This window comes from Cygnus olor, chromosome 2, assembly GCF_009769625.2.
Source record: "Cygnus olor isolate bCygOlo1 chromosome 2, bCygOlo1.pri.v2, whole genome shotgun sequence".
Lineage (NCBI taxonomy): Eukaryota > Metazoa > Chordata > Aves > Anseriformes > Anatidae > Cygnus > Cygnus olor.
Genome location: NC_049170.1, coordinates 43,459,380 through 43,603,558, shown reverse-complemented (window position 1 = coordinate 43,603,558; position 144,179 = coordinate 43,459,380). Strand labels below are relative to the sequence as shown.

At 39.2% G+C, this 144,179-nt stretch overlaps 1 protein-coding gene across 1 annotated transcript; it reads left to right on the top strand.

The window, feature by feature from the left end:
• Positions 1 to 49,972: 49,972 nt before the first annotated feature.
• Positions 49,973 to 134,115, top strand: GADL1 (glutamate decarboxylase like 1). The gene is made up of 15 exons (XM_040548990.1): positions 49,973 to 50,119; positions 62,185 to 62,357; positions 63,269 to 63,395; positions 65,120 to 65,210; positions 65,912 to 66,018; positions 67,417 to 67,532; positions 73,245 to 73,324; positions 73,438 to 73,492; positions 76,865 to 76,981; positions 82,729 to 82,793; positions 83,041 to 83,122; positions 89,697 to 89,896; positions 94,158 to 94,209; positions 97,189 to 97,278; positions 131,243 to 134,115. Exons 1-15 carry the CDS (start codon positions 50,113 to 50,115, stop codon positions 131,414 to 131,416), a joined length of 1,536 nt encoding a protein of 511 aa, XP_040404924.1. The 5' UTR covers positions 49,973 to 50,112; the 3' UTR covers positions 131,417 to 134,115.
• Positions 134,116 to 144,179: the final 10,064 nt, after the last annotated feature.

The following is a 144,179-nucleotide window of genomic DNA, read 5'->3' as shown; positions in this document are numbered from 1 at the left end:
TTGAATAATTGGGAAATGTGAGAAGGCGGGGATCTTCTAAATTAATAGAAGTAATGAAATATTTGTGTATATAAAATAGTCTGAATTTAGTATCTTGCACAGACAGCATGCAATATTTTCATTCCAATATGAGAATTTATGGCATTTGAAAGAAATTCTCATCCATATGTCTCTCTTCTACAACACTCACTTTTGAGATACGTAGGCATTAGAATCTTAAACACTAGATTCTATCTGTGTAAATTTTATCTGTGCATCTTGCAAGTGGGTGTATAAGTGTCTTCTGAAAGTCATCATTTACAGGTCATGTCTTGCTTTGAAACCAGAAGTACTCCAATACTGTATTAGATTTTTCAAGTTCAAATGTGTAATTCACAGAACAAGATTCCAGGATGCCACAAAACCATTCAAAACCTGTCTTTACTTTGCTTCTATACACACTTGCCTAGCACAACCAGTAGACTTCAAATTTCATGTATATTCATGTTGTATCAGATACAGTTCTAGTGTAGACTACAGAATGCCTTCCGAGTGCCTGCAGTACATGTACCTCCTGTACGTCAAAAGATTACATATTTTCTTTCTGCCCATCCAGTAATGAACTACAGACTTGATTATCCTCCATTGCACCACTCCTTTACAGTCAAAGCCACTATACTTGCACTTCCTTGTACTTGCATGGTATAGAAAATGATTCTGCACTACGCTGTAATTAGACAGAAAGCCCAGTTTATCCAACAAGTCTTTTAAATACAAGTGATAAATCTTACCAGATTGTGAAATCCTGTGGTCTGTTTGAGATGCATGGGTTGGGGAAGGGAGTCAAGATATAAGACTTAAGAATTTGAGACTGTAATTTACAGCAGCCTAAGGAACACCCCTACCAAGAAAGCAGGGGCAACTCAAAGGAAATGCAAAAATCTGGAACTATGCAATATGATGCTTACATACATCCATGCAATATAATAGATACAAACTATTAACTATATTATAAATGATCATTTTATCAATATTCTGCTATATTAGCATGATATTTGTCTCCTTATACTTAGTCCTAATAAGGACTGCAAAAGCATAACAGTTTTTTGACTACAAGTGTAGTTATAGTAAGATATTTAACAAAATAACCAAGAAATGTATTTATTAATCATACAGAACAGGTGGAGGCTAGTTACTTTTTATATGCAGCTGATCTCATAAGCCTTCTGAATACAGAAAAAAATTAAGATCATTAAAGGGCTCAGACTGCTTAAAGACATCACCCTGTTTCTGTACACTGCCTATTGTAGAGTTCACACACCTCAAAAAGCATTATTACTAAATTACTTATTGATTCTGAATAAAGCATGTCAACTCCTCTGAGTCTGATTTTGTTTATGGGGTGGTTCTGAAAGGACAGTGCGATTTATGTATCTATTTATTCAAGTCAGTGGAGAAAATGTAAAATTCCATATTCCTTTCTGTAATGGTTTCAAATTCACAGATCAGTGTTTCATTTTTTTCTTTCTGCATGTACAGTTTTTTAGCTTCATCTGACCAAATGCAGAGAATGTCCATGTTTACCCTGCCTTTCTGATCTCCCAAGTGACATGAAGTATTCATTTGTTTTCTAAGCAGTATACTACAAAGACTGCAGAAGCTACTGTGGATTTGAGAAGGTTCATAGGAGTGATAATGATAGCATTTTGTAGAGTGAGACTATAATTTATTGGATGGAAAGAGTAGACATTAGAGGCAGTGTGAATTGAAGAGGATGCTGGGAAGTGCATGTATTTTTAGGAGAAGGGTATGCTCACCCACTTTCCTAGTGCTACATGGCCGGCATGTTTTCCATTAGTTAAACCATTCTGTTTCTGGCTTCCCACTTATCGTTTGATCTGCAAAGTGCTTGTGTTTATTTTTTTTAGTTCATGCTGGATTCTGTAGACTTCAAAAACAAACAAACAAACAAAAAAAATGGAGGGGATTGTTAGAAGAAGGAATGGTGAAGGAAAAAGGCTGGATGGAGAGAGTATCTCAAACAGGCAAAACTGAATGAAGTTTTATGCAGAAATTTTATGCCATTTCTTCACCTGCTGCACATGCTCACACCTTATTATTGTGAAATCTTGTCATTTCTCTCCGGTATAGTCTTCCTGAGATGGAATCTACCTCTTCTGTTCCTTTAGTCCTCTTCAATAGTCATTGATGCATTTATTTTTACCCAATAATGGAAGACGTCTCTCCCAGTTCTCTCTGTTCAGCATGTGGCTACAATTAGGCTTCATATGTCTATGTACCTGTAGCTTGTCTGACTGTTACGATAACTGCACAGACCCCTTTCTTTGTCCTTCCTAATAAACTGGCTTATACAACCTCACTGTTTTCCCCAAATCCTATAGCTGCCTCAGGTTTCTAGGCATTACATTAGGTGGAGGTTGCAGCCTCCCTTTCTGCACAGAATGCGGTAGGATGAAGCTTTTACTATGTCTTGACAGGTGGGTACCTCCTTTTACAAATGGAATGATGCTTTCTGAGCCCCATTGAGCTTGCTCTTCACCATATTTGTGGGAGTATCTGTAAGTGGAAATAGAATCTAGAGCCACATTTGTTTCTCTCAATTGACTTCAACAAGTGTTCTTTGTGCAGCTATAGTGTTTTTTGTTTTTTTTTTTTCTTTCTGGCAAAATAGTCAAGCTTTTGATCGATATTATTACACCAGGAAGACTTGAGTGATGTTTAACTATACTGTCAATATTCAGAACTAGAGAAAAAATGTAGAGCATTTTGGCTGTTTTTCATTATCTTCATATTCTTCTATTCTAGGAAAAAAATAAATAAACGAAAACCAATGAACTTCCAAAGGAAGCTGTAAGGTGTTCATATTCTACAGTGATAAGGACTTAAAAATACCCAGATAACATAAAATTATATACCTACAAACACTTCAAGAATATTTCCTAAAGTAATATTAATGACACATTAGTTTGAATGCTAATGAACTGTTGAAGATAATTTTTTATGTCATATCAACTTATATATTGCTACCATTATGCTGATCCTAATTGATTCTCTTATAGGAGTTACAGTTGCTAATTCCGTATTCATAGTATGTGAACTTCTTCATTAGCAATTATTTTATGGCTCATTTTAACTGTGAAAGGACAGTTTCATTGCATTTCCTTCTCTCTCTCTTTTTTTTTTCCCTTGTCCTCAATAACAGCAATATGGAAATTTATCACATCAGACTTCTGGAGAGCTCTCATTCTTGTCTCCCTCTCAGACCTTGCTATGTTAGTCAGGTAAATGTGATTCAGGGGTCATATTGTTAATCCCCTGTTGCAAAGCTACTCTGCACGGTGCTGCTAAGCTACAGATGTCTAAGCAGGAAGGTCTGAAATGTACTGAAATGATGTTGCTCTCAGAATTATTAGTGTTAATTTCTACATTTTCTGCAGGAAAAGATAATGTCAGCAGGACAGAAGGACCAACTGACATGCAGCCCATGAAATCTTGTGTGTCTTATTATACCCGAGTGTCTCTTTTTGGGCTCTTAAAGTTGAAATCAGGTTCATCTTCCACGTAGACTGGAAGATGCACAGCATCAGAAACATCTAAAAGTGAGCACACCAAAGTGCTCACCAAGAACTTTGTGCACCAGATTTCTTCTCCTTGAGTCATGCAGAATTCTGTGGTCAAAGCAGAGCCATGGGCTGTAGCTTGGAAATGTCCATTGTAGGTTGTTTTTTTCACTGGTGGTGGTGAGGAAAACTGTCATTTTTTGCAGCTTATGTAAACAAGTTTGTTGTAAGAGAATTATATTTGCTAGACATAATCCAGAAAGTCAGCATTCTTCTTTTTTTCCAGGGTGGATGGAAGCACTCGTTCACAGCTTTCCCTTGCTTGGTCTGAGTGGACTCGTTGCGTTTGTCATGTGTGTAGTACTAGATAGAAAGAGAGTTTGCTGATGAATGATGATGCTCTGTGCTGTCAAATTTGACTTTTTTTTTTCCTTCTGCCTACCTTTGTCTTTTCATCTATCTTCCCTTAAAGATAGAAAAATATCTGAAAGGCTTAGATGATTTTTTTTTTTGTAATGCTATTTAGAAACCAGGTTCACTAGCACATATGCGCTGAATATACCTCTGGCAAACACAAATGCATCATCCCTACTTCAGTTTATTTTCTCCAGCAAGGAGATTTTTGAAGACTTTGAGTTGAAAAGAGCAGAGCAGACAAAGCAAGGGATTGTTTTATCAATCCCTTTCATACTAGGCATGTGACATTTTTCTGAGCAGTAAGAAATTTGTTTTCAAAAGACACTGTCAAATTCACAGATTCATTGACTCTTGGTAGCAATGTAAGCTTGAGACAGTAGTGACAGGCTTTCTTCCAGGACACTGCATATCATACAAAATAAGCTTCCTTCAGCCGGAATGATATTTGAGTTACGGTAGCACCATGAAGATCAACAGCAATTTAGATCAGCCGAGCAAGAAGTATGCAGGTTTTCTGATCAGTCACATACAGCTCCTTTCAGCTATGCTCACGATACTTTCTGTAGGCAGCATCTGTGTGGTGAATCCTGCAGCTGAGCATCCCTGGCTTCTTCTTAGACCTGTTCTTCCAAGAACTGCAGAGAGCAGAATGCTGCAGCAATACTCAAGTGCTGATTTTTTTATTTCAAATTTTATTTTTTTTCCAGAAGGGGCTTATTTGGCCTTTGATTTTTTGTATAAACAATTAATAGATGGGGCAGTTTCAGGACTGTGTATGTTTTACAGCACTTGGCAAATGAGTGCCTGACTCACAGGTACAGCTGACAATTGAAGTGGTATAAAATTCTGACTACTCTTTTTATTGAGGATATATATTCACTATATATATATATCTTTATATGTATATATTTATATATATCTTTAATACAGTGAGTGGTGTATTAGCATCAGTAAGGTGACCTTCACAGGAAGAAATAGGGCAAAGAAAAATAGAAGAAATAGAGAAGAAATAGGGCAAATGTTATTATCCCAGTGTTACACAGAGTTTGCATTTGGCTGCACAAGAAGTACGTCTACACGGAGGAGCAGCCCGAGCCAGCACAGTACAGTCTGCAGAGGCTGAGAGCCTGTAGTAGGGACTGGTGCAGCTGGAGCATGTAGCACTCCATGGCTGTGTCTGTACTGCAGAACAGACCATGGTGAGGGAATGAAATCCTAGGGCTGCTGATTTTCCCTCATAGTAGATATTTGTTTTGCACCCTGGCAATGTTTTAGGTTGTGAGGACCAAGTTTGTTTTCCTCCCTCTCCAAAAACATCCTAGGATGCTTTGCACCTTTAAGGCTTCTGCTACACCACAGAGCATGCAACCTATAGACACAATTTCATGCTGATAAATGTTACTTTGAGTTGTGACATAGCCATCACATTATTCAAAATGCTCTGAACTGAGAATAATGTGCAGAGAAATAATACATCATAATAATAATACTTATGCATTCAGGCTACAGAGAAAATACATTGAACTAAAGGGAAGCCCTGGGCCAAATGTTACGTAAAATGGCCAGGCAACACAAGTCAGAGCCTTTGAGGTTCGCTTAGCAACATAAATGCAGTCTGAATCCTCAACTTAGTATATCTGAGATGGTGTAAGACACTGCCTGGTACGGTGGAGTTTGTCATCTGTAGTCATTTTCTAGCAGTCAAACAAAGGTGGATAGGTCAAGAGGGGCATGCCATGCTCATGCTGCTTCTGAAATGAATTTTTAAGATTCAAGCTGAAATATCTGCTGCGGGAGCAAGAACTGAAACTTCTGGACTCCAAGTCCTTGTGCTCCTCATCTTCAGAAAATGCTACACTGTAATACAGTAAAAGATAAAGAAAAAAAAAAAGCATCCAAAGAAGGTAAAATTTGCGATTCGTGATGACATACTATTTCTGCCTTCTCATCAATTCAGTGGGTACCTTCAATAGAACAGGACTAGTTCTGCTGTCAGGGGCCCCTGGGAACTATGACTTTATTTGCAGTAGAAGTTGGATTGAATTCTAAAGCAATAAGAAATTTAAGTCAAATGCATTACTAAAATTATGTGTTATGAATGCATGAGGGATTAAAGAGTTCAGAAATAACAATTTACTCAAGTCAGCCTTGAGGATCAAAGCTTTGGCTTCACTGCTGTCTCAAGGTGGACTTAGTACCTCATGGGATAGTTTCATGGCTCAGTGCAATGTTGATAATCTGGCATTCAAAGCTGTCAACAGCATGGATTAATAAAGCATTTACAGTATCTTTAAAGCTGTTATTGGAAGCCAACTCTCATATCCTTCCAAGTGCAGCTGTAACTGTTTTGTTTCTGAATACAGAGTTTCTAACATTTTTTTATTAAGGAAAATATCCTTGAAAAGATGGGAATAGGCGATTAAGGCCAGCAGGAAATGTATAAGGGAATTGTTGGTGGTCTAATCAGGGATTTAGTCTCCAGCAGGGGAGAAGTATTTTATAAATTAAATACAAAAGTAAATAGCATTATCATCATTTTGCAAATCAGGAACTGATTCAAAATCATTATTCATAGCCCAGGAGTTCTTGTCTTTCTTTTCTTAGCTAACTGCGTCATGCCCCTGTCTCCAACAGAAAGGCAGGAAGATGTGTATAAACTGAACTTCTTAGCCGGGATTATCTCATAAGGCAACCTTAAAATTTGGCAGCAAGTCAAAGGTTTACAGCACATCACTAAATGAAGAATGAGGACAGTTCATGGTACTGCTATCAACTCTCTCTCCATCAACTTTAGAAAACCAGAGGTCAGGGTAATTATCTCCTTGTCACTTTAGGGGTCTTAGTTTGATCGCCTCATTTGCTACAACGTGCTATGGAAGCATATTACAATGCTTGGGTAGTTTCGGCACAGTGTAGTTCCCTTGCAAACCTCCATGGGCCTTGCACAGCAAGCTCTTGGCTTGCTCTCCATTTTGCAAAGAAAGGGTCTGATGCTCTGTGTGTCTGGTTCCTCTCACTAAGTCTTCTCCAAAGTGAGAGGGAAATATCATATGGGCTTCCCCACCACGGACTTGCTGGGACTGAGTTCCAATCATTTTGAAAGCATGCTTAAGGAAATTAATACACTGTGTATTGAATAGCTATACAGGTTTGGTGCCTTGAGCAGGAGATGTCCTAGACAGACCACTGGAGTAATTGAGAGATGTATGGATAAAATATAATTGCTAACTTCTAATGTACATATGAACACTTAGACAAATTGAGAGAAAAGACAACATGGCTACCTAACTATTATGAAAAATGGTATTCATGTTTTGTACAATTATGACTATATTAAGCCTATTTCAGGTAACCAATATGCAGTTCTGAATCAGGAGAGATGAATTGGTGGTATGAACACCTAAGCTATATAATTTACTCTGATTGAAGAGGCAATACTAAAACGTGGAATTAGCAGATGCTGGATGTAGTTTTCCTCTGAATCCATTCTCTGAATGTGCTAGGTAAAAATCCCTTTATTCTAAACGCTTACATACTTTAATCCCCGGGATTTGATTTGCATCTGTGTTTTTTGTTTCTTTGAATTATTCTTCAAGTGCTGTTGCTGTAGCAATACCCAGTTCTGTGATGAAATGAAGCACATTCCAGATTCAGCTGTTAAAGTCTGTAAGGGGGCCCTTTGGCAAGATCAGACGGGGTCTTATTAAAAACACCTGATCCTTTCTGTTTAATGTTCAACACCACATTTTCTTTCTCCACAAACTCACTGGTCATAATGGGGCATGTCTCTGGGCACTCCACTAGGTGCTGTGAATTATTCACTGCCACTCTTCTCACCTCAGAACACAAAGTACGCGTTGTGTATCATGCTGGCCCTAGCACTTCCTTAAATCCACATTTTCTGAGCCATTTCCCTAATTCTATTGGCAATGAACTAGTTAAAGAAATAGTCATTCACTCAAGCTCATATGTTCTGATCCAGAATTTGATTGCAGTATGGATGCCCCTGAAAATTGAAGCGTGAACTAAGGGAAGAGGTAGATGAATTATTAAACTGCAGTATCTCAAATATGCACAATAAAAACCGGCAGTGGTCAGAGTTCAATTGGGGGCCAACTTTTTCTGCACAGTATAGTTCTGTTTCATTTGCTACAAGCACAGAAATTAAGTCTGGTTGCCAGTATAGATGCTATGCAAAACTACCTTAATACTGTGAAGTCCAACAGAATTAGCAGAGAGGGATCCTATTAAAGCTCTATCCAAAATGCCTAAACATGTGTAGTTAACATATGTTAAACTGAACACTGCTCTTACTATTATAAATGACTGCTTGCTGTCTTTGTCAGCAGAGTTGTGGCATTCATCCTGTCACAAAGAATAAGAATAAGATGACCATCTGCATTTCTGCAGAGTGATAGCTACCCAGAGTGGGTTCAATAAAAGAAAATTATGGCTTTGTGCATTGCTACAGCCAATAAATCATGAGCGGGTCTTGCATCAAGACAAAAAATGAAAAATAACGTTTTGTGGAAAGACTCTTTATAGGATACCAGCTGAGCAGGCCCTTGGATGATAATGCCCCTCCAAACAAAACAAATATCCAAAGCCAAAGATAGCAAATAGTGACATATTCACGAGGAATTGAGCATACCAGGTTGTTAGGGACACTGGTGGATATACATCAGGGGAAAACTAAAGGTTCACTGATGTTCTTTGTGTGAAACAATGGTAAAGAATGGACACAAGCTATCAGGCCATTTTCTGATCGGTTTTCATTTTCTTCAAAATAAGGCTCTTTAATGCTGGTTCAGCATATCATTCCTGTCCCCTCTCTCTGACCTGGGGTATTCTGCAGCAGCATGTTCCTTTAGCCTGAAGGACTATTCTCTGTCTCTTGCGAATCAAAGGAGGGTGAAAGTTGGCCTCAGGGACCTCTTAGAGGTGATACAGGCCTTCCTTTCTGGGTTTGAATATGCTGTATTGGAGACCTGGGTTCACTGAGCAGCCCTACCAGACACATCACTGTAGGACCTCCAATTACCTTATCTGTCAGGTAATAAAAGTCTTTCTCAGAGGTGGAGAATCCAAAATCAAAGTAAATCTAAGCAGGAGACTAGAATTTTTGGTCTCCCTAATTACTTCTTCCTAAAGGCAGCTTTTTTTTTTTTTTTTAAATTATTATTATTATTTCTTTGTTCTGATGACTTTGAATTAGTGACTGAAGATCTGGTACTTCCTTCCTGGTTATCCTGAGTAAGGGTGGATTGCATGCATGGCTTTGCAAAAGAACACAAATATGTGCCAAATGAAAATGGAGTAAATGCTGTGGAAACGGTTTCTGAGTAAAGTTTTGACTGTCATTTTATAAATATTAGATGGGGTTTAAAATGCAGCTAGATATCTTATATATCTGACTGTAATACTAAACTACATTAGTATAAATCAAAAAGAAAGATTTTTATAATTTAAAGGCTATTTGCTGCAGTTTTCTTACAGAAGTACATAAATGATGGTTTAAGGCCAAATTTTGATCTGAATTTAGTAGGAATAGCTTTAGGGGTCTCTGATGAAATCAGGAGTAATATGGATCATACATACTGTGGCTTCATATATTCAGAACTCTACTCCTATCTATCTCTTTTTCAATTTTACAGTCTCTGCCTAAATACCATGGTAATTGTGAGTAAAGAAATGCCTTCAGGTGGATTTTCCCAAAGGACTCAGCATGATGTCAATGGGAACAGTGCTTTAGAAAACCTCAGCTTGAACAAATATAGAAAAGGACAGCAATCATTGGAATTCGGTTATCTAAAGCCACTAGTAAATGCACTGTGGGGACGAAGGGGGAGAAGGAGGAAAAATACTTTTTTCGAATATGAGTTTGTTTATCGCGAATTAATAAACGTTTGGACTGTATTTATTCTCTAACGGACCACTAGATGTCAGCACATATCCAGGCTAGTGCAATTGGACCAGCAATCATCTGGTAGTAAAAAACAACCTTCCACCCTGTAACGGTGTAGGTTGGATACCGTACTATTGCTGGCTAGAAGTATTTTGTTTGACTTCTTAAGACTTTCCAGTACCCAAACTGTAGCTGTGACTATTGTAGCCATCAAAGTAGGAGGACTTCATGTACATTAATTCTTGCAATTGTTCTCGTCTTGCAAACTACATTCGCTGTCATCTGTGTTCTGTGCATTGCTCCTCAGGAAGCACTTCTCACATGGAAGTCTACCAGGTACAGCTTAAAAGGGGATGGCTAGTGCATTCGTATCCAGATTTCATGGCCAAATTCTTTTGGAAGTTGGGAAAAGAAACAGAAATCTCAGCAAAACTTCAAACGTAATCATAGCATAGTACAATGTGAAAATGATCTGTGAGATCAGGCAAAAAAACTAGTATATTCTGAATGTGCTCAACTCACCTGTGGTGCATATAAGAAATAATGAAAAAAAATTACATTATTATGCATTCAGCCTATTTAAAATGCATAGACACAGTTCACTGCTTGCATTATTTTTAAGTTAGATCAAAAGCCTTCTTGATCAATTTTGCCACACAGTAGTAATGATTAGAATTAGAATTTGGCCATATATGTTCATATGTTGTGTATTCATTACTTATATATATCTAGATCCAAATTCAAAGCAAAGAAGTGTTCTGGTAGTTTTGACAGGCAATCCATTTTTGCTAATCATCCATGGCTGCAGGACAATTGTACTTTGGAAAATCAGATGCATGAACTGAAAATTGTCACTTAAATTTATTTATTTATTTATTTATTTATTTATCCTAATACAATGGAATTCAGGGTCCTTAATTGTTCCAGCAATTCAAACAGACTTTAACAACTGCTATGAACAGGAGTTAGAGGACATCATGTCACTGCTGAATCAGGCTGCAGGGAACTGTAGCGCAACCCCTGCAGTGTTGTCAGTCCATTAGTTATGAATAAAGGGCTCCACGCTTCCCTGCATTGGAGGCACTCAGTTGAAGCATGTGTGCTTGCGGCAGTACAGCTTACTTCCCTCCAGAGACTATCAGAAATGCCCGCCGAAGGGCATTAGATGCTTCAGCTGAGCACCTGAAGTTAGCTGGGGTGAAATCAAGTCCATAATATGAAGTTGCTATGAAATGATTTGTCCTTTGGCCCATGAGTGATTTACTAGTGGTGAATTTGTATTCGGCATATTTGGCCTTCCCTGTCCCAGTCTGCCAAAGGTTTGCAGTGTATGTTTTCAGTATGCTGATGGTGAGGGGCAGAACATTCAGCAGGTTGCCAGGCTGAAGTAATTCATGTGAAGCAATCCATAATGAATGCAGTAATCCAGCTCTCCCATGATGGCTGCACTGGTCAGAGCATCAGCCTATGTAAGGACATGCAGTATTTCAGGGCTGATAAAAACCCAAGCAAGCACAGAGAGGGAGATATGCAGAGTAAGAGGAAACTTGGAGTTGAGTGAGATCAAGTCTGTTACCCTATTTTGCTCACAGAAAATGTATCCTATTGAACTATAAACTTGATTAAGTCACCCTATTCATGCCGTGCTTAAGGCAGGTTGCCTAGCAGCAGAGATCTTAGCAGGATTGAGCCACAAACAATTTCTTGCTGTCCAGGTCTCATTTGTTATTAACATTGAGAATTCATAGGAATTTCCATGCAAAAGGTAGAAGAAAACAAGGTACAATCCCTCCGGACCTCATAAAAGCAATGAAAACCTAGGTAGATTGGCTTTATTGCTCCTGGTAAATGAAGACTGCTTGGATTGCACACACCACCTCATCTTTTCCTAAGGTGAAAGGAAGGAATTGATCTGTTTGTTTAAACAGATTGCTGTAAATTCTGCCTGTTTGAGCAGGGTAAATAATGGTGAAAGGTGGTAAGAAGTTGAGGGGGAGTAACTGTTTGGTTTAAAAGTAAATTTCACTGTGACTACTTGATGTCTTCATGCCATGTGAATACCTGAGAAATCTATGAGGAGACTGGCAGAATAAATATGAATGTTGGAGTCTGTTGGAAATAGTTTGCCTGCCTGAGGTAAAATCAATGATTTTTATAACTAACCTGACTTGGCACGCTGATCTAAATTAGCACAACCGTGTACAGCTCTGTCCCCTGGCCCAAAGCTGAGGCTTATTGTCAGCAGTGCTAATGAAGTAATGACGGTATCCATTTAGGTGGTCACTGAGTAGAAAGAGGTTCAGCAAAGGGAAAGTTAGCCCTGCAGTTTTACAGTCCATTCGCTATTCCCTGTCACTTACAGAATTGGCCTAGAATGAACTGGCTAGATTTTGTCTCATCCTTGATTCTTCTTCTCAAAATTGGTCTTTCCCCATGGATGTGCTTCGCTTCTAAGGAAAGTCTTTGGCTTTGCCAAGTTCACTTGCAGACAGACAGATAATGCTATAATGCTCACAAATTTTAAGGCTGGTAAAAGGTAGGATGATCACTTTTAGTGCTAATGTGGCACCTGGAAACATTTTCAATTCTGATTGGTTTTAGGAGATAAGCTATGGTATCTGCTGGTGGAACCTTGCATATCTTCATTGCAGTCTATGCTGTGAATTAAAATCAGCAGATAATTTGGCCGAATATTTCTGTAAGCTACTGTGATGTAATACAAAATATGTCATTTCTTAGTGTGTGTTTTAGCTCATAAAATGGCAACCACCTCAAAATCCATTCAAATCTGCCCCTATGGCTGATTCAGACCTTTTACTTATTGAGGGTCTGTGACTTTTTACTTGGTAGCGCTGCCTGGTATTCACATGCTATGTTCAGCTTTGTCTCATTTTAGTGAACAATTGTTAGTTAAAAATAAAACCAAAAAAGCATCAAGCATCAGCCACTCTGCTTTGCTGCTTAGGGCAGAAAAATATCTTCCTTTCTTTCTGAGTGAAAAAGCTTGTAGCAACTGATTTCATATTCACATCTTTAATGAGATGGAAACCTCTAGTCTCCAATTTGTCCATTGGACATAAATAGAGGGTACAAGCTGCGACGGGATCTATTTTGTCCCCTTCCTGACATCAGTTTTCCTTTTATAGATCTCTGTTTACACACAGAAGGACTCAAAAAAAATTAAAAATTTTGTAGCAATTATCCATGCCGGTGGACACTGGGATTCAAAAATTAAGCTAAAATGTGCTAGAAATAAAGTACACATTTCTAACAAAGAAGATAATTCATCATTGGAAAACATTTACGTAGAATAGTGGTGGCTCCTTGACGATAGCTATTTTTTTTAATCATGATTTGATGTTTTCTTCTGAAAGGTTTGTTCTGGTTCAGTTGCACAAAATTGTTGGACTTGAAGCAGGAATTAATAAGGGAAGTGTTACGGCTTGTAATATTTTGAAGTTCATTAACTATTAGTGTGAAATCATTAGTCCATTGTTAAGAGGAAATAGTCTAATAAGAGTGTCAATGCACAGTCCTCGCCTTTTCATGCCAAAACCTTACTAAGAAATATCAAGGGAATTATGGAATCAGAGCTATATTAATTAATTATATGCTATTTTTCTGAAGTGAGAATTTCTCCATGTAGATCACATTCTTTCTATGTATGGCTTTTTGTTGTTTTATGCATCTTGCAAAGTGTCCTATTTGCTCGAAACAGAACTAGTGTCATCAAATACCCCCCATCGCCACATCTTTTTGGATAAGCCTGTTTGGGGAAGCTGTGTGCTTGCTGCTTGGTGTATCCACAACCCCCAAATCTTTGTGTGTCAGGACGGCCATGGGCTGAGAGTGCTTTCATGTACTAAAGCAACATAGGAACTCTGCAAGTTGAACGATGGTGCTAGTGTATTCCTAGTTATTAATTCTGGAGTAGTACATGTATCTTTAAATGATGAATCAGAATGAAGCTGGCTGTTAGAGTGCACTTGAAGTTAATTGAAGCCATGACTCATGCATTTGCATTTTTCTTTCCCACAAAGAATGTTTAAGACCCTTTGCTCCTTTTAAGATCTCGAAATCTGTGTCTAGCTACATATCATAGAAGCTGCTGATCACAAGGTGCTTTAATCTGGTAGTGTGCGTGTGTATTGTGATTTGAACTTCTTCAACTCAAAAACTAACCAGATTTTTGGACAGCCTGACTCTTTTGGTGTCATAGTTGGTAACCAGCCTATGGATTGTTTGTTTAAAAGACCTGTCATGGTAGGAAACAAACGTCTCAGAGATCTCAAGAGCAGACCTCTGAAGGTAGAGAACTGAACTGGTTGTTCAGTTGCTGCAAGTCCAGGTCACTCGGCTGTTCTCTGTTTGTCAAAGGGTTGGTTGCTCTTTGCTAGGAAAGGCCAAAGGTGAGATACTGGGATTGTTTAGGGTCACAAGTTATACTACATGTTGAAAAGGGTCTCCTTGCCTAAAGTCTAGTTCCTCATCATGCACACACATTGCTGAAGAAAAAGGCAACAAAAAACAATATCATTTCCTTTACTTCTCCTGTTTTATTTTTCTTGCTGAAAATCAAATAAGGATCAAGTCACAGTGAGCAAACTGGTAGACTAGTTAATGTAAATACATGCAGTAAGTGACAGTCCTGGGCTCAGGAAACTTTCAATTTAAATAGACCAGGCACTTGAAGAATAGGAAGAGAAACTATCACAGAAGAGTTACAGAATTGGTTGTATGTTACCTGGCAGTCAGGGACCAAACAGAGATCCTGTCTCCACCAGGCAGAAATGGACTGGCTTGAATTCCTGAAGTGTGAAAGCCTTGCAACAACAGATTACCTTTGTAAAATGTATCCTTCTTTATACCCTGGAAAAATAAAATCCTGTAGTATTCTGGAGTAAGAATATAATTTTCAACCAAGTTCTGCAGCTTGCTCAAATGGCCTTTTAAATTGTCCCTCCCTGCCCTGTCCCTGTCCCCCATGCTTTTATTAGCTCCTAACAGGAGCTATATAAACTAGGAATTAATTTGGCCCATTAAACATTAAAAGATTAATACTTTTCTCATTTTTCTCACAATTTAGAAGTTCATTACATTGTTGCATTACAGTCATTCCACTTAATTTTACTTTTCATGTCAATTTTCTCCCAGCATTAATTTTGACCATGTTGCAGCCTTCAGCTCAGGGCATATCTCACTGCAGTCCATTATCTGACCAGCTGAGCCTGCAGCAACAGGGAATCTTACTTAATTGGAAAGGTGCACCGATGCAGAAAAAGTACATGTAACTTCTTGCACTAGCTATACCTTTTAAAAAGTGCATAATTACAAAGATGACAAACTGTCATGTATTCTTTGATCTGAAAGATCTCCAGAAGTTGCCAGAGTCAGGAAATAGAAAGGTTGAAGCCTATAATTCCTTCCATGTTGTGTTATGGAAGAGACGTGTAAAGAATGACTGTAAGGGAAGCACCAGGTGAGAATTTTTAGAAGCTTTTCAAAGCAATCAGTGAAATCTGATTTAAGAGTACCACTTCATCCTGCACTTAACTGTGTTCTCCAGATAAACGGTATTCCAATATGTTTCACAAAGTTAAATAATACAGCTACTGAGATAAATAACAGCAGAAGTAGACAGTCACAGCAAGTTATAGGCTCGAGGAACAGCTGTTTTCAGCTGAGATTTAAAATGAAATGACAAAATCACAATGCATTATTCTATACTACAGTGACCAGAGTTTTTCAGCAGACTCCACCACACCTGAAAGCTGCCAAATAAGTAAAGCAAAGTTAATCAGACAAGAAGAGTGGTTGGTAGAGTTCGATGACCTGAACCCTACTGACACAACTTCATTTGAAACTGAAGCTGAATGACACTGTGAACTGGACTTAGCAGAAAAGACCAAGTGTAACATGACATGAATTTTCCTCTTTCTAACCTTGCTTGACTGAATGCTCTGGAGCACTTAGTTCTTCACACTCCCATCTGAAGGATCTAAGGTGAGAGTCCAGCAGTGGCCTGTCCAGTAACACAGTATGAGCTCAGGCAGTTCATTCCTGGAGTATAGTCCAAAATTTGACTATCCTTGGCAATTGGCAATTGTGAGCTCTGCCTAGTTTTATTTTCCTTGATCCTACTACCAGAGCAACTTTCCAAGCCCTCACCTGCAAGAGCAACATCTTCTAGAGATAGAAAGCAAACAGCCTGAAAAATACAGTAGAGTTGCAGTAGTTTACACCTATTAAGAAGCTGGCTAAAGCAGCTATGGCTGATCTGACTCTGTATTATTAGCTCAGATTCAAATCATAATCAAATGGAGACAATTTTAAAATTTCGAATAGTATGGGGAGAGAAAGATGGAGATATTTTCCATAATATTTTATTTGAAAAGGTCTTATAGGTATAGTAGCCAGTTGTTTAAAGATTTCACCATTCATATATCTTTTTTAATGTTCAGTTTCTTTTAAAATGAAAAGACATGCCTACACATATGTATTTGACACACTTCAGGAAGAGAGGTGATATCACTACAGTACCATTTCCCAAGCCTGAAGAAACACAAATAATGCTATAAAAGTGGCATACATTTTACCACAGTCTCTCTTTTTTATTTTTATTTTTATTTTATTTTATTGCTGGAATGTTGATTTAGTTAGATGCTTAACTGTCTTTTCCCTGTAGTACCCTTGGCATCCCGGTAACAAAGAGCCAGCTGCTTTTGCCAATTTCAATTTAACACTTGAGCAGGAGTCATGTCGTGTCCAGCATTGTCAGGGTTCACAAGGAAGAAATGGGAGTCTGTTCAGCATACATTTTAGGGATTGCCTGGCAGCTTTGGAAATTATTGGCAAAATTCACTCTGATGCTAGGAGCTTGTACATACAGATGTTGCTCATCTAAAAGGCAATTGTTAAGGTGTTACCCATAGCTTTCTCCTTTAACCACAACAAAACCCACAAGATTCACTCCACAGAAATTTGTGGGAGAAGAGCGCACTCCAGTTATGATCAGAGCTCAGTTTAGAACCTGTAAGATGCCAAACAAGAAAGACAACCTAATCTATCATGGTTTTCTTGAGACTGTCATATTGAGTCAACATGAATGACCCTGAGGGGTGCAGAATATAACATTACATATGATAACATAACATTACATTTGATGAGGATTAGATAAGAATATCAGTTTTTGTTAAACTGTGTGAGCAGCTGCTGTTAATGTCAATCTAGAAATCGGAATTTGTAAAAAGGAAAATGGCTCTCTGTTGGTCTTTTGTAAATATTCCTTCCTAGACAACACATTTGGTATTTGAGATGCTCTGTTTTGTCATTCCTGCAGTACAGCCTTACTTATTTAGGCCTAATTTGTTATTGGATTAATCTCTCTGTGGTTGAAAAGATCCATGGACTGATCTTGGTTCATCATCCTTCTTGTGCCTCTTATGTCAGATTTGAACATGAAGAAGAAATCAGTGTTCTAAAGGGATAATGACAAAAAAAGGATAATGACAAAAATACTGTGTTGCAGAGGATTTGTTTTTTTCCTTTTTAATATTAGAGCTGAAATGATGACTGTTTTCCAGAAAGTTGTTTAAAAATGCTTATAAAAGAAATGCTCTACTTGGCAAAATGATGGAATGCAATTGGAACTGAAAGGATACTTGCAAGGGAATAAAAATCACTGCAATGTTAAATGGAAATGTCTGGTGTATTTACAAGGAAAGGCATTAGCACTATGCTTTCTAACACTGCTTCTCATCGCCCAGTATCTCAAAGTCTAACTTAGGAAAGATATGAAGAAATCAAAGAGATTAGTAACCCATAAATTTTGAGGATCTAGCGGGTTTACCAGAGGAGAGAGAAAAATCTGATGTATTGCAACTAAGTGCTCTACAGGACTGGTGTAGGTGAAAGTAAGCTTTTAATAAACATCTGCCAGCAAGCACAATGTTGGAATACATGTGGTGGTAACATTTGGGAATCCATAAGTCTTTCTGGGCTGCATTCCTGTAAATTAATGGAAACAATTTTGATGTATCTGGCTGGTGAGCATTTGGCCACCCACGAAGTCATCTGCTTGAAAGCAGTGTCTTTGGTATTACTAAGTGCCTATATTTCTAAACAAGCTCTTATTAGAAGTCAGTCCAACATGGAAGTATTTAGGGGAAGAGAAGCAAAGATCTGGGGTGAAACTTGAACTACATTTTTAAGATGGACAAAAAGCACACAGATTGTTTGACACTGCTGAACTGGCAAATTGTGTGAGGTGATGAACGAAACGTAGGTGAGATCGGCTTTTACAAACCTGCAGGAGAGTGACTTTGAGGAGATACCTCCCCCCACTTTTTATTTCATTTTTTGTATCTGCGGTGGTGACAACGGTGGGAGGATATATCTTCAGAGGGCTTTGACGTTGTGGGTAATGGAGCTGAACACAGTGCTCATTGAAGCCTAGCCAAAAACACGGTTTGTCAAAGACACCCTGTTTGCAAAACAATTAAATGGATATTGAAAGCACCGTTGAGAACAATCTGTATTTTTAGCAACAGGAAAGAAGGATGGAAAACTCTGTTGCCTAGACATAATATATGTAATATACATTTCTTCTGGTACTAATTATTATTTTCTGAAACTACTGCAGTTGTATGCTACTGTGACTGAAAAGAGTTTTGTATAATGTTAACATCAGGAGATAAAGGTTCTGGTTTCAGCCTCTGCAAGAAATTAAAAATGAGTCTAATTCCAGTAGGGTTTAGCCTCACCATCAACAGTGGATTGGCTTTTTGACTGCTTTGCCCTCTTTTAAAATTGCCAGCCTGAAAAGATCAAAGAGCTTTGCAGGACTTCAGGAAGTAGACACCTACATTTATTTTTGCTGCAGTGAAAGCTGAGGTAGAAGAGCATGGTAGTCTGGTTTTTCTAAGGAGTCCACTGACTTTAATGTGTCTAGCAAGAGGGATGTCAGCATGTGAAAGAAACACTAGGTAAATGTCTTTTATGACACCAATAAGTTCATTTTCTGGATTCAGAGCAGAATATCAAAGCTTGCTTTCACAGCGTATTTTATTTTCCCCTGTATATTTTCCTCAGCAAGAAGATTGCAACCCTGTGGTACGTACATAAACAACTAAAACTAAGATCTACAATGGGTCTTTAAATGTGCCTAGATCTGATTTCACACTTACAAGGTATGGACAATTTCGTGGCCTTTTGAAGGCTGAGTGCAGAATGTGCAATCTGGAAAAATGGCTGCTGATGTGCCACAGACATTAATTGGTGAATGCGTCATCAGCGCGAGCTTGAGTTTTCATTATGTTGCTAAAAACCAGACTCTGTGAAGGGAAGCACCCTGGAAATCAACTTGTCAGCGTGCGAGGTATCCTACATCATCAAGGAGAGTTGCTGGAGCAAAGAGAGCAGGCCAGTATGATCCCAGCTCCTGCTGCTGCTTGTTGGTGGCCGCTGACGCGTGCCAGGTGACCGAATATGAATGGGCTCTGGTGGGAGGGATGGCCTTTTACTTGCAAATATTTCTTCTGCTCTTACGTTGCCCCTCAGCAATAATGGTTGGCTTTTTATAGAACATTGTCTGATTTGTTGGCAACCTTTAGGTATTTTATCGATTTAACATTTCTTCAGAGACTTAATGAAATATATGACCCACGGACAATGTGATTTTTTGAAAGCTGATGCTGAAGTGAGGGGTATATTGCCTGGTTCAAGCTCTGCTGTCTCTTGAGTTCATTAGATGTCATTTTAAATACAGTATCTATTCTGTTTGTGAACTACATTTCTTTTTCCACACTTGGTAATGGTGCTGTTTTACAGTGCATTTGGTGTGCATTTCAAACCCACTTGCTGAATTGAGTCATTTCACGGTGAAGCAAGCTGAATCCAAGAGAAATATACCTTGGCTAGGACACCGAAGTTCAGTATATCAAAACAAAGTGAGGAACAGGTTGGAGAACTCTCAGAATCCATTGTATTTATTACTTAAAAGTAATGAAGCAAAATGTAGTTGTTTGTGCCCTCTGAATGTTAATCTACCCAGCTGTTGAAAACAGTGAAAGGTGAGAACTGGCTGTAAAAGTTTTGTGTGCCGTTCATCTGGACATACGGCTAGTTGGCTGGCTACTGAATCACAAACTAATGAGCAGGCAGGACTGGGATTTGGCACACGATGGAAGCGCGTTCACTACACAAGGGTTTCTGAAACAGAAGCGCAGACCTGAGCAGCCAAGTCTGTGCTGAGACACAGGTGGGCTACCTTTGAAAGCTTCTGAGCATGCAGCAGCCTTCACGAACCATTTTATACTAGTGTCTAAATGTAGCTCTAACTCTAGGCTTCTATTTCTGAAAACTCTGGCCCAAGTCGTCAGGGATTTTTAAATTGTGCTGCAAGGGACAAAATGTGTACAAGAAAAGAGGTAATTGTATTCACTGTCCTTTGGCAGATGGCTTATAATACCAATGCGTCAGTCTGAGCATTCTTCGGCTCCTGTTCCTGTACATCTGTATCTATCAAAAGAAGATGTGATTGAAGGATCTCCTACTTTCTTCCTCCCCTTACACTTCCTTTCTCTCTCCAAGTATCCCCACAGGTATTAGCAATGCAGCTGCTGCTGTTTAGCCAGTATTGCTGCAGTCTCTGTTCCACACATTCTCCTTTCCCACTGTAGAGATGATGCAAGAAGATATTTGATAGGCTTAAGGTTTCTCCTAGTCCACTGAAAGCTTGGGCTAAGAAGCTAGCAGACAATGCAGCAAGGCAGCAACTTTCCATATCACATGGGGCATAGCTCAATGGTGGCACTGAATAAGCAGGTCAGAAAACTGGAGTCAGTGCTTGCTGGATTTGGTGGTGGAGGCAGTAACTGTTGTTGCTGGAAATGAGCACTTGATTAGCAAGAGGTGGCAATAGCTCCATGTAGAAACAGAAGGATTTCCAAAACCAATGGGGCAGTTTCACGTTAGAGCCAGCACTAGTGCAACACAGACTGAAAGCAGCAGGCCAGCTGGCCCTTCCGAATCCTGGCACAAGCTGCAAATCACAAGGTCCCCCTCTTACATAAGCAGTCCTACTGTAACACACACGGCTCATCTCTGGAGATCTCTAAATAGCCAGGACTGGAACAGCTCCCGTGTCACCCCAGGTTTCTGCTGACACATGATAAAGTTACACTGGGATAAAAATGCTGCGGTGAATCAGATTGGAGTGCAAACATTAATGCCTTATTGCATGTTTGCTTAAAACCATGTCGTAGCATGTTCTACACAAAAGCAGAGTGTAATAAAGTCTTCTTCATCTTGCTCTGTGCAGTGGCCAACTTCTGCGGCCAGTGAGAACTGCATGCATTGAATAGCTGGCCAGGGGGGACAGAATGACCAGATTTCCCCAAAGAAAGTCTGATGAAAGTCATGCTGTGGTCTGTACCCAACCCTTCAGTGCCAGCAGCAGAACTAAGACCTGTGACAGGCAGCAACCTCAAAGACCCTTCAAAGTAGCTCTGAATATGTCTGAGGACTTCTCCTAGCACAGGCACTTTGTCTCCACTTTCTAACAAATGTAGTGTCTTAGAATCGATTCTGATGTTTTATTCTTTAAAGAAGGGAGCAGCGAGGACAATAAAGTTCAATCAAGAGCATTTGTTTTATCAAGTAAATGGATAATTGTGACATTTGATGTTCATAAGAGACTATTTCTTGAACATTTGCCTAATGATCTCTCCGCTTTACAAGTTCTGTTCAGTCTAGGTTAACAGTTCACCACATAATCATGTTCAGCTCTTTGGAAACGTTTTATTATTATTGCTTTTATTAGATAGTGCATTCTCTTGGAAATGTCAAGTATGTTGTCAAATATTGTACTAATTTCAGCCTCCTTTGTAACAGCCCTGAACTTTATTAAGAAACTGCATACTGTAAGTAGGTTGTTCCAGCTACTAGCTCCATCCTAAAGGGCAATGGGATCACTTGGGTAAGAGGCTGAAGAATCTCTGTATAGTTAGAGACTCATCTTAAGGTCCCTTGTAGCCTTATTTTCTTGGATTCCTGGATCAGGCATTTATGCAATGGTATCTTTGCGTTCCAGAGGCATGTTTTTGCCAGTGAATCTGTGCCACCTAACTATAGCTGTCAGACATTTGGCATTCATCAAGCTCCCTCTGAAGTTAATGAAGGAAGAAACAAGCATCTCTTGGATGCACCCACACATCTATGATGCCTGATCTTAGGATGAGTGGAATTTCCCTTAGAAAAGACTGCCTCTTCCAGCTAGTGAAGGAAACAGAGAAATTACTTAAAATAGACCTTTCAGATCTAGCCAGCAGAAGTTAGGTAAAATTAAACCTGCCAGAAGGAAGTGTAGTTCTGTACCTGACAACTTTATCCAGGTTCCAAAAGTGATAGTACGAATTCATGGACTTGGAAGTAAAAGTACATTGTTAATGGTTCAAGAAGCTGCAAATTGCTGTTGGCAGTCATGGTACTTTGGGGCAGTCTCTACATGTTAATTTTGTTCTTGTTTTTTTTCCCAAAGCTCCCAATCCTGGCCCTTGTCAGAGAGAAGATTCTGGCAGGAAGGACGTCTGGTTACACCTGCTGTGACTGCTATCCCGTTCCTGAATTCCACCTACGTTGATTCTTCCTTAGTGTTCACTCAGGTGCAGTCACAAGGAATAGATGTTGTGTGTGTCTGGAGGATTAGTACAAGGACTGCATATCATCTGAGTGTTCCTTTCTGCTTCAAGCAGTCCATAGACAGTGTGCCAGCCCTCTACATGAAGTTGGCATTGGGTCCACAGAGTGTGAGCTGGCTTCCTGAATGGATGAGAGGGCAGAAGGCAAGCCAAAAAAAAAAGCCAGTTTTCAAAGCCTCTGACTGGAAAATGAAAGACATAGATGTATAAAGAAAGAGCAGTATTATAGATCTAGACAGACATTAATGAGCATGTGCCTTAACTATCACATCAAGGTTATAAGCTACTGCTTATGCACAAGACAAATCTAGCTCATCTAGCTCAAACACTGGCTGTTCAAACTCTGTCCTAATTACAAGATTTATGCCTTTGCGTTTATCCAAAGGGCTGATCTGAAGGAATGAAAGAGTAGTTCAGGCTCTAAGTCCCCTTGCTTCTTGTTCTCATTACCATAAAGGTACAGGTTACTGTTAGATTTGGTCAGATATTTTTATAATTAAAGATTTAAATTTTAAAAGCAAGGGGAATCTCTTACACTTTGGAACATTTGGCTGCTCCATCAAATATTGTTTGTGATCTCCATAATGAAATGAATGCAGTGGGGTGCTGGAATACTTCTAATAATTTGCCCTCAGGGTTTTCCGCACTTGATCTCCATTTTTGTTTTAAAAAATTTCTTTCCCGTGGTGCAATGTTTTACGAAGTTCTGGCAGTGTTATCTGGTAGCTCAGATATTAGTCCTGAGTCACCTACAGGATGAAGAGTCTGAGTTGTACACTACATGTGGCTGGAACTCCTCTGAATCTGCCAGCACCTCTGCCACTTTTACCAGGGTCAATAAAGAGAAACGATGGCTAATTTTGTGTATTTATGGCAGGGCACACAGAGCTTTTCATTCATTTGGAAACTGATTTTCCTCCTTTTAGGGTTTCCTGGTCTATCAGAGTGTTGAGGGCTCAAGGTTTCTGATTTATACCAAAATATCTGTAAAATACCCTGGAAAAAAATTTGTCCCACTAAATTTGGTAGGAAAAATCTCAATTGTACCCCAAGTGGAGCTACAAACATTTCTCCTCTTGCACCCCTGATTGCATAGACGCTCTTATCCTTTCCCCTCTTCCTTCTCCTGCCTTCTTTTCAAATACACTCACATTTTCATGCGGATATTTCTTCCCCTCAGCAGTCCCACAAACACTTTACATGCTCTGCCCTCCCTCAACAGGTGGGACCACTTGGTGGTGTTTTATGCTGGGGCAGCTTGCTCGCTACCCGACCTGTCCTGGCAGGAGGGGTGTCCTTCAGAGAGAGGTGAAGAAGCACTGCTGGCCTTGCATGCAGAGATCAGTCATTTCCTTGCCAGTAGAGCAGTGGCTTTAGAGCTCATTCATTGCCTGCCTACTGAGACTGACAGTTCAGATTATTGTGTACGTTCAGAGAGAGCTAGGAAGCACATAACAGGTTCCCTGTGCCTTGGAAGTTACTCATTTTATGACACTTTCTCTGCTAGATAGACATAGACTTTTTATATGAAGAAAATAAATCAGTATGTGTTTGTTTTGAGAATACAACATTGTGGAATAGATTTAACTTCATTGCAGCATTACCAACATTGATAGCAAATATCTTTAAGGCAGAACAGAAGGGAAATGCATTTCTTCTTTTTTTCTTATCTTCAGATTATTTTCTCTTCTATTTGATCCTGCTTCTATAGACGGAGAGCCTTTGTGCCAGGCACAGAGGCAACTTCAGCTCTCATCAGATTACCCAGCACTTAGCAAGACTGGATTTTAATGGGTGCTATATAGAATGGAGGGTTAACATTACTTTGTGCTCCTCCATGACAGCATTATTTTCACATTCAAATCCTTGAAAAATGTGCTTGCATGCTGACTGGGCCAAAAACTGGATCACACTTTAAGAAGATCTCTGATTCTTTTAAAAATGCCCTACTGAATGCATTGATGACGGCCATACGTCCAGCAAGGTTAGCACACCTTTTCAAATTAATGCAAAGTATGAGTCTCGCTTGAATTACAGGCATTTTATGGAGCACAGGTGCACTCCATGTTTCTTGGATACTATGTTTCTGCTCTGTTCCACCTAAGCAGTCAAACAGAATTGAAAACAAAATCCCCTGGAACACATAAAAAATATGCACATTGCTTTTATGGCTGTGGCTGTACCAAAGAGTGAAGAGGCACAGCATGAATACCCTTACCAGAAATAATCCTAAGAACGCTTGTGCAAATAGGCAGGTTTAAGAGGAATTCACAACACCCCTCTGTTTAAAAGTCTTTATTAAAACAAATATTATTCTGCTTACCTGTGACATCCCTGCAGGTTTTCAGAAGAGTATTCATATTTATCCTAACCGCTTGGGAGGAAATTCAGCTCCATTCAAGAGTCAAGAAAAGGTACAGACAACCATTTATGTCTCACTTAGAGACTTGTTTTGAAGGTTTAAGTGCAATTTTCTATACGGAGATGAATTTGATTCTCCAGTAGTTCTAAGAGTGCTGTTAAAATTGGCTATATGTCACACTGAAGGGACAGCTCATCTCATGGTCCCTGTTAAGTTCTTTTACCTGTTCTACATGTACAATACCTCTAAAACCTGGAACAAAATTGCATCTTTCTTCCTTCCCTCCTTTAATAATAAATAGACCATACTCGGTTGGTCAGAACAATTCTTAAATTTGAGAGGAATTCCACAATTATGTTGGCTAAGGCAAGAAAACAAATGAAAAAGATAGTGGAAATGACAAGAATGGTTCTGATATTGTCCAAACATGAGTACTTCAGCATTAGAAATTTGATTCAGAAAGGAAATTGGATACCACTTGCAATAACAAAAAAGAAGGGGGGGGGGGGGGTGGAGGGAGGGAAGGTGTGTGCCTTTCTTTTCTCCATTAATATCCCATATTCCAGTGGTTCTTGCTTGGAGTTTAGATAAGGAGGTTTCAAATCCAAACCAAAGCTAAAACACAACAGTGGTTCTCATGTCTTGGAACAGCCTTTGTTGCTCATCTCTAGGACACTGTATGCTGGCTACCTCCTGTGGGATCATCTTTCTGTGCAGTAATACAGAAACACACATCACAGCAGCAAAGCGAGGCCAGATAGCATTCTTTACAAGAGAGCTGGGTCCATCCAGAGTGATTCTTACTGTTCTTCTCTTGTTAAACAATTATTTGAATATGCTCCATATTAAAATTAATTTTCAAATTGAAATAAAAATAGTTAAATGTTGAGTCAGTATTTTTTTCCATTGTTTGGTTTGGTGGCTGAACCAGAAAAAAACTTGATTTTTTTTGAATTTTATTCATGACCCAAGACTGAGAAGAGCTTCAGAAGAATATGCTTTTAGCAATGTACATATTAATTATGATATGCACTAGTAAGTGCTAGAGCAGGAAGCTTTGAGCAGGTTAAATAATAGTTTAAATAGAGTATATTATGCAGACATAGCTATTTCAGCAGCAAACTCCCACCAAAGGTAAAAACCAATGTAAAACCATACAGACTTTCCATTAACAAGATATAGCTGAATCACCTTAATAGATTGTAGGGATAATAGAAATGTCCAGCAAAAAATACTTGGTAAATCATTTCCAGTTTTCCAGGAACCTGGGCACAATAAACTAGCCAAGAACTGGGCATGTTAAAATAATTAAGATAAACCAAGCTCTGAGTAGCCCTCAGCTCTGGGTTCAGTGAAAATTCTAACATTAAAGCAACAGGCTGGAGGGAGAACTACGAACATCTAAATGGCTGGTTCTTCTCTGCTGCAGCTCTAGCCCCTTTTTCGACTATGGTAATAAGAAGAAAAAACTCAGTGCCTGCAAAATGGATCTGGTGAAGATAATTATTGAAATCCAGCTGTGCTATTTCCTTTGTTCAACTTCTATTACATAGTAACTTTCTGCAAATTCCCAAGAAGTATTCCTTTTCATACACACTTTTAACTTTGGTGTAGAACTAATACTTTTCATGTTGTGTCTCTGAAAATTTGCTGAAGTAGGAAAAATTGCACAGCTTTTGCATTTCTTTTGTTCTGGGAAGGTCTCCAAAAATCTGTTCCTTAATACAGGCTAATTTCCCCCTTGCCCAGCCTCTGCCCCCAGCATTTACAACTCTCCTCTGTCTGGCAAGTCTATTATGTTTAAAATTAAACTTCTGTTAGCATTTTGGGTAGCATTTCCCAGTTGTCTTGTAAGGCTCTCTCCCATACAAGGTATTCTCTTTTTAAAGGTTGTACCAGCTATCTTAGATGAAGGTTACTATATACCAGATACACCCTCCTGGCCTCTCACCCTCAAGAAACAACTTTAAGGCCTTCTACTTGAATTGTTACCACTGCCATTTGGTTGAGTAACACGTTTTAAACGTAGCCTGTCATTTCTTTTTTCACTTCTTCCTCCCTTCTCTTTTCCTTCCCTCCCCCACCAAGTCCATTTGTGATATGTTTGTGGAGTTGTTCTTCTGCTTCATTAGAGCATTGGTTTTTTTTAGGTTAATTTATCTAATTCCCAGTCAAATGAGGACATGGTACTTGTAAATCATTTGGTTTCTCATTAATCTCTTCCAGTGTTGGCTCCAATTTTCAGCTGTCTCTCTGTTTACTATCTCTAGCGAAAAATATCCACCGTTCCCATCGCCTGTCACAAGTAATGTCATGGTTGCTGTGGATCCATTGACCTGCATAATCAACATTTTTTTTTATTAGAAATCAAAATATTTGCTGCTGCTGTAGAAAGCTGCATCTTAAGACCCATGCAAAGAAATTCAGTAAATGAAATGCAATAAACCAAAGATCTAAAGCTTACCCTGTTACTTCATGCCAAATCTTATTCATTAGGTTTTCTTTAACAATAGCTGTTGAATTTTAAGATGCTGTTTATAAGAGCAGAAATCCTGCGAGCTGCATCCTTATGCCTTGATACCTCTCTGGCAGAGATCCCACTGAGATGAGGGGAACAAGAACTTGGCTTTCATTTGTGAGATGCAAGTATCCAGCTATAGTCAAGCACACAGATAAAGAATTCTCTGCTGCTGTCCTCTACTATAAAACAGTAGTATCACATCTGACTTACAAGCTATTTACACATAGATTGGCAGGCCAGGCAGGGTGCCTGCTCACATAGCAAACTAGCAAGAAAATTTTCTCCTGAAATGAAGAAAGGCTTTTCATGGCAATAGGTTGTGCTCCCCATTGCAGATCAGCACCAAACAAGGCCTAGAGAGTAGGAAAGAGAATTAGGCTAATTCCCTTCTAAAGGGAGTGGCTGTTACTGCCCATAGCCATTGCATGGTTTATGTTTATTAGTTTTATTGTTGAGGTAGAACAGGCCTCACCCTTCATGTCCCATGGCCAAATCTGTCCTTCAGATGGATGAGAAAAGTTGACTCCTTTGTCCCCTAACATTGCTCTGTGCCATATGACAGCTTTTCAACGTGGCTTTTGTTGCATTTCAGAATTGCTTGAGGATTATTTCAGTTTAAGTCTGTATATACTTCGTGATCTTTAGATCATTAATCTCTTAATATTGATCTCATTGATATCTTACTTTCAAAAGAGACAGATTTTGCCAATAGACTCTTGTTTGGCGTCACTCATCCTGACTTTTCCCATAGGCTTTGTGCAATAGTCACAGAAAACAACTTCAATGCCACTGTTCTTTTAGTTGGCACTCAGTGACTCATCTTCCTCTAACTGTAATGGGATTTAAGGAGCATTTAATGTTCTCTGCCATGTACGGGGTAGCCACTCAGCCAAGAGAATGATAAGCATCTTAGACCTACTATAGATAGAGGTGTTAGGCTGATGGGAAGGATTAAAATGTGTACGTGTTTTGTATTTGAGATAGCAAATAACAACTACTGCCACTTTAAGAACAGAAGTCCTGTGTGGTGTAGATCAGGCCACAGTGTTCTTCATGTAGCAGCAAAGGCAAAAAATATCAGAGGAAATGGAAGGAAATTGATGAAGCTTTGTTTATAAAGTATGTACCGGTTAAATTGCTGCCCCTTGCTGATCAGTCTAATCCTTTTAATGAGGCTAGGTAAGCAAAAAGGAGGCGGTAATGATGTTGATGACTCAGAGATTTCTCTCTGTGAAAGAAAACAAGCAGAAGCTGGTTGTCTAAACAGTGCAGTGCAGTGACTCTCCAGGTGTCCTTTTCACCTGTGAAATGGTTGCTGGATGGCAAGCTAACCGAATTCAGAGGCTCATGGTGTCCCTGGGTACAAGTGCTCGAATACAAATCTATATATTGTAAGAGTGTGAGGTTTGTTATCTATCGGTCACCCTTTAGCTTGCAGTATGCATTTTTCTTAAGCCTAAATTTATGTTGGTCCTTTTTTGTTTAAAGAATGATGCAGCAGAACAGCAGCTCAGGGGCTAGGACCAGCATGCAGACATACTGGGACACAGCGCTGTGCTCTGCCTGAAGTGATTTAACCCATCTTTCCTCATGAAACTGCCCTGATCTGAGGGTAAAGGATGGTACTTCTTTTGCACCTCCTCATTCTCATTCTGGTTTGCTTAAATAATTAAAGACCTGGGGGGAGGATATACCTTGTAAACAGTGATTCCCCTGTGGAAGGTCCTGGAACACCACCCCTTCTCCATCATTGCTTTCAGTGTTTTTTGTAACATTTTATTGCAAAATGTGTAGTCACTTCTATAGACCTGGGAATGAGAACTCCCTGGGGAGAATCCTGACAACTAGGTGACAGAGTCAGGTTTCTTTCCTTCACCCAATGCACTCTAAATTTTTTATACAAAGTGAAGCAGGCTCAGCCAGAGAGATGGTGAAGACGTCTGCCTCATAAAATAGCCAGATCCTTATGATAAGAGCAGTTTTCTGGAGAGGCAAATTTGCATGCCACCAGGCAGAACATGGCTTTGAATGTGTGTTTTCTGTTGCCTCATTTGCTGAATTCACCACTAGATTGTTGTAGATAAGGGGGAGCAGTACTTCATCTGTTAGCTGTGCTTCAAAAGGCAGAAGTGACACTCTTCCTTTAGACACGCTGGTAGACCACCAGCTGGATCACCCACCAGCTGGAACACCAACTGATGGGACCCAGCAGGGCTTGCCACTTGATTGCCAAGTCATGTTAGGATTTAAGTATCTGTGTCCATGGCCAGAAGTACTTTAGATACTTGGGAAACACTCATGTTTACACTTGAGTCCCTTGAGGGACTTGGGGATTTATGTGCCAGCTGAGGAAGGAAGCAGCCAGCAGAAATTTTATGTATCTGAGCTACAGGGTTGGGTGGTATATGCAGAGACAAGTGCAATGTAGATGCCCTATCCTTTTTGTGCATCTGGTACTTAGCAGCTTTATTACTTGAACAACATGGATTTGTGCCATAGCAACATCATGCCAAGAAAACCACAGCAATGCATGTTTGGTGCCAGCTGCAAAAGTTACACAAAGAAATCTAGATGGAGAAAAGTTTAGAAAATCTGAATGTTTCCTGCAGGGGATTCTTTTTTTTTTTTTTTTCACCTGCAAGGCTTAATTAGCAAGACTCCAGATTGTAACAGCGCGGTGCTTGAAAACGTGTTGGATTGACATGCATTTTATGGGATGCTTTCATATGCAAGTTTTAATGCTATAGTAAAGTTGTTGAAAAACCTAGCAGCACTTACTCAGACAGCTCCAGCTCATGCACACTGCTTTGGATATCAGAACACATTTTTTTTTTTTTGTGGGCCACTTTGACTCCTTTTTCTTTGTATAGTCCTTGCAACAGTTTTATTTTCGGATTTGTCACTGTGGAAATCTACATGACCTTTACTATAATCTTAGGTAGTTGTAGCAGGCTCAGTACAATGTATGTTCAAATGTACAAGGCAGGTGAGAATGTCACATGAAGTGCAGAACATCTCTGTGCTTTGCCTGGGGAGCTGTTAGCGTACGATGCAAAAGAAAGCAGAACAGAGCCCAGTGCATTTCACACTGCATAGGACTAGCTGAGCACTTAGGTACTTTTTTTCCCCACTTTCTATCAACAAACTATGAAGCAAAAATGTTATTGTACCTATTTCTAGTCAACAGCGCATTTTTGCACATTAGTAAATACCATAATTCTCTTCTGCTTGTCAAGATGTGCTACCCACGAGTGTGGGGCTTCAAAGGAGGCCATTTAAAATAATAATTTTCCAATCTGTATTGGCATATACATGCCCCCTAAAAGCAAGTCATTGAGACAGCAATTTTGAAATCCTTCTCAAAAAACACGTCGCTCTCCTGATGTGTCTGTGCACTTACTGCTGGAAACCAGTTAAATCGAGGGAATATTTATAGCACCAGTGAGAGAATAAAGTTGGTCTTTTAACTGTGACAGAGCCCATTTCAGTCCTGTCAGCTGTCTTCCCATCTTAGCTGAACATCAGAAAGCAAGTGCTGTTCAATGGTGGCTTCATGCTGCTCTCTGCTGCTAGATGAATCTTCAGTCAATGTCAGTGTGAGTTGGTTATTAGACTCTTCTGTCTGTACTGGCTGCAGCTCCTGCTCTTGATCCGTGCTCTCCTGCACCTAACATCTGCTTGCCCTTGTGATTGTGTAATGTGCTCTTCCTCGTGGAAGTTTTCTAGTCCATCTCTGTGTAGGAGATTTTAAGTATATGCTAATTTTATTGTAAATTATTGACAGGATGAATACGGAAAGATCTGCTTGTTTAATCCTTTCGATACAGGAGAAATCTGATCAGATGTTTTCCATCCAGTAAGCTGCTTGTCCTGTTTTCCCCTTTGTTTGCTTCATTGTGAGTGTCTCCTGCTTGGCAAGTGGTCTAGGAAACTGAGAACGAGCTCCCTGAGTATTCATAGCTGCAAATACATGAAGGGTGCAATCAAGTTTAGGCAGCTCAGGCTGACTATTTATGTTGGTGTCTGCACTTTGGCACCGTGGTGACTATCACTAATTCCCTCCCTGCAGGTTGGGATGAGGACGCCCCTTCCTCAGACATGCTCAAGAGGGCCCAAAGAACAGCCTTTAAGGTGGTTGGATATCATTAAAATCATAAATGAACTACCTTAGCTAAATTTAATAGCAATTCTTGTTTGACCTTTCAGTTATCACGGGTTGATATTAGAATTATTTTTAGGATGTTATTATGATGATTGTCATTAGGATTAAGGGGTCCAAGCTTTTTTAATCCAGAAAAGATAACATATTTCTTTTATTTTAGATTAAGGACATCACAGATCTGTCAAATCTCATGATTGCTCAAGAGGTTCCTGCCATGGAGTCCCATCCTGTTTCTTCACCTGCCATTCCTTTGTCTTAGCCATCCACTGTATAACACCCTTCCCTTTCTCCTGCTTTGTCGAGGAGGATGTATATGACTGATGTGATCTGCAGTCTGCCTGTTGTTGGACCTGGTGCATGGGCTGTGAAGGGTCAAGGCCACAGTGCTGCCATGAAGCACAGATACACCTTCTCATGAGATCCAGTATATGAAAGAGATTTCCAGAACTTCTTCAGCAGGAGCCAGATCCACTGCTCTAACACACACTGAAGGCTTTGGCACTTGAATATTGGGAAAGAAACAGCTTGCAAATACTGATATCAGGAAGAAAAAACAAAGCAAAACAAGCCAAAATGATCTCCTTCATGATTGCTACAAGCAAACAAAATGTTTGCTATTCTAAGGAATCTGAAAGACCAATATACAGAAAACAGGCACTGCGTAAATCACAGAATTTGAGAATATTACTGACGTCCCCTCTGCAGATCCCTGTTAGTATCTATGTTGTAGAGAATATAGTTTTTATTTCCCACCTGCAAATTAATCTTGCATATACTTGTCTGACATACAAACTTAAAAAAAATAAAAAGGTTTTGATTTTTTTTTTCAGGTCCAGAGTCTGTAGCTCTACATTTGCTGGCACCCCAAGTTCCTCCAATTAGCTGCCAGAACTTAAATCCAGGCTCTTTGATTCATGACCAAGTTTCTTTTCCATTATGCCTGAGCACTGATATCCTAAATATTGATTTCTGGGAAATTGATTCTGAACTTAACAGTCTTGGCCTCTCCATCTGTGTGCACATACCCAATGGGTACCATGTCCTTATATGCTCTCAATTGCTATCTCTGTTTAGGGATTCTTGTCTGATATTTCTAGAAGTTGGAATTTGCTCTTTTGGATTCTCTTGGCAGAGAGACCTGAGCTTGGTCCTCTGCCTGCTTCCTTTGGCCTTTAGCCTTTGCAGTGGTATGTTCTTCTTTCCTGAGACCTGTCTTCATCTCAGCTGCTTGGGAGAACTCTGTGACTTTTCTCATCCTTTGCCCTCTGAGTCTGCAGAGAGTCTGATCTGATTGGGATCTGCACAGGTCACTGATATTGCGAGGAATGGGATTTCTGAGAAATCTTGCTCCTGATGTTCTTTTTTTCTGTTTCCTTTTCCAAGTACCTATCTTAACACTTTCGCTTTTCACTTGGTCTCTATTCCATATTTCATGCACTTTGTCCACTTCATAGCAATTTATCTACCTGATGATGGTGTTAAACTAATTAAAAATGTTTAGCAGATTGCTGATTCAGGTATAGTATTTTAAGAATATCATTATAGGGAACACTTTTCAAAGGAGATCAAAATAAAAAAAATTGTCCTATTATTGTTTAAAAACCAACCAAAGAAGTACACCTGTTGTACTTGGGTATAGACTGCTGAAGGTGAAAAGGTCCTTGTTAGATTAAAAATTGTGGAAAAATTTGGCCTGAGGTCATTAACGACTTCAAAATAGAACAGTTAATTTTCATTTCCCTTCCTCTTGAAAAAAAACACATACGTAATTTGGTGATCTAATCTGTGATGATGTGAACTCTCAGTAAAAGTTTTACAGATTTCCTGAGTGATAGGTGATTTTCATTGTTGGAAAAATTTGTCGTTCTGTCACACCTACGTACATATCTATTTTCTTTCAGAGAACCTTTTAAAAATAATTTCTCTTGACCAAGTTTTAATTCATAAAGTCGCAGAATGACTTGGGTTGGAAGGGACCTTAAAGATTATCTAACTTCACCCCCCCTGCCATAGGGTGTCCCCTAGGGGACACCTCCCACTAGATCAGGTTGGCCAAGGCCCCATCCAGCCTGGCCTTGAACACCTCCAGGGATGGGACATCCACAGCTTCTCTGGGCAACCTGTTCCAGTGCCTCACCACCCTCTGAGTGAAGAATTTCCTCCTAATGTCTAACCTAAATCTATCCTCTTTTAGTTTAAGTCCATTCTCCCTTGTACTATCATTATCTACTTGAGTAAAGAAACCTTCTCCATCCTTTTTATAAGACCCCTTTAAGAATTGAAAGGTTGCAATAAGCTCTTCCCAGAGCCTTCTCTTCTCCAGGCTGAACATTCCCAGCTCTCTCAGCCGTTCTTCATAGGAGAGGTGCCCCAGCCCTCTGATCATCTTTGTAGCCCTCCTCTGGAGAGCTAATTATTAAAATTGCTTCAGTCTCAGTGAGGAGACTGACTGAATCAGAGTGAGTCTCACAGATTAAGATTGAACTTCTTGGTATTTTAAGTTCCCCTGCTGCACATTAGACGATGATTACTGTGATGGTAGGATCGTAATGATAATGATTATCAACAACACTGACCAGCAAGGCAAAGAACATCTGCTATTAATAGCTAACAATTTCCATCAAAATTAAATAAACTTAGAAAAGATGTGATGATACTCCTTCTCTCCTTACTTCATTCACTTTGGATGGATTTCATATTCTGTGACTATGAATGTGTAAGTGGGGTAAGAAACCTTTGCTCCCTCAAGGAAAAAATAAAATTAAATTAAAAAAAAGACCAGATGGCACCTTTGACTTGGAAGTGTTGCCCCAGTTAGAATATTAAATAATTTCTTTTTGGACTGAAATAGTTTCTTCCTATGGAAAATGTGCACTTGCATGTTGCTACTCTGAGCCAAGTATTTTCAGGCTTTTGCCTTGAGGTACTCTGTCCTGTACAATTCCAATCATGTAGCCATAATCCTCTGCTTTGGTACAAGCCTTATTTCTCATTCCTAAAAATGCGTGTTTTTCAGCTCAGTTATAAGATGACCTAACAAATGTATCTCCTATAACCTCATCTGTTATTGGAATGGTCAATGCAACCCAGCAACAAATGTCAGAAAATTTCACTCTTTCACTTTCTGTTGCAGTGAAAAGAAACAGCAGTTCAACACGTGGTAGGTCAGAGGTGGACAGAGAAGCATAGCGCTAATTAGCATTCCCTAGGTGATTTTCATCCAGTTCATTTTTTATAGCTTGGCAGGACAGTACTGTTTTCATAGGTCTATGATCTGAAAGTCATAAGTGTCAAAATGGATCAGTGTTCTCTTCCCCTATGGCATGACTATTACCTTAATTTATTTTTTCTGCTTTTAGGAGAATAATGATAATCCAGTCACTTGGTTAAAATATAAAGGCCTCTGGGAATTCCAGGTCCCGTTTTTTTTCCTAGAAAATTCCAGTTAACATGTTTTCTGATAAGCTGATAAGTTGATAATGTCCTTGAATATTATTGTTATTATTATTTTTTAAAGTAGCATTTGATCATTTGGAGATAGGTTTCATTTATCTAGGAAAAGGTTTGAGGAAAGAGCTTATTATGGTGCAGTTTTGCGTATGACTGTCTTTGCCCCAGTCCTGCACCTTGATCTTTGCAGAGAGACTTCTCTGAATGCTCTACAGAGGCATTTGAGATCTTGGAGGATGTTTCTGCATTATGCAGTAAAACTCAACACATGGACCTCTGGGGTACCGTTGGCCTGCACTCACATGTGTAGATAGGGAGATGCTAGCCCCGTGCTCTGCAGAGTCCTCTGTCAAACAATACTGCCTAACAGCCATGTGTTATTATCAACTGCAAGACAGTTACTAGGTCACTGAAGTGGGGTGTAGTCTGAAAAGTTTGGGAGTCAGTAGTCTACAGTGCACCACACTGAAGACTTTTAACACTTTTGATTCCTAGGCCAGTTGTTCACAGAAATGGCCATGGTGTTGTCAGAGGCAAGGGGAGAGTCCGTGCACAGAGCCTGTACAGTTTAGTAATTGGTATTAAGTATTATTAAGTAGTAAGCAATCAGTAATAATTCCATCTGACAAGGGGAATTCTCCTGTCAGGCTTGTTCAGCGATGGAAACATCTATCTGTTCAGTCACCCCATGAAGGCAGATGAGGACAGAAAGGAGCTCCACTAGGAAACTGCAGAGCACAGCCCTGGTGGTGAACCTGGGCTGGATGCAGCGAGCAACATCACTGAAGGAGTAAGGAGGGGCAACCTTGCCTACAAGCCTTCTTCATCTCAAGCTAGGCTGCTAATTTACTTTCGTCACTGGTAGCTCTACTGAGACTGTGGCCAAGCAAAGGAATGTGGCAGGAGAAAACAACTTATCATGCATTTGGTGAAGCTGCTAGAACTCTGTGTTTGCTGTTCAAGCTAAGCATTTGCTAAGAAAACAGCTGCATTGTTTTAAAGTCTTACAGTCCCTTTGCTGTTTGCTACCCTTCCTCTGCCAGCAGTTACTATTCCTGCAGGAGACCTGGCAGAAAGAAATGAGTATTCATGCCTCACCCATTCCCATTCACAGTCTGGCATCTTCATGGAAACCCACCTTCTTTGGTGTTGCAAACTATCAGGCACATTGGGAGATAATGTGATTTTGTTTGAAACTTGGTAAGCAGGATTTAAACTAACACACTGTGTTTGAATTAATTTAAATTAACTTAAATTTTAAATGACTTTAAATGAGTTGAAAATCAGTTTTGGTTAAACTAACATTACTTCATCGTGAAGTTAAATCCTCTGATTCATATCTGACTACTCAGAAATGTGAGCTTTTGTGGAGATTTTTTTTTTTCTTAGCATGGAATTATGATTTTTGTTTCAGACAGGAGTAACAGTTTTTGGTACTGCGCCATCATAAATGTATGTTACTTGAATCTTTATTGCACCAGATCAAATGCTTCAATGCAAACCACAAAAATGAAATCCAAGAAAATTGCCTTCATTAAGGTATAAATGAAACCATTTGCTGTACTTACAAAGACATTCCCAACCTGCTTTTGGCATAAAACGAGTCTTTTACAACCTATCTTGGCGCACGACTCTCCTGCCTCCCAATTATGAATGCCTTCGGGTGACCAAGTAAGCAATAATTCCAGCTGCTCCTGACAGAAGAAGACACTGCTGCACTGCATTATTTTTCTGATGAATGTATATTCTCGATAAGCTGAAATAGGTTTTACATCAGCAACATCTGCAACAACGGGGATTTAGAAAGTGGGTCAGGTATATTGATGGATTGGAGAAAGCGAATGTGTAAAGGAGGGTGCGTGTGAGTATGTGTATAAATGTGGATCTACTTATGCCTTCATATTTTCCTCCAAATACCTCACTAATAGATTCAGGTCCTCTGATTGTGGTCATAGAGGGAGCTTTCAGCATAAAGCACTTTACTCAGAGCTTTAGTCACCACAGCAGGAAATCCGACTCTGTTGCAGTTAATAGTGATTTGTTTTCTTGAGTTGTATGGGACAGCATTTTTCCTTATAATTCCTAAACTAGTTCAGGGCAGGAGCTAGGTAGCACATTGATTATGACGTTTATCCTCAATACCACTCTTTACTATTGTCTTTGGAATTGCACACGTGGCGATGACGGTAGGTTGTTTGAGGCTTAAAATGTCTGAAATGAGATGAAATTTCATGAGGGAAAGGACTAAAACCAGCAAACCAAGGACTACGATCAGCTAGAGGAAAGGGTAGATGGAAAAACCGTGTTGTTTTCAGTCTGGTGTTAATATATCAGGCAACTGGGCGGGGGGATGTTTTGTGAAAACATCTGCAGTGTGAAGTTTGATTCCCTGGGGTGAGAAAGGAGATGGTGGAAGCAGCAGCAGCTGCAGTCAGACTGAGAAATCTCTGCTTTTATTGTTTATTTTAACAGCAATATCGTGCTTATGCTGTGTTGATGGCTCTGGAGACTTTCTAGTTTTACTTTCAGTGGCTGGGCAGGACAGATTTGGAGCACATTTCCTGGGAGCTATCCTTGAAGTTGGCTAATGCATAAACTGGAAAGGCCAACTGGAGGGAGCAGGGATCTGGATGGAAGCACACGAGCCATCAAATTTAGTCCTTTGCAGTAGCAGGCAGCCCTGTGATAAATGTTTAGTACAGACAAACCGACAGAAATGCTACTCTGTGTATATCCCAGGAGCCACAGAACACTTCTGACAGATCTGTGGTAACATAAAAGTACATAATACAAAAGCCTGAAACAAAAAAGCACACCATGCCACAGGACGAGAGCAGAAGAGACTGGGGGCATTACAAGTGTGTTCAGACTCTAAAGTATCAGGGAATTTGTCTGCTAAAGAAATCTGGAAGGTCCTGCAGAGTAAGCAATCCCCTGTGCTTTTGATGCAGACCAAAACCTTCCAAGCCTTCCCTGCCAATCTCCCCTGAAAGAATTTTTGGGTTCCATACATGGAGACAAGCTTAACTTGACGCCTGAGCAAGATGCAACATGATTTGGATTTATCCTACATGCCTGTTCAGATTTCTCACTGGCCTCTGTCCTCTGAGACAGGTAATGAAGTTGTCTGGCAGTAGCAGCTATGGACACAGTGATATTGAGACACACTGTGACTGACTGAAAAAAAAATATATATCTGAAAATAAGCTAACTTTTCATGTTAGTGTGTTTTCCAGTTAGTCCTTGCTTTGAGAGGAAGGAGAAAGGGCTCATTAGAGATTAGCACAAGAGTCTGGTCTGTTGGCTTGCTTCTGTGCCACCATATGTGTCTACCTTCTTTTTCATGGTTGCTGTCTCTAGTAGCAAGGATCAGATAGAAAACCTGTCCTCTCCTGTGCATTTTTTATAAATTCAAACACTCTAGGTGGGACTGCTGTCAAACTAGGCTAACTTTTAGACTCTGTATCATAGACAATGTCTCTTAAATTACCTTGTGGGGTTTCAAGGCCACTAAGGACCATATGCTTCTGGCCTTTCAGTAAAACAAAAGCATGCAGATGGGTAGATGTAAGAGAAATCAAGTGAAAGACAGTCCATTCTTTACACCAAGAAGTTATATATAGCATTCTGGAGTGGGATGCCGTGAAGAAGGGGTTGTGAAAGAGTCTATGGCATTTCAGCACACAAATCACCCATCAATCTGAACTCTGAGTTGCAACCCGTTTAAAGTCTCACATATAAATGGATGACTTGTTCCTAATAGGTGGGAAATACTTGGTTTCTAATACTTTAATGTAAGAAGAGTTCCATATTCTTTTTGGTGCCAAGTAGATTCTGGAAACCCCCTGAATGCAGTTATGTTTTTACCATTTTGCTGTAACCTTTTTATTGAATTGAATTTTTGGACTGGTAAGGGAGAAAACACTAATTAGCTCTCTCCTTTTTTGATAGCCTGCCTTATTATAAAACTAATAAGTGCCTGACTTTTATTGTTGTGAGTATTAGAATACTGAAAAAAGCCTCAGAGTAACAAAATTAAAAATGTGATATTTTTCTAATGATTCTGTGCCTGGTCAGACACTTAATGTATTTCTTCCAATAAACTTTCATTTTCTTTGTGAAACATAAAGAGTGTACACTTTGGGACACGTGAAGTTCCATTACTGCACCATTTCTTAACACTAGCCTCTGAAAAAATGGGAGCAGTAAAGTGTAGAAGATATCCAGAGCTAGACCTGTTAAGTAAACATTCCTGTTTGCTATCGATAGAGGTTTTTGCTTGAAAAATAATGGCACAATTAGTGCCATTCATTGTAGTACCGAGGATATTCAGGAATTTGTTAGACATCTGAAATGAAACTGAAGCACCCAGAAAGGATCAAAAGCCCTTATTGCCACTCCATCACTGTGAATGAAGTGAGTAACAAGGGACCAGGACTGAAAAATATATTAATGGATTAACAGAGAAGGGTAAAAAATAATAATAATTGTGTCCATTGTCCAGATACTGTAAAAAAAAAAAAAAAAAAAAAAGGCCCTAGCAGGTTATTTTGCATAATTGGAAGTAGTCTCAGACACCTATTTTTTCTGCAGTGAATCAATTTATATTAGTGGACTAAAACTATTAATTGAAAAAATCTGAACTGCAGGGATTGACCTTTGAAGAGGAATCAAATAGCTACATGATTAAGAAGAATTATCTATATCAATATAAGTAGCCCTATCTTAAAAGGCAATTAAGCATGCTGATTTGAGCTACTGATTTAGCACTTCTAAATGCCAGTCGTAACAGAATCTGTTTCAGCGATTTTGTTAGTTTTTCTATGTCTCAACTGCTACACAGACACTAAAATTCAAGCCTTTAGAGATGGATTGCTTGTGTGAAGGATGCAACACAGATGATGCAAAATGGCATGTTTTGGTTTTATGTTGCTGTTGACATTAAATGTTTGAAGGCAGTTATGATTCAGGAGGGAATGTAACTGATTTTAATGGAACACAGTTGGTTGAGGAGTATATAATTTAATGGCATCTTTATGCCTAAATGTGTTATATACCACTTTGTATTACTTTACATAAGTAGGAACTAAAAAAACATGTTAAAATGATGCATTTGCTCTTTGTTTAATTTTTATCAGTACGTATGTTTATACATTTTAGAGTTATATACTTGTCAAATATTCCCTATAGTTCAGTTTATTTGTAAAACAGTACTGGCTTCCTTCCTAAAACAAAGGTGGAAGGTCATTTTGATTTCTTTCAGTTGCACTGCTTGTACTTTGTGACTCATTTGGCTCTGCTCTTTCTGATATGGCTGTAGAATAGATTTTTGTAGCTGTATCCTTCTGTGTTGTCAAGCACAGAAGGCTACGCAGTGTTGTCATCTCTACTGTTTTGAGTACAACCGGTTGAGTGAGCAATCACAGTCTGCATTTCTTTACCTGTACAATCCAAAGAGAGCTCAAGAGAAATGATGCCTTAGCAAAGAATGCCTGAAAGGTTTGAATGGAGGATGTCTATGAAGAAAGTCAGTTCTGAATGATGAAATAATAAACAAAAATAATCTTGGAAATAATGAATCCTTCTTCCTGCTTGGGCTGTCTGAGACCAGCACACCCTATGAAAGAGGGTCCACATAACTGACAGATCCAGGACTCGGAACCATTTCTTCAAGCTGCAACTTCTGTTTTGCAGCTGACTGTAATTTTTCCTCTGATTTTCTTTCTAGAAAGAGGTCTTAAAAATATGGTGTGAATTGTTGTTTATGTTATATCAGCACCTTTCTCACGTAAGCCTGAACTAGCTTTGCTTCAGCCCTATCAGCAGAAACAGCGGGTGCTTTCAATGGGTGTCTTCTTTGGGGGAAGTGGTCTTTCTAGCCCTTAAGAAGCAGAAACAGGAGTTGCAGTCTTTCACTAAAAAAGAATATGCTTTTCTCCTACTCAAGGCCTGGGATTTCCACTTTGTGTGTGTGTGTGTGTAACAATTTTATAACACTGGCTCAGTCTCAGAACAAAATGTACTCCAGATGCAGGGCGCTACACAGGACACAGGAGATGAGAATACAGACCCAAGCTCTCTCAGTAGTGTACCAGCTAACTTACTTTCAGAAAGTCATTGGAAGTATCCTGACCTTTCTGTACACCATATTGTCCGGATGCAAGCTGTTGTCTTTAATCTAACAACAGGGACTTTTGAAAAGTTATTTAAAAGGGAAATATGCTAAGAGGAGTGAGCTGCTTAGCATAAAATATATGTTCTGAGAGGTACTTATATTTCTTGTTTATCTCCTTTGATCTTAGAAAAGGTACTTTGTCACAACCTATTTTTTTTTTCCTCACTAGAAAATAGCTGTTCAGGGAAACAACTGAAAAAAAGAAGTTACAGACATTCCAGATACGCACCATATTGTGCCCAACTCCCAGTCATCTCTGTTTCTTGACGTTTAACTTGAATTTACAGGGCCAGCTTGTTGCATACGTTGCCTATTTGTAGATGGTAATGTAGTTCAGTGCTCTGAAAGCTACATGAAAACCTGATGGATCGTGACAGATTCTCATTGCAGTTGAATGTGTGTCCATTGAAAGTAACAGGTTACTTTATGTTCTACATGGAGCCCTAGATATTAAAACTCTTTACAATTACACAATAACAGTCTTTGGCATAGCTGTGCTTTTTAACAAACAGCATACAGGGAGCCAAAAGGGCCATTTAACTCCCTCAATCCTGACTATGCTATCATGAGAGAGATGACACAGGCCAGAAGGGCCTTCTCGTTTCATGTAGCAAACACTGTCCTGATGAAGTTAGTCCTCTCCTTATTGCTGCTTCTTTTCTGCTAAAAGACAGAGAAGTATTAAGCCACCTGACTGACACTAGTTCTCTAATCTACATGTGATATTTGCATTATTTAAAACATGTTACCATTAAAAATATAATACTTTGTTCTTCGTGTGGGCTGGCGACATCTGTTTCCTTCTTGCCTTTGCCTGGTCTCTATATCCCAGCCACTATTACTGTGCCTACATACAGCAGATTTCCTTCCACCCTAGACTTTTGGCCATAACAAGTCTTAGTACAATTACAAGAAATTGTACCAGGTAACATCAGATCTTAGGATGGTTCAAAGAAGTGTTTTGTTTTTTTTTTTTTGTTTCTTTCCTAATGCAGTTTCATGATGCTCAGTGTTTGTACGTAGAATTCTACATTTGCTGTGTACAAGTGAATGTTGGAGTCATTTCATTTGCAGAACCCACAGGCTCCTTTTTTTTTTTTTCCCCCTCTAAATAACACTGCTCAGTATGGTTCAGAAATTGCCTGCTGCTTTGCATCTTTCTCAATCTTATGTGGTCCGTGACTCTTGTTTTGCAAACAAAAGTAATTCGTGTAAAATCTGTCTGGAATCAATATAAGCTTCATTCTTTTTCTGAAGTTTACAGAGACAGGAAACTCATGCATTAGCCCTCCTTACTAGATGTGGTTACATGCTCTGGAAGGCGTTGTAGACGTGTTCCACTTATACTTCAAGATATCTGTATATAATTCCAAGTGTTTCCACACAATGCCCTGCACTGTATGGAGTGTTAGACATGATGGTGTGCATTTCTTCAGCTTATATTACTTTTTGGTGGCTGCAGGTTACAAAGGACATACATCCTAATTATAGAAACAATATTAATGCCTCTCAGTTTATGCGTTGCTAATGTGAAAATGGCAGCTTTTGCCACAGATGTATTTCAGGATGGCATATACTTAACCTAGCTCAAAATTTCCTAGTTGTTCTTTTAGAAAAATACAAGAGTTTTTGTTGTTGTTGAAGTAACAAACATGCAAGCTAATTTGTGTGGAAAATCAAGTATATAGGATATTTTGAAGAAAAAAGTTTTCCGATACTTCAAAATGTAAGGGTGGAGAGTTTGTCCCTTCTCCACCTCATCTCCCCTACTGTTGTACTCTGCAGAGTTCATTCTCTCAGGAGTGTCTAGTGAATCAAGCTTGATTTAAACATATTTATAAAATATCTTGGAAAAGAGCCACCATGGAAGAGTCTAACTGATGCAGCTGACTCTCATGAGTCAAACCTTGTATTTTTCCTAATTGCACCTTCAACTTTTGTTATCTTCATACATGGATTTTATCTGCTGACTTCCAAGATAAACCAAGGATCTGTTCTGCCAGCACATATAATACCCCGTGACAGCCTTGTGTATGGTAGCACTCTGGCTACAGCACTGTGTAGCTCCACGTGGGCCGTGTGCAAAATACCCAGCCTTGAGGAAGAGTCTGCGGCTTGCATTGTGCTACTTTTGCTACTCCATTAGCAATATCCAGGATCGCTAGTTTAAAGATAGCTCATACATGCCCACACTAGCTGCAGGGACTGCAGTAGAGCTGTATCTGGTGTTTCCCTAATTTTTCTCTGTCCCTCTTTTTTGATCCTGTTTCTCTTTTGATGCTTGAAGAAGCATGTTAACACATTTGCACGTCAAAAAAAAAAAAAAAGGTAGCTATGTGTATTCTGGTACCTTTGTTTATTAAACACATCAAGTACAAATACATAAGGATGAAAACACCTTTCTTTTATTAGTCTTTTTTCCCTAGGCTTCTCTGCCTGGAACACAATGAAACAGGCAAATACAAATTATATGGCTATCAAAGATTTTGATAATGCTATAAACAATAAGAATGAAGCTTGTAGGTTTTTCTTTGTAATCAATGAGATCTTGAGATGAAATTAGAGCCTGAAATTTGAAATAACCTCATTTATTTGTTACAATACTTGAACGTGATTTCCTTATTGCTTCTGCTCACTCTTTTGTCTGCCTGATTCAAATAGCACACAGAAGCCCTGCTCTAATCGGTTGATCGTCCTATTTTTAATTTGCAGGAGTGATTTAATCCCTCTGAATTACAGAAGGGGCAAGTGACTTCATAAACCTGAGTAATGAGATTTGTTAAGCATTATTTTATCATGAGGATCTTTGCTAGAGAACATATCTACCCCAGGAAAATATCTAATTAAAACACAGTGGATGAAGCATTGTGTTGATTCCCAAGTCCTGCAAGGTTCCTCCTGCTATGAGGTGTTACATTCCTTTGCCTCCCACCAAAGTCAGCATTAGCAAAGGGATATGGGATGACCTGGTTTGCCATCACTGATTACAGGAGAATGTACAAGATGCACAAGTTCTTCAAAAATAGTATTACAATTTTAAGATCAAGCATCTTAGGTAGCCTACACTTTAATAATGTATGGTGCAAGGCTTCTTTTATTAAACATGGGAATAATAACAGTTAGATCTGTAATTGTTATTGTGTTGAATCAACAAAAGCCAGTCCTGAAAGTTTGCATGTTCAAGGATTATAAATAGCTGCGTTTAGATTTCACTACATTTTTTTTTCCAAGAAAATATAGACATGATTTATTAAATTTAAATACACAACATGGGTATCTAAACTGGGTCTATGAAACCACAAAAGACTTCCACCAATTTGAGTGAGCTTCCACCTGAGCAGCAAGTGAGGGTAAAGCTGGTGACATGGGGTTGCCATAGTCCAGCCCAGGCCTGCGGTGGAATGATGGGCTGTCCTCACAGTGCCTCCGATTCTTTTAGGCTGCTATTGTCTCTTACTCACCCTGCCCCTGGGACCAACTGCAGAGACAGCAGCTAGTTCTGCCATTTGATAGCTCCTTGCCCTGCCTCCTAAGAACGTAGAGGCTATTGCTGTTTAAGAAGTGTTCCCTGTGCTTTCCTCCACCTGGACTCTTCATAGCATGTGTGACCTTTGGATAGCTGAAGATGCATGCTACGTCTGAAAGAAGATGTGGCCTATGTGTCTCAAGGGAATGACATTTGATCACCTCTGCTATGCCAAGTAAAATCTCCAGAAAGTGTCCTGTAGTGATATTTTGCTGCTTGAATTCACTATTCCTACTGCTGGCTCTGTTGTCTTTGCTGATGCCTTTAGGGTCCAAGCCTCACCTATTGATGTTTTGTTGTTTCAAGTCTTGCTGTTCTGAACAATGTGTTTTGCCAGCCAGCTAATGTAATAGTGCTCCTTTGAAGGCATCAGATGCTGCAACTTGAGAGTCTAACTACTTCTTCACTTTACTGCATAGAATGATCAGTCTTCACCTTTGGCTGGCCTCCAGTAGCACAGCAACATTATGCCTCTAGGCATCGAAAAGGTAATGAATGCCCTTCAACCTCTTAATCCTTTTTCTTTCCCGTCTCAGTTACCTGCACCGGACTACTAATGTTTGAGTTCCATAGGTGATGTGGATACCAATAGAGGTAGCCATGACACTTCAATTATTAATGCCCTAGGATCTGATTTTTGGAAGCTCAGTGATCCTGCAGCTTTTGTTTACATCATTTAGAGTTGGGAATACTTTGTAATTCTAAAAATGGAGTCCACATTTTCTCCTGGTGAAAAGACAGAAAAAGAGGTAAGATGCTACTTTATGTAGCTTGCAGGCTAGACTTGCAAAAGTATCTGGTTATTTTGAAAGCTTCTATCTTTAACACTTTGTAAAGGGCCTGCATTTTTCTGAATAATATACAGAAATTGGAAATATCCATAGAGTGCTAAAGTTTGCATACCAAAATTAGACACTTAAACATCTCTGAGACCTTTTTGAACAATATTGTTTTCTTGTTTGGAAAAACTGTGGTTTGGATTTTAGGGTAGCAGAACTGAAAAAAAATGTACACGGTAAGTCCAAAATGAATTATCTCTCTCCCACTTTATTCTTTCTTCCATCAGTGAGGAATGTATTGTTGTTCCACTGTTTTGTTTTAACTATCTGTTCAGGGCTTTCAGTTTTCTGTGTAGGTTAGAGGAGGTTCTGTACTTGATGAAAAGGTTGTGTCTCCATGTAACAAACTTCAGGGAGAGGGGAAGATGATGAGAACAGAAAGGGCATTGAGGTAAATGTTGCCATATCAACTTTGTGAACAGAAGAGAGAAGATGCAGGTTCACATCCTAGCAAATACAACAATTTAAGAAGAATGTTAGTTCATTAATGTTTAAGCATAGTTCTCAATAGTTTATGTGCAACACAGTTCAGTTGTGTGGTCCTGGCTGCTTTCAGAGAGCTAGGTAGTACTTGTCAGTGTCAAACCTTTTAGTCTTCATTGCATACCACAGCTCATTATGGCGGATCATAGCTTCAGGTGAAGTAACTCGAGTCATTTATGCACAAGCTGGGCAAGAAACATATAAATATTTAAAACTGATGTATATTTACTAGTGTAATATTGCATATAGAATTAGTTGTCTGGTTTGTCTGCCAGAGTTTCAAAGCTTGCAGTTTAATTGTCATGCTATCTTAATCTGACGGCCTGTTTTTAACGGATTCATTCTTCTGTCCCTTCAGCTTCTCCTTAAGCTCTTCTGAGCTCCTTTGTGACCCAGATGAATTGAAACCTTGTCAGCTTAGTGCACTGACAAATGAAAACAGGTGACTAACGTTGATTGTCTTTTGATATTTCATACTCTGCTTGCCAAGAATGCCTCAAGTCCTGTGATCATCTTAAATCCTACACACTGTTTTTCACACAGACTGATTGCAGTCAGTTGATAAAGAATATCATCTTGAGCAGACGCTCACCAGTAGCCACCTCTTCTTATATTTACTTAGTATAACAAGAAACAATGAAGACCACAAAGGACCACTTAGTTATATGGTCCAATCTCCTCTGTCTCCTATGTCATTAAATTTCATAAACATACAAGCACTGAGGGCAGTAACCTGCACTTGGCTAAAACCTGTCTTCCAGAAAGGCATCTTGTCCTGGTTGGAAGACATAAAAACATTAAAAAAATTTTGTTGCCCTCGTTAGCTTGTTCCAGTGACATACTGTCAATTTAAGAAGAAAAATAGAGTGCTTCATTTGAATTTATCTGACTTCAGCTTCTATCGCAGCTTCTTGTTATGCCATTCTCCACTAGATTAAAGAGCCCTTCAGACTCCTGTATTTTTCCTCCATAGAGGTACTTAAATGCTGTAATCAAGTCAATCTTTTTGATCTGATAAACAGATTGAGCTGTTTAAGTTTGACTTAACAGCATTTTTCTTCAATTCTCAGATCCCATTTTCAGCACTTAATCTGCCTCCTCTGTAATTTTTCAGTATTTTTTTTTCCAAAACATGGACAGGAACACAGCATACAAGATTGGTCTCATCAGTGATATATCCAGAGATAAAACTATCTCCTTACTTCCTACTCCCCTGATGCAGATTAATCCTTCGTTACACTGTCAGAGTGAGGATTTATGATGAGTTGGTGACTACAAGCCCTAAATCATTTTCAGCAAGTGCAGTCTCCCTTCAACACACAGCACCTACAATCCTTCACGTTTATTATAGGGATTTACTAACTATAAGTGTACTTTATTGGATTAGGCCCAGTTTGCCATTTAATTCAGATTATTTCACCTGGCTACATAGTCCTTATTACCCTTACAATTTCTCTCATCTTTACGCCATTTTCTGATGTGACCACCTTTTCACAGAAACATTCCCATTTGATGAAGGTTCCTTACTGTCAGCTACTTTTTGTAATCAGTCATTTAGGCAAGTCTTAGTCAATTTAGCGTGTACTTTAATGATATCATGGGGTACTATATTTTCTTTCATACTGTCATAAAAGCCTAAAATCATCAATATGCACTCACCCAAATGAGCAATCTCATCAAAGAATAAATTTAGAAAAGTTTGATGAGACCTGGTCTTCATGAAAAAGACTGGATTTATTTCTGTTCCTTTCTTTGAGACCTTTTTAAATTAAATCTGTTATTCATATTACTATTGAGGGTTCTGATGTTGGCCTGTATTTTCTTGTCACTTGTCCTTTTCTGACTACTGGTATAACATTAGCACCCCTTTGGAATTTCCCAAGTATTCCAAAGTCTATTAAAACACCAGCAGGGGAGTAAAAATTATCCAAGTTTGGTGGTAAGAGAGTGGTCATGGCTCCTATCTTTCTTAATTACTAGCAGGCTTGAGCAGTTCTTCATAGTCCCTCGGAGATCCATGTACTTGTTTCTGTTGTAGTACCAAAGTATTTTCTAAACATACATTTCCTGTATCAGCAAAACAAACAAACAAACAAACAAAACACTTAGGAACATTTACTGAAGGGCCAATATCACCATTTTTCTTATTTCTAATGCACTTAAAATGTTTCATTTGGCTTTAGCTCTTACAACCACAGATTCTTTCTATTAACTTCCCTTATCAATTTTTGATATTGTAACTTGTATTTTATATCAACTGTAATTTATATAATTTCTCTTTGTTTTTCATTTTATTTCTGACTGCCACCTTTGAACTTGTAAGGGAAAGTTACTGCCTTCTGTGATTGCAAAATCATAGTGTTTTGGACATTTAATAGAGACTTTAAGAGTCCCTCTCTTGGTGTTCTCACTACTTTTTTTTGCCGTGTCAGTTCCCCTCACTGTTCATCTCAGCTTGAGGAAATTAGCTCTTTTGAAGCAGCAGAAATACACAGTTTTGATTGGGGTTGTCCTTCACTTACCCACAGTGAATGTAATCAGGCCAAGATCACTTGTTCCCAGGCAACTACTAACTTTTAATTTAGTGATATCTACCATTTCTATCTATCACAATGAGATTCAAATACTTATCTCTTGCAGTGTAGGATATCCATAGGGCTACAAAATTACCTTCTACAACTTGTAGAAGTTATTAATGACTTGGTATGGGCTGCAGTTGAATCTAGACAAGGGGTACATTTGTTTTCTCACAGAGAAGGAAAACAAGGATACTACAAGTGAATAAATGTTTAATTCACGCCTGAATATTTCAGTAGCTTCCAAAAATCTTTGCCAAACTTGAATCAGGCCTGAATTTTAATGAAAAATGGGCTTTGGGGGGCTCTGGTAGTTAATTTTTTGACATTTTCAGACCTTCTTGTGACTACAGCGCTAACACCTTTTGTCAAAAACAAAGTTCTTTTTGCATATATTATATATAATGGTAGTAGTTATCAGGAACTAAAGGGATTAGAATTAGGAATGCATGTATAGCATTGAATAGGGTTCGTGCCCTGGAATAAACTGAAATAATGAGGTCAGCCACAATTCACATAGAGGCCTGAAAATAGCTTTTGATGGCTGTCGATGCCACGCCAGAGGTTTGATTAGCCACGGTGCGTAAGCACAATTGTGCAGGCTTGGCAGCAAAACCAGCTTCCCTGGGAGGGCCTGACTGCGCCAGCACCACCGCTCACCCACCCGGATGGTTTCTCCTCTGGGGGCCAGGCTCTCTGAAAGGAATTCAGTCACAAGCAGCAGCAATCTCCTTCCTTCAGGAAGAACAGCTCATAGACATTAAAAACTCCTCCATTCTACCTATTGCAGCTTCTCTAGTGCAAGCTGTCATAGAGGAGTCAACCAGGGCCTAAGACTGATATTAGTATGTTTTAATTGTATTATAACTCTTAATATTTAATTCAAGCATTTCTCAGGTTGACTCAAGTAGAGGTAGGTGCGAGTGCTTCAGCAGAGCTTTTTTACCTCAGCCAGAAAGGTCAAACCAACCGAAACTAACTTTAATTCTCCTTCCTCACCGCCACGCAGGGACTCAGCCCACCACATTTCGGGTCGAGTCCCCTGACACCCCCAAAACACCCATTCTCATTTTACTAAAAACCAAAATAACACACGACAAAGCCCCGCTGGGCACCGGGGTGGGTTCAGGTTGAGGCGCAGGCGGCTCTGTGCCACCGCTCCCCTTCCAGGCACCAAACGGGAGCTCGGCACCGATCCCCTGAGGGCCGCAGCTGCCCCGGGGGGGCCGTTACCCCGCCGCCATCTTCTGCCCCCCCGGCGAAGGCGGTGGCTGGCGGCGGGCCAGCGGCGCTGCGGGTATTAATAGGCGGCCCGCAGGCAACCGGGCCGGCCGGGGCAGGGCTGGGCTGGGCGGTCAGGGTGAGTGTGGGGGTGAAGCTCCGGTCCCGGCTGCAGCGAGGCGCAGGAGGGCTCGGCGCGGAGGCGGCTCCCAGCGAGATGGAGGGTAAACGCCGCGGGGCTGCAGCCGCCCTGTCTTCCCCCTCCCCTCTCCTTTCGCTTCGGTGGGGCGGCGGGGGCGAGCCGGGCTCGCTGCGCCCTCCCGGCCTCGGCCGGGGGGCTGCAAGGTGCGAGGGGGTCGGGGCTTCGTGCACGGCTCCCGAGGGGCCAGGAGCTTCCCCGGGGTGCGTGGGGAAGAGCAGCCAGCCAGGCTGCCTGTTGCATCTCTCCCTCTAACCTCCCCTTGTTGAGGTGCTGCAGAGATGCATCCAAATGCTTTAGGAAGGTATAATGCTTGCAACGATTGCTGTAAAAGCGTTGCATTACAGTATATTTGTTGAAATAAATTGTCTTTAAAGAGTTGTGCTTTTTTATTATTATTATTATTTTTTTTTTTTTTTAGGCACCAGAATAAAACAGGCATGGCAATACGGTGATTTGCTTTGGAGCAAATGGTCTCAGGAAGGGAGAAGTTAATCCCATTTTATAAATGTATTAGCAAGTTAAATTGCTTGCCTGTATTAGCAGGAAGATCTAACATTATTATGTAACGAAAAATAAAAGTTGGCCATATGTTAATGGAAGTTGGGAGTGACCTATGGCTACCACAATAATGAGATTTCTGGAAGAACTTGGAAAATAAGCGGCTAAACAGTGGTACACCCCAGCTGCAGATATGCCATTATTTGCAAGGTTAAAACACAAGGAATTCCTTGGTAGCATAGAAACTTGTTGCTAAGCCAGAAAACAGTACAAGTGTTTGTAGGTGGCTGTGTCCTCTCCTGCAAGATCAATGCTCTTAAGAGGTTGTCTATCGCAAATTGGGAATCTCCTATGAAAACAGTCAAGAAAGCTCGGGACCTACTATGTTTCTTTTAGTTTTATGCTAAGCATGGATGAGACTTTAAAAGAACAACAACAACAACAAAATTAACTCCCAAGTCGAAATAGTCTCCTAGTATAATTCCCAAAAGTTTAGTGTCTTGCATTTGTGGTCGATGTAAATCACCAGAACTCTATTGGTGGAAAATCTCCTAATAAAATATTTGAAAGAAAACTGCAGAAACTTAGTATTTAAGAGTGATAATTTCCTTTTGCTTAATTTGCTGTAAGTGAACGAGCTTTGTAACGTTGCATGACAATTTTCTTACGCACTAAGGTATATGCTAAAGTGCACAGTAATGTAAGCCTGTACTGTGCACGTAGCAGTGCTGTGTGAATGGCAGCAGCTCCAAAAGTGCCTTCCAGTACCATTCATATTAATATCCTCTGATGACACAACACCAAAGATAAGCTTCTGGTGGTCAGAGATCCCAGTATGCCTTTCAGTTCAGTAACAGTGCAAATATTGCCCAAAGTAAGCTACCAAAAATCTTAATTTCCTTCCAAAACAAACAGCTTATGTTGGTAAGAGTGTAGCGATAATCAAATCCCCACCCTTACTGCAGATTTTTCAGTCTTTTATTACCTTCCTTGTTAGTAGTACCTATAACTGCTGCATGCTCTCCCTCATCAGAAATGCTTTATTCTCCCCTTTGCCTTGGTGACTTGCTGTGTTTTGTGCCAGGCTCGGTCTGGTGAATAAAACCCATGTTGGTGGGGTGGTGAAGGAAGTTGGGCTGGTCTGTGGCCACTGCTGGGGATGTTTCCTGTACCCTTGTTCCTGAACTCAGGTGATTTGGGAAAAGGTTTTGCTCCTGTTATCCTGAGCTGTTGGAGAAGTGAGGATCTTTGGTTCTTGTGATGCTAAAGTCTGTTGCTTGCTTTTTTTCTAGCAAGCATGAACCTGCACTTAACTGCCCAGCAAGATCTGTGGTTTATGTGCAGTCGTTCTTCTTTTGGTACCAATTTATGTACTGTTAGCTGGATCTCACTAAATCTGCACGGAAAAACATCTGGGATAAAAAGACTGAAGGGCACATGCCTGTTGCAGCAGTAGCGCTGGGTTTGTTTTGTGCTACTAGAGCAGCTGGCGAAGGGACACAGTTGCAGTGGAGCCATGAGACATGGATGTGTTTTCCCCCTGCACAGAGTTATCCTTGCTCTGGTTGTGAACGTAGTGGGACTGCTCTTGGGGAGTGACATTGATTTTAACACCCTTAGTGTACCTGAAATTTTGTGCTTGTGAGGTTTGTCTTGGATGTTGCTGATTGAGCCTCATTTCTCTCTGACTTTATCAGCACTATCCGCAAGGGCAGCCTTACTGACTGCACAGGGATGAGTAAGAGGACTCTAGGCTATGCCTCCCCTAACACACAAAATGGCAAAGCCCCTTGTTTAAGCAGGGACCAAGCTGCAAATCCCCACTCCTAGCTAGCTGCAGAAGCAGATCCTGACTGCATGTATCCTGCAGTCATTTGGCATCAGTGTAGCTTTCTCCATGACAAAACAACCTTAGAAAGCCTGGAGCATTCTGTATTTGGGGAGGAGAAAAAAAAAATAATCACAAAACAACCATGAGGTGTTCCCTTGTGGGGCATAAAGGCTGAGTCTATTAAACAGAGTCTCAAGCAAGTTGTTACTAGTTCATCAAGTACAGCAAATAGAGTCAGAGCTGGAAACCACAAGAGGAAGGGAGCAGACAGCATTTGTGTAATATGCTGCCTTTTAACTTCTGAGTTGCTGGCTTCTCAGTGTGTGTATATGGTATGTTTGGGGTGTTACATGATTTGAGTCTGCCAGCAGAATGGGGAGATGCGTCAGCAAACATTTATTTCATGTAAGACGTTGCCATCTCAAGCAGGTGTAATGTGAAGCATGGTAGAATGCTAGGGTGACTTTAAGGCTCTGGTAATGTGACACTAGAGGTAGTATTTTAGTCAGAGCAGAGGGATAGGGTCTCTCCTGGCCCTGGAGATCTGCTCTGGTAAAAAAGATACTAGGATCTTTGTGAATGTCACTTTGTGAGATGAAGGGAAACATAAGTTTGCAAGAAATAAAGTTAGTATCAAGTAAAGCAATTCAGCATGAGTAAAATTAGTAAGAATGTTATTGGCAGTTAATGTTTAGCAAAGAAGCTTAAATTGATATTTGAGAAGTTCCAAAAATAGTTTTTCTTTCGTCATTAAGGCATCTTTTAAGTTGTTATTTATACAAACAAAAATAACCACTTTTTAATGCATTGGAGGAATCTTATTCATACTGATTTGGCTATTATTGCCTATTAGACAGTTTAGATTTCATGTGCCTTAATTTCCCTGGCCTTAATTGTTTCAAGTGGCCTGCTTCTGTCAAGGCCATTTGTATTTCCATAAGCATTTACCACATGTGCAAATGTGAAAAATGGACATGTGGAAATACATCCCTTTGTATTTGTCTCTTTTCTCTCTCTTTCCCCCCCCCCCCCCCCCCATGTGGTCAGATTCAGGCTAGTCAGTCCTGATTTTCATCCCAAATGAGTACAGAAATCACCTCTTTAGGCTTAGCAAAACTCAAAAGCTAACTTTCTTCTAACTCTTTTCACTTTGTCTTGTCACAAACTGTAGGGGTTATTGGAGGTAATTGTAAAGCATTGGTGACTCAAGGAGACCCACCAGGCCATGGATAAATTGAGGCCATTCCCCCTCTTTTTTTCTCTTCCCTCTATGCACACAAGTCATCTTATTTTATGGGGTTTATACACGGGCAATGAGCGAATAATAAATTTAAAAGGCAAATGGTTGTTTTGTGACATGTCAGTGGAGGTTCCTTCTGTTGATGGTTATTGTTGAAAAGCATAGGATTAGTCAAAGGATGTTACGCAGTGATTTTCATCTGGTTCAAATGTATGTATGTCCATCTCTATTGCTATTTCTTTAGTATATATGGTCTTGATTTTTCCTAATGAAGAGCTTGCTGAGCATTGGCAAATAGAGTTGTCTTTAAAGAATAAGTCACTGGACCAGAGTTTTTTTTTTTCAGTGCCACAAATATGATGAGGAAAGCAGTTCTTAGAGACCAAGTTCTTTTGTCAGGGAAGTAGCAACAATTCTAGTTTGTTAAATCTAGATCGTTTGGAATAATTTTCAGCTCTAAGGCTTGGATTCCTTGGTCCTTTGTCACATCTCACCTTATGCAAGTTGAAAAGCCTCACAAATATGATCTTATCCATTGGCAAATGTCAGGGTCTCAACAAGAAAGGTTGTCTCTTAAGCTGCTTGGCATTGCTCCCCTAGTTACACTGCAAGACAGCTTGTGTCTATTGAGCTTCTTAAACTTATTTTTCTCAAGCTGACCTAAAGTGGAAGGACAAGACATCCTGTGACAGTAGAACTACCAGAGGTTTGACTTGGTGGTAATCTAGCCTATAGTCAACGCTGAGCCGGCCTTGCAACATGTGTGGTGAAAACTACTTCCGTTTTTGCACAAGATGCACTCAAATCAGTTTTAGAAAATCTAAAACTGCCACCAAACTGTTGTGAAGCACTTGACCACATATGATAACAGGCAGAGCATATAACCAGGCTGGGGCGTCTGGCTTGCAGAGGTGGTGATCTCCCCTTCGCTGGGGATGCCAACTAAGGAAACTTCCCTGGCACTGAGTGGCTCTCTGGAGTTTGGAAGGTAAGCCAAGGATAAAATTAGCATTAGCATGGAATAGTGATTAATCTTCGCAGATTAGTAACTACAGTGTAATGCTTGTTGCTAGACAATTGAATTGACGCCTTAATAGATTTCTCTAATAAAGTTGCTCTGCTGAACTGACCTGACTGGTGTATGTTGTTACCCAGAACAATCCCGGCATATGGTCACAACATGTACTGTACTGTTTGGGGACTATTGAGCCCACTTTGATGCTGAGATATCATGTCAAAAAGCTGTGACACTTGTCTGAAAGTCAGAAATTGCTATCGTGCTGTTGCTGTATGCTTTTCTTCTGTACTGCATTTGCCTTTAGGGAATTGTCAGCATATACAATGGAAAGTTAAAGAGAAAGTAAATATTATCACCAACTTGCATAAGCAGGACCAGTGGGTCTGTGACCTGGAGTACTTTGGGTTGGTCTGAACAGGGAAAGAGTAGCGAACTAAAATGTAAATTTATAGCACAGTAAGTACTCTGCCGAAAGAACAGGTCTACACGAGGCAGCTTGCTCTGTTTTGAAAGAGGCTTGGACTACTTTGCTATACATAAGATACTAAATATGAAGGTCTACATAGGAGATGGTTCAGAGGACCTGGTGGGCTGGAAAGTTACATCCTGATTCACAATGTATTAGCTTCCCCATGTTAGTAAATAAGGGTGTATCTCAGAGCAATGTTGTAGACATAAATTAGTGATCAGTTATTGATATATTTTTTTTTGGTAGGAAACAAAATGTGGAAGTGTTTATGATATTAAAAAGAAATGGGGGGGGGGGGGGGAAGTTTTGACTGCAAATTGAATGTGGAGGTAAAACTTCCTAAAAATAAATTTACTCTTCATCAGTTTTTACATTTAACTTGCATTGAATCCCAGACAACTCAGTTTTTAGTAAATTACTGCTTTCTTAGTTGAATTTTCAAAGACTGGCATTAAAAATTGTTTATGTTATGACTAAAAATATAGTTCTTGCATGAAATTACAGGCTGTCATACGCTCTTTTAAATCAAGTTGCAGGACTTCCATTTGAGAAAAAATAAATAAATAACCCTTCTATTTTCACTTCAATCTTTTCCAGTGGGAAGCAAAGAAATCTCCTGGATTCTTTACATTCAGTGTGGGTCACACACACATTAGTCATTTGCATTCATACTCATCTAGCTGACATTGTAACCCTGTATCCCATGCACGGTGCCCGGGCCTGACTTGGATGTTGCAAAAATAGTCACTTCCCCACAGAAAAAGGAAAGGGCATGAAAAGTTCCGTATTAATAAACAACTTCTAATTAAAATAAAGGCTGTTTAATGTATTGGATGCTCTCTACTCTGTTGACAGGTGTTAGAATTTTGAAAATGTGAGCTGAGAGAATTTTGTTGGGGTCAGGGAGTTAGGATTTCTATTTTATAGCTGGCATCTGCCATTCCCCAGCTTGGATCAAGGTGAATTCCAACTAGATGCTGCCTTTTTTTCTTAATTGGAAATAATACAGCATGAATCATTCCTTCAGTTACTTGGTTGAGGCATTGAAATGTCATTATTTAATATTAACATCTCTTCCTGAGGTTTGCCTGCATAAAGATTCCCAATTCTTGTTTCTTTTGTCTGCTTCTTTTAATTTTTGTTGTAGTGTGTCCTTGGGGTACTGTTGTGTACAGCAAGCACTGGGCATGCAGCAGCTGGGTGCAATGTTATGAGCATTCACCTAATAGCAGTGCCCACACAGGGCCCTGGAAGCATCTCTGAAAGCAGGACCTGGCTCCTAGCTTGGACCTGTGTTTCTGGTGAGACGTCCATTGCTGGTGCTCCTCTCCAGGATTCCCTCTAATTTCACAGCCTTTCCTTTAGGAATGGGAAGTTCAGGCATGGGGTGGAGAATAAGACTCGTTTGTTGTGGTGATGCCATTCAGTGCTTACAGTGTGCTCAAAGAGTCTGCTGAGCGGCCTTTGAGTCCAGACACAGGTGCTTTTGTCTTCCTTGGGCCCTGCTCTATAAAGGTCATTTCTGCACATTCATGGTTAGAGGATTCCTGCGCAGGCAGCTGTTGCAGACCCTCAAGATGGAAACACCCAAATTGTTCCCTGTCCACAGGCTGTGTCTGTAAACCTACCATACAGGAAGACGACATGCTGGGGCAATGAGCCCTGTCGTACCAGTGCATACATGCGTTTTCATGTGGGTCTTTCCCAGGGCACCAAGTCAACTTGTATACTGGATTCTAGAAAGCTGCATCTCTCTTATGTGCCAGCAGACCCGAGAAATCAGTTTGCTAAGAAACAATGCATCTGCCTTAAAACTGGAATGACTTTATTTCAGTCCTAGAGATATCCATAGCAGTGATTAAAGAAGTATCTGTATAGATTACTTATGCCAAGGGATTCTAGTATTTGCATAATGAGACAAATTTGCATTTTAATATTCTGATACATGATACAGCACCGTAATAATATATTAAATGTGGTGGTATGGAGTCCCAATGGTGAAGTTCACTTGTTTTCTTTTGCTTGACACAGTGAAAGAAAAGACTGACATCTTTTGAGTGAAGAACCACGGATAGATGATGCAGGATGAAAAATGTAAAATCTGTTTCTGATTGATGCTGGCAGTTGTTACTGCATTTGTTACAAAGCAGAAGCTAGTCTTTGGTTAAAGTCAGCCTTTTTCATTCACTTGAACAGCCAGTGGTACCAGTAGTGTAAAATGAATAGGATTTGGCTCTTGCATTCAAGCACAAGCCAGTCGTTCACAACCACCCCCTTCTCTTGTGTCTCCTCCTTGTGAGCAGTAAAGCTTTCTGAGCATTTTGTATTACTCCCCCAAATGTTGTCAGAATGTGCCAACTGCAGGGCTACAATTCCTTTTTGCAGTGCAAGCATGTAGCAGAGAAAGTTCCTATATGTTTACAGAAACACAGGCAGCTTTTTAAGTACTTGGTGGTTCTTACATATTGATAGGGCAACATCTGAAAAATATTTATTTTTCTGTGCATTATTTCAGCTCTAAGTAATTTATTTTTTGCTGGGAAAATAATATTGATCATAAAAATGAAATGTTAGTGGGAAATCCTTAAGCTTCTGTAATAGAATATTTCATTTAGGATGAAAAATCAGAATTATGAGCTTGATTCTGCTTTTGGTGAAGCCAGTGGTTAAATCACCAATTACCATAAATTGGAGCAGTATCAAGTCTTCTTTTGTGCAGGAGGATATCTCGAACAGTCAATAATCCTTAATTTCTGATTTAAGACACTTCCATTTGGTAAAGTTTTTGATCTCTTTCAAGCCTGGAGCTATTTGGCAGAAATTGCATTTGATACACTTCCTGGAAGTCTGTTTTCTGAGTCTGCTTAGGAGTCTGTTTCTGTAATCTTAAATGAAAAAGATATATTTGTTGCTGCCACAAGCAATATAGATTGTTTGCATACCATGTTGTTCATAAACAACAAAAAAGGTACATATGGGCTCCACATGGAACAGATGACTGGCTGCATTCCTTTAATGCAATAAGGTGTGTTTGAGACAAAGATATGCAAATGGACTAAAATATTTCAAAAATGTTTTTTGTTTTTTTTTTAAGCATTTTCTTTTTATTTGAAAAAGAGACACCATAAATTATCAGCTCAGAAGGATAGTGTGAATGTTTCTTAGACTGGATGCTATACTTGGAGAAGGCATGTCATTTCACTTGAGTAATGTGACATGAAAAGTGAAACTTGAATGTTTCTTGGTAACCATAAATTGGTCATGGGATCCCTTTAAAATGCGGTTAAAAAGAAAAGCAATTTAAACATTAGGCTCTGTTCTGGAAATTTGGACTTGTATCATCCACTTGGTTTGCCTCTTCAAGGTCTTTGCTGCGACTAAAAGGAGACAAGTTCATTTTTGAGCAAAGAGGAGTTTAAGATTCTCATTAGAACTCTGGAAATCAGATGGTTATAAGTAGAGGATTAAGTATCATAGGATTTGCAGTAAAATCATGAGTATATATATCCAACAGTAGTTTGCAGAACCTGAATACCTTTAGCTCAGAAAATGTGTATGCTTGCACCCAATTTAGCTGCTGATTTGTGAAACAGTTGTTTCTATTACATTCCATTAGTAATCTTATACTATGTTGTAGGGCACAATTTAGCTCAGCAAATTCAGATTGAAATGGTGATTACCATTTTCTCACTATTTTTTGTTTAATAGCTGCAAGGTGTATTATTTCATGGACTATAATGTGGGCTAAGTCCCCAGCTCTTTACTAGAGCCTTACACAGGTAAATTGCTGTTGAAATCAAGGCTCTTTTCCCTCCCTTCTTTCTGACCCCTCTGCTTTGCCTTTCTCTTTCAAAGACTGTGCCTGAGGCCCAACACAGATGTGTTGGGTGTTAGGAGTGGGCTATCACCCACTTTCCAGAGGATGTCTTCCTCCTCAGGCTCCACAGAGTATCTTTTGGAGACTAAAACTGTGTGTAAAGGTTAATAGACTTGCTTAACATACAGAGCTGTTGTTAGACCCATCATCCTAAGGACCTGGCAGAAAAAAAGTAACCTAAAGTTCAGTGTTTCCTTTGCAATGATCTTTGAGGAATTCTATGAAAAGTCATGGAAGCACTGGTAATTGCTTGTCTGTGCAAACGTGTCAAAACTGGTGCTGATGGAGTTACCAAAAAAAAAAGCCTTTACACAGCTCTGGTTTTAGCAGAGACTGGAGAGTGCAGCAGAGGAAGAAGAGGAGTTAGTGAGCTCTCTTGCTCCAACATCTTTGGGAGATTTCTGGAGAAAAAAAAAAAGAGAAGTACTAGTGTCTGTGCTCTGCAAGAGATGATAATCTCCCACATAGTTTTTTTCAGATCTTATCCTCTTTTTCATAGAAACAAAACACCATTGACATACATGGAGATGGTAGCATCTGAACATGAGCCAGCAGTATGCCTGGGTGGCCAAAAAGACCAATGGCATCCTGGTCTGCATCAGAAATCGTGTAGTCAGCAGGACCAGGGAAGTGATCATCCCTTGGCACACAGCACTGGTGAGACTGCACCTCCAGTAATGTGTTCAGGTTTGGGCCCCTCACTAAGAAGGATATTGAGTTGCTTGAGTGTGTGCAGAGAAGAGCAATGAAGCTGGTGAAGGGACTAGAAACCAAGCATTACGAGGAGTGACTGAGGGAACTGGGGTTGTTTAGTCTGGAGAAGAGGAGGCTGAGGGGAGATCTCATCGCTTTCTACAACTAGGCTGCAGTGAGGAGGGTGTCAAGCTCTTTTCTCAGGTGACCAGGGATAGAACATGAGGAAGCAGTCTCAAGTTGCACCAGAGAAGGTTTAGACTGGACATGGGGAATAATTTCTTCATGGAAAGGGTGGTCAGCCATTAGAATGGACTTCCCAGGGCAGTGATGGGGTCCTTGTCCCTGGAGATATTTAAGATACTTGTGGATGTGACACGAAGGGACATAGTTTAGTGATGGGAATTGGTAGGGCAGGTTGATGGTTGAACTTGATGATCTTGGAGTTTTTTTCCAACCTAAATACTTCTGTGATCTCCAGGAGATGGGGAGACGTGAGTTTTTCTGTGTTTATATTAAGTTCTGGTTAGTACTGTGTGGAGCTGTTTGTACATAAAAGATTGGAATTTTAATCCAAAAATAGTCCCTGTTCTGTATGCCTGAAGACCTGGTCTCTTCCCATTCCTTAATACATGATGTTTTGGCTCTTGTAAATTTGGCCTACTAGCTTGTGTTTTCAGAGAGGGACCTCTAAGACTTTGAAGCTGCAATTTCTATACAACGCTCCTGCTGTGGTATGCTGGGAATCATGAGGTTCAGAACTGAGCTCTCTGATGTAGAGGATTTTCCCTCTTGGCTTGATGAAGATGGAATATTGTTTACCTGCTAGTTCTGTATCTTTCCCACAAGAACATATACGCCTCTTCTAGAACAATGTGCAAAGGTTCTATTCATCAAAATACTGCTCCTTTGGATTAAAAATAGAAGCAACTTTGGAAATAATTTGGTGTATCATTTATGTCATCAGTTATGGGAAGCCTGAGGTTCCATCTTATGCTAGAATTTGATTTCATTTGTAATTGTCCTGGTTTCAGTTAGGAAAACCACCGGGTTAAACCACAACAGTAATATCTGTCCTAACAAGTGAAAGTCAACTGAATAGCTACTCTGAGTTATCATGGGAGTGACAGGGTTTCTTTCAACCAATGGGCCCTGAAGATCTCCACCTTTCCAGGCAACATTGTTCTTCTATATCCTCCTGGAGGTGAGACACTGTAATGATGATAAGCATGATGAGTGTCAGACTGTCCTGAAATCTTCTGGAAACTCGGTTGTTTGTTTAGACCTGTGAAAAAGCTCCCTTCCATCTGCGCTTTGCAACTGGAGGAAAAAGCAAAGCAGATGGTAAAATTGTTTTGGGCATAAAATTTTCTCCTACATACATCCTTACCCCCATCCAACATCTTCACTGGAGCTTTGGCTCAAAAAGACCATCCAAGGCAATGCTGTCTGGCTTCATGGATTGTAGCTATTCTATGGCAAGCTCATACAGATTCTGTCTGTAACCCAGGTAATTCAGATGTGGTAGTTACCGCTTCTCCTTTCAGTGCTATACTGTTTCAAATGTCTGTTCTCTTGGTATCTCCTACTGTCTCACTTTCGTCTTTATCCTCACGTTGATTAAAAGTGGAGTCCTGATCTCGGCGTATGAAATCAATACATGAAATAGATACGTGGTTGCCTCTGTTGTCCAGTGTTGTATAAGCAACTTGGATGTGCTTTCAGAAGTAATGTAAAGGAGGGAGTAGTCATGTGTTTATGCAACACATCAGGAGAGTACGTCTCATGGATAAAGGTGAGGGAGGTGATCACCATTGGAGAAGTGAATACACAGGATAATACAGCAAGTTAACAGGTGGCTGAGGTCACTTAATAAGATAAGGACAGAAAAGAGAAGAGCAGGTGTGTAATATTGATAGGAATCTCAAAAGGTTTTGTCTTTGTGGAGGTGGGGTCAGTGAAACTTTGCAAAAGACATGGAGGACTCTGCGATAGAACTGGCTGGTGGGAAGGGTCAGCATAAAAATGTGGGAAATTACATCATGGAAAAAAGGGGGAGCTTGAGGGCTGATGTGCCGGGAGGTCTTTTCAGCTAAGAAAAGTGCTTATTATCTCACTTTATTTCTGTTTATCCAGCTGTATCATGTTCTAGGACAGAACTGTATTTTCCTCCCAGTTTGGAAAGTGCTTTGCATGCTTTTGTATGCCACAGAAAGCAGCAGATACATAGTAATAGCCAGCTGTATGGTATGTAGTACCAGTCTAGGTGTAAAGTAACACAAGCAATTTGCTTGTGATGTTTCCAAAGATGTTTCCACCAACATCTAGGATTTTTGTACATGTGGAAAGGCCATGTGATTTTTTTCTTACATTCACTAAATAATCAGCAATGAACAAATATTTTGTAGTGTATGATTTAGTTGCCCAGGCCTTGTCTAATACAGAGCTTTTTGTCTTACAGTTGGTATTTGCAAACAGGATGTGCTCCAGAAGAAAAAGAATGCTGTCTTGGTGGATGGGGTCATCTTAAATGGTCCAATAATGGACTCAAAAGCAGGAGAGAAGTTTGTGGAAGAGGCCTGTAAGATTATAATGGAAGAAGTGATCCAGAAAGCTAATGACGTCACGGAAAAGGTAAAGCCTTTACTGGGTTGTTGAAAAGTTGTAGCAGCGGTAATGAATAATAAATCATTTTTTTCTAAGCTGCATTTTACTGCACTTTAAGGAGCCTCAAACTTGCTTCTATGTTATGCCTTTAAAGTCAGAAATAAAAAGATAGCCTTCCAAATTAAAAAAAAAAAAAAGTCATAGTATAAAACCTTTCAATAACATAGCTAACATATGTATTTGCCAGAAAATGATATATATTTTTTTTTTATCTCAGAGTGCAATGGTCACTTTCTTTGACAGGACAAATGGGTGCAGTGTTTTCCCTGTTTGGGGTACAGGGAGTTATTTATTTGCACCTCGGGGGCGCTGGTGTTAGAGAAGAAGGAATAATGGATGCTGTATCACTGTGGAAGGGCAACATTATCAGGTTGCTCTGGGTTTCACAGGACCCATGCTTTAAGAGGGTGTATTGGAAGAGAAGCTGCAAATGAAGCATGCTTGCCTTTGGGCATGTGCTGACTGCTCTCACCCCTCAGCAGAACAGCATCTGAAAGAGCTATGATTGCAAATCCTTAGCTAAAGGCAGAATTTGACCTGTAGGCCTCTTGTTCCTAGTGAGGATACATGAGCCATGAACAAGAGAGGTGGGTTTTTAGACTAGTGGATGACTTTTCGCATCCCAGCGTTCCAAGAGGCACACCTTTTCCTCCTTCCAGCTTTCCCCACTCTAATTTTTATGGTCAAGGTATGTCTGAGACACAAAAAAACCTGAGATCCCATGAGACCAGCTTAGCAGACATACTGTCTGGTGGTGTGCTGCACTCCAACGGGCAGTTCTGGAAAACAGTGCTGAACACAGTGCTTACCTGGTACCTTTATGAGTTCCTTTTAGCTAACCTGTTCACTGCTGTTGTCTCCCTCCTACCTATCATTAGGTTTGTGAATGGCGGTCCCCGGAAACACTGAAGAAGATTCTTGATCTGGAAATGAGAGACACTGGAGAATCTCATCAGAAACTCTTGCAACTCTGCCAGGATGTTATACAATACAGCGTAAAAACCAGTAGGAATGCAATTTCTAGTGTTGTCTAGTTTTGTTGTATGCTAACCTAGGAAGACAGGATAATGCTTATAAAGTTCTGTTATCTTCCAGAAAAATTAGGGATTTAAATATTTGCTTTCTACTTGCCTCTACAAGCATGCAAATATTTGGGTGGATTTCAGTCATTTGGCTGAATGCTAGTCACCATAGGTGTCTATGATTTACTAAAAGGTATAATCAAAGGAAGCTAATCAAAAGCTAATTCCTGTAATGCTGTTGTTGTTCATGGTAGATTCTGTCCTTTTGAAGTCTTGTGAAAATTGCCTAGACAGGTATGATATAACAGTCTAACAAAGTAGATAGGAGAAAAACCTTTGTATGTAATTTCATGATGAGTGGAGTCACCCTTGCACAAATAAGGATGTGTTCTTAGTGATGATTATCCTGCATTTACTATTGCTTTCTATGGAGCAATAGTCTTATAGGATGTTAATTTGCTGATAGGCAGTAATTCCTGTTCCAGACGCTGTGAGAAGAAGAGCCTGCAGTGTTTTAGAGACAGTGCATGACATCTCTGCAAGATTAGTTCTCTACAGCTAACCTTTCGGCAGCATGTGAAGTACAATTCAATCTTAGCAAAAAAGGGATGAATAACATCTGTTCAGGAAATAGTGCGCTGTATCAGAAGCTCAGGATTTCAGATGTGGCACATCTTAGAATGTATATTGGAAAGTGAGAAGGATGTATGATATAATAGCTGTGCATTTCCAGGGCACATTCCCTGCTACAGTCACTATTGCTACAGTAAGTAAAACCATAAAATAATTTTGAAGGTGAACCTATGCCTTTGAAAACCATAGAAAAATACTAGTACTGATCTAAAGGGACAGTGCACTAATAATATGCAGATATCATTACTGAGTTAATGGAAGGCATTCTGTTTATCTCACTTTTGTAAATTGACTTCAAATTTTCATTTGTTGCACTGTCACTTTGGGAAGAATATTAAATATGAAAAAATTGCTGTGCAAATAGTTTTTAATCTAAGTATGAACATTTATTGAAGCCTCAGCTCTAATATGTGTAGAGCCATACAGTTTACCTGATTTTGCATGTAGAAGTACTATGCAGTGGATTAAAATTTAGGTGGTGACTCCATTGCCAAAATGACTTGCTAATATATTCAGCAATAATGTAGTTTTTTTTTTTCTCATAATTTAGTTATATCTCAGTGTTTTGAGGCAGGTAAACAATTCCTCTCAACTTCTCATTCTAAGTCTGCAGCAAGGTTTTCCAGACTGTTACACTGCCTCCCTATATCAACATTGAGTCTCTGGTGGGAGCACAGGTACAGCTGCCTGGGATCGGCAGGCTCCTATATTCTACTGCTTAGCAAAATGTCTCTGAATGTCCATCGTAGCCTCTAGAGAACGCTGTTAAAGGCCACCGTGCATACTCTGTTGTCAGTCACTTCTTTTTTGATTTATAAAACTTGTGAATAACCCACATTCATTCTGCGCACTATTTGCGTCTCTCAAACCTTGTTTTGGGACCTGAAAAGGCTTGTGAATTTTACTTTCAAAGGTTTGTCTAAACTGAAAAAAGGACAGTATGTCCATAAAATACTGAGAGAATGATGGAAAGAACTGTGATTTGCAGTGATCAGCATTCAGTTGAGAGAGCCTGTGATATATTCTCTTTTCATGTACGTTCTGTCACTGCTTGCTTTTCATCTATATTTTCAGGTCATCCAAGATTTTTCAATCAGCTGTATGCTGGAATAGATTATTACTCATTAGTGGCTCGTTTCATTACCGAAGCATTGAACCCAAGTGTGTAAGTGTAGCTTTTTGTACTCTTTATGATGAATCTAGCACGCTTCTTGAAGTAACAGCTTCCTCCCCCACCCGCGCGTCATTTTCTGTTTTCAGTGTTTTTCAGTGTTACAGAGGAGGAGGTAGGAATTGTGCAGGAATTTGGGAAAGAATACAGTCTGGATTGGCTGAATAGCTCACCAGAAAGTTGGCTGAGCTGATGATTTTCCTAGTTTGTGAATTGGGGCATAAGAAGAGAGATCTTTTTTCCAACACTTTTAAACCTGGACTTCTTTTTTCTTACTTAGTGCATAAAAATATAAAAATGAATTAATCAAACTTACTCAGTTGTTTGCTTCCTTTGAAGCACACTGCACAGAGCTGAATGCAAATGATTACCTGTCTACTATTTACTTGCAGATATAAAGCCTAAACAAAAATGTGATTGCTGCTTGCAATAGATCATTATAGCTGAAGTTTAAGCATTGTGACCTATGTTAAAATCAAACTCTGTTGTATTACTTTGAGAGTGGAACTGTCAATGTGATGCTGTCAGGAACTAAACAATTGCTCTGCTGTGTCAGATCCATAGTGTTTTTAGTTTAGAATTTTACTGCTGATGGTGGTCAGCTTCTGATAAAAGAAACCTCTAATTTTTGCAAGATTCTGTAGCCTGAGTTGTGTAATCTTAACGTCAATCATTATGCTTTTATTTTTGTTCAGATACACATATGAAGTATCCCCTGTGTTTCTGTTAGTGGAAGAGACAGTCATCAAGAAAATGATTGAGTTCATAGGCTGGGAAGAAGGTGATGGCATATTTAATCCAGGTAAGAACAATTCAGATTTTCAGGATGAGCAATGATAAATCATCTAATACAGTAATTCAGTGGACATTTAATTTGTGTAGGGTATTTGAAAAAGCGTGCAAAATCCAGTGGTACGCAGATGAAACGATTACGTCCAGGCTCATCTTAGGTGTTTCTAGTAATATGTGAATCCGATCAGCATCTGAATGAAAACTGTTCTAAATATAATTGTGTGGAAATGAATTGCTTGCAACTGAAGCCCTTCCTGAACTTCATAACAACAATACCAACAGCTTAACTGGACTGAGTCACTGGTTGACAGACAGAGCTGATGTAGTTGCTAGACACCAACCAGTGGTGCCTGGAGTCACTGAAGTGTGTATCCTGGGTATCACATGTGGGAGCCAGTTTGTTTTAGTGGGTTTGTCATGAGTTCAATTTCTTTTGAGTTTTGGTAGTTTTTTGAAATGTTACGAATAGGCCAATCAAACAAATATTTCTTAAGCTTCTTGATAGGCCACAGTTTTCAAATGTTCTGAAAAGCAGCGTTCCAATCCCATATATGGAAATAATTAAGTGTAATGATATTATTCTACAGATCATTCAAATACTAAGTTATGTTGGATGTGAAGCTTTCACATCTAAGTTGGGGGTGGGAAAATAAATTAAATGAGGAAATGAATTTAGTGTCAACCCTTCAAAAACAAAACAACAAGGCCAGGAATTCTGTCCTACGTGCAAGTAGTAGAAAAATAAATAAAATAAAATCCCCTGGAACATCTGTGGAAAAAATGTATTAATATGGATTTTTTGTCAGATTTGATGTGTGCTTTTAGTAGAATCCTTGCTTTTAATGCAGAATTGCTTAATTCAAACTTACCAAGATACTACCAATAGCTAAACAAATTGTACTTTTTAACGCTAGTTTATGTAAGGTTTTTCTTATTTTGTATTTGTTCTTTTAAGTAAATAAAACCTGTCCAAATCATACCTTGCAGATCTTTCAGATCCGACTCACTGTGGATTTTTTTATTTTTTCTCCTCATAATACTCTGGCTGCCTGACAGATCTAGGCTCTGTTAGGTACAGCCACAGTTGAGCTCAGTATAGGCAGCTGAGTTGGTGCTGCTTTGGTGTATATCAGAAGGCCCTGTTGCAGGGTATTCTCTGCCAGGGAGGGCCGTTTAAGTACAGTTCTTACTTCTTTAGGAAATACCTCCAATGAGGATTCAAACCAGCTGTTTCCATTCATGCTGAAGAGCCCACAGTTCTTATATCTGTAGGTTTTTGGGGAGGAATTAAGTTATTATGGGTGCATACTAACTCTGGTTTATTTTCTGCCTAATAGGTCAAGCACTCAGACACCGGAAATGTGCTAGAATTATGGTTAATATGATACTTGTATTTCTCTTTTGGCAGGTGGCTCTGTTTCTAATATGTATGCTATGAACTTAGCAAGATACAAGTTTTGTCCTGAGATAAAAGAAAAAGGGCTTTCAGGTTTGCCAAGACTAGTCCTGTTCACTTCGGAAGAGGTAAAAACAAACAAAAAAGCTTTTGTATTCATTTTAGAGCTTCTAACAATGAACTTTATTTTTCAATGGCTGCAAAATTATATTTGCCTATCTGATGGAGCCCTGGTGCAATGAGTTTGTTATCAGCAAATGATATGAAATATTGAAGCTATATGGAGAAGTCGGATGATAAATTTCCCTGCAGAAGCTCTCTTGTCAGACCACAACAACAAATGCTTGTGTTCTTGGGAACAGCTGATAAAAGAAAAGGTTGTACCTGGGGCAAACCTGAAGATGAATGAATGTGGGATGTTATGGAAGTCTGCAGCTTTTGATTTCCCACAGCATAAAGTCTGGCAGGAACCATGTGTAGGTTTCAAATGTCAAAGCTTTTTCTTGCAAGTTTAATTTGTACTGAGCTGAGCACTCATGAACCTGTGAAATGGCTCTCTGCAGCTCCCACTATACCCTGTATCTGAACACAGATTCTCTGTGGTAGGAAACCAAACCTACCATAAAGTATTTCGGCAAACCCTGCTGGATCTTTAGACAGTTCTTTTTTTAAATAATGAAAAAATGTGGCAAGTCTAAAGGTTTTTGAGTAATATCTGCCCTTGGGAAATAGAGTTATGTTCATACATTTATTCTGAAGGTAAATTATTTTTTTTAAAGGCTGTTTTCTCTCACCTGTCCCTCCAATTTTAAGTTTATGATTGGATTAGTGCAGCAGTATTATTACAGACTCCACTGTATAAAATTCCCAGTGGTAGTGAGGACCTTGTTGTATTAGGAAGTATATAGTTACTGACATAATTTTAGCTCTTAAGTTTTCTATGCCCCAAACAGTTTGCAGGGTAAGTAGGCAAGAGATGCTTATATTGAAGAGGCCTGAGGGACACAAGCATTGTGTAAGTTGCCCAAGACAACACATTTTGAAAATGAATCCAAATGTTCTAAATAAAAATGTTTTAAAGTTGTGTTTTTTGTCAATTTTTTTTCTGAAAAATGTGTATATGAAAGTGACATGCCAGTTCATGCTTAATTCATCACATTTCATCTTCAAAATAGCTCAAGAGGAAAAAATGAGGTTGAGGTTGAAACCCTTTATTTTAATGCTTCTGAAATGAAGCACGGAGAATTTTCATCATGAACTAACACTTGATTTAATTGCAAAACTTAAATAAAAGTACACTCTACAAACAAATTTAGTTTACTTGGGTATTTTTGCTTTACCGGGAAGATGAAAACCATAAAACACAGAATTGACCAGAAAAAATAAATTGTTAAATTACTTGTGAGGCAATGGTCTTGATCTGTTATACTTTGCTTGATTCACAAAAGCATGTTGTCTTTAGTACTCAGTAATCGTTTGCTATAACACTGCCGTTTTAAGCAGCTAGATATTGTGACTGTTGTCTAAGATCTCTAGTATTTATTCTTCATTATGAGGGAGGAGATGTACATATTCCTGTATCCTTATTTTAGATTCATCTGTACTGAGTCCAAGTTATGTTACCTTTTGGAAGTTAGCTTAGTTCAGATACGTTGTATTATTGCAATTATATTTAATAAATGGCCAACACTGAAAAGTATGCAAGTACTCATATCACTCTTCAATTATTATTTGCTTTTATCTTGAGGTTTCTTTTGTTTAGCATTTTACTGTTGTTCTTCAGAAGTACCTGGAGGGCATAGACCTGTTTTTCACTGTGCAAGCAAGTGATTAAAAAAAAGATTCTGGAAAAGTTACATCCGGTGTTTAGCTTTAAAAGTGGGTAAGGCAAATAGTGTTGACGTGGGGAAGCCATGAGGCTGTAATAAACTGAGAGTATTGATAAGGAGTTAAAACACAAACATACTGTCAACTCAAGGCACTCATGTTGTTTCAGGGCTTGACTTCAACACTGTGTTGAAATGAAATGATTTTTGCCTTGAGTTGCCAAGTCCCACAGTTCCAGTCTGGCACTTGGCAGACTGAAAGAGTTGCCTTGCTGTAGAGCAGGGGAATGCATGGACTTGTCACTTAGCCCCAGGTCACAGAAAATTAACTATGTATTCTGTGTATGTTTGTGGATAATCTGAAGGTGTATGTTTAATGTGTGGCCCACTGAAGGTCCTCAAAAGCTCTGTTTGGCCTTCAACAACAATGTTGCTCGTTCCTGCAAGTAAAATGCTAAGCTACTTAAAATTGTGGCCAAATAATGTGACCATGCTACTACTCCATAGTTCTTTTGCTGGACAATTACAGTGATTCCTCTTGAGATAGCATTAGCAGTAGAGAAATTAATTCCCACTTTCTTGAGGCATGATTAGTGTTTCTGTAACACCTGAACACAGCTGTAGTTGTAGAACACAGCCCACATTTTGATTATTTTTCACTATTTGAATTCCATTTCAACTTTTTTTTCTAACCCAAGCACTTCTTACATTGATCTGAAAGGTAGGAATTTGCAAACTTTGAGGCAATTGGGGGTACAAGTGTATGTGTAAACAGTTGAAACATACATGCTGATATGAGCAATTTTTTGGATGTAATGAAACCAAATTCCTCCCCAATGCAACTTGATCATGAAAGTAATAAAGTGGGAGAACACAACATTAACGGACCATGTTGTCCCCTGTTGAAATTACAACAGGCAAAAATGAGTAATAAAACAGTCTCATAAAAATGTAATTGCTTTATGCAATCATGTTTCTAGGAAACTCTTCAAAATCAAGAAAATCCAAATCTATCTTCTGTTTTAATGAACACAGTGGCAAAGTACCTTATCTTCGCAAATGTTATTAGGAAAAGAAAACTGCCTAGCTGTAGTTAAAAGACTACAGGAGCACATCTTAAATGCACTGTTTTGGTTTGATCTTGTGCCTAAAGGCATTCACTTCTCACTCCTCATGGCTACCGATTGAATATGTCCAAACAAAACCACAGAAGACACAGCAAGAGAAATCTGAACTCATAGTATTAAAAATTATTACTTGATATTATGTATATAATCTAGGTACAAATAATATCTTTTATCTGGGTATTCCTTTCTCTTTGGAAAGGGCACTATGAACAAATGAACTAGTTGATGCTGTGACTAGAGCTGCCAAATGTTCTCTGGTGTGTGTATATATATATATATATTGACGTGGAGTAATTTAGTGTGGTAGTATCGGTTATGATAGTGAAAAAAGGAAATTCTTGTATGTATTCAAACAATATAACTGAAAGATTATTCATCAAAGGAAGTATATTCCAAGTCTGCGTTGTAATATGTCTTGTCCCTTTTCTGTCCTACTGTAGACCTACCAAATTTTTTCAGGTCTTCAGTAGGACAAAAGGAGGAACAGAAGCATTTGAGAAACAGTGTATCTTGCAACCTGTTTTGTTTTGGTATTCCCTTTATTCTGCTCCCTCCTTCTGCTCTTTGGTATAATCTCTGATGTGCTCAAGCCTCCTATCTTTCTCCCATACCATTTTTTATATTAAAATACTTGATTTAATGATTGCTTCTTTACTAGTACGCTGATTTTGCAGACCTATAGCTTTCTGAATGTGAAGCAGTCTTATTATACCAAGTGGTTCATACCTTTCATTTGAACCAAATGGACAGAAATCAGTGATAGAGGCTTGTATTTTAAATTATTCACTAAGTTGTTGAAAGCATCTCCAAACTTCTACTGAGCAACACAGCTACAATCATTATTGCCATTATCGACATAATTTAAGATTAATCATCTTCCTATGTATCTTGTTACTCTTGTAAAAGTTTAAATAAATGAGTCCTAAAGGCTTTGTGGATGTGTCATGTTACAAAACCAGGAGTTCTTAGAACTACCAGATGGTATCAGGTAGTATTTTTGTATGCCTGTATTTAAAAAGTGGGCGATGATGGGGGAAAACCTTTTTGTCAAAAAGAAAAAGAGGCCTTTGAGATCATCTGTCTCATCAAAATCAGCATGACAGGCTTTAATACCTCTAATATATTCATACCCACACATTAAAATATTGTACATTTTTCATAATTATGTTCTGCTGTAACTGCATTTATGTGAACTCTCTGGAAGAAAAGGGAATTAATTATCCACCTGGCTTCACCTCCTGTATGAAAAGCAACAATTCTAGACATCTTCACAGTTGCTGGAATATGGGTTATTTAACTCTTCAGTAATAGTGTTAAAAAAAAAACAAAACTTTTTTTTTTTTTGAGCAATGATAATCCAAGGCTTGGGTGATTTTTATTCTGAGAAGAGAACTGTATAGTCCTATGAGATGCTGATATTCTCAAAACTGACTCCACTGACATGAGTGGGTAGGCATTTGTCATGCTGCAGGTTGTTCAGAGTAGTTTTGATATTTAATAATGAGTTCAGATTAAGAAGGTTATTGCATTTTGAATTCCCAGGCAACTCTTGAAGATGGATTAAGCTGTGTGAGATCAGCATACTATTATTTTGGAATAAGACAAAATTCTCTTATGCTGGAACAACAGTATCCACAACAGAGCAGGTCTTAGCTTATAAGGGTGAATGTTGGAAAGATGGTAACATAAAACCTTGACAATTTGTTTAACAGAAAAAAAGTGTACAAAGTACACACAAAGGGTGGACAGTGAGCACAAGTATCCTTTTCACATGAGTCATTTTACCTCTTTCTGATTGAATAAAAACCAATTTCTAACATCCTTTGGTCAGGTGAAGGGACATCTTTTACAGTCACATTACAGGCTTCATACACTAATGCCCTTTATTCAGTGCAAAGTGAGAAGTGCACCGTGTGTTTGTGTACTCATTTGCATTCCTTTACAGACATTTCTGTGATGAGACCTAGCTAAAATTCTTTGCTGAAATAATAATTAGTGGAAACGTAGATAGGTCCAAACTGGAACTTCTTGCAAAATCCATGTTGATTTATGTGCTAAGTCCCATGTAGATTCTGCTTGCTTTCATAATGGCTTCCAAGATCCAAATTTACATGGACAACGTTGGTCTAAACACCAAGATTCTCAGTTCTTTTTCCAGAGATAGGAATTTGAAAGCTTTGGAAGTCCTGACTGTACCACCTCTAAAAAGTCGGTAGGTCCTGGGACTTGAACTCCTTGAGTCTATGAGAACAGAATTGCTGGATCAGACCAAAGGTCAGTTTAGCATAGCATCCTGTCTCTGGCAGTGGCCAACAGCTGATGCTGAGAAAGTATATTGAAAAATTGGAATTATGAAGTGGTATAGGCTTTAGGCATTGCTATATACATCCTAATTAAGAGTACAGTTTACAAGGAGTGGTGCTTTTGGACTTTCAGACCTATAGGTTGCCTCTAGGCTGTTGAGTTCAATAGCCTTTGGACCTTTCTTCTTGTGCATTTGCCTTTTATACCTATTGATACTCTTAATTCTGTTCAATTAAAACAATTAATTCTTTCCTGATGACATTACAACCTTTTTATTTTTCATTCTAATGGAGAATCGGCTTAAAAAAATGTGTATGTAATAGAGCTTTTTATTTTTAAGCTCGCATTTGAAACACAGATTATTTATTTTCCTGCTCTTTAGTGTGACATTAATTGTGAAGTATGATATGTCTTTTTGCTGCATAGCTTTGTCAATTTGCTTTTTGTGTTAGATTATACTATTGTCATGACTGTTATATGCTGATATTAAATTAATTTCAGTGTCGCCAATTCCTATACTAAGGATTTTTTCATTCTTTTTACTTGTTTACTCACTCTCTTTTGCATGCTCTTTCTTTTACAGTGTCATTACTCCATGAAGAAGGCAGCCTCTTTTCTGGGTATTGGTACAGAGAATGTTTACTTCATCAAAACAGATGAAAGGTAAGCAAGCAAAAGCCATGGCTGTGATCTCTGAGTCTTTTAAAATGCAGTAGTGCTATACTAACCAACCTATTTGAATGTAACTGAAAAAGTTTTAAATCTGTGTCCCTTAGAGGTAAGATGATACCTGAGGAACTGGAGAAACAAGTCCAGCGGGCCAGGAAAGAGGTGAGAGGGGGAGAGAAAGCATGAAGGAGAGAGGAGTGCATGCAGACTGTGTGCTTGTGTCTGAGTGAAAGGAAGGAAAACTAAGAGTGAGTGAAATCTTAAAAATAGGACAGTTGATGTACCAGTGTTTTTCTTACAGGTGTAATCCAGCTGCCCCAAACTTGTGGAGCAAGCCAAGGCTCTTAGGTGTTACACTGTTCTGGGGAGTAAAATTCCACAGGGTGTTTACTATTAATGAAAACCCTAAGTACAATGCTGCTCTGAAGTATTTAGCACATTTCTTCTATACCTAGGATTTATTTTGCCCTTAATCCTTTTTCAAATGAAATGAATGCAGTATCTGCTTTCCTTAAAAGGCAAATGAAAACTGTAGGTTTTTCTGTTATTACAGCAGCTATTGCTTTAGTCTCTGCAGTAAGCAAGAGCTATAAGATAAGGCTTTTAGTCTCTGAAACTATCATACATGCTGAAAATGCTAAATTTTGTCCTTTCTAGTGCTGCAGGAAGAGTGTAGAGATTCCATTCTGCCTCTTTTCCCACAGGGACTTGGCCAAGCAGAAAGTGAAAGAGCACCATTTGGAAATGTACTGATGTGTGTATTTGGACAACATTAACATACATTCCCATGTTCTGTAAGATAGCACTTACTATAGTCAATACAATTTACTTTAGAGAACTTGGAGGACTAAATGTGACTTAAAAGGCACATTGCATCTTCTTTTGACTTGATTAGGTCACCTCATTTCCAGTTGGTGCGTGACAACAGTAGGATTCAGAGCTCAGCCCTTAGTCCATGATCTGGGAATACTAATCAGCTAGTGCAACGTCGATAGTGTGGACATTGACTACCATGAGGTCCTACTTTGGGAACTATTGTGGCTGACAGAAAAGGCATGGCAGTGCTGTTGTGTTATGCACTGGTGTGGTCACAATAGCTTTCACTAAAACGTTCCTTAGATACATCTGCCGAACAACCATCTCCCCTTGGAGTTTCATGTTAGGTATAATAACTAATGATATATGGTGTCCCTAATTACTTAGGAAACTCTTGCTTACCTCTCTTTGTACTTTGCCTTATCCATGGAAGACAATCTGTACTTCACTCATTGGAGTGATCCACGGGAAAAAAAAGAACTGAAATATGAAGCAAGAGAAAGCAAGCAGGAGAATGAGATCTGTGCTCTGCAAAAACAGATATTTTGTTTGTTGGTGTAATAAATTTGGTTGTTATTTAAAAAAGATTACCTGGCATTTATGTTAATAATAAAAAAGTCAGCCTCAGTACAGTACTCTGCAATTTAAAATCAATGTTCTGTATTAAAATGCTCCACTTACAGGAGTGTTACCTTTGAGAAACACTTACCATTTCACTTGCCTTTTAATGGAAGTTAAAGGCATCCTGGAAGTTTTCCATCTCACCTGAGCTTCAGTAACTGTGTCCTTGATAAAGTGCTATTTTATAACTTTTTACAGAAGGACACTTCAGTGAATTACAGTGTTATTCTAATGACTCTTAAACAACAGAGGATGCATTCGTAGAATCACAGAACCATGGAATGATAGCATTCACTAGTGATAGGAGCACAAAATGTTCACTGACTGTGAACAGCAAGAGTCTTAGACTTGTTTTTTGAGGATCTAGTCAAGAAAATCTATTTAATTTTATTGGCAAAAAGAATAAAAACATGATTCTCTTCTTTGCAGAAAGGTGTAATGGTAACAATAATCTTTTGAATTTGTAGAGATCCTAGACTTGTCCCCCTATTCAGTCATGTTACCTTCTGGCAGCTGAGGAAGCTTTGTCATTGTGATGTAGCTGTGGGAGAAAAATGGTGAGAATACTAACAGAAACTGTTAAGTGTAGCAGATAAGTCTTTGCTTCACTCAAAAGTGTTTCGTACTTGAGCTTCAGGCTGGTTTGTAAGTTTGATTGACTTTTTTTTTGTAGTTTATAGTAAGAATGACCATGCAGTGAATTACAGGCTGGTAATTCTTTCTGAATATATGGTATGAATTTAAATTTATTCCAAGGCTATTTTTCACTGCTTTAGCAATTTGTAAGGAAATTTAAAAAAAAAAAAAATCATAATTGTGCACCATCCTAACAGTCCTCTACACTGTTAAAGAAATATAAAACCGTCAGAATGCAGAAGTGAATCAAGCCTGCCTGTCTCTGTAGTAGATTTTAAAAGTAGCAACACTTAAAAAAGAGGACAGCTAAGGAGATCAGATTTCAGCTGAACTGAAGCTATATAAAAGACTTGCACGTAGAGTTTGATTTTTCAGCTGGTGTCTGATTTCAGTGAAGCTACAGTATGTTACATCAGCATAGAGACTTATATTGAGAGATTTAATTCACTGCAAATGAATCCAGGGATCCAAGATTATTCAATTTAGTAACAACTTTAGTGCCTCTTCAGTAGCTGCATTGTCATGCTGCAGACTAAATGCTGAAACAAGCAGAACAGTAACTTCAGCATGTGTTTACCAGCACGTGAGATTGGTCAGTCATTGCTAGGGCTGACACTGTCAATGTCATAAAGTCACTCCAAACCCTACCAATTCTTTTCATTACTTTGGTTTCTGCTCCTGTGTACACTCAGGCATATACATTTGAAAGGGTAGGTGCAAGCTGGTATATTTGACCTGCTCTGCTATTGTAATTGCACACCTGGTATTGGTTGAATGGGAAAGCAATGAGCAAAGCCATTAAAGCCATAATGGATGTCTTGTGATAATTGTCTAAGGCTGCAACCTGACAACACTCAGAATTGCACTTGGCTGTAGACCAGGCATTTGGGTCAGGTAGCGATAACTGTCCCAGTTGTGGTGTATGCCAGTGCTACCCAAGGCAAATCATGTTCCCTAACTGAAGGTTCCTCTTCCCTCAGCAAAGAGCCATAGGCATTGTAGAGGGAATGCAGGTGGAGTCCCTAGAGGGGTGAGTCATGTCCCTGACGGGTAGCCTGCTGGCTGAACTAATAGCTTGATTTGTGTTTGGCAGAGTGGCAGCAAATATAGTAGTAAAATGGGGGAGGCTGAGAAATGAAAATCAGTGTACAAAGAGATGTCAAATATCCAGAGTGCTTTCATCTTGACAAAACTAGCATCTGTCAAAACAGTCTGAAGCTGGTGAAGTCTGCCCTGTGATGGTGTTAGCTGGAAATGCCTTTTTTTTTTTTTTTTTTTTAAATAGTCAGCACTTTTAAATGCAGTAACTTCTACATAAGGCTCTCAGTGCTGGGAAACTAAAATGTAGACTGTCACATTTCTGTCCTACTTTCCAAGACCTTGTTATACTTCAACTCTCCAAATATACTGGAGGAAATGAGCAGTGTGAATGACAATTTTTTGTTTTGAATCCTATTGCAGGGGTCAGCACCATTTCTTGTCTGTGCTACTGCAGGCACAACAGTACTGGGAGCATTTGATCCTCTGGATGAAATTGCTGATATCTGTGAAAAGCATGGCCTCTGGCTTCATGTAGACGTGAGTTTGTATACTGTGTAGTTTTTGCTAGCATTGTTGTTTTTTTTTTTAATAATTGATATTTTTCTTTGACTGTTAATGTTTCTGTGTAATAGTAAGTTGCGCTTTAATATATATATATACTTTTTGCATAGAGAGCAGAAATACTTCCTGATTTGTCTCTGTTCCATGGGCTGAAAAACAGCAAATAATTTGCTTGTGACAAGCAGTCAAAACTTTCTTGTCATTGTCAGGTTATATTTCAAAATGATTTTAAAATCAATTTCCTGTTCCTTCTTGCTACTGCAAAAGTGCTTCAAGGATGATTATATACAACTAGAATTTCAGATTATTTCCACAGTCTATTAGAGAATGGACATGTTAGAATTGTGGTGCATGGTTCATACGGGTTAAAATAAAGGTATGCTTCTGGCTCAACCGACAATAAATTATTCCGTTTCATATTTACAGGTTAGTTTCCTGTAGGTCCCCTGAAGTTTTCCTAAATGGTTCAAAAATTTTTCTTGACTTTTATTTTCTTTATAATTTTAGCTTTGGCTTTAAAAATCCATTCATGAGCCTTTTTGGAATAATCACTGAGTCCTTTTATTACCTGGACTAGTTAGCTGTAAATGTATTTTTCTAAAACTAGGTCTCTTCATATTTTCTAAAACCAGATTCTCTTTATAGTGATAATGCCACAAACCCAGAATGGCTGTGCAAAAATCCATGGAACAATGAGATAATCTGGAGCAACATTAATAGAGATTTTTAGACCTGCTTTAAATTTTTAAAGTGTTTGTTTAATGTTGAGTATTTAAAGAAAAATCACATAGACAAGGATGTGTGTTTCAAATAAAAATGGCTCAGACACTAATAAATAAAGTTTCTGTGTGTGTGATTCAAAATTTCATTTTCTTGGAGGCAAAAATGCAAAATTCAGCCCTAGTATTTAAAGTGCCTGCAGAACTTCCTCGTGGCTGTATGCTGGTGAGGATGACCCAGCAGATGTTCAGCAGGAGTGTAACATTCACATTAGGTGCTAGTGTCTTGTACATCCGTTTGCAGTGTATTTAAAGTCTGTGTTGGATCTGAGGTTTGCTGAATAGACACTGCTGGAGCCATCTCCAACAACTGTAGGAGGATGATGAATAGTCTCCTAACCCATTCCCTGCAGCTGAATAACTTTGGTTGGGTGGGATGAACCTGGGCAGTACTCTGAACTATATTTCATAAGCAGTTGCTAGTGTTTTGTAAATAATTACATTTCTTCTTCCAACTTTACCTCATGTTAAGCTAGGGTAAAAATGTCAGTGAATATCTTAAAGTTAATTTTCTGTTTTCACAGTGACTGTAGCTGTCAGATATTAATTGATTGCTGGTAGAATAACAAATGTACAATCATAAATTGGGTAGTTTTTGGTCTAGAAGACTAATCTTTCTATTAAGATGTGATTCATGTTATGAACCTCTCAATGAATTCTCAACCTTGATTGGTTCTTAGGAGTTCTATCAGTACATTTTCCATTTTTTTCTTTCACCCTCTGTTGAACTGTCAAAAGTTGAGTGCATGGATGTTTTATTTTCGTTTAAAGTTTCTGACTATTTATATGAGAGCAGGGTATGCGGAAGAGACTGGAACCTTTGCGTGTAAGTGATATCAGGCATATGTATATATAAAAATGTGATATGGTAAAATGAGCAGACTGTAATTCATAATGTGACCTTTTTATCTCACTGCACCATTAAAAATAGGTTTACCGGAATAATAATGGGAAAAGTACAGTGAGATCAGAAGTAGTGTATAAGAAACATAGCGAAGAGTTCGATTTTTTTTCTTTGCCTTAAAGCATGCCTACCTACTTCTAGCCTTATAGGCAATAACAGTGTTTGAAATCTTTGAGGATCTGCATTCCTCTGAAAGGTCTGGTTTCCAGCTGAATGATTCTTACAGCAAGTGAGTACTACTTTTTGGGCCTGCTGTAGCTTAGGAGGAAAAAAAAATACAGTACTATTAAAACAATCATTTAAAAACATGGAAAGCTGTAATTTAGGGCTAACATTGGTGGGAATCAGTATTATTTACTGCAAATGATCTCAAGAACAGTTTATACAGTTATTACATGAAAGTCTGTGATGTTACTTCCAGTTTTACACTGATGTATCTCATTTCAGAATATTTTCTGATACCAAAAATTGATACGTTTGCCTTAGGGAGGCTTTTCATTAAGTGTGAAATGATAAAGCTCGTGATTTGTAAGAAGGGTGAATGTGAGAACATCAACATAAAATTAGCAGGCTTCAGGAAGTTAAATTTCATTGGAGTCAGAAATTGCAGATAAGTTCTCACATGGAGACAAAGCTGAAGAGGAAAAGGGGCATAAGGAGAAAGTTGCTTCAAGACAATACCAATAAGATGAAACTATCTCAGCAGTCAAGCCACTCAACAGCCGGTGCAGTAACCATATTTTGTGCACATTACAGTATTAATACACTGGTTATGGCAATCAAACCTTCTTTCTCTAGTCTTGTGCAAGGAGGAGAAGCAGTTCACTTTACTGTGTCTTGCCAATAACTCATAGGAAATTCTCATCAGAAAGCCTGCCAAGCTGCAACAGTGGCAGTGAGTGAAAACCTGGCTGGAAAATCATACTTGGAGAGCAGTTATCAGTGGTTCACTGCTGAAAGGGGAGAATATTTTGAGTAGAAATCAGGAGAGATCTATCCTAGGTTAGAAGTTACCCAGTAATTTCATTAATAACTTGGATGAAAAAAAATCCACTGACTAAATTTGAAGATGACATGAAGATGACACAAAACTGCAAGAATTAGTGGGAGGACGGGATTAGAAGATGGAGATCTTGACAGTTTAAAGAAAAAAGTGGAAAAACTAGGCTGTAGTTTAATAAAGATAGTGCTCTAGGTTTAAGCTCCAATAATCAGCTGCACAAACATCTGGGAAATGTTGGCTAGACAGCAGATCCCCAGAAAAAGATGCGGGGTTTGCAGTGCATCACAGATCATCAGTCTTAAGCCTTTGCAGTTGGGATAAACATCTTGACAGCTTCTTTGACTAAAGATACATAAAATAATTCTTTCAGCTTGGTGCTTCATCTGCCTTATCCGGACTGTATCCAAATAAAAAGCTGCATATCAAGGAAGTTAAGGACCTACAGGATAAAGATTAGAAAGGAGTAGAGCAGTGAAGATAAATGGAATCATATCTAGAAGTTATGACCAATGAAGAAAGATTAAAAGCAGTGATGTTACTTAAACTAGAAAAAGTAAAGAGACTGTATGCAATGCTCTACAGATACTTTAAAAGCTGCTACAAGGAGAAAAGAAAGAATGTGTTTTCAATGGCCACTGCAGATACGACAAGGGGTAACACTGTCTAGGACTGACGTTTCAATCTGTAGGGTTGTTATTGTTAAACACAAATCAGGTGGCTAAGTTTTGCAGCCTCCATCATTAGAGCTATTTAAAAACAGACAAAGCCAGTGATTCTTGCTATCCTTAGGTGCCTTCTCATTCACATTTGGTTTTTGCCAGCCCTGTGTCTCTAAGCACTTGGTCTGTGAACTGAGTAAAGAAGCACGGAGCACAAATTCATCTTGTGGTACTGTGGCTCCAGGAGAGATTGGGAGGTGGTAGAGATGCCTGGACCTATTGTACCTCTCTTCAAGATACCTAGCAATAGTTTTTAAAATGAAGGTAGACAGAAGTACCAATAGTGCTGTGTAGGCAGCAATTGCACCTTATCTTTCACTTTGATATCAATCCCAAAATGTGTGTGTTCATTGGTTAATAATCTCTACAAATGTTTGACAAGAATGATATAGGTATGGCTGATCCTGCCTTTGGGGGTGGCACACAGGTGAGATGAACACTTGAGTGCCTTTCTAGTCCTATTTTTTCAGAATAGTGTGAAATGTCAATTATTCCAATACTGACAGCTTTGGATACAAATTTTTAAAAGATTTATTGTCTGCCAGTGCATTGCTTATGAATTGTAAAAATTGGGGAATAATTTAATGACTACTTTGACTATATTATAGAATGAGAAGAGCAAAATCTGGCTATAAAGAGGAAGATCAAGTTGATTGTCCTTCAGTAACATGGCTAGTTTGAGCTAGCTGGGGAATCCAGTTTCAAGTCATGGTTCTGCCATGGGCTTACTGTGAAATTTGAGGCAAATAATTTCCTTTCTTAGGTTCCAGATGTAGATTGAGCAGCAGCCTTTTTCTCAGCACGAATGTTGTGAGCATGACAACATAAAATATGATGTGGTGTTTGTGTACTGCATTAATGAGAATGATAAGTGTTAGGACAAGTTTTTAATGGTTCATTTCCATTGTGAGTTTTTACTATTCCTGTCTCCCAGAAATAGCAGATTTTTTTCCTAATATATGGCCTATGAAGCAAAAACTGGTGCTAAATTCATAGATCAGCTCTCACAGCTGTTTTGTTTGTTTTCAAGAAAAAAACATAAACAACTCCCCACACCTTCCACCTCCCCCCCCAAACCAAACCAAAACAACAACAACAAAAAAACCCACAACCAACAACCAGAACACCTAAACCCCAAAGGCAAGCAAGCATGATTTCACTGTCCTTAGATCAGGAATCTTCACAGCAGTGATTTCTTCCTCAGTAATCCAAAATATATGAACCTTTTCTATGATATCCTGAGTCCAGGTGTTTTTGGACTGATGCCTCTTCTGCGTCTCTGAGGAGCCTTGCTCATTTCACAGGGAACTGTCTTTTGTGGATTCTGTCTCTATGAATGCTGAAAAACCTTTTTTCATATTTAATAATATTTTCTCAAATGCAATGTGTGACATGTATTCTGTTTTTGTTGTGTGCTCTCGCCGCACCACCCTGACCCCATGGATAAACATTGCTTGAGAAATGAAGATTTACTGCAGCTAGTGGGTGATGTCTGGTCCTTGCTGAATTCATAGACGAGTCACCTTCCCTAATTTAAGGCGACCAAAAGTCAAACTTGTGTAATTTATGCTTATTGTCTGCTCTCCTTTTGTAGTGCATGGAGAGAGACATCTGCAGGAGGTGTCACTCAGAGACAGGTATCTAAAATAGATAAGAGGATACTTGATAAAGAATGTCAGTAGAAAGCTGCTCACTACAGAGAATGCCTCACTGATGCTTCGACCACACAGCTAGGTCTTAGATGACCTGAGATGGATGTGGTGAATGCTACACCGTTTTAACATCAGTGAGATTGCTGGTCACAGAAATGCTGCTATTACCTACTCACTGACTTCACTTTTTGTATCAAAACTCCACGGAGTATCTGAGCCTGGGCTTTGTAATTGGCAGAGATTATCATTCTCTTTCTTTGTGAGAATTTCTCACAAAGGAAACAGTTAGGAGGAGGAATGTGTACGAAGTGGATCTTTTGACTCTCATTGCTTAGATTTAGACTGGAGGAATGGAACCACCTTTTATGGCCTGGTTATGCAGAAGCCCTTCAATTCATGCCATTGCTTACACAGAAGTGAAAATGTAGCTTGTGGTTCACATAATGACACAAACTCTTGGCTCCTCTATTTTAGGCATGGTCTCAGGCAACCACCTTTGTTTTGGTAGATGATGCTAAAAGCAAAATTTAGTCCACTGACCATGTAGTAAACTAAATTTCTAATGAGATAAAAACAGTGTCAGTAATCATTGATTGAAGCATTATCAGAGAGCACCAAGAACTTTATACAAATAACATTGTCTTGGCTTTGTAATTTTTCCAATAGGCTTCTTGGGGTGGCTCGGCTTTGATATCAAGGAAGCATTGCAGACTTCTTCATGGCATCCACAGGTAAGTCAGTTTTAGTTTATGGGCACACTTACAGGGACTGAGATGGACAAGCCTCCATGAGAGCAGTATTTTTTAGAGTGCGTATTGTCATTAATTGGAGAGATTGCTAAACTTATGCGTATGTGGAAAAATTGGAAAAACTGATTTATCTGCTTGGATTGCATTTGGGCATTTTCGCCTCTCGTACCAATGATTATAGGTGCAATTCCTATGCCCTCTCCCCTTTCTCCTTTTATGAATTTTGTAGGGCTGATTCTGTTGCTTGGAATCCCCATAAAATGCTGTTGGCTGGAATCCAGTGCTGTGCTCTTCTGGTGAAAGACAACTCTGTAAGTCCTTTTGTCTTTTTTTTTTTTTTTCTTTCTCATTTTTTTAATGCGGTAGACTGTCGTTGCTGTAATGGGGAGGATAAGGGGAAGATGGGGGAGATAAGAAAACAGCTGAGTTAGTTTTACTACACTGTGGTGCAAAAGCTGTATGACACTGTTTTGAATTTCACCAAGAAATTAGTAAAGGGTGACTAAGAGTAGGGCCAAACTGATCCAAGTCACTATACACATCAATGGTCAAAGTCTGCAGCTGGTACCCTTCCTAGTTTGCTTCTGTACATGATTTACATTCAGAATTGATTATTTTGTCACCTGGGTCTCTAGCAGTTTATACATGAAGATCATCCAAGTCCCCAGAATAGCTGCCATCCACTGGGACTGTAACAGCACTGCATCTCTGTTTAAAGAATGCCATGTAGGCAGAGCTACTCTTTACATCACCTTGCATGGGTGTACCAAGGTGAGAAAGGAGTTGAAGTGCATGCAGCCAAAGATGCTGAGCCTTCTTTCCTCACTGTACTCATTTTTTTCCTCATTACTGGGATGATTGGGACTTTCCAAAAAACATGGGTAGTGAAAAAATCTAGCAAGCAAACAACAAAGCTCTGATGTCAAGTGGCACAAAAGAGGCTTGAGTCTGCATTGTGATTGAAGTCCCTGTTTATATCTTTACGGAATTCTTCTATCTTAATAAAGAATCTAGTAAGAGGTTAATTATTTAAAGCACCATTGCAGACTCAGCCCTGCAAAAGCTTACGTCCATTATCTAGCGTCAGGGTGAGTTTTATCTTAGTTCATCAATGACTGAATATTGTGAGGATATGGAGTCCCTGAGGTTTGCATCACTGTTTTGTGGCCATGGCTTGTAAATCGCTTTTATAAGTCTCTGTCAAAACAGCTGATGGATTCCATTCAGCTGTTAGTGGTTAGCTGTCCGTGTAGCTGTTTACTAACTCCTGGTAGTAAGAACTAATGAGGACTGAAGAGCGTAGATGCTAATCAGTGCTCCCTTGGAGCAGATCACTCCAAATCGTGGGTGAGACGTGGCAGGGTAGCAAGGAGAAGTGTGCTTCCTCGTTTCCTTAGACTAGAGTCTGTGGGATTAAAGAGGATTACAGATTCCAGAACTACCTGTCCATCATTTTACCTTTATTCCAGGATGAAAAACAAGCAGAATGAATTTATTGACTAAGGTTAATGTAGTCTCTAAATTGCAGGTTTGGGAAGAATTCAGTGCTGTGTTTGTAACTAATTAGGCCCAGTACGTAGATGTAGCCTCAGGTAATGATTAGACTACTTTTGCTGCATACTGGAAACTTCTCCGGAAGAGAGAGGAAAGAAACAGAGAGGAATGAAATATTCTAGCTGCCTTGGCATTTAGAGTCACTTTACAAACACTGTTCCAACTTCAGGGCTCTTGCTCCTTCCATGGAGAGTGATGGCTGGTAGAGCAATCCTATTCCACTTCCAGACCACAGCTATGCAATGTTGTGCCAGAAATACTTGTAGAGAACAATGCTAGGAAGTTGATCAGTAATATTTTTGTGTTTTCACCTCTCATACAACCAGATCCAGTTGTACAGTGAGACATGTTCTAGAAAATAGAACACTTTTCTGCATGGGGAGGAGAGGGTGTTTTAGTCAGGGTTTAATTCCTAGAAAACTGGCACTTACGCATTTTATGTTTGTGTCAGTGCAGACCTTATGCAAACAGAAACATGTCCAAACTTGGGTACTTTCTTTAGCTTTTTGAAAAAGGTAGAATATAAGTCTTTAAGGAAAAAAAAAATCAAATAAATATTTATGACACTTTACTGGAAGAGCCTTGCTTTACTTTAATCCCCAGATCCTTCTCCTCTGCACAGCTTTCCAGTCACTCTGCCCCAAGCTTGTAGTACTGCATGGGGTTGCTGTGACCAAAGTGCAGGACCAGGCACTTAGCCATGTTGAACCTCATCCCATTGGCCTCTGCCCATTGATCCAACCTGTCCAGATCCCTCTGCAGGGTGAAGCCATTTGGTTTGGCATTGCCAATAGTCTTAAGACATTGCAGCTACATTTTTAGAATATAACGCTGTATTTATCTATTATTTTTCAAATCTGTATAGGAAAATATTTAAACTGCAGAGAAGTGCTGATAAAAGGCAGTCTTCTCGCCTTGATGAAACTAAATCAGAATGGTTTCCGAAGAAGGTAGAGATAGAAGAGAGAAATATGTGTTTGTCTTGATTAGAAGGGAGAAATGTTTTCACCAAAGGGAAAGAGAGATTGGTTAATCCTCTGAAAAAGCTCAGATCAATTACAATAGCTTTTCAGTGCTTAAATCACTCAAGAAATGCACAGCTATCCCTTCCTCACTGCCATGCACTGAGTAACTTTCATCACTTTTGTGATGAGAGACTTACTCAGAACATACTTGTATTGCTCTGATGTGAATTGCAATGACAGTTTAAACACACAGCTAGAGGGACTGATACTCTCAAAACTTTAGTAAGTGAACTTTGTTCTTGAATGTTCTTAAAATGCTATGAATCAGTTTCAGGTCATACATTTTCTCTTAAAACCACAGACCTGTTCCAATTTGTCCCTTCTGTAATCCATGTAAACATGATTACTGTCACTGTATGCATGGGGAACTAATATTTATCACAAATGCCAAAGTTCTATGATTCTTCAGATCTTTAAGTGCAGCGCTAGGTTAGGTAATTAGAAATCAGTTCTAGGAAACCAACAGAATTTTAACTAATAAAGTTAAAAATAAAATCTAAAAGAATGTAGCTAATGAATTCCTCGTTTAGCGCAGAGCATTATTGATTGATCACGGTAAACATACCTACAGTGTAATCTCTTCCTCATCATTAGCAGTGTTACAAAGATATCTACTTCACTAATTTCTTTCCAGAGCAGCTGCAGGAAACAAACTTGCTTTCTATTTGGGGTTAGTACTACTGAGAGCTCCTTCTCATCTCTTGAAATGAATTACAGGGATGGCCTTTTGTAATACACTGCTTTTGAGAATTTTCAAGTATGCCATTCAAAAGATCATCCTTTTTGCTTCAGATGAAGCAAATCAAGAAGATGTTTGTCTTGGGAGGAAAAAGCTGTTCATGTTTTGTTAACAAAATTCAAATTCATTTAGTAATGGAAATGGAAGGAGATCAGGAGACTTGCTGTAGATAAGTCTGTTCAATGAGAAAAAAGGTGTTTTGAATTATGTACTGCAAGAAACTGGAGCTTGTCTATATTTGTTTTAGTATCAATAATTATTCATTTATTTGCCATTAATTATTACACATAACAACTATCTGTAGACTTAATCAAAACCAAAAGTTGTTTGAAACTTCATAGTGGACCAGGGCCTTTATGAAAATAGTATTTCCATTTTCTGAAACTTTAACAGCCTCAATATAAGGCAGAGCATTACCGTTAGCTTCTGATCAAAGGACAGAAACAGATAAAAGATACCAAAGGAAGAATCACAAATTTGCAAATGAGACGGTTCTAATGAAATGTTTGCAATTTTTCTGAGATGCTGGAGCAGTTCAGTTACTATGTGGACAGTCATCAGGATCATCTTGGGACTGATAATATTGAGTTAGAAAGCATATTTTTCATTTTTTTTCTACTTCATTTCACTGGGAAAACTGAGATGACATCTTATGTTCTCAGCTTGTTTGAGTCTATTACTTTCAAGACACTAGAGATCAAGGAGTAATTGCTTTCTTGAGCAGAAAATTTATCTTGGATTTTTTCTTTTTGTTTTCCTCAGCCCCACAGCCTATCCTGCAACTTTTCCCTTTTCCTTCCTCCCTTTGTTCTCCACCTTGCTTTTTGCACTGGTCTGGAATATTCCCTTTCCCTTGCACAACATGTGATTTTCATTTCTTTTCCTGTCTGCTCTAGTGATGTGCTGGGGGACATTGCTGTACTTGCCTCTGGAGATTGACAGTAGGCAATATCTTCAACAGGATTTCTTGAGCGTGTTGCGTTATCAGTAAGATGAACAGATGGAAAAGGATCATCAAAGCAGCATATTTTGTCAGCTTTGGATGCACCAGGAGAGTAGGAGAGTACTTGTGTTTTTGTTTGTTTGTTTGTTTTTTAGATGAAAGATCTCAGGAATTTGAATTCACTCAGATATTGAACTATTTGTTCTTGCTGGGTTTTCACTCTAGAACATTTGTCTGACTCTTTCTGTAATAATACTGAGTTAAGATTTCTTGTGACAAACAAAAGTTATTTCTCAGATGACAGATATTAGAGGAGCTAATACCCTGTGGTGTCCACTACCATGCAGCTGTATCACATTCTGATAATGCAGAAGATAATCCCACATTGACTGGCCCTGCTATACACTCACTGCAGAAACATGATGCAAAACTTTAACAGTGATAAACAAAGCAATTAACTTCAATTTGGGGGTGTTGCTTTCTTTTTTGTTTGCTTTCTTTTCTTTCTCTCTCTCTTTTTGTTTTTTAGTTTTAAATTTTATTTTTTTTATTTAAAGATTGAGGTACAGAGGTCTAAATAAGCATGACACAATGTCTTGACAAATAGATTCCCTCTCCTGTTGGGTGACTGGTTAGCCAGAGAACACAAAGCTGTACAAAAGCAGTGAAGGATGGATGTGTCAGTGCTTGACTTTTCTTCAGTTTCCAGTGTCATCTTTTTACCTTTTTTTTTTTTTTCTCTGAAAAAGCTAGAAAATGTTGTGAGAATCTGAGGTGCTGCAAAAATACTAGGCCCAGCCCTGTCTTTCCAGCTAATGCTACAGTGAGCTGCAGCAGCACATTATAATTCTGAGCAGCCACTGTCCCTTTTTTCCCAAGCTGTCACACAAACTGTCCTCTCACAAGGCTGAATGTGCTGGTCCTGGGGCTAGAGAGTTCATACTGAATTTGCTGTCCTTTTTGCAAACCAGGGGTATTACAATAGGATTGACAAATCCCTGCAGAAGTAGTGGAGAAGCTTTCTTCAAGGTTGTTTTTCTCCTTTTGTGCTTTACAAATAGGTGTTCATGGTATCGTTTCTTTCCATTTTTTTTTTCATTTTCTTTTTTAAAATATTGACAGAGGGAATTGAAAAGGCTAGGAGAGAGGGAAACTTTATCCTGTGCATGCCAGTGGACTATTTCTCATTTTCATGTGTTCTTTGGATTACTTGTCTTGAAGTCTTTTTCTCTCTTTTACTACCAGTTCTAAAGTTACCAGCAGTGTACTATAACATCGATTAAAAACAGTACCTCTGTTGCAGGAATATCATACTTTCACTAAGAGAGATGTCAGATCCTGTCTGCCATTTCAAAGTCAAAGTTGCAGCAGATGCAGAAAAATGGCTGACGTGAAAAACATGTTCAGTTGGGTCTAAACTGAAGAAATAAATTGTTATTTGCTAGAGTAGTTTAGCATCTTTCACCATGTTGTGTGCTTCTGTTCCTTGGTCTTTGCTGTATGGAAGACTTCTGGTTCAACTGTCACTTAAATATATATTTGCAGATCTGAATCAGATGCTGTAGCCATGTTTTGAAACTCATCTGAATTTCTATTCTAGTATCACCTTACAGATTTTCTTTTCTCACCCTCTTTTAAGATCCCTGACAAACCCACAACCTGTCCTGTCTCCTGGGCCCCTTGAAGGACCACCCTCATCTCTGCTCTTGTAACTTCCTTTCTGCTTGCCCTTGTCTCTACTTCTTATTCTTCAGCCAATGGCCAGTCCTGTGTCTCTTTTCCTCCACCGCACCTTTAAACCTTTAACAGCCTCTCTGCTTTCTATTTCCCAGCTTTGTTCTTTGCTGGAATATGCCACTGTACTCATTGATTTTCTTGTTTTCTGCCGGTCGTTTCTGCCCAGACAATCTCTTAGAAGTTGGAGGCTGGAGATTGCTGAATAAAAATAATTTCATTACAAAATCATAGTTAGGGTGCACTAAAGTACTTTTCTGAGGTTTGTTTTCAAATGTTAAAATTGTCAGAACTGTGAATGGAGACAAAACATGGGGTTATGTCAACCTGTCGGTGGTGTTTCCACTAAAACAGTCAGATAATACATGCTAAATCTTCAGAAGCTCTCTACTGGTAAAAGCAAAACACTTGGGTTTGGGGCTGAAATATTCTTTACCCACAACTAACTGTGCTGTGTGTGAAGTCTTTTGTCGGAGGAAAGAAGAAATAGACTGAGCTGTTTGTGAACTTCCTGGAAACTTCACAGTCTGTTCTTCCAACCTACAGACTGTAGCAGTGGACACGGGCTTCCTCTTCTCCTCCTTAGTAACCACTCACATGGTTTCTTGAGATTTGAGGCAGAATTGCTCTTCAACCTGCAGCTCTTCAGTGACACTATGAAGTAAATCATCAGAAAATAAAAAAAAATTCTGTGTGGTCAGTGCTAACTTTACTGGGTTCTTCTAGGGTTCTTAAACAACACTGTAAGCTGTGAATGGTGTCCTGCACATCCAGTTCTCTTTTACTAAAAAACACAGGAAAAAAGACAGGAAAAAAGGCTTTGGCTTCTGAAGATAAAAAGGTTTAATAATGGCTATCAGCAATCTAAGCCTCTGTTGTGTTTCTGATAGGGCCTCCTGAAGAAGTGTTACTCTGCCAAGGCTGCGTACCTGTTCCAGCAGGACAAGTTCTACGATGTCAGCTATGACACTGGTGACAAGTCCATTCAGTGCAGCAGGCGTCCGGATGCATTCAAATTCTGGCTGATGTGGAAGGCACTGGGAACCACAGGCCTCGAGGAGAGAGTGAACAGGGCACTGGCTTTGGCTAGGTACCTCCTCACAATTTTGAAGATGTCTAGTCTGTGTTATTGACTGTTTGAAATGTTGACAGTGCTCACACTTTTATCTTGGAACAGACCAAACTGTTACTTTTTCCCCCCTTTCCTTTCTGTATTATAGAAGAAAAAAACTACTAGCAGTAGCAATAATAACTAGTGTTATTAAATTTGCTGCAATATTTAATAGTAATTGCTACTTGTAGCAATAAGCATAGATGTCAGTTAAAAAAAAAAAGTCTGAATTCGACTATTGATATAGTTTGTTTAACATTCATGTTATCTGAACCATATGTAGGACAGCATCTACCAGCATCCCCTCCCTCTTCTAACTCTTAAATGTATGTTCTGGTATTAATGTAAAACAGGCACCATGTGCCAGGTTCTGAGCTGTGTCTAGCAAGAAGTGATTTTTGCATTCTTGTGTCCACTTCATTCCTCATGACTGAGAAAACACAGAAAGGCATTGTTGTGGGGAAACTCATACAAGGACACTGTTAATGTTAGGGTGTAGTAGAGCTATACGAAGATAAAGGCAGGTTGCTCGGAGGTGATGTATGTTTATTTTTTCTTCACAGGTTTGCTGAAATTCTTAATGCTTTTAGTATGTTCCGTTAGGGACTGAAGCATGTCTTTTTTCTGGTGTTTTTTCTCCTTTTTCAATTTTTACTGTCTTTTTGGTCTTGCAGCACATGGTTTCACAAGTGAATTCCACAAAATTCTTGCTAGAAGGTGTTTCTAAAGTGACAATGATGTCTCAGTTTCTGGAAATAAACTTCCATACACAAGTTTTGTTTTCTAATAGAAAAGATGATCTTGAAATAAGATAATGTCCCATTAGAAACAATTCAATTGAAGTATCACAATTGTTCAGAATTTATTCAAGATAAAACTGCATTGACATCTTCGCTCACTCCTGGGCTAGCTGCACACTACTATAATGCAAATCAATAATATTTAAAAACAGTCACCCGTATCGTATTGGCATTATATTTTTGATATGAACTACCAAGTTTAAAAGAACTGAATGTTTACTGAAAATTAAAGGAATGGTCTCACTTTAACAAAGTCACTTTAAAGAAAAAGTTGAAACATCTATGACATAAAACCAGAGTGGATTAGAAATGGAAAAAAAAAAAAAAAAAAGAAAGAAGCAAACCCAGAAAATCCCAAATGAGCTCTGGCCTTATTCTCTATTTCTTCAAAGCCACTCATTATTCGACAGATTATGTGTTCTTAAAATCTTCTGGTTAGATTGCACCTTGTTTTTCCTCCTGAGCATTTTACTGGTCTGTGTCTGTACAGACTATGTAATTCATTCCACTATCAGTAGGAGAATTCAGCCTTATCAAGGTCACTGGCCAAGGTCATCTAACTGAACGTAGTGATTAATGACCTTTCTGGGATCGATATTTTCTTTGAATGTTAGGATTCAGCTTCTAAGCTGAATTTGTTTCTAAGGTCTGACTGTTTTTTTTTTTCCTTGTTTGAAGAAGAAGATTAATTCTTTGTCATTATCTGATGAAGTGTATTCTTTACAGTAGCTGCATTGCTATCTTGAATTTGCATGGACATGGGCACTTTGCAGCTTAGACATCAGGTTTACTGGGCACTATGCCAGGTCTCTTAACTACTCAACAGCTGTGCAGCCTTTCCCCTCTTTTGTTACAGTAGGTTTTCCTTTGATGTTGCAAAGATAGTATTTCAATGTTCCTGAATACAGACCTGGGTTAATTCTGGAACTGGTGCATTGGCTATACAATTTGAGAGCAAGATTTTTTTCCATGGATAGGCAGAGCTGCAAAGGCTTTAGGGTAATTGCAGTCATGCATTTCTGTTGCATCAAACTTTGCTTATTGGCTATTCCATCAATTTCTTCTTGGTTTAGAGGTGAATCATGTTTCCAACATGGTAGATAGCCCTAATATATTAGATATAATTATCCACCTCTTCACTTTATGCTTCAGTATCTTTGCAGTTTTTATGCCTGATCACTCTGTTGACAACACCTACTTTTAACAGACATACATCCATGTTTGCTGCAGTTCCCCACCCCTCACTTTCTGCAAGGCTTAATCGTAGCAAATAGCACTTCTCTGTGCACTCCAGTCCTCACTGAGACTCGAGCCCTTCTGACATTCTGCAAACGTGACATGATAATAAAACTCCTCTGTCAACTGTGGGAAGATGCACAGAGTAAATTACTCCACTGCCATCAAATGGTCCTGGCAAGATAAATCATGGGTGATGGATTTTTCTAATGGCTGCCTTCTTAGACCATTGGCAGTGTAGTTAGGAACATGATTAACGGTGTTGTGAGCTTGACCAGCATCAGATATCCTATGTCAGACAGTGGTATAAGAAAAAAGGTGCTTGTGGTAAGAGAGCAGGGTGTTATGAAATGAAAAGTAGCTCTAACACACTTTAAGACCTCAAAAAAAATAAGTGTTCATACTTAGATCCCTTCAAAGAGTTTTTTTTTTTCTTTTTTTCTTTTTTTTTTTTTTTTCAGGATTTAATTAAAAAATGGTTTGAAGGCCACTGCTTTGTGAATGGCCTGCTGATTATGATAGATGTTAGTTTTATGACACACACAAGAATCTCCTAATCAACAGAATGGAAGCACTGAACTTGTTTTTGCTTAAATTCACCTATGGAAACAGGTTCCCTCCCCAGTTATGTCTATCCTCCTGCATGCCTTTCAGTATGCCTTGCTTTCAACCTAAACAGTAGCCTGGGAATTAACAGCCAGGTAACAAACAACAACACACAGTAGGATTTAAATGGTCATGGCAGACAAGATCCAGATCCTTGATTTATTGCAGTGAAGAGCAGCACCTCAGCAGTGCGCAGTTTGGTGCAACTCATAGAGCTGTGCTGTTGGGAACTGGCACTTTATCACAGCAATCATTTTACTGGGACGTGTGCTAAGAGGTAATGAGTCACATGCACAATACTTGTTAATGATAAACGATGTGGCAACTCCCCATGCTCTGTTTTGAAAAAATTAGACCATCTAGGGTATTGTTTACTGCCTCCCTAGCCAACCAGTTTCTGCAGCATGTCTGCGGAATCTCAGGCTTTGTGGATACAGCTGTGCTAGTGGTGTCCCTGTGAAGGCAGATTTCAGGCATGTGAATAGGACCAAGGGGGGTTATTCTAACAGTATTTTTCTTCCTCTAGGAGTGAATAAAAGAATTATTTGTGTGATGACCAATAAGGCAGCTGCAGGCAGGAAAGTGCTAAATTAATGAAACAAAAGAGCATATTTATACAAAATCTGTAGTTTAACTGCCTCTGTTTTATTACTGTTAGACAGCAATACCTTTGTGTAGAAGACTAAAATTCTGTTGACATGGGAATCCTGTATGAGTTTGAGGTAATTTCTTTGGAGATTTCATTGGGAAGGCTTTGAGAGGGCAAGTAATGAGAAGAGCCATAGCTATGACAAACTGTCCTCTTTGCTTCAAAATTCTGGAGTGACATCTGCTAGTGGCAAAGTTGAGGTCATGTTTTAAATAATTTATGTAAATTGGTGCTGTTTGGATCCAAAGTTTGGATTCAAATCCATCTTCTTATTGAAGGCTTTTTTTTTTTTTTTCTCCATACTGACAGGTGAATGATAAAAGAAATATTTATTTTAGTGCACTGTTAGCATAGGATGCCCAGGGATTATTGTGCATCAGCAGAGGCTCACTGAAGGGAAATGTGCACTGTTTTGTAAAATATGGAACAAGGACAGTAGCAGGAAAACTGATGGTCTTTTGAAGTACGTGGAAACTTAAGTTCTGGGCCAAATCGTAGGATCCTGGTGACAATGGTAATAATGTAAGAAATGTCAGGGTGACCATGAAATAAGATGGCAGCACAGCATCAGAACTTGAGGAAAAGAGATTGAGGAATTAATTTGTAGAGAACAACATCAATAGAAATTTGCATGAGGAAAGTTCACAGCCTGATGTAAATAGCATCAGTTTGTGCCATGTGGCTCCACAGAAAATCTGTGCCTGAGGACAGAATTTGGCCTCTTCTCAGTACTCCTTGGCTGGCTGTAGCCTTCATTTGTTTCCAGGAGCTGATAGCTACTGTATTTTCACAGCAGGTAGAAATGAGGTTTAACTCTGTGGTTTCTTCAAGTGGGGTGGGGAAATAAAATAATAATAAAAAAAAGATGTTTGTGTTCAAGGCCTATTTTGTTGTTGCTTCTAAGTATTGTATTGTTCAATGTTATAAAACCCTGTGTTTTTAATTACAGATATCTAGTGGAGGAAATTAAGAAAAGAGAGGGATTTCAGCTTCTTCTGGAGGTAAGTGAAAATGGAATTTAACTTTTTTTTTTCTTTCTGTTGTTTGGCTTTTTTCTTTTTAGCCAAATGCCATTTTGTATTTGAAGTGTATAACTTAATAAGTTGTGATGCACAGATGTGCTTGAACACATAGTATGTTCTGTATTCCCTACCACCAGTCCACCCATTTTCATAGCTTCTGGGCCTGTATTGCCTTAGGGTGTATAAATGGAGCATTTTCTTGTGAAAGAGAAGAGTCTGATTGCAAAAAGGCAGTGCCTGCCAGACTTACAGATAAGACCAAATGCTGAAAGAAGAATCAGAATACCTTGATCCTAAAATGAACTTTTCATCATTCAAGTCCATGTTTTTTCCTTAATTCTATTTCTATATCCATCTTCCTAAAAACTACCAAAAAGTTGTGGTTTTCATCCATCTTTGCTAAACCTGTCAGCTTATTCTCTTATGATGGTCTTGCTTAGGAGAGTGTGAGCAGGGCTAAAGATCTCAATTTTTGCTCCTATCCCCAGCAATCTTTGGTAAGTGAGGTTAATATCTCGGGAGGCATTGAAAAGATCTGTCATTTTTAGAATGTGTAAGCGTGTGAAAGATAGCTGGGTGAGTACCACGGGGGGGAAGAGAGCACATGGAGAACAACAAATGTAATGATGCAGATTTGGTTTACATTTATTGATCCAATAAGCATACCAGGTTAGGCTGGAATTAATATGAAATTTAAAAACTCTTTTGTACCACTTGTAAAACTTTTCTGTTTACCTTTTGAAACCTGCTAATTTGAAAGTGCATACAGGGAAACTTTACGTGAAGAGTGCTGGGTAGCAGCATATGATGGGCTTCCTGAAGTGGCAAGTTCATTAAAAAGATAACCCTTCTCTATCGTGTAGAGCTTAGCATAGAGGGTAGATCCACCTTAGGTGTGAAAGATGTTGGTGAGAGCAGAGACTGTTGTTTGGTTCCTGCAGGAAAAGGACACTTGGACTGAGAATAGGATTGGAAGGAGCGCTATAGTATGAGCTATGAGAAGGATGTTGAGGAAGGGTTAAAAAAAAAAATTTCAGGAGTACAGGAGGACAAGCAGTGAGAATTTAAAGAAAGACTGCTGGTAGGCAGCTAGGCCCCGGTAAGTGAGTCCTTTATGAAAGGAAGTTGGACTTCGGACAAGAAGCTTGGAAGATGATCCTCAGATACATGCAGTGAAAGTCCTGTAATGAGAACTACTCTACAGCCTGGAAATGCCACTTGTGCATGTGTCATCTTGAACTCCTCTGTGGTATAATTGCTTACCTGCTTGGATGAGAGCTGTGAGAAGATGACAAGTAATAGTGAAGCATGGCTGGGGGTAGTTATTTCTTTCTAGGATGAATGGTATTTTCAGAGGGGGATGAAGTTATCTGATGTGTGAAAGGAAACTGAGACAATCAAGGAGGCAATATAGGCAGTGGCAATATGATAATATACACCATCTGTTTAGTCCTGCTATCTGATTTTAAACAGCTTTAAAATAAACCCTCCAACAGTCAACTAGTGCTTGCATTCATGAGGAAATCGCTGCCTTTTCAGGGTCTGTGTTTGTGTGTACTCAATGCATGCTCTTTGGGGAAAGAAATGGGACTTAAGCACTGAGCTTTATTTGATTCAATGACAGCAGGTGGCAGGTTTGCAGTTCTGTTCCAGCTGACAACGATATTCTCCTTGATGATTAAATTGTATTTAATGCATTCTTTGAAGTGAGGCGGAAAATGGTATGAGCAGTTCTCAGTGCCTTTTCATGAAAGAACATGTCTCAGCTGGTGGGCTCTCCTCATTCAGGAACTACCTCAATTGTAAGAGCAGCCGCATTCACAGTGGGGCAAAGAGATGGTGTGACCCAGCTATCAAGCTGCCTTTTAACTTCTTTTTTTTTGTTCAGCCATACTAATGAGGATGGTGTGTGTGTTGGGGGGGTGGGGGCGTATTAGTTGATAATCTGTGTTGTAATTTAGACCCCAGGTAAATATACTGCATTGAAAACAAGGTAGGTCAACATTAACTGAGTGTTGTTATGGGTAGTATTGGGTGGGACTGGAAAACACATCTATTCATCATGCTATTGCTATCTGTACAGGTAAAAAATAAAATATAATTTATTCCAAATTAGCAGGAAATGTAGGCAGATCCTGGGTTGGTCTGCTGGAACATTTTCTCAATCATGTACAAAATAGAAACTTCATAAAACAAAATGCTTTATTTTATAATGCATGATGAACATCCATTCTTCTTGTCAGGAGGCTTGCAGCTAACTCTCCACTGAGTTTAAAGGCAAAATTGCTCAGGAGGGAAGCAGAGATGTGGAGTCTTTGCTCAAAAGGCCTGCTTAGATTTTGAACAAGATATTTTCAGGCATGTATCATACAAAGCATCCTGAGATTCTTATAAAACGTGAGATCTGAGAAAGCCAGCACTAACTCCAGAACTACATAGTGGGCTATATGATATAAAAGGAGAGTAGTCATTCAGTAGAAAAAATGACTAGGTGAGCAAATGTTAAATAGTACCAAAAATAATGAGGTTGTATGTTTTGTGTAAAATGCATCACAGGAAATTTCCATTTTGAAAAGAATATTAAAAAAAATGTATTTTTCTCTTTAAACTTCCTTCGGTTTTGAAATCTATGTTAGCTCTCTACGCCTCTCTTACACTTTTTTTTTTTCCAAACCAAATTTTTTATTAACCAAGGCAAAAGAAGAAATAAAGAAGGAACCCCAGCAGGCTTCCTTTTTTTCTGGCAGGAGGGAGGCAAGTGGACAATGTTAAAACTATTTCTTGTTTCAGAAAAGGGAAACAAAATGTGCGTTGGAGAAGGAAGTCTTGATTAAAAAGGTGTAAACTCCTTCTGCCCCCCCGATCCCCCAAATAAAGCACAACTTGTTGATGAGCTGCAATATATATCCCTCTTTCATTTGTTATATTTCATAAGCAATCACTTGTTCTCTTGTTTAGCCGGAGTATGCAAATATTTGCTTTTGGTACATTCCACCGAGTTTAAGAAAAATGGAGGACGGACCTGAATTTTGGCAGAAGCTACACGAGGTGAGTGTCACATGAACGGTGTTATCTGTAGCTTACTGATGTATCTATATAAGCATGTGAAATAGCCCCTGGCTTTTCCAGACATTAACCCATCAGTGGAATGGTGATTTAATCCTCAAATAGATGTTGCTAGGATTTTTAAGTTTGTTCTCTATTTAGACAAAGCAATTTTTTTTTTTCTAAATGCAAAAAGATGCAGACATTTCCAAGTATTCAGCTTACTATCAAAGCTGTTACCAGATGGCAGAACTGAGAGAAGATGAACAGTCTTGTCTGCATCTCTTGTCTAGACAGAGTATTCATTACCTATTTCAGACACTTAACATTGTCCTTGGAACTTGTCTGGCATTACTGTAGAAAAGGCAGGTGAGGAAGTGCTTAAGAATACATTTCTGATGTTAAACAACCTATAAATGAAAACAGAAATACAATTGGAAAAACTTCAGTGATGAGATTTTGGTAACTCTGCCATTCATAAACATCTTGAAAAAAGTAGCAGTGAAATTTTGAAGTAACTAACTGGGAATCAGTTGTTAAAAATTAATTAGGAAACAATAGACACTGGTATTAATAAAGCTAATTGCTCGCTCCTCCCTGTAGCAACTTCAATATTCTGCATTTATTTTTTTCCCTGGAATTTCTTACTAGAAATTTAAACTAGAAGATAGATGTGTATACCATAGACAGACAAACATGCATACTTCCTATAGAGGCTGCTTTTCTTCCAGCAGCTTTTCCTTCACAGGAATTGCTTTCAATTTATAGTGGATGCTGTTGTCTTTTTGGGGTAAGGTCTTCCTTAAACCTGTCTGTGTTGTTTTGGAAAGTATATTTAGCCCTTGCAGTACAAAGTTATGCATAACCACAGTGTGAATTCACCATATTTTCACAAAACATGAATGGATTGTGATCCTTTTTCCTCTTGTTAAAGTGGAAGGCATACATATACATAGCTCCTGTACCCATGGAGGCCTGAGGATTAGAAAAGGGTGAAGTGGGAAGGCATAGAAGAAATAATGCTGCACCTACCACCTTTGATTTATGTATGCAAGTGAGAGGACTGAGGAGGGAATGGGTGAGGCACAATGAATGTCTTTGAACACATACTGTGTGTGAGTGAGTGGATTTTTGAGTTCCTGGTTCCTTGCTGGTGCTTCCAGTCAGAGGGTGGGGAATAGATGCCTAGCTTTATTGTATGTACTGATACTGACAGATTCCTAGCGGGAGTTTTGTGAGGGAGAGCTTGTGTGCAGATTCTCCCAAGAACTGAGCACCACTGCAGATCTCAAACATTCTTTTCATTGGCAGTGTGATATATTCGTGATTCTTAGTGCCTCTGATGAAGCACTAAGAAAACCAAAATCCTAAATTATAACCTATTTCTCTCTCCCTCCTCAAACTACCGCACAAAAACAAACAAAAATAAAACAAATGAACAAAACCCAACCAGCCAAAACAAAACAGACCAGAACTCCTTAGCAAAGCAAGACACTGAATGCCATAAATTTCTCTACCAGGATGATGAGAGGGGAAGAGAGGAAATAAATGAAGAGTGCTAGTTGCATTGATTTAGGCACTGCTAGGAATTTGTTGGACATCACAGAACTGAGCTCGTTACAGAACTAGAGGATGTTATTTCACCTCCCTGATACTTGGCAGAGACAGGTCTGGGGTTGCTTTGCTTTTTGGATGCTAGGGTCCAGTTTGGGGCACAACATGCATCAGTGAGCAGAGAAGATGACAGCACTGGGTCACACAAAATAAAGCTGACTTGACTTTTCTAGCTAATGTCAATTTATTCTGTAAGATTGCTGTTGCAAACACCATAGTCATTATATTAATATTACATTAATCAGTACAGATACATAGGCATGAAGGAATGCACCCTTACTAGCAATGTGTAAGTGATTAGAAGATGCAGCCTGGAGATATTTTCGCATTGTGCCATCAGCAGGCAGATGAGGATGTGTACACTTTCCTGACCGCAAGTGCTTCCTAAGTCTTCCCACTTTCACAAAAAATAGCGTTAAAATGCTTTAGTTCGCAACCTGTCTTTCCACACAACATTTTAACATCACAATTTTTCTGTTATCCAGAAATCAATCTTCCTTTTTGTTGACCTGTATATCTGACAATAATTAAGGAAACGTATGTCTTAAAACTCCCTTGAGCAAGTGATTGATTTTATTAAACCGCTTGTTCAACAATATTTTTTAGAATAACATGCTGTCATCTAAGGTTAGTTATGTGAGCGTTAGTGCTGGTGAAAGTTGATAAGCCAATATCCCTGATCTTGAGCCCTCAGCTTTCTGAAGAATTTGCACAGTCCTATGCAAAGTAACCCCAAAGGTTTTCTGCTGTCCTGGCTCTTCTCCAGATTTCATGGCCCACTTTATGTGGAAATGTCAGGGCTGACTGGATGACTGGATCACAGTGTGATACCTGATTCTAATGTCAAGTCTTCTAGCTGTCCTACATAGACTGTGTCTATCTGAAGGTGATTTTTTGTTTTTGGTAGGTTTTTTCTTTCTTTGTCTTAAATGAGGGGGCCTTGGACTTTAGGTCTGCCCTCTTCAGAGTCTCCATCATGTAAAATGGAAAGGTGATGGGCAAGAGTGGCATGGATGATTTGCAACAGCCACGAGCTGATCATGTCAGTCACCACCTAAACACTTGAGAGAACGAGAAACAATATGGTGTTAGGAAAGTAACAACCAGTACAAATGGTACATTATCCTGTTACCCAGTGAAATAGGGAATTCTGTGTACACCCGTGGTCTTACAGGATTTTCATCACTTAGAATTACAGCAGGAGTTAGCAGTACAGTGAAGCTGGTTCTTTTTTACAGTACAGCAAGGCACTGGATGCAGGTGGGTGGTCCAAGGTAGTTCATACCCAGAATATTTTGCAGTACTCAGTATGTAGCTCGATGTAACCCTTGCAATGCAAAGTGGCTTTCAATGTCATTGTTTAAGTGAAGAGGGATTTCTTCTTGTAGAAAACATATGAATGGCACTCTGTGGTAATTGGGGAGCTACTGTTCAATTCAACTAGACATTTGTAAGTGTGGTTGTTTTGTCGTTGCAAAATCGAGGCAGTTACTGCTGACCTGGAACGACGTAAGTTCATGGGATGAAGGAGCCAGACTTGGAATTGCTTTGTTAGTGCTCTATGTGCCCCCTAGTGGTGTTTTTTGCTCCTTTCCCCTTTATGAAACGCGGTAAGATTTACTTTGTTTACTGCTGAGGACAATGAACGTGTCACTTAGTCGCAGTGAGATAAGCATGACTGGAAATTATAAAACAGAAGTGGAAGTGAGAGAAATAAAAATTTTCAGCCCAGACAATTCCAATACTCATATTTTATCCATAATTGCAAATACCTTTGCATATTCCTACTTGTAACAATCTTCTCTTCAAAAATTCAAAGGTTCAGAAATTCATCTCATGCTGGAATGTCTCCAGGTGATGCAGAACCAGCTGATTATTAGTAATACTGTCTCTGAAAGGCTTTCTGGAGGCATGGGGTGTGCTAGGGCACAAAGAAGAGTTTGGAGGGATAAGTCTGGAACTATTACCATCCTATTGCTAACCCAGCCAGCCAGCCATGTCTTATATGTTCTGGATCAACTTGTAGTCTGCTCAGACTCATTGTGGTCTAGAGGATTAAGAAGGAGATGCATAAATAGCTCTCTTTAACAGAGCCCTCTTCTACTGAGCCTACTGGAGCCTGGCCTTGCCAAAAAGTCTGGAGCATAAAAGTAGGTAGACTGCTACATGTTGAATATTGCTCAGTAAAGAAAGCAAGCGGTACTTATTGCAAAGTATTGAAGTTTTCAAAATGGGGGGTTAAAAAACTTTCAGTAGGTTCCTGGTCCATCTTTTACACTTTACTAAACTTTACCTGCTCTGTAGTTCTAAACAACATATATTGGAATATTGGTTTTCCAATGGTTCAGGAAAGCTTTTGTACATTGTTAATTTCAATTACTGAAAATTATAGCATCTCAGTCTTGTTTTTTTTTTTTTTATTTTTATTTTTTATTTTTTGCCCTTTTGTGGATTTTTGGCCAAAGAATGCAAAACTTATTGGTAATGTTAGAAGGCTCAGGATACAATTTCATAATAAAACCTCTATAGCCTGGAACGTCATTTTGGCCCCTCCCCTCTCCCACTTAGTAAAAGGTAACGTTATCCCTACCTTTACCCCCACTTAAGAATATGATGTCTGCTAACTGAAGGTATATTTGTAAAATAGCCTGTCATGCTGACTGGTGTTTTGATACATTTATATAATGAGAGGTTTCATATCAAAGCAGTAATATAAGGAGGTTGAAGTGGTGTTGCCTTGGCAACCTCTGAATCTTGTGGTCTTTGTGGTATAAATCAAACGCTAATCAAGGACCCGATTCAATATTCTCTATATATTCAAAATGTCTATTGACTATGGTAATAGGGTTGAATGGGAAGGGAAAACAACACCTTCAACAAATTGCATTAATAAAGTTTGCCCTCTATATATTGTAACATTATATATTGTAACAACTAGAGAAAAATGGCATAGATTATTACCATGGCATTAAATGCAGAGGGTCCAGTTTGATGCACAAGAAAGGTTCCTAAAATGTCACTGCAGCTATATTTCCACTTATGTTTTGTATGCAAGATGTTGTCAGTAAAATGCCTGGCATCCTTGCATACAATACTTTGAGTTATTCTTACATTTGAACAACAAGGTACTTGTTATTTTTTATAAATATAATTTTTATGTAATTTTTATGGTAACAAGTATACTTACTGACTGTAGCTTCTAGCTCTCTTTGACACAAGTTTCTTTGGAGAGCCACTTCAAATGACAGGGAAATCAATGGTAAAATTTACACAGAAGTATATGGGAGTTAAATTGGCTAAATCATTGTGAGTGACAGCTCTGGAGATGTTCATCAGTCATTTGTGAACACTGTATGCTGATCTAATTGTTTCTGATCCCTTGTATTTTCTTGTTGCATTGAACTAATGTAATCATATAGAAATGCATTTGGACAAGAATAGAGAGAAAAAGAATGGGTTGCTTTTTTTTTTTTTTTCTCAAACGTATGTTAAGGGATGGTACCATGACTTTTTTGCCTTCTCTCAAAGCCACCCACAAATCTGTTGTGGACTTCAAGAAAAAAGACTCTACAAGTAGAAGAGATTGCTTTGGCAGGTTTAAAGGTCTAAAAAGAAATACCCTGCAGAGGGGTAGATGATCATTTCAAAGAACCAGATGGGGATCTTCCAGAGAGGTTGTCTGAGGAATCTTGGTTTGTAAGGGAAATCCTCATAGTCAAAAATTCCAGCTTCATCCTCTATGACTTGAGGCATATACTCAACGAGGAGGTGGCACAGCTTCCCTCCAACTTCAACACAGAGAAGGGGAAGTCCCAGATCATGACTTAAGCAACCTAAAGTCAAATCCACCCTTTGGAAAGAGTTGTCTCTCTTCATTGTTCAAGAGAGGAAATTTGTTATTCGAGAGAGGAAATGCCGGGATCCCAGAATGGATGCCTTAGTTCATAGACACAAATAAGAAGAATGCAGTACTAAGTCGTGAGTATGTGGTATGCTGTTTTAGGCCTCCATTTCACCAGCTCTTGAAGAGAAGAGCTGCAAAATTTCCTAATTCAATAGGCCCAGCTGAATTCTCTATTTTATGTTCAGGGGAGGCAGAACGGCAGCATTCTTGGAGAGGTGAGAGCAGGAGTCCCAACTGAGTCAGGGCTGCAGGCGAGGACCTCAGGGAGAGAGGTGCAGTAAGCCCTGAAACCACAAATTGAGTAATACAGTAATAAGCAGGACTTATGTTTTAGTATGACTATTTCTCAGGAGAGAATGGTGCTCAGAAAATCAATAATAAAATGTCACTTGTTAAAGTAACAGCATCTCTTATTTTGCATCTAATCGTACATAATATACAGTAGTAGATGAATAAAATCTTTGTAGTTTAGCTGCATATAAATTATTGTTATTGTTAAGCAGAGAGATTTACGCTCTGATAAATGAGAAGAAACAATACAATGGACTGAAATAGTACAGGCAAATTATAGCACTGTATTAGTACCTTGTTAATGAGGGATTTGCACACTTCCCTTTTCATATGTATTTTCTGCAGTTTTATATAACTCAGCAGTACAAAAGTATTTGCAGCTGTTAAAAAAGAGATTTAGCATGACTTTAAGTGTCTCATCTGTAGATATGAATTGCAAGAACATAAAATAAATATACCTTTAAAAAATAATTCAAAATATAATACTTTGTTTTCTGACTGGCAATCTGCACATACCTGGAGTTTGTGGCTTTGCTCTATGTTATATTTATTCATGCTTGAGTACTGAAGTAGTAGCACTAGACTAAGGGGCCAGATTCACTGCTAAAGTCTCTTATCAGTAGAATTAGAGATCAATGCTTTTAAAATTAACAGTGCCCATCTCATGTTAGACATGGATGCTTACAGCACTCCAGTATGTACGTTACTTTGGTGGAATTGTACACCTGCTTAACTTTCAGCCTGCATGCAATGGCTTGTGAGACTGTTGACCAGCTCTCAAACTTGCTCTTCGTGGTGTAGGCTGGCATATCAAATGTGTGTATAGGAAATAGAAAGAAGGTATATTTGTATGAATGCATTGTATCCTACAGTAGAGGTAATAAGACAAGGCAAAGATGTGAATTGCTTCCAGCCCGTGCTTTCTACAGTAGTCCTAAGTGGTATTTTAGTAATTCATGATATGGCATTTGTAGAGATTTCTGTTATAGCTTTCTGCATTGCCCCTCTTCCTGACTGTTTTTTCAGGAATGGGTAGTACCAGTTTGGCTCTAGTTAAAAGCAGTCTTGCTCCTGCAGAAATCTTTACTTTTTTTTTTTTTTTTTTTTTTTTTTTAGGTCAGAGAAACTGATATAGGCAAGAATCAATATCAGTAAAAGAGTTGATAATTACCTTCCAATTCATTTCAGCCATCCAATTTCTGTCCTTTGGATAGTTGGCTATTTCTTTTCTATCCCCTCAGTCCCTTCCTAGACTTGTAATATCAGGTTATAGCTGGAACTGATGATATTTACATTCTATCCAGCAACAATAACATATCTGGCAACAAAGCATTTCTACTGTAAGAAGACTGTTACACAGCTTCTGAAACTACCCCTCCATTCTCAGAACAAAGAAAAGAAACCCAAATGGCTTTGCTGCTGTACTGTTTACCAGATGAGAGTTCAGGGCAACTTTTGTCAGAGACTTAACGTTGAGCTGTGCATGTTCAAGGCCCACTGGGGACTGAAGTCTATTGATCCCTAGTGCTCAGCCTACGAAAACGATCGAAGCTGTGGGGAGCGAGTCTGCTGCAGCTCCATCTGTTGCATTCAGGCTGAACATGGATTTCGTCTTCCCCAAGCCACCTGCAGAGCAAGATTGCTCAGATCTCCAGAGGTGAAGTAGATTTCACACTAGTCGTTTTCTTGCTTGAAATTCTTTAAAGGATAATGGAGGGTCCGATCATTTCTCTGTGTGATAATATACATAATGACATGAAATGAAGCGGGGCCAGGGGGGATAGACAAAGTGGAGAAAAATATTGTGAGGAAATAAAATTGTGAGACTGACAGATTCAAAGCAAAAGACCAAATCTTTCAAGGAGATCAATGCAGGATGTATTTTCATCGCAGTATGTAAGGCTGTGTAGCTAACTCAGATGCTAGGAGCAGTATAGCCATGTAAGTATGGTGCCTACTTCAGGTTAAAAAAACTGTCTCACTAGGAGTAGTTAGCTAACAGGACTGTTCTTTCAGGACCCAAGCAAATCACCCCACCTATAGCGGGGCATGTTTTGTGTAGATGTACTCCCTTCTTACAGAGGAACCACAAGTTCAATTTGTCCACTGTGCTAATTTTGCACGCTGTCTTACTAAAACCTAGGGGTCTTCTAGCTTTCAGTTCAGATACAGAAAACAAACAAGTAGATTTAAAACACTTGCATTGTTAAAAGCTTTGCATACAATAAATCTTTCTGTTTACATATAGAAAACATCTAAAGAGTCTCATTTTCAAACTGAGATCATAGAAGCAAAGGGCAAGGGGATTCACTGGGACTGCATTCCCCACTTCAGTTGATTGCCAGATTCAATGGGTAGAATGGTGCTAAAGCACAGTGTACACTCTTCTTGCTATTTCTGTGTGAAACAGTAGTATTAAATACAGTAATATTTAATTTATATCACTTTCAAATAGGTTCCACATGGAGTAGTGGAAATGTTGCAGCCTTTGTTAGAAGTCTCGCTGATTACAGAATGGACAGGATTGGAAAACTAAATTTCTTCCAAAAAAGTTTTTTTTTTTTTTTTTTTTTTTTTCTGGAGAATTAAATGAAAGTTGGCACATTTCAAACAAATTATGTAGGCAGGTGGTGAAATACCTCAGAAAGTTGCTCTTTCCACATTTGTGAAGAACTGAAAAAATATCTAAGATATCTAAGTGCTTCTAATTTGGAGATAATGGTCATCATGATTACACTAGGGTAAAATTGAAGCATTGGAATGGTGTATCTAATCATGAATGACCAAGGTAGAAAAGAAAAATAATGATCATTCCTGTGAACATAAGAACAAAGAATAATTTAATATTCTCTGTTAAAGCTAGCTGGTCCTTAAGCTAGTATGCAGAACAGCTAATCTGAAAACTAATTCAACCTTGTAATGTTTTTTAAAAGCAAACGTTAAACAATTTTAAGAGGATAGGAAGCCAAAGGGAATTTAGACTAAATCTCTCCCGCTAGTTAAGCCTTGTTACATATTTGAAAGGCAGGTAAATTAATGATGAATTATCAATATGGTACAGATAAATAAGGGGAAAAAAAGGTATGGATGTAAGAATTTCTAGCATCTGTGCATTTCTTTGCACTAAGAGCACTCCAGCATGTCATCCTTATTTGTATCTCCTGTCATTTCAGAATAGCATAATAAAAATAAACACTTTTTATTTTGAGTCATGCTGCCACACAGAACAATATTGCATTTTTGTTCATTACTGCTATAGAAATGAAAAATTACATATTTCATGATGCAATACTATGAGACTTTTCAGAATCATTCACATGCACATTTTGAATATAAATGTGTGTGCACGCTCATGCATATATATGTTTATGATTGTATATATATTTACATATTGGGATCATCTAAAAACTATTCTTGAAAAGGGGAAGGATAAAATAAGGCATAGTATTGAATTAAGTGTATTTTTAGAAAAACTTGTTAATGTTATCGTACAGTCATAGAATAGTCGAAGTAGGAAGGGACTTTTAGAGGCCATTTGGTCCAATCCCACTGCTCAAGTATGGATACCTAGAGCCAGTTGCCCAGAAGATTTTGGAGATCTCTAAGGAGGGAGACTCCACAACCTCTCTGGGCAACCTGTGCCAGTGCTATCACCTTCACAGTAAATGAGATGAAGTGTTTCCTGATGTTCAGAAAGAACCTCTTGTGTTGCAGTTTGTGCCCATTACCTCTTGTCCTGGCACTGGGCACCACTGAAAAGAGCCTGGTTCCATCCTCTCTGCACCCTTCCTTCAGGTATTTATAAACCTCGTAAGGTCCCCCCCTGAGCCTTCTCTTTTTTTGGCTAAACAGTCCCAGCTCTCCCTTCATGAGGCTCTTGTCAGCCAATTTCTCCAGCCTTTTGAGGTTAAATAAATCTGTTGTCTGCATGTTCCAATTTCTGTTGAACACGGTCAACATTTTTGGTATTTTAATAGTCTTTGTTGGCTACCTTTGTAAAAACAAACAACAACAACGAAAACCCAACACAAAAGCAAATACCTCCTCATCCCTTTCAAATATACACTTTCTGAGACATGGTAACCTTTAAATCTATGGTTTATTCTTTGAGAAAAATGCAGTATGACGTTTTAGCCTATTTACAGTCAAATATTTTCCATTCTGAGATTTGCTTATAGCTGGGCAAACTGCTCTACTCTTGATGTATTTTGTTGGCTTCCGCTAGTGCATCCACATTCCGGACTGTGCTACTTGTTTGCCCAAACAACACGTTTTTTCCTCTGCTTAATAAGACTAATTGCTCTTCCTTTCCTTTGCTTCCTTTTGGAATTAGAACATATTGACTAATATTTTAAATCGCCTTTTGCGCTTGCCTGTGAAGAGAACTGCTTTTAATAAGAAAGCTGAACCTGAAGACATTTAACACAGTTAATTTAGTTCTGGTTAACCCTATTGACTATGTTCTTATAAAGCAGCACTGTGTTCCTACATATCTCTGCACCACTTCATTATGCTCTCTCGGTGTCATATGCATGTTAATAACCAATGATGGAAGAAAAAAAAGTTTGAGTTACAGGCTGAACTCCAAACTACAGCTTTTCTGAAAGTGTCATAGATCACGTTTAATAGCCTGTGGATCAAAATGAAACCCAATATACATCACAGGGGAACTCAATAATTGAAGCATCCCAGGAATGTCTAAGTACTGGAGTCCTGAGGTCACTAGAAGCTTCATTCTGTGCTCAGTTTTTACCTGAATAAGGACTGTCCCCTCTCCCCATTATCTTTTCTTTCTATAACAAATGGTAATCATATTTTAATGCACTTAAATGATTTTACATGGCATTTTGGGAAACAATGAACTCCCTTGTCTTCCTCTTCCTTCTCCTTTTTTTCTGTGAAATGAGAAAAACAGTCATTCAGAGGTATTGGCATTTCTGAGTCTTCAGTACACGTGAATTGCAGCTATCTCCTTTCTGTGCTAGGTGTCTGCAGAATGGTCCCACAAGGGCACTGAACACGGGCTCTGGGTCTGTGAAGCCGATCTTCACACCAGTTCTGAATTTACTCCTTTCAGGGGGCTCTCCGAAGCATCCTAACTGGTCCCTTGGTGATGTGAACGCAATAATTTGCAACCCTGGGGCTGCACAGGTGGTACTGTGGGTAGGGGGAGCACGCATAGGTTTGTCTCAGGAAAGCAGCAGTTACAGAAGGATTTTATAGACTCTGTGGTTTACATAGGGGATAAATTTCATTCCTATGTGAAAGGTGGAAGGAAGGTTGAATTTCACAGCATCCTACTGACATAAAAACTAGGAATGTAACTGTAAAAAGCCTGGCCAAACTGAGGCCCTTGGGCCTTTCTCGAGTTGCATTCGCAGGGCTCCAGTACCAGGACTGCGCCATAGGACTGTAGCAGATCTGGGCTGGTGCAGGGTGTGCTGGTTTGTCCTGAGCCCTAGGGCCCTTAGAGGTAGTGACACAGCCGTGCAGCCCAGGCCAGTTCCATCCTGCTGTAGGCACCGGTGCTCCCCAAGGAGCTGTTGTTTCACCTTATGCCTTTTAGCTGCTCCTAGAGCTGCCCTTCCTGCAGCTGTCTGCTCTGTGGTCCCCCAGCCCTGTGAGGAATTTGGAGTGCTGCTCAGCGGACCCAAATGTTCTGTCTTTTCTGATATACGGTGGGACTTTGAACTCAAAGGGTTTGATGACTGACGAATGCAAATAAGGGAGTAACAGATGATTTTTAGGTGAACACTTCCAGCGAACATTTCAGGGTACATAAGGGATTGATGAGATGATTGTCCAGCAGAGCCTCTGGTTTGATATATGATCATTATATATATTCCTTATTCTTGCTAATACTTGCTATTCCAGCACTGAAGGATTTATGTAGGATAAAAGTAATGCCTGGCCCTCTCACTGAGAATCTCACTGAGAGTGAAAGCAAAGAAGGCAGCTAAGCAAAAACTATTTTTGGCAATTGATTCAGTGCCAATGCATTTCTTGGTTTTGCACACAGCAAACTGCAGAGTGGAATGGAAGTCACCAGTTCCTGGTTTGCACCTTGACAGTGCAGCCTCCCCCTCTGCAAGGGCGTGGTAACAGGAGATTCTCTGAATGCTTTCAATATTTTATGAAGGTCCTTGAATATCAGAAGTTGCAGGCGGGCTAATGACAATCTCATGAATGAATAATGACTGCCAGTGTGGTCTGTTGGTCACGGCTTTTTAGACAAACCCTTTCTACACTACACAATAAAGTTTCCTGTAGTTACAAATCTTTCTAGTGGCATTGCTGCCATTCTGCCCTGACAGCTGGTACCTGCTGTGGTATCTGAATGAACAAAGTGTTTTCTAGCATTCTGTTGTTTTTGGCATGTTTAATAAATAACAGCAATGAATTGGCTATAGTGCAATAATAGTGATCACAAGATTAATAGTACAGTGATTTTTCTGGTCACTTTATAGGGAATTGGACAGAAGGAAAATATAATCTGAATTCCATCCATAGTTAATGGACCCCTACAGCATGACCTGATATGTTTTTGATGGAAAACTAGATAAGATACCTTTTTGCCTAGTCAGCCAGAAAACAGCAGCTGCTTAACAGTAAAAGCCTTTATTGTACTTCAGAATTAAAGGTAGACTTCTGCTGTAGTCTGAAGCCTGGGCAGCAATTTCAACACTGTCTTAACCTATTTGGAGAAGTATTTTATTTTATTGGTTATATCAGGTATAAGCGGGGAGCTCCTGTGCCCCGTGGAGCTGCAAAGGGTATGGGCACTATGGCATATGCAGCATCTTTGGAAAAGAATGACAGACATACCGGGGTTACAAATGTCTGATCAAAGGATTGTCTAGTGGTTGTTTTGGGGTACAGGAGAAACATTTATGGCTTTACACTTCTGTGCATGCTGGGCAGCTTATGTAGATTTTGTGGAAGAGCAGTAGTGCATGGAAATGTTCTTGCTTTGTCCCTCTTAGTCCAGACGATGCATTTTTGGAGGGGCACCAGAACAGGAGTACAGGTACTGCAGAGGAAAGCATGTCCTCTGCCAAAGAAGAGCAATGAAATTGTTGTGCTTTCCCTGCCATTCCCGTCTCTCTTCCCTTTCCTGCACCTTCTGCAGCATCAGTTCTTTACCACTACAATGTTTGTGTTCTTGCCCTCTGAATGGACATCTCTTTCTATGCTGAGAGACACTCGTGTCTGGACAAGGGATGTCCAGAGATCTGTAGAAAGACATCAGCTGGCTTTACCTTTTCCCTTGAAAGTACACTTCAACTGAATTGCTTGTGCTGGACAGGAATGTATTAGCCGTTATTTAATGAGCTTTATATTGCAGCATGTGAATTATGAAACTAAATGAAAAGCTACAGGTGATTTGCACCTAGCCATGAAACTGAAGCCTACAGTCAAAAAGAATGGAAGGACAGAAGCAACTACTTGGCTTCCTGTGTTTTGGGGACTTCTCTCTGGGAAGCCCCTTGACTTTCTACAAGTACATCTTCCAGAAGGGCATCTATTCTTGACTAGAAAATATCAAGGAATGGCAAAACTGCCATTTTCCTTGGCATCTCCTTTCAATGGTCAATTAGCCTTTCTGTATAAAAGGAGATTGGGAAGGGATGAAAAAAATACCTTTACAAACTAAAATAGCCTTCCCTAATCTATTTTTCCATTCTCACATACTCACAAACTGTCATCAAGTCACCACTCTTTTATTTACAAGCTAAATAGATTCACATCTTTAAGCCTTCATTGGCCATTGAATCACTTCTGTGGATGTCATCAACATCCTTCCAGTTTTTCATTATCATAAAAACAAAAGTAAACATCTGAACTCTGTATTGTTGCCAGTACCTGAGTCTCTGATACAGCATGTGGAGGAAAAACTGCCTCCTTAATACTTATGTACTTGTTCATAGCAATGATCATACTAACTTCTTTCTTCTGTTTTTCTTTGGGAGCTCAAGCTGATGAGGCATTGTAAAATATATATATTGTAATGATGAATACTGAAATGAAACCTTTTTTGCATGTGTGTTTTTGTATACATGACTATTTCAGGAACAAAAGAATTTGTGTAGACATTTTTTATTTTTTTTCCCCCCATTGGGTCAGGGAGAGTAATGAGTGGTTCTGGGATCTGGGGATCCATGTTTAAGATCAGCCCTAACCATTTTAAAGCGTCCAGATATATGACCTAATTACAAAACTTTATTGTGTGTCTTTTGGAACTTTTAAGAGCTGATTTGGGGTGTGACATAGAATGAAAATAATTGCTGAGAACTCAATTCTCAGTTTCTTGCCAGGAAGGATTCTTGGTTTCTGATAGGTGACCTGGAAGTCCATATAAATTTTGATATTTTTTTTTGTTGACTACTACAGTTTTCAGAGTCATTATCTTTAAGATAGTCATCTGTTCTTAGCTGAGTCTATTTTTTTTCCATAATGCATAGCTTACCTCTTGGCTATATTAAAAAGCCATTGTTAGACTGGGTTTGAGCACACCAGGGCAGTGCAATTGCCTGTCTGCCTCTGTTTTCTTCATTTATGAGTCTCTCACTCACAAATGGTATCAGCTGTCATTTATTGACTTCCAGAAAATTAACAGTACGGATTAGCATCAAGACTAATCCTGATCTCTGCGGAGCCTCACTAGCAACTGCGTTTGATTAATGCTCTATTTGCTGCATGTGGAGATCCACTAGTTATTCAAATCTTGCTTAGTTTTACTTTATTACTGTTATGTAGTCCTTTTTTTTTTTTTTTTTTCCTGGGTGCTGTTGCTGTGTGAATTTTTCCTGCTATTTTTCATCTAAATGGCTTTTGTAAGGCTTTCTTATTAGTGCTTTGTGTGAGTAACTCATTGAGAAAACTTGTAATATCAGCAAAATAGTGAAGAAAGGCTGACCCAAAAAATGGTGTTCAGCAAAGATATAAATGTAACTAAACACAAAAGACTGAGTTTAAAATTTGTTCATGTCAATTTTAAAATAACAATATATTCTTACCCTTTAGTTCATTATAAATTAAATCAGGGATGAGTGTTTTCCTTTGTTTTACTTTGTCCATCTCTTTGTCACTTCTAATCCTGGTGCTTGTATTCTGCAATTTCCTTAGTATCCCAAAATGTATGCAAAGATTCAGTCAATTTTTTTCAGTTCTTGGGTACAAGCCATCCAGGCCTGTGGATCTGAAAATTTGCCCTCATAGTTGTTTAACATCCCAGTAGCTGCTAATGGCTTGGAAAGTTCATCAGCTTTGTGGGAATCCTTCATCCTGCTCCCTCCCTGCAGAAATGAAAAGCTTATTGAACACTTCTGCCTCGTCTGGTTTTAACGATTAACCATAGCTTGGGCTTCACTCATCCCTAACATACATACTTACCTACTTAAAATGTTTCTTCTTTTCTTAATCCTGTCAATCAAAGATTCCTTTTTCTTCTGATAAATTTTCTCCATGTCACATTTGTATTGATTGCTATCTGATCCGTTTCCCCTTTTCAACTTGTTAAATATTGCTTTTCTGTCTTTGCTTTGCCAATGAACCAGGATGGACTTTTAGATAAAGCTGTCTTCTTTCTTGATTGAAAGATTGCAGCTTTTGGCCTTCTAATCTCTTTTAAAAGAGCTGTAAGCTTTCATTTATTTTCTACCTGAAATTCTCTGGAAATTAAGACTTTTGAAAGGCCCTTTTTGATTGGGAGCATCCTTTTCTTTTGCCTGCACTGCGTCAGGTTGTGATCAGTTCACAGAGGCTGATTTTTAGACCAGTGACAGTATCTCTGTGCCCCAGCATGGTTGAAAACGAAGATGTAACATACTGGGTGCACTCCACACTCTTGCTGGTGAGCTGGGACAGGATGCAATGCTGTGTAAAACTTGCTTGTGGACCTTGACTGGGGACAGTCTGGTTGTGCTGGGTCAGCGTGAGTGACAGTGGGATGTGGGGACTGGGGAACCGAGGGAAGGCACGGTCAGCGCTGGGTATTGCATATCTTAGACGCTTGAATGATGCCAGGGTTCATTTAATGACATGCAGTTTTCTACAGAGACTCAGTAAGTAGTGTCCATCTTCATGAATCGGGTTCATTTTCACAATCAATGGTAGCTACAAAGTAGTTGTGTTGACCTGGAGGGTTTGTTGCCCAAGCTACCAAAGCACTCTGCAGGAATTGTTTTGGGGTTGGTGGTTAGGACCTGGCTGTAGGACCTATACTGTGTACCCTGCTCTGGAACCCGTACACTGAAAAAATATAGTGCAGGTAGCTGTGCCTGGGCTCAGAGCTCAAGTTTTCTGACCCAGCTGAGTGGGGAGCTACACATGCATTTGGGGATTGCATCTGGAACACATTTCCAAGAGCTAGTTTTAAGCCACAGCTAGCAGTAAGCCAAGGTGACCATCGGGGGGCACCAGAACAACAGTAATATGTTTGAACTGCTAATTAGTGTGCACACTGCTAATGTCTGTTTGGTGCGCTCAAGAAAGGAAAAAACAACAACTATGTTTGAGGAGAGGAGGAAATATCTTCCAGTTATTAAATCAACATAATTTCCATAGTGATACTGCCAGCTCTGCTTTGAAGGCACGGACTGTTAGAGTAAACTACAGCAAGCATGAATTATCTCCTGCTTTTCAGGCAGCACGAGCTTTTTCTTCTTTCTCTCCTTCTCTCATTCTCCCTCCCTCCCTTCTTTCCTGCCCTCTTTCTTTCTTTTTCTTTCTTTTAATCTTTGTATAAAAATACATATTGCTTACAAGGTTTAGACTTAGAAAGTAGATATTTCGAATAATTATCTCTGAGAGGTCAGTCTCTAATAAAAACATGAAACTGTGTTTGTAAAGATTTTACAGTTCTCTGCTTCCCAGGCATTTGGATTGTGCTATGTGAGGTCTGAATCCCACAATGTATACAGCTTTAACAGCAGCTGAGTGCTGAGTGACAGTTCAGCTGATGCTGAACTTGAGACTCCATCTGTATGGATTTTAGCATGGACAGATATTGTGTAGCAGTAGCTGGAGGCTGCAGGGAAGTCACAGTGTCAAGGTATCTTTGCCTGCTCCTTAACCTGACCTCACAAGGACGATGAGGAGCATGCCTGCCTTTTAGTTTGGGGAAGAGCAGTACTTTTCCTTTGAAAAAAGAAGGCTGGTCTGTAGGCAAAGACTTCTTGCAAGTGTGTCTTCTGTAACATCCTGAGATTCCTCCTGCTAATCTTTGATGAAATTTTACATTATTATTATTATTTAATTCTGAAGGTGTGACCCTGTTTCAATAAAGACCTTGCTTTTTTGTTTTGTTTTGAGTTTAAAGTTCCTCAGTGAAGGTACCGAGTTCCTGTGTGTTGAGTCACAGCATGCTTTCTGAAAGCCAAGACTACTAGCCAAGATCTGACCTTGCTTGGCTGGTGCTATTGGAAAAATTGTCCAGGTTTTCCTCACTGTCCAGTTGCCCTACAGATTTACCAGTCTTGAGGTAGTGTCCCCTTTGCATGACTCAGTGTTTAGTCCACAATTACTCACAATGTGGGTTTTATCTATAACAACACACACAGTCTGTTTTTATAGGTGAAAAATTTTGCAAATAATATTTCCGACAGTCTTGACAAAAAAACAGACGACCATGACATGAATGTAACGTTTGGACACTGAGACTTGAAAGGGTTCCTGGCCTGAAACCATGACACTTTTTCTCACTAAGTAGTTTGGCTTGAAGAAAAATATTACTTCACTGTGCAGATCTTGCTTTTATATCTCTTGACCATCACAGTCACAGCACTACTGTGTAGAAAACAGTGTCATTATGCAAAATCTGGCTTTCATCAGGCAGCTCGGGATGCCTAGAAATTCCTGCTTTCTCAAGCTCACTAAGCCTATCTGAGGTCTTCTAAAAATGGTGAAAAGAACTGTTAATCCCGCTGCTGTTTACCTTGAAATCAGAAAGTCTCTCCCTAAATTTGTGCAGTTCCTTACTTTCTGCACTAGATGGTGATCAAAAGCAACCCATGCAGGATTCTGTCTTGGCCTCCTGTCAGTTGACAGTGGATAATGAAAGGACATGAGACTGACCATTTTTCCTGCCAGCTTTTAAAGTTTTTCTGTCCCCGAGTAATTAATCTTCTTGGCAGAATCCTCTTAAAGTAGAAGCGAAAGTCTTTAGTGGCATTGCTAAGTTCTAATGTTATATTGAACCTGTGATTTTTAAATTACTTATTTGATAAACACATAGGAAGCATTTTTTGCCATTGTCATCACCAAATATTCATAAAATATCCCGTAACTTCAAGCTAGGATTAGTGGTATTTACATAATGCAGAAAGTCAAATATGCCAGTTTTCAGAATAGTTGCTACAGACCAAAACCCAGTTGCTGAATGTAAAAATTGAGTACTTGTGCTTAGTACAAGGTAGTAACAGGGAAGGGGGAGCACTGCTCTGAAAATATGCTTACAGATTTTTATAAGATTAAAAACAAACTAAGGAGAATCCATATCTGTACTTCCCACTCCAAAATTATAAAAACTGCTCTAGTCCTGTACCTTGGGAATAGTGCTGGCTTCAAAGGGAAAAAATGCAAGATGTATTTTGCATTATGTAACTGGAAAAATGAAGTCCTCTGAAGAAAGTCAGTCAAAAAAAGCTCATTAAAAAAAAGAAAAAAAAGTAGAAGAGTAATTTTCAGGTATTGGAGTCTGGTAGATGGATTTAGACAGATTAGAGACATGGGAAAGGCTAGTACAATAGTGCGTAGAGTGATGGTTGGTAGAAAATATCAAAGGTGTAGTGTTTAGATAGTAGGAGAATGTGCAATGCACTGGACTTCTGTGATCTGTACAATAGACAAATAAACAGTTGAAAGAAGGAGGGCATCAGATTAAAATAAGTCTTAATAGCTGGGAGGGTTTTTTAGTCCTGTGTTTACCTCTCTAAGTAAAGCAGCAATAGCATGACTCAGGGTTAGTTACTCTCATGCATGCATCCTTCCTCTGGTGGGGTTAAAGCTGGTTGAACCAGCCCTCTTCTGCTCCAGCTGGGAGACAGTCCCATGGGGGGTGGCTATGGCAAAAGACACAGTGCTGCGGAAAGGTGGAGGAGATCTGTTGGGTGCACGGTGTATGGCTTAAATTAGGCATTGAGAATCCTCTGTTTCTCTTACTGAGCAGGACACACACACTCAATCCTGAGGTCTTGTCCCAGGAGCTGGATAAAGAGATCTCCCATGGTCAATAACCTCAAGTTAAACATTTGCAACTCTTTGTGACTGCTACAAGGCAGTGAGGACACAGGTGATCAGCCGATAGGAAGCTGGAGAGCAATAAATAAGTATCTACTCACAGGCGATTGTAGGGTTAAAAAAGAGCAAAAGGAAATTTGATGCAGCTACAACATGTTTTACACTGGTGAAGTGTGTAGCAATGAGGAAACGCATGGCAAAGCCAGATTCCAGACAACTGAGTTGATGATATGATTCATACACTTACTTTTTAACTCAGCACTCAGCCTGATTATAATGAGAATCATCTGAGGGAAGTAAAATAACAACAGTTTGAAGCTTGTAGGAGGGCTGTAGCCTGTAGCCATGCTAGATGCAGAGGACCATGTCAATTGCTCTGCAGCATGTTGGAGAAATGGAGGTTATGTTGTGAACTAGATGGAGTTTTGTCTTTGCCTTGTGTTTTTGTGTTTGTATTTTTTTTCGAGGAGTCCTCTGTAAGTCTGACTTTTGTTCTAAATTGGTCCTCCATGGCTGCATGGATGTACTTGCATGCATGTAATTTATGCAAGCAGATAATCTGTATACAGATATACATGTATACATATACTGTATACAGTATACATGAAAACTGGATCATTGCATGTACACACAGCCAGCTTGGCAGCTGTGCACCAAAGGGATTTGTATGCACTTAACTTATAAAAACTGGCTCTGAATGTACGAAGGGAAGTAACGTCAAGAGAGTCGAGGCACACCCTTAGTATGGTATTAGCACGTACACTCACAACTGTTCTTGGTTAAAGATTGTTCTCCCTCAAACAAAATCAGAACTGCAAATCTCATATTGTCTCATTCTGTATATTTTAAGTTTCTGAGCTCAGTGACCTTATCATACAATATGATAATGAGGTAAAAGCGTATGTGAATTTTATCCTAGTCTGAAGTTCTCCATTTCGTTTGTGGCAGATGAAAATCCCCACATACATTTAAAAGGCAGAGTTCTCTAATGATCAGTATGCATGTGTGGGACCAATGGGACACTTCTGGGATCAAATGCAAATGAGTTCTTTTTTATAGGAAATGATTCAAAGCACATGTCCCTGCAGTTTCAGTGAAAATTGTCAACCGTCAATTGCCAATGACAGAAAAGACTTCAGAGCAGTAGCAATGCAGTACAGTGTCAGAAAGTGGCTGAGTCCAGGCGCCCTGGGAACCCAGGGGGATTTCTCCTTTTCTAGCCTGATAGGTATGAGGCCACTGTGGTTCCCTGTCCCCAGGTCCTTAGAGTACACATACTCACATACTCGTTTCAGTATGAATACAGACTGTGAAAGCAGGACCTCACAATCCTTCTGACTTTCGGGTTGCACACACACAAAATACACAGCTGGCCACACAGATAAAGACAAAGAGCAGCGTCTTTACTGGCACCCAAACATTTATAACAATCATACAAACATGAACAGTATGAACCACCCAATTCTCTTTAGCTGATCAGGACTCAAATCTAGTGGGATAAATACATGCGTATTATGGTCTCTCTGGTCGCTGGTCTTAGGTCTTGAGTCTAACCAGTTGCTGGTACCTGGATCTGCAAACTCCGCAGGTTGCAGGTACTCAGACCTCTTATTTTGCTAGTTGACTTGTCTGTCTTGAAGTTCACTAGTGTTTACACATCCAACAGAAGATAGAAATAATATTTAATGGGAATATAGGATAGACTGTGGTGATCAAGAACAGGGTTCAGCCATGTGAGTGTACTGACCAACAGTTTTTGTATCTGATGGTACTGTCTATGTTTTTCTTCTGATTTCTCCTAGTTGTTTCTCCCCAATTCACCTTGACCCTTCCCTGTCCACACCTTTGGTCCTTTCACCTAAGCATCACAGAATACATTTTTTACAGTCCCAGACTTTTCTTCCCTCTGCATCCCGTAAGAAGTACTGTACCCCTCTCCTGGCATTCCTGTGAAAGTTTTTCATTCATTGCTCTTTGTGGGTTTCACACCAGGGGCAAGTGCTCTCCTTTGATAGTCAGAGGAGTAGTCAATGTGGTGTGCTCCATTTTCACTGATCAGGTTACTAGGGTTCCTCTGCCTGTCATTGTTTCTCTGATCCTTGCTGAGTCTTTGTGTTCTCTGTGGTTAGCCTTTAATCACATCACCTAACACATATCTACCATGTCAGTAACTGGGGAGCACATGGCTCTGCATGATTCTTCTTGTGCTCTGGATATGCGACCTCTGCACTGTGACCAATGCAGATCTTAGGCCTATGCAGGAAGTTAGATTTTAGATATCTTTGATTATAGATAAACTGTCAAGATAAGTTTCATTTTACCATGCTTTAGTCACCTAAAAGCTGGGCAGAGGTGTTCCCTGAGGCCCATAGACAGGGAGAAAGGCTTTTCTAAATTGATCCCATATATCTTAGATGCCTGCTCTAGGATGAGATAAATCACTCTCTAGAGGTGCATCTTTTCCTTCCTTAAAAGCAAAGCCTAGATGTTTAGGCTAGATGTCTAACTTTCAGACTGCCAAAATGATGGGAGTTGAATCCTACCTTCCACATTTTACCTTCAGTGCTGGAGGCCATTTCTCTGGGTAACACGTGATGGGTAACACAGGTTCAGTGAACCTGACACTTCTCAAGTTATTGCTCCCCCTATGTGTGAGGCTCTTACAGAGTTAAGCAACTGCCTTCTGTATATAATGCAGGTTCTGATGGAAAAATACCATCCAGGATCAATATTATATGGAGTTGAAATTAGGAACTAGGGGTCTGTATTACTCATGTGTGTAGTATAAGAATGGAATGACTAGGATTTGATTTTGTGTAGTCCATCATGTCCATACTAAATCTTCACAATCCATGAAGTTCACACCAGTTGCCAACCGTAGGTATGTGCTGTGCGTACACGGAGTGTTGACCACTGGAGGAGTTGTCATCTGCGCTGCAAGTTTTCTGAAGAAAACCACTTTGAGCCAAATGGCAGCAAATTTGTTTGGATTTTGCAAGACTATTTACAAGGCAAATATGCACTAAAAATATCCCATCCTGCTCACTAAATCACTAATGTACCTGAGTGGTGTCTAGCTTTGGCATAGACTTGTGGTTAAGATCTTGGTTATTATTTCCTTTTTGTGTGCCTCAGTTACTTCGATAGTGATGATAGTACTTCCTCTTGCACATTCAAAGGTAGGGATGGAAAGCACTGTAAAACTCCATAATAAGAGTAATTTTTCACTTAGAATTATGACTTCTGTGGTTGTTTTTTTTTTTTTTGATGGTGGTGTTTTTTCCCCCTTTTTTTTTTTTTCCTTACAGCAGCTGCTTATTGATTTGTGTCCTTGCTCCTTACCTGCCTAATGGATGGATGTGATTTTAGAAGTACCAGGTTTTAAGACAAATGAGAAAGTTCAAAAAATGGTATAGCTCAAACAGAGTTTCTGAATTCTTAGCTATGCTGATCCTAGTAGAAGAATGGAAGGAAGGTCTGCAGCAGCGTGAAGGAAGAACCAATAAAATGTACAATAATGCAGTCATGGTAGAGAAAAAAATACTTCCATCCTCAGGTATTTAGTTTTATTGGAAATTATTTGATTCAATTATCAAAAGCACAGTAATTATGACCCATGCAGTACTAATGACTATTGGCAACAAGACTCACGAGGACACACAATCTAATTAGCTTTAATGAGATGGATTTAATAATACATTGGATTAACATCTGTTAGAACCAAGTATCAAGATTTATTGTTCTCTGAATAAATATTGACCTCGTGCTCTCAGGTCAATAAATCTTAAGCTTGCCTGCACTTAAATGAGTATCTACTTATTATGTTAGCACTCTTTTGTTTTCTATCACCAACTTCAGTATGAGGAGAGGAGAGCTGCACTTCCCTCCTGCTGTGTAAAACACTTCTTTAAGGAGTAGCAAGAAAGCACTGAATTTGCAAATTGAAGACAAAAAGGGTTGGAGCCTATACCCTTTGTCTTTTCTCCTTATAAAACTGCTCTTCCTTGTTGCTTGCTAAGTAGAAATTTCAGAAATGTCCAGAAAATATCAATAGTAATGCCACAGAAAAACTGTGTAGCTCGTATCATCTGCTCAATTAAGCAGTCTTTGTATTTTGAGTAGCAGTGTGAGTGGTATTGGGAAGATCTGTGGGGATGAGTTGGAGGAATTCCTCCTCCTTAATGTGTACTGAGATACCAAGATACTTCAGATTTCATTTTGTGCTTCAGATATTGAAGCGCATATTCCTTTCTAGCTGTAGGCATCTCAAGAGGATTGAGATGGAACATGTTTCTTTTTCATGCCTACAGGGTAGGAACTTCTTGATAATCTCAAAAGGGATCACTGTGGTCAGAAATATCTTCAAGTCTTACAACATTTTTTATAACCAAGAAGAGTTCCTTTTAAAACAGTAGAAAATACTTGAGACTGATATTCTTTCAGCAGAATATTTAGACCTTCCTTTCAAATTTAATAGAGTTATAAGGGAACGTTTGTTAGTGTAACTCTACTCCAGGTGAAGTCAGCTATAAAACTGCTAGGATCTCTAACAGCAGAATTCTGTAGGTGAATGTTGATTAATGTAGAGGATCTTTTTAGCAGAGACACTGATGAATGGGAGACTTTATAAATTCTGTAGGAAGGTTATTTGTATTTATTGAATTCTGTGGAAACTTTTCAGTTAAGGAGGTGAAATCTGGCAGACTTTAATGGATGAGTTTTATACAGTACATCATAACTGCTTTCAAAGATCAAAAGGTTTTTCTTACGCATGCTCTCTCTCTCTTGTAAAAATATGTATGCTGTGCAGAAACCTAGCAAAAATGTTTCAGTTTTTCACCTTTTTTCACCCTTCTATTATTTTATTTCTAATTGTATGACTGACCTTTACCTTTTTGGTGTGATTTAGAGGTTGCTGTGGCACTAAGGGAAATAGTGGAATTTACCATGATCCATAATGAATACCGTAGGCCAGGCTGGAGAAAGAAAAAGGTTCTTGGATCAATTTGGTGTACAGGATTAGAGGATTTAATCTGTGCTTCTGAATGTTGAGCCATAGCTACAGGGATGTAGAGTAGGCCCAATGTTAGCGATTTTTTTTATTCCATATGTTCCTTTCGAGGTAAGTATATTGTTACAAGTCTCTGCAGGACAGATGCTAAATTTTGGGCCTTTCCCCTCCAACTGCTTTCAAATTTTCTAAGGATTAACTGCAATCTAGCTCCTTTTAATCATAATCATATATAATTTAGTTCTTTAACTGCAAGCAATTGTGGGTGCAAACCATTATTTTCCCCTCACTTTGCACCCTTTCATACTGCAAGAAACTTTGCAAATTCTAAAACCCTAAGGATCCTACTTTGCTCTTTCAGTTCAGTGTCTGTACGCGGGTTTAAGGACAAAGATTTGTAACGTGTTGCTTTTCACTTGTGGAGAAAAAGGAAAAAAATATGCTTACTGGGGATGAGTTGATGAGGAAGGCTGAGCTGGAATGAGCATTGTCCTGGGACAAGATCTATATGGATGAAGTGTTGTTGATTTTGGTAGGACTCCATGTTGAAGGGTTTGATAGCTTTTATTTCATGTCCAGATTAGGCTTTAAGTAAATCAATCTTGGACAAGCAAAACAGTTATAATAAATGACAGTTATTGGTCCTATATTTCACTGGATGGAGGGGAGAAGGGGTCCTTTTCTTTGTTAAATTGGGTGATCCGATCAGACAGCAGCCCTGCTTCTGTGGTAGCAGCGTGGGTCATGGTAGAACAGCCCCACCTCTCCCAAACAGATTAGAAGCAGCCTCTGTGAAGGTCATTATGCTGGTTTTAAGGAGGGGAAAATCTAGTTTTGTTGTAATACTCGTTTTTCTTTAGAATTGTATAAAGAATTTGAAAAAAGACTCCTTCCTGTTCTTTAATCCTTACTCTAATGCAAATACATAAGGTGCTACTTTATGCCAGCAGCTGACTTGTGCAAGTAGAAAATAAGGTGTTACCAGTAGGGAATCATTCCAACTTTCTGAAGCAATGTTAGTTCTTCTACTCAAGAAGTGTATTGAGTTTTTGAACTTGTGTCATCAAATAATGTAATCTTCCTATTGTAAAGTGCTCCTCCCAGCCCCAGACATTCATGTTGCACTGTTATTTTTTTTCCCCAGTGGAGAAGGAGAACAGAAGCTCATCCCTATGCATACAAACTAAAAAGGTTATTTTTTCCTGTTAGTTACTCTTGTTTTCAAGATGACAAGCTGCCCTTTCATCCTGCATGGAGAAGAGAGAGCTTGTCTTTGGCAGCATTGAAAAGACTGGAAAACCTAGTCACTAAAATGGAAACTTAGCAAAGTGTTCTGCAGAAGAACCTTGTGTACACTATGAAAGCTTTTAAAACAATTGTTTTTATAAAAAACAGTAGCACTCAACTCTCATGCTACTGTTTAAGCAGTTCTGAGTGCTCTTGCCTTTGGAGGTTTCTCAATGCCTAGACTTTGCACATAACTTGTTAATAAAACCTTGGTAAAGCAACACAGAAATGTGAGAAATAACAAGGAACATTATTCATAATAATAAGGAATCCATGTGAATTGTCTTGAAAAGATACGTGTACTCAGACAGAAGACAGCATGGGACTGCGTACCTGGAGAACAGTGGTGTTCAACAGAAGTTTTATCTGTAAGTGAAAACATACCCAAACATCTTCAAATGCTGACTCGTGGCTGCTGTCTGTTCTGCCTCCTTCTCAGAGGCAAATACTGTTAATGTAAAAGCCTTGATCTGAACACTTTTTTGTTGCATAAATGACCGGCTAAAGAAGTCATTCAAGGCAATCAAAATCTGAAGCCAACCTGTCATCTCCTATTAGTCAGGTTGTTTGCAATGATTTGTGGGGTTCATTAGTGGGTCTTCTGGCAAAAAGTAACTGGTGAGAAGATGATGTGCAAAATATGATAGCGTAGACATGCTGCACAGCCCTGCATTGAAGGTGCATGAAGAATGTCTGTATCAAGACAAAAATACAGCTGCATCTGGTCTCCTTTGATATGCTAGTTGTTCCAAAGAATGTGGAAGTGGTTACTGCTATTTTGACAAATGCGTTTATTTCTCCTTTTGTTGCCTGGTGTGGCACAAGGGGAACACTGGCGCAATAGTGTACAGCAATAATTTATTAGTGGTTTAGGGATGTGGGCCCAGAACAAATTCTAGACAAAAGAAAAACATGTTTGGGTTTTACAGAGCGCCTTGGCTACAGGAACAAAGCCATGATTGGGTGTGCAAATATTTGGTATTTCGATTGTCCCAGTTGGGGTGACAGCTGACAAATGGTCTGAGTTTGTTTTTAATTATCACCAAAAGAAAAAAAAAAAAACAACAACAAAAAAAAACAGCCTGTTGTTTTAAAGCCAGCAACTGATTTTGCAGCACAAGGCAATAAAAGATATTTAACAGTGGAGGATATACTTTCTCAGTGTTACAATATGCTGAAAGCACTATTACTTCCAAATATTTGTAGTATTTAGCTAGTTTTGTGGTTACAACCAACCAAGAAAATTGTTTTCTTCACTTGTATTGCATCCAATGATCAATACTAAAATGCCAGCTACCATTCTCACTTAATGCTAACTGGTATCATTGGTATCAATGTTATCTTCTGCACACACTGGAAAGGGCAGCAGATATGCGGTGACAGATGCTTGTGAGACCTATTTGGCACAAAAATTACTTAATATATATCATACTAGTGTACAGAGCACCCGTGAGGTATCAGGGTCAATTACAATAGATATATGAACACACAGAGACTTCACTGCCCGGAAGGGTTATAGGCCCCCTGTGAAGGGAAGAAGAAGCATGTTACCCAAAAGAGATTGAGTCATTTATCCAAGACAACCCAAACAGTCTCTGGTAGGGGAAGGGACCAATCCTATTTGTTGAGTCTGTATCCATTATTTCAACCACTTCATTATCGTTTAAGTAAGATAAGAACAATGTTGAGAAGATCCACTGAAATTAGAAGGCCATATATAAAAGTTTAAAGTTGTGCCCAAATGCTTAATTGAATTGGGGTTTTGTTTACTTTTTGGTTGCAATTACTGTACAACAGTTGTTCTCTTGTGAATATACATGAATCTGAATCATTTCTTGCAGGAAGTGTAACTTGCCAGAATTTGAATAGCCAATAATTCACCTTTTAAGTAAAAATCATGAACCTCCGAATGCAAATTTGCCCCTCCTAGGGAGGCCAAAATGGACTTTCGTGGTTGGATGAGAGAGACTGTTCTGCATAAACTTGTCTTCCATTGCAAGAAAGAATTGAGGCGAGAACACACAATGTGTTTTCCATTTTTGTGAAATCATGAGAATGTGATCTTTCCATTTTGTCAAAAGGGTGACTTTTTTTGTCTTCTAGCTACAGCCCTCTGCCAATTTCTAGCACAGCATTCAGTACCTCGGAAAGTTTCATAAAGGCTGTGTTTGAGGAAGAAAAATAGTTTGATCTGCGAATATGCTGCTGTCCTTCCAACAGTGTCTAGCCTGCTTTTGTGGATCCCTAGAAAGGTTATTGATTTACTGCAAGTGTGGTTTTCTCTAGTAAAGGCCGAAGGCTGTTTGCAGACTGCCACCTGAAGCAGATGCATAAGGAGGAAATTTAGATAATTGCGTTCTGCTTCCATTGGAGTCTGCGGCAATTTTGAAATGATTTTCAGGAGGAGCAGAATGGGTCTGGTGACTGAGTCCCCGCTGCCAGGAGCTGGAAGAGCTCATCAGCTTTACTTTGCATAGGTGCTTGGGGAACTGGGAGCTGTCGGAAAAATGTTGCTGATAGAAGTCGCCAGTATTAACACTGGTTTTTATAGACACTTTCTGACTTTGTATTACTTGCTGGGCTAGCAAGATTAGAGTCAGCTATACTACTAAAAGCTGTTCACATGAGATTCCCAGCCAATTTTTGCCGACAGAACAGGCAGTCCCACAGATTTTCTCATACTTTCTGTCTTTTCTGGGGGGCAGAAATTCTACAGACATTTCAGTTAAGTGTTGTCAGCACTTTTGATCCCAAGTATTTATGGCTGTACAAATAATGGATTTTATTTTTTATTTTTTTGGTTTGGCCACTGAATTAAGAAACTTAATAGAATTCTTGGTTTTAGTTGACCAGAAATAATTTTTGTTTTCAGATGAACTAAGATGAATCAGTTTGCTTGGTTTCAGTTTCCTTAGTCCTTTTCTACTCCCTGCAATAAAAAATGGGTCAATTTCCAATTGAATTTAAGTTTTAATTGAAAACATTGTTTTGAAACAACTATTCAAAATAATTTTGTTTTACTTTAGACTTTTCTGGTTTTGTATTCTTCTGACTAATGCTATTTTTTCATTTGTGCAAGTTGTCAAATTGACAATCTTTCTTCCTTCAAGCAATGTCTTTTTGCAAATTCATTGCTTAGTGGATTTGCTTTTAGCTAGCACTGTTATCAATTTGTAACTCATTCCTCTTGGCTTAGTATGTAAATCAGGAAAATACAAAATTTACAAAATGTTACCCACACGTTAGAAAGCTGTTGTGGTATGTTAAAATCTGATATGACTAGACTAATACAGCCAGAGTGGTTGAGAATTACAGCAGTGCTGGTAGTGTTCAGGTAATGGAGGTACAGTTAGAGGCATAGAAAATCATTTGTGGTGAGGCAGTTTGAAAATACTGGATTAGGTCTAAAAAGAGATTCACTGCAGATTAACACAAGGCTTTGAGAAAGAAATTCATACTCAAGGTAGGACAATCTTCCATTATCAGCAAGCTGTTCTGTAGACGTCCAACCTGAGCTTCCTTGCCGTGTCAGGGTATCTGTTAATTGCAATTGTGAGAGACAACACTAGAGCAGAAGAATAAGAAGCTAATTAAAATCAGTATGTGCGTATTACTTTATTTAAGCAAGATGAATGAGCTAGCCTATCTGTTGGGAAATTCTTGTTCTCCTTAGGACATCTTATCTGGCTATCCACTCCCAGTAGCATTAGTACAGGTGGGGTTGGGGGCCCAGTGGATTTAATTCATGAACAAAAGAGCTACATTACCCTTTTCTGTCCCCAGAAACCATAAGCTGTTTTTGACTAAATATAGGAATTAAACCATACGCTGGTAATAGTGGCTATGTATTTTAGAAGTTAATGGGATTGTGTGATTTAAATTTTTTTTTTTTTTTAAGTTAGAATAAACTTTTACAAATCAATTTTAAATACAAACGTTCACACAGGAGGCACCTTACAGTGGGTGAAATCAAAAGCATTATACTGTGACATGAGTAATGGGGCAGGAATATCACCTATACAACAGAGCTGCTCTGGAGATTTCACTTGATGCAATACATCCGTGTGCTAGGAAATTATCGTATCTTAAGAGCCATGTTTACATAGCATGGCCACTTTGAGAATGGTTTTGGAGGTCTTTCTATCTGGTAGAAGAATAAATGATCTCAAATAGGTGTTCCATCAAGTCCTCTAAAAGGATTTTAAGAATTCAGACTTGGGAGCTAGCTCTTGGAGACACTAGGCGTATGCTTTTCCTGCTGAGAAAGTGCTCGACTCTGTTGATGAATCAGTCCTTGATAGCTGCTGAAGCATGTTATGCGGTCATGGCCTGAGCTTGGTGGAAATTCCTCAAGTGTTGGAGAAACCTCCATTAATTACCACTGACGAGTCAGTTGTGGGAAACACAGTGGTTTTTAAGGTATTGGCATGTAGCAGGATTGTGCAGAACCCCTCTTCTCAGGGATACTTGAGATATGGAGAGGGAAACGTGATACTTTCCTGGTCCTCCTCGTGCATGTCGATACTCCAGCTGCAGCGTCCATGTTGGCCCTTTCTACTTACCACATAGCTCTGTGTCTGTGTATGCGCTGGGAAGGAACATTGTCATCTTCCCCATGAATGTATGTAAGGGTCAGCTGCAGTCGGGGCTCTTGACAGAAACAGCTTAAATTTTAGGCTAAAATTTTCTGTTATTTATAGTGTGGCTGAGTGCTGGCAGGGAGTAGGAGAAGAGATTATCCCGTTGCCCAGGTAAATGGAGAAGGATCTAAACTGCTATGTCATTGCTGCTCTAATTTTAAAAACCTCTGCTATTGAAAGTAAGGGAAGAATCCAGGTGGCATGAGATGTTACAGCCCCTCTGTTACAGCATGGGGAGAATGTGATGTGCAGATCAATCCCCAGGCAAAGCCATTCCCTGGGCCTCTAGTTGTGTGCCATGTGTGCAGCTCTGCTGGAGGAGGGCCTTACACTCACTGCACTCCCTCCCTGCCTTCCTAGTGAGTCTGATACCTAATACACTGCTGAATTGAGCATTTTAAATAATAATCTCCAGGGTGGGCTGGCAGGGGAGGGCAATGGTAGAAAGGCAGTGGTGAGGAGAGGGAAGGAGAGAAGAGAACTTAAGTTTTAGGATACATTACACTTAAAATTCTGAGACTGTTCCACTGACGGGCAACATAAAGAATTAGGTTTACAATATGAAGTAAATTCCATAGTAAAATAATTGGACTGTCGAAGCAATCTTGCTCTCACTAAATTGCTTTCCTATGAACTTATCCTGAATGGGGCTGTGCAGCTCTTTCTGATATTTGAACATCCTCAGTTCTCATTGACTTCATTGGGAATTGAACTCATGGAACTCCTCACTAGGTAATTAGTTCCTTATAGGGCTGATTTTTCTGCTGCCAATCGGCAGTTGCCTTAACTTTCAGTTAGCAGTCATACCCAGTGCTCCTCAAGTCCATGCCTTAGCATCCCATGCATCATTTAATGGCTTTTCTGTGAGACATGTACTCAAGCATTTGCGCAAATGTTCTGTTCCTTACTGTTTGCTGTGGATAGGATCCATAATAGTTTTGATACACTGACTGCATCACATTAGCAAATAGAACATGCAAAATACATGATGGAAAACCTTTCCAAAAATAATCTTGTCAAAAGCCTGCAAGACAGTTTTTAGTTTAGTTTAGGTTTGTTTTCTTTATAAGTAGGAAGTGTTTGTTTTGTCTTCAAAAAAGGAAGGATGCACTTCAAACATATTAAGAGCACAACTTCATTAGCATGGAGGATGAATGAGATAATGACTGAGATAATGAAAGAGAGATTTCCTACCTTTCCTTTCTGTGAGAAGAAGACCTACTGAAATGCAGTATATTTACAGACCTTCTATTGCTAAAGTTCTAAATGCATTTGCTTTCATGGTCCCCATTTCTGCTGCTGCACATTTTGGAATGATGGATTGTGGAGCACGGGGTGTTGAGATGAAGAGAATCAATAATATGATACAAAAAAAATGAAATAATTCTTGATAGAACATCAATAAAGGCTAAAAGTTGCCATAGGGATTTGAATCTTAAAGAAGAGCTTAAGAAAGTATATTAAAAAGCATTCACTTCTCCCCTTGCACTTGTACTGCTTTTGTTCCCTGAGTAGAGGTTGCATGGGGGTTCTTGTCAAGGACAGGGGTGGAGGTGTTTGTTTTTTTCTGTATCGGTAGGTGCTCAGTATGGTATCTGCTGGTTGGTGTGATGTCTTCTGAGCACTGTCACAGCATCGATGCAATCTCAGCCCACAGCTGGCATGAATAAAAATGGAAGAGTAGAGCTCTTAGTAGCCTTATACACTGTTAAAGGGTTTAACGCAGCAAACCACAGGAGAAGTAGGAGAATATGTATCATGCCAAACTTACTTGGTGTTTAAGAGAATGTGTGTTGCAGGTCCATACACTGGCGTGAATAACCAAGAGTGATCCCAACCAAGAGTCTTTCCATTTGACTCCACTGCTGGCAACTTGTGCAAGAACAATTGGAGTCCAGATTTTGCCCTCGTGCTAGCACTGTACTGTACGGCATTCAGTGATTTGTTGGGACACAGTTTGGAATATTTGGTCTGAAATAGAGAGGACTGTTTGCCAAGAAACATACTTTTCAGGACAAAGGAGGCTGTCTCATGTAAAATAGCTGCCATCTCCATCCAAGCAGAACTCCAGTGCATTTTTCTTTTTGCTTGAGTATGGACTAAATGAGGTTAGTCTGATGTGATTCTGAGCCATAGAACAACAAAACTGAGGAAATCTTGAATCATTTGCCAGGCAGACAGAAACCCAGGTGGGAGATGTTTTTCTTTCCATGGTATAGGGGTAGATTTGATGAATTCTATTTCTAAATGATGCACGTGTTGCACATATACAGTAGAATTGTGATTTTGTTGCTAGCTTTCATTAGGATCTTTTTGCAGGAGGCACACCTGGAGCTCTACATTAGATTTTATGGTAATAGGTGCTGTTGAACATGAGTGAAGGTATCACAGTATGCCTCTAACATTTCTGCTGTAATTCTTAGTCTTCCTGTCCTTGTTATCTTCTTGTTTCTCAAATGTTTATCAGAACTACTTTCATAACTTTTTGCTCAATTTTTACTTGCAGCATTATGCAAAAAACAAAGTTCTGTTTACAGATTGCATTCTGAAAGGATATTCATTGCTCTCAGGTGTATAATTCATACCGATGTCACACTCTGGACTTTAATTAGAATGCTTACTCCATCACTCTCATAGTTTAAAAAACAAACACTAAATAAAACACGTAGCTTTGTCACAAAGATAAACCAAATTCAGAGAGGCAAATTAAGTTAGAACCATACACATTCCTCCTCTGAATTCAATATACATTTTGAAACAATGGTAATTTCGACATCTACCACTGAGCAAATATGGAAAAGCTAGGCTGTTAGTGTTGAAAACTGTAGGTGTTTCTATCTAAGCAAACTGTATGGGAGTTGCCTACTAAAATGTGCCATGTGAAAATAAAGCTATTAAGGCAAGGCTGGCATCATCATTTTTCTTTTGCAGATCAGGTGGTAGTTTCCAGCACTAACTTTTAGAGCTGAAATAAATTAATTCAGAAACCAAGGTTAGGTCATACACGTATTTGCTTTGTTCCAAGTCAAACCATCACAAAAGGCTGCAAAGGAGTGCACTGTTCTGAAATACATTAGTGTTATTAGTAATATATTAAAATGCAACGTCTTTAAAATATTACTTCTGTCAAAATACTTATGTGTGTTGAATTCTGTCTTCCAAGGAACAGAGTACTTAATCCAGCAATGCATTTAAGCTTATGACTTATTTCAAGCATGAGGACACAGAAGAACTGCTCGCATGCTTAAAGTTAAGCACAAGATTAATTGGACAAGGTTAATAGCCCTGCTGGGATGAGATCAAGTGTTCAGCTATAAGGACCTGACTCTGCCAATTTTACTTATGGTTTGTCCTGCACTGATACACCTATGAGATTTCATCCCGTTCAATACAAGAGCGGAGTAGCCAAATGCTACTTGCATCGTAAATCTAAGAGACGAAATCTTAACCTCCAGGATCAGGACTTCTCCCTTCATATTGCATCACTCTGACTTCTCTGGCAGCTCAAGGTTCACAGGGTTTTAATAGAAAGTGCCCTCTAGGGAGAGCTGCTTTGCAGATGTGGCGGGACAAGGGCCATGAAGTACAAGTAATCACGCTTAGCCTAGTTAGCACAAGGAGATAAACCGTACACTTAACCAGCTGCAGATGATGTTCTGCCTGAGTTCAAACCTTTCTAAATCTAGGGCTTAGGAACCTTAACCCAAGCTTTCCCATGTGGCAGATGAATGCTGCAAGCAGTAGGCTTTTGAGTGATTTAGATATTGCTCTGATTCCCTCGGGAGTCCCAGAACCTGAGGGTCTCAGTGCACGGTCTGCCTCAGGTTTGAGCCTTAATGTTTCTTGGGGCAGGCAACTGGAAGGCAGGCAAGGGGTGCAAAACTCAGACACTTCAAAAAAGCTTCATAAAGCACAAAACAGTTTCTGTCCAAATCTGTGTTTCTGAGGGTGACAATAAGCCTTTTCTGTCTCTGCTTTCAGGTTGCTCCTATAATTAAAGAAAGGATGATGAAGAAAGGCAGCATGATGCTTGGGTACCAGCCTCACCGGGGCAAAGTCAACTTCTTCCGCCAGGTGGTGATCAGCCCACAAGTGAGTCGAGAGGACATGGACTTCTTGCTGGATGAAATTGAACTGCTTGCTAAGGACTTGTAGCTGTAGCTCTTCAGCACCAGGCACTGCTCATGTGTGATATTTATGGACAGAGAATGGCAGCAGCATTCTGGTGCTATTTTGTGAAAGGTAGTAAAAAGCTTGACATATAGGTTGGAAACTGTTGTTTAACATAGTGATGTTCAGAGCTTTGCTGGTAGAATACCTCTTCACACAAAAGTATTTGCTGATGGGGGCTGAGACAGGCCAGTGCTTGCAGCACCACCGCCATTCTGGGAAGTGTTTCCTTGAGGGGGAGCACTTCTGAAAATGGTGTCTGTGTCCCAAGGAGGGCAGCTGTTTATGGGGTGTCTGTGCACAGTGTAGCTCAAAGTGATCGCTGATATATACAGGCAATACTCCTCTCGAGTTACTGGTAGTAGTGAATTTAGCTCAGTGAGCTTTAAAATGCTAGTTAGTACTCTGTCTACACTGTCAATATTGTATTTTGGTATGTGTTTAGGGGTAGAGGTCTACTTGGTATTTACAGTAAGACTGAAAATCATGAACTTAAGGAGTTCCTCAAGGCCCTTAATTAGGTGAGTTGCCCGGATTTTCCACTGTGAGCACCATCAGACAATAGAACAAGGGCCTAACAGGGTTGTGCAGTCACCATCCTTGGAGGTTTGCAGGGCCTGGCTGGACAAAGCCCCAGGTAGTCAATATTGACCCTGCTTTTAGCAGGTAGAACTAGATGACCTTCTCAGGTCCCTTCCAACCTAAATGATTTTGTGATTCTGTGAAGTCAAATGATTAGGCCTGGTCAGTGTTTGCCAACATTGCCCACACAAGACATCAGTGCTACAGCAGTGCTGAGAATATTGGAAAAGTGTCTTAGAAATACTTAACTCTTTGGAAACAGGAGTTACCTGCAATCTTGGAACTGTTGTTCATCTTCCTCTATTTTTAAAGCATAAATATTTATTTAACAGATTTAGATGCACTTTAAAATTATAGCAGAGGAAAAAAAAAGCGTATTTACCTGAAAGATGTGTATTTTTAAGCATGGTGACTATATGTTAAGGATGTAGGAAAAATACGTATTTGTCATTGTCTGTCTATATTTGCCTACAGATTTTAGAAGACTTGGTTTTATGTTATGAGTGTATAATTTATATTTTGGCACTGAAATTAAGGTGGCAGTGATCAGTGAAAGCCTGATTGTTTTTAGGATGGGAACTATCAAAGTATTTCTGGTCAACCTTAAGATGCAAAATGATGTTCTAAACTTTGTCTTCATGTTAAGAATTATAGTATACTTTTGATTTGTTTTCATTCTAGCTAAAAAATGATGAATTTTGTGAAGACAGAAATTTATTTCTTGGGGTGAAGTTCTTGCAGCAGATTAATGGAAATAACACTGTCTTTCACACTGTAATCAACACCTACTTACCTTAGTGTTTTAATGTTTGTTCCCTATCCTGTATTCGAGGTAACACCGACCAATACGAACCTTTCTGCTATAACGTTTTCTGTATTGCTGAAAAGTGTCTTTAAACACAATGCTTTTATATTTTCAGTTCCTACGTTGTACTAGGATCCAAAATTGCGTGACATTCCTACTTCCAGTCTCCAGGATGATGGTATAGAAAGTTTAACAAGGTCGTGATAACCAAGGAGGTCACACTGTCAAAGCAGTAGATAGGAGGAAGAATCAAATCTGCAGAACTTGACAGATGTCTTTAACAGTGTCCTGGAAGTGAATTTGCTTGTGCTACTATAGGGAGTCATTGGATTTCAAGCCAAACCCTGTGTTGATATTAACATGAAAATAAATGGCAGAATGTGGCCCCTGGATTCTGCACTGTAATATGTGCAGAATGCTTTTATATTACCTTGTGCTTCTGGGTTTACCAGTTATCATGATTTCGGAAAGCATTTAACTAAATTCAGGGCCCATAAAGCTTATTTAGCCTCCCAGCCAGTTGCAGAGTGTGGCAAGGGGTGCTGAATGGATGCAATGACTTGGCTTTTGCTTCTTGAGGTGGATAGGACTGCTAACCCTCCTCCTTTTCTTTTTCATCCTTGAAGTGAAAGACATGATAGTGTCAGGATTTTTTGATTATGATCCAAATTCTTGGTGAGTACTTAATTTTTGATTCGGGGGAAGCTGTCACCTTCCATCAGCTAAGAATTTGACCTGTGGTGTTTTTTTGATGGCACTACTGTCTAAAAAGTGTTGTTTCTCTTCATGTTGTTAGTGCATTTCTCTGTGCAGATACTGTAGTGGCTGTAGTTCTTTTTTTAAATGAGAGGAAAAGAACTTTTTCAATGTTTGCAGAAAGTGTGTCTCAGGCCAACATGTGGACTGATGTCTTCAAAGGTGTAGTTTAGCCTTCCAGCGTGATGTGAGTACCTTATCTGATCTCTATATATTTTCTATTGTTTCTGACCCTTTATCACATCCAACGTGCGCGATATGGTGGTCTCGTTTCAGGACTACTGTAATTTTTTCATAGTTGCTTATTTAGAACTGGTATGTACAAAACGTGTATTTTGTAGCTAATGATTTTAATAAAAAGTGAAGTAAATGATACCCATATAAATAGAGGCTGTGTTTGTCATTTGTTGATTTAAAACTGCAGGGATATGTATAAAAAAGGTACCGATGAGCTCTCCAGATGGAGAAACAGCAAGCTGCATGCACAGCTTTAAAATCTGAAATCTAGTTTAACCCTGCTTCAGGATGTGGTTTATCTGTGTGTTGTGCCCATATCATCTTTAATAAACATCTTGGATGAAAATGTGTCACAATTTATCTTGCTCTTGCTTTCAAATGCAGAACTTAAATTATTTTTGCAGAAATAGCTGCCTTTTTTTTTTTTTTTTCTATTTAACTATATGGGATTGGCTAATGAGTTCCCAACTCTTAGTTACAAGAGGTGCCATTTCTCAGCATGCTAAGCCAAGTTCTGAAAGTAGTGAAGTGCCGCTATAAATCAGCGTAGAAACCGATCCACTGGCAGATTCACTGTTTGTAATTTCTTGCGTCTACTTTTAATAATCTTTTTTCAATATGGAGCTTTAGGAAGAGAGGAAATATTTAGACAGAAGGGATGCTGAGGTAGGTTTTGCTATCAGTTATGTGGATGCATCTTGTGAGAACTTTGGGCATTTTGTGCTGGATCCAGTGTGCAACATCACATACACAAATCATCATGCCTAAAGCAAGCTGTCCCGGTCTCAGGGCTTCTAATACGATTTTCTGTGATAGATTAATACTAATCAATAGAGTCTGGTTATGTATGATTTTAGTTCCTCTGTCTCTGACTGATTTAAAGGGAAACCATTGCTGGATTGGGCCCTGAGTTTTATCACTGGGATCTTTCATTTCAATACTAGCAGTTTGGCACTCAGAACATCTCAGTTTATCTAGTCAAGGCTCATGCCTGAAGATTCAGATTTATCTTTATTTCTGTAAGACTGAATTGAGATGTATTTTCATTTGTATCATTCAATGATGCATTAACATGCTCTTCAAATATCATTTTACCCTTAAAGGAAAAGAAATGTCCTTTCAGAAAATCTTGGTAGAACAGGAGAGTTGCATTCCTAGAATGCCAGGTAAGAGTGTGTAAAAACCTGTTCTGTGTCCAAGGCTTCCTCATACACACAGATCATAGCAATAAGTCATGCTCAAATAATTTTTATTTCTAAATCCTTTGGTAGCATGATCAGACTTAAGAAATTGATATGAAATGTTAACTGCAGAGGAGAACAACTCAGAAATATTAAAGGCTAAGTATGCTGTCTCTTTTTATATCACGTGAGCTCTATGAAAAGTCAATGGTACACTAAAAGTGTCATTTTAGTCCTCAGTTTTCAACAGCTCCAAATCTGCATAGCTTCTCTTCCCTGGTGGCTACTTCTGTGAGCCATCAACAGGAGAGTAAAGTGTGCTCATCCTGGAAATTGGTTGTGCGTAAGGCCCACTCACGTGCCTGCCCTCCTTCTTACGGCATAATTGGTAAATGCTGATTAGTCATTTGAGCTTATAGGCACTATATCTCATACAGTAACTGCTAAATATTGCTACTGTTACATACTGAAATAATGCAATTGCACACATTCATTATGTCTTAATTGCACATGCTAATTGCAGGTTAGATGCAATCAAAGCAACACTGCCTGGCAAATGCACACTGCAAACCATGAGAAACCCTGGTGAAGGGGTTTTCTTCCTTTAAATTGAATCTAGTTTCCCACAATTACATGCTTTTGCTTCAGATGTACAATTAGATGTTATTACTCTAATTCTGTAACTACACAATAATCAACTAAAAATTACTTTGAGAAGCAAAACAAAACAAGGAAATTTGCACAGCAAGAGGTACAATAAAGAGAACGTCAAAGGTTTAAAGGCAAACCCACAAAAGGAAACAATGGTTATGGGAACAATTAACCTTTGCTAAAATCTAATTTACATGAATGCATTGCAAAGCTGTGCTGCAGAAGCGGCATGGTGAAATAGCACCCATTACAGAATCACCAAAGAACTTGCATACACCCAAACATTGCAGCTGTCTGCCCCAAAATATCACAGTCCATCCACTGATCCTAGAGAAGCCCTTAAAGAAGGCAGCACACTTTATAGTATAATAATGACCTTGTGTATATCAGGGTTAAGTTTGTTTTAGAGCATTCTTAATACTAAAGGTGAAACTGAAAGGGCAATCTTGAAGAAGTCCCACAGAGATGACCACTTTATGTCATAGTAGCTCATGTACGTTTGAGAAACAATTGATCGCATTTTTAGATTAATTAAAAAAAATACAATATGGTAAAATCTTTGTTTTATGAAAGATAAGGCAAATAATAGAAAGTGACGGACATGGGCCCTTAATATTCAGTCAAACACAGCTGTTCTGATGAAGTAATTTCTTTCTTGTGAGGAACTTGGAGAGCATTAATTTCTACAAAGCTATTTAAAAAATGGAAATTATGAAGAAAACACTTGCCATCAAAGAGCAGAGGCCCATGGAAAATAACATCTGTCTGTGGGACTATGTGCTCTGCATTGTCCTCTACACAAAGCTGCTCTTCCAAGAAACTTTCACCCAGCTTGTCATTCTGGGAAGTGAGTCCTTGAAGCTGGCAGGCACTGATACTGGAAACTACAGCTTTATCCATGCTGCTGCTTTTATTCTGTCTGATAGGGATTTTTTTTATTTTTTTTTTTACCCTTGCTCTGTTTCTGTACCCTCTCTTGTACATTATTTTTAGAGGGATAAATATGGGATTTTTTTTTTCCCATATTTGGCACTATAGGAAAAATGTCAGAATAGCAGAAGGGAAAAGATTGAAAGCTGAATGAAAAGCAATGGTCAGGGTTGTATCTTGGAGTGGTGTTTTGCCTTCTCTGTCTCACACATGGCGTTTTCTCACTGCTCGAGTGATTGTCAGCACGATCAGGGCTTTACTATGCATCGCACAATAGTGGAGGCCAATTTGGCCTTGGGAAACTAAGATAAAGAGTGGCAGAAAGAAATGTTAGTTGTTCTGTTTTATAGAAGAATGATGGACAAGCAAGTTAAAACTTCCATTTTTGCTAAAACTTGCACTGTAGCTTTGGATAAATTGTTGAAGGTGTCAGTAAAAGACATAGTGCCGAGTAAAAAATGGGATATAGTGCAATAGGAACAGAGAGCGACATGGTGCTAGGCTAACCAGATAGTTTCCTGGGGAAAAAAATCATTGGCTAGATTGGACATTTGGGAGAACCTACATAAGATGGGAAGGAGGACAGAAAATGTGAGGTGGTTACAAATATCTAATGAGAGCTGAAAATAGCTAATAAAGAGAGGAAGGCAACCACTCAGGTAATGGTATTGATTCAGGGCTAATCTAGTTTCATACAGTCATTGCTAACTCTTTCACAAAAAATAAATGTATGTCCATGAAGTTTGCTGATGAAGCTAAGTTAGAAGTTTTAGAGTTTGACATTCATAGAGAACTAGGTGATTTTCAGAGCTGGTGGTGGTGGAACATGGTCAAACAGTGCAAACTCCTCAGGGACTTGCAAAAAGCTACAAAAACATTTTGCTAAGAGGTAACGTATTAAACACTCGAGAAACAGAAAATTGTGGAGATAGATACAATGATAGCAGAAATAGTGTATGAGCTAAGCCTAAAGTGCAATACTAATAAAGTCAGACAAGAAATGAGGTCGTAAATATCAAAGCAGAAATAACCCCTCATTTGGAGCATGGCAGCAAGAAACCTCCAGCTGGGGACAGAGCTGGTGGCCATTCCTGGCCTCCAGCCCCCAGCTCTGTTATCACAGGCTGTGTGCAGTGAAGGGTGATTATATTAATTGTTTTTACAGCGCCAAAGAGCAGCACTGTCTAGTCTTGTGCTCCATCTACTGGTGTTTCCTCTGGTAACAAACTTTTGACATACAAAGGCTCTCTCTTCCAAAGAACACTCTTGGACATGGCATATGTGGCAGATGTTGGAAAAATATTGCTTTACTCTAGTCAAAGTGTCCCGTGTAAACACTGGATTTCAATGGACGGCAAGGAATACATGCAGAGTGTCACTGCAAACCTGTGGTGATCCTTTTGTCAAGCCTACATAGCGGTGGGAATGTGTTTCCATGGTATGTAACCCATGATGACACTGGTGTGCTTGGGTATCCAGGGTTTTGGCTGAGCAACAGAGAGCTCAAATGCCCTGAGACCTTCAGCCCCTTAGCTGAGCAGCGAGTCCTGACACTTGCTCTATACCAAGACTGAAAATGGATTCAGGAGCCTGCAAGCCACATTTAAAATGCATGGCATTAGAATGATGAGTTTCCAGACTTGATTTCGTTCTGAAGCAAGCAAAATTTCTTTTTTTTTTTCTTTTTTCTTTTTTTTTTTTTTCTTGGCTTCTTGGCTGCCCTGAAGTAAGACCCTTGGAAACAGAGACCAAACACATGGCTGCAGCTGCTATGGCAGGGAAGGAACTCAGGATGTCATCAAGACGCTATGCCCTCCATCCTGAGATAAGATCAGTGATACCAGATAGGATCAGTGATACCAGAGAGCTAATGTTTAACCTTTGCATAGTCTGAAATTCATGGTCTCAAATTCTGGACACTCTGCAGCCTTCCTGTGAGGTTATCTTAATGGCTAATCCTAAATCTATATTTTCCCTGTCCACCATCATTAGAGACGACTCCTGAAACAAGACATATTTTTTCTTTTTGCAACTTCTGTGTGTTCTAAGTTTATTGTCTTACAGTTCCTTCATCATCATCTTTTCTAGTCCTGAACGACAGACATTCTTTCCATGTTTTCTCAGAGGCCACGTTTGAAAGTCCGGTTACTCTGCTGCCCCAAAAGCCAGAGCAGTCCTCTGAAACCTTACCAGGGTTTCAAAGAGAGGCAAGATGGTTTTGTCTCTCTCTCAGCCACTAATGCTGTCTATACATCACAATATGATGTTTGCCTACCTCTGTTGACTCTTCCTAGGTTTGTGATCCACTCTGACCACTAGAGCGCCTTTGGCTAACTGCTCTACATGGCTTTTCCCCATTAGACAGCCGTACATTTAATTACTCCTGTTTAAGTGTCCCCACGAAAGAGGATCAGGATTTTTCAAAACGTTTAGTCAATCTGTCAAGAACAATTTGACTTGTAATTCCATCCTGCAGCACACTTGCAGCCTCTCATAGCGTGCTAGGGATTGCAGAATTAATAGGCATATATTTCAGTCCATCACCTAGGCTACTAGTTAAAATACTGAGTAAGGCTAGACCCAGGTCGCGGTGGAACTACACTCAGAAGCTCCTAGGGATGTACATGGTAATTATTATGTCTTTAAATAAAGCTTTGTGCCCAGTCTTTACTTGAATGTAGACAACATTTTCTTAGTTTGCTAACAAGAATGTCAGTTGAGGCAATGTCAAAAGCCTTCCTAAGCTCCAGATGCATGATATTTATGGTATCTTCTCCACTTATAAGAGCTACTGCCATACAGAAAGACAAAAACAAAAAGCCATGACAAGGCCATGTTGACTCCTAGTCTGTTGAGTCAGACAAGTGCTCCCACTTCATACAGCAGCCTCTGAATAGTCACAGATAAGCATGAATGGAGCTGAGATTGCTTCTGCTAATCCCTTTGGAAACCAGAGGAATTTCAGCTAGACCAGCAGATCTGAAACAACACAACATATCCAGAAGTTTTCTGCCCTACTCTTACCCTGTGCTAGATTGAAAATTCATCTTTTGCCACTAGAGAGGACTGATATAACCACACAAGTGCCAAACATTTTGGCCTTTTCAGCCACCCTTCTTTTCAGTTGTGTGGTTCTTCCTGAAGGGCTTTCTTTTCTGTATTCTTATGTTAGTCTTCATAAAAACATCCTCAGTGCTGGGTTTCTTTAGAATTGAAAGAGAAAGCCATTGCTCTGGTCCTGGAGTATTCAGCCTAGAAAGGCAATCTTGTAGGAGGGGTATTTTTCTCAGATGCATGCATAAAGCATTAAAAAAAAAAAAAAAAAAAAAAAAAAAAAGCTCCTTTCCCTCCCTGTTTAAGAGCCCTTACCCTCATAATTACTGTCTTAATGAAAGTGCTGCATGCAGCTTACAATGCCGATAATTTCATTTTAATTACTCCTAGAAGACAATTAACTCAGTTATTTAAAATGCAATTCATACCATAAAGTATAGCAAAATGGAGACAGGAGCAGACACAAGTTATGCATCTGAGCATTTAACATCCTCAAGTTAGTGATTTTTATCATTGCCAAGATGTGTGGCTCAAGCAAGAAATGTGGTATATGATTGTGAGAGAGTCACTTGCACTATGGCCTTCATATATTCCCATTGCTAATGCATTGGCAGCATGTATAGAAAGGGAGATGACCCTACATCCAGCCCTTATTTCATGCATTTGTCCATGAAATAAACTTCCATCTCTTCTAGAAGCTGGTAGGATTGATTTTGCACATCAGGGCAAACAGTGGTGAAAACACCAATCTGCAGACTTGCCAACCCACATGAAAATCAGGACCCAAGAAGGATTGTCTAAATTCTCATTGGAAAATTGAAAGGCAAAAGTTTCTTTGTATAAATTCATTGTATTTCCCTCCAGGATTTTTGGACAGAACACTGTATATCAGCAGCAACGTGAAGGCATTTAAAGAAAAATCACCTTTTAAGCTATCCTATGACCATTCTCCGTATGTTGGTGTGAAACCCACATTGTTCATACTGAAAATCTGCCTATAATCCATAGACATAATTTGTCAAAACATGACATCAAACTTACTGATTTCAGCATTGTTACACTGGAATGAAGAGATGTTTTTACTAAGTGACTTTTCCATGAAAGCACACGGAACAGGAGTCATCTCACCAAGCTTCAGCTGTCTGAGCACGTGTTGTCTTTGCTAAGGTTCCCTCATGGTTTCCTTTGCCGTCACGGAGAGAAAAGGCCAGGGAAGGGCCTGCCCCCTTTTAGGAGCTGATTTTGCACCAGTTTTCTGATCTGGTGAAGTCAGAAGGAATCTGCTGCCTCTCTCGCAGGATAATTTTCTTGAGAATATTTTACATTCAAAAGTGGATCTTCTGCCAAAATGTTTTTTCTCTTGACCTAATAAAACCAAATTAGACTGGTCCCCAGATCAGGAATGAATTTTGTCTGGTTATGTGTCATGGATATAATAAACAGTTTATACATGAGCAAAGGCTGTGTTTAAGTATGGCTGAATCCTGTTTGGTTTACTGTGATTAACCTAAACTATTTATAAATAGATGAAGTAAGTTAATTTAAAGTCCTTCTTCCATTTCCTATGGCTTTGTTAAGCTTATTTCCTTAAAAGCAACCATTCCAGAAATTATTTCAAGACAACCAAATTAATGAATGTTAACATTCGTACATTAAAATGAAATTGCCATATTTTTTTCCCCTCATTTAATAAGGCTTATACGTCCTTTCCAGAAGGACTCAGGCTGAACAACCTGCTTCTTAGTGGGGGATGCTCTTAATGCCTTGAAACACAGGAACATTTCACTACGCTGTTCAAACACTGCAAGAAAAAATTCGGTCTAATCCCCTGCAAGCTGTTCTTGCAGGCTCCTCCTCACTGGTTCCTGAAGTGCGGCGACATTGTCGTGTTGCAGAAATACTACCTCTGCTTGACACATGGGGCTCAGATGAGCAAAAGGAGCTGCAGCCAAAGCACATGAGTACTCTGGAAGAAGTGTACAAGGCTTAACAACTGGAAAATTAAAAGTTCTGGGATGAGATTTATGTCCTATTCAAAATCTTTTAGCTAATTAAAGGTATGGCTGACTTTCTTCTGCCTCCAAAACAACATACGGATGATGGAAATTGAGCATCTTGGCTGAAGAGAATCGATACCCTGGCTTTAATTTCACCAAAGGAGGAAAGCTCAACTTTTCAGAAATGAGACTGGGTTCAAGTATCAGCATTATCATCTTTCACTTGCTAAATACCTCTGTTATGGATAGGATGCTCATGAAAGGACTGCCTGTTAACTCATGTGCTGCAAGACACATGGCACCTGCTCCTTGGTGGCAGCATTGCGCAGCTTTTCTTCCTGGTGCTGAGGGCAGAAGCTCTTTGTGTTTTCTTTCACAGGAGCCTTTCTCTGAGAGCCTTTAGTTCAGTTTTGTTAGATCAAAGATGAAATGCTGTTTTTGCTATTGCAGGCATTCATATATCCTGTATAAAAGGCTTTGTTCTTTCAAAAATTGTATTTTACTTTAAATGATTTTCAAATGATCGTTGCAATGATTCACTGAAACAGCCCCGAGTGGGCCTTGTATTTTCATCACAATTGCTGAATCGACAAGTCCAGGGAGGCTTTTCTTATACATTGCCAAATGAGGTATTCTGACTTCATACTGACACATTTATCATTTTATTTTACTGAGTCATCATAGCATAAGCAACCTTGCTAGATCAGTGCAGAAATCCTCTAAGCAGTCACATACATTTATGGGGAGTTCAGTACATAAAGATTAGTCTTTTAGTCCTAAATATTTGCAGTCGCAGGCAGACAGACAGACAGATGTTTATCTCAGAACAAGTTTATCCTGTGTTCTGTTTGAGAAATAGAAAGACAGTTTTCACCTTCAAGGAAAAGTGGGAATTAGATGTAATCAAAATTTTCTGTAAAATGTTTTCTACCCTTAAATGGTCTCCTGCAAGGGGAAAGCACGAAGAACCTGGTACTTTTACAAGAGAAAGCACAGGGTTTGGGTTTTGTCAGGAGGGAGGGGATGAGGAGCTCAGCTCCTGTCCCTCCCTGTCCAGCGCTGATGATACCTCCTACACCCTTTACACCTCTTCAGATCACCTGAGCAAAGAAGTCCTGTAAACCCCACAAGCAACTTGCCTGTGGCTGAGGCATGGCACAAAAAAAAAAAAAAAAAAAAAGGCATTTCAAAGGTCCTTGTTAAGCTGCCCTGTGCAATACAGCAAATCCAGGCTGGTGGTGCATTTTCAGTCATGGCTCAGCAGGTAGTATTTGGAGGGGGTGGTGGTGGTGTTAACGCAGATGCTTCACCTCAGAGGATGCCAGGAAGAGATGGTGTGGTTGGTGTGGTCATCCTCTCATAGAGCAAGCACAATTTGTTACTTCCATCAATGCCCTGATCTCAAAATCGATGTGATACCTGATTTCTGTGCAGAATGGTGTGTGTGGCCCTAATTTAGGCACCTGGTGGGGCGATGCTCATGGTGGGCACAGGGCTGGGAGAGAGGGGGTGCTGGGAGGGGTCAGAAAAGGCTCGGGATTGTGTTTGTGGTCTGGGAGTATGTGGGGAGCAGGGGGCAGGGGTAGGCAGTGAGCAGGACTTCCTGGGTGGTGGAAAAGTGAGGAGAGAATTGGCTTTTGTTTCTTCTTCCACATAAAAGCTTTGCTGCAGTGCAGGAGGAAGAAGGGGAGTATTTTCAGCTGTGAGGGGGTCCTTCCTGAGAGACCCTGGCTAAACCTGGGAAGAAATATCAGAGATCTTGGCTCTACCTGATTTCATGTGGCAGGTTACCTGAGGAACAGACATCTAGCAGTGAGAGTTCAATGCTGTCTACTTGAACAGTTGACTGTTTTATTTTTTTAAGACTTTAGCTAGGTAAATGCAACAGTCCAAAGAGATTGGTTTGTCACCATTATAACCAAGCAGATGTTTCACAGCAGATAATTTATGAGCTGACTTTTGCCTTTGCCTCTTCATGAAGTGATTAGATGGTGCTCAAAGCATTCATTATTCAACAGATTTAAATCTATTTCCTGGGCTTGGTCCTCCCAGGAGCCTCTCAATTTGGTCGTATTTCAATAAACCACTGGCTTTGTCCTCAGCTTTCTGCCTACAAACAAGGCCTTTCAGCTGCCTGAGGTCAAAAACAGGTGAGAGCTGCCAGCAATCAAGGTGCTGTGAGCCAGCAGGCCCTGGACAGCCATCATGGGACACTGGTTTCAGGCCAGCTGGGTCTTGTGGGTCATGCTGTGAATCTCCCAGGAGGACACAGGTGCCTGAAGAGACACGAAAGTCCTGCAGTGAGGTGTGTGTTTTATACCTACTCTGTTTGAGACTGGCATTTTTGGCACCTACAAGCAAGAGCCTTCTGACCATGCACCCTCTTGCATGAATGTCAGCCAAGTAATAAGCAGCACGAATGCAGCCAAACTGTGTTTAGGAGCCACAGGCAGACTGTCTGAAGCAGACTTTGTTCCATCTTCTTTGTGGCTGGAGGGAAAAAATGCCATAGGCAGCTTTTTATTACACACATAATGCGTTAAAAAAATAAATAA

Excerpts from the sequence above, each read along its gene's own strand:
- GADL1 (XM_040548990.1), top strand. Across the intron at positions 76,982-82,728 it reads GCCTCTGGCTTCATGTAGAC|GCTTCTTGGGGTGGCTCGGC; the intron begins GTGAGTTTGTAT and ends TTTTTCCAATAG. Across the intron at positions 97,279-131,242 it reads TTTGGCAGAAGCTACACGAG|GTTGCTCCTATAATTAAAGA; the intron begins GTGAGTGTCACA and ends CTCTGCTTTCAG.